This window comes from Maylandia zebra, linkage group LG11 (genome assembly GCF_041146795.1).
Source record: "Maylandia zebra isolate NMK-2024a linkage group LG11, Mzebra_GT3a, whole genome shotgun sequence".
Lineage (NCBI taxonomy): Eukaryota > Metazoa > Chordata > Actinopteri > Cichliformes > Cichlidae > Maylandia > Maylandia zebra.
This window is the reverse complement of record NC_135177.1, coordinates 24707112-24831599: the sequence shown is the minus strand read 5'-3', so window position 1 is coordinate 24831599 and position 124488 is coordinate 24707112. Positions and strand designations below refer to the sequence as shown.

Here is a 124488-nt window from a genome sequence, read left to right as displayed (position 1 = left end):
CACACATAATGACTCTTACACTTTACCTTCCACCTTTAGCCCCTGGTACTCTATTGTTTCGCGCTCCTTCCTCCAGATGTTGCTATTTGGACTGTTATACTCAATCACTACAATGTCTGTTGATATATATATTACACCAAAACAATATATTTGCATTCAAATAGGCATAACAAATGTTTTATATCTCATGTGCCCTCGATAATAAAAATTTGTCTGTGGTAGAGAGTCATCTTGCAGGTTAGGTTATATATTAGCTTTGCTTTCATCGTCATTTAGTATAAATAACGCAGTATAATAAATATAGTATAATAGTATAATAAAGCAGCAGTTTACTGAACTGGTAAAAACGTATTACCAACATCATCATGGTTTAATCTGTAAAATTCTGTTATTTTTTACTGTCTAAAAATACAGTTTGCAGTAGAAGTATAATATGACTGGGTAACTGGGTAAATATACATATATGTGTCAAACTGTACTACTGGAAGAAGGAAACAAGAATATTCAATTAAGGGAATTCAAGGAAATGGTGCATGTCATGTTGGTAACCCAGCATACTCTTTTATTCAGATTTACAGATGTGACAGTTATCACACAAGTTGTCTTGAGTAATTACATCCAAAAGCAGAGTGTGCACAGTGTTATTCAAATCACAGTTGGTTAAGCTCTCAAGTACAGCAGACTATTTGGGCAGCTAGTTTTCCACAGTGAATTGTAAGATCTACAGTGTAAGAAATGCAGTGAAATTTACTCCACCACTATGTTATTTCAAAAATAAATCCAGCAAACCATCTGTAACAACTAAGGCATATCAAATTACATCATCTTTAATTAGTTTTTCACACATTCATATCTGGAAGAAATTTACAAACCAAAACTGAAACTTTATTAAAGTTTATTAAAGGTGTCATCTTGAGTTTTATTTTTTTCTTTCATTCTTCATTCGACTCCTGCCCAAAGGCCTCTCTTACACCCCCAAAGACTACATCAACCATTCCAAATATAACCCCTCCACCCAGCCTGCACACATTGATCACTCCCTTCCCACTTCTCCATACCAGTCTCCCAAAACCTCCTCCTACAGCTTGTGCTTGACCTCCCATCTCTGACATCACTGTTCCCACATAACCCTCACTGTGCTCCCACAGCCGCCCTCCAAAGAACTTGGTCACCGACCAAGCATTATCCAAAGCTTCACCAAATACCCCCACCGTGTCTCCAGCTAGGGTGCCCAGACCAGTGACCCCAGTGTGGCAGCTGCTCAGCAGTTCCCCCATCATAGAGGAGGTGCAGTAATAAACACTACAGAAGCATGTCTCCCCAATACCTAGCAGCATTTCTCCTGCTGTGCCCATCCAGGAGAGGAGGTCAGAGGTCAGTAGATGGAACAGGGTGAAGGTCTCTCCAGGCAGGGTAGAGAGAACTCCGAGGTCTTCCTGGAGAACATAGGTGACCTGAACGCAGATAAGAATAGTGAGTCGATTTCACAGTGTGACTGCAGGAAGTATAAACAACAAAAAGACAGAAAGCCTTGAGGCAATGTACTACACCTAGAATTAACTCCACCTGTACACCACACCTCATTCCAGTCTACGGGCGGAGCAGACTGGAATGAGATGATTTATTATTTAACTCTGAACCTGAATATGTTAATACATAACAGGTTAATACATAACACAAACTCTTGAGACAGTTTTATTAACCCGAGGCTCAAATGTAGAAAGAAAAATTGTCTATTTCTAATGATTTGTAATGGTTTTATTTTCCTATTGAAAACATTAATCAGAACCACAGGTCATTATACTGTTTAATGAATATAAAGTCATAATATCTTTTAATTCTCAAGGATTGCTTGTAACTAGTGAAATTAGAGAGTCTCAGGGAGCATTAGCCAGTCTGTGAAAACAATTGTCACACATGTGTTACACACGTGTCTGGAATGTGGATCTGAGAGGTCTGACAAAATCATGATGTTAACAATGATGTTTTTACAAACTAGGGTGTGGCGAGGTAATCCATGAAGTCTCAGTAATGCTTTATGGGAAAGTGGACCCAGTATTGCACCTTTCCCTTAATATAGACTCGACTCTATGGAAGTGTATGATATACTCCCAGAAAACATCTTTGAGTCTGAACCTCTTAATATCTGCACATCCTTTACAGAGAAAATAACTGTTAGTATGGTGAGAGGGGCAACTCAGTTTAAATTATGTTTATATTTATATTTTGTGTAGTATATTTTTGGATGTTTACACATTAGAGCTATTAGAGAGCTATTAGAGCTACCTGTCCAGGTAGTTGTGTGATTGTAGAAAATACAGGACGCAGAGGAAATTTGAAGATGGAGAAGGTGGTGGAGAGGATGGAGACCAGAGTGCTGGTGGAGTTTGTGTCCGTCTCTTCAGCAGTTTCATGTTCAGCTGAGGAGTCGGAGTCTGACCTGACAGCTCCTGAACGTGTCACATCACCCTGTTCATTACTGCTGCCCTCAGAAGTTGCTGCATCTGCTGAAGTCTCCTGCATGGCGTCAGCACCATCAGCTTTCCCTGACTGAGAATTAGCTGCCTGTTCTTTAGTTATCGACTTCTCTCGGCTTTCCAGAATGTCTGTCTGCACATCTGTATTTCCAGGAAGTCCCTCACTGTGGAGACCAACTCCGACTTCAACACTTTTCCCATCTCCTCCTCCGCAGCCTTCAGAGAACATTTCTGCCAATCCAAGCATGTCTTCCAGCTCCTTCACGCTCACTTGCCTCACCCCTTCCTGCGTCTCTCTGATTAACCCAATGCTGAAGCCACCCTTCCCCTGCGGGACAGCACAGCACGCCGCAGACCACAGCGGCTTCGTCTGACACTCCTCGTCTCCATCCTCAGCAGCCCCGAGTCCTCCCGCTCCAGTAAGGATGTAGAGATCACCCCCTACAGTGCTGCACTGGGGAGACACGCTTGACTGGACCAGTGTTGTGACTGTTGAATCCCAGTGGTGAAAAGGGGAGTCTGTGGGCGAGAAAGAATGAGATGGATCCACACCTCCTCTGAGAAGAGCTGATGCTGCCACTTTAATGTCTTCTTCCTGCTCTGTCTGGCAGAAAAAGAACCAAAACCAGCAGTTTAAGAAAGAGTCCATCAAACTCTTCAATCTATGCACTCTGATTTTTAAATGTTCCCATATAAGGACACAACAATAACAGAAACATCTCTAATTCCTGTTTCTCTGTGCTCAGCTGTTCAGTGTTGATAATTATGAGTGTGATAAAGATCCAATCCATCTTTTAAATTTATATTGTTTGCATTTTCTTTAAGCTCCATTTTCAAATGATTTTTAATGTGGAAAAAATAATCAGACTCCTTTCCTAATTTAAAAAAACTTTTTGTTTGGCCTGAGAGCTGAATGTTTGAAAAATAAAAGTTTCAAAGGTGTTTTATTTTATATTGAATACACTTGTATTATTCAAAGGCTCTGCATTAAAAATCTTTAGTTATCCCCAGACTTATTCTTATACTACTACTTCTTATTTATTATTATCCCAGATTATTTCTATTGTCTGGGATAAAGTATTCCAAGTAGAGTGCTTAACAAAGTTATTAGATCACCAACCAATATAAGGTTTATGCCACAGATGCCCTAAATTAACAGCATTGTAATTACGAAAATAATTTCTTATGTTTCCTAATGGTCAATCCAATGTTAAAATATCATTATTGTTGTCATTCATAAATTCTCTAATTTACTATTTTGCAAAAAAGCAGAAAAAAGATAGAAACATGTTATTATTTTTGATGCCAAATTGCAGTTATTTACTTGCCTTCCTGAAATGAAAAATGTATTTTAGTGGTTGAATGTTATGTTTGATTAATTCCAGTGTGTCAGCTCAAATTTAGATATAAAAACTAACATTTAGTTTGACTATTAAATAACAATATGTAAGACATATGTAATATGTAAGAATGCATTCTGTACATAAATGTTCCTATGAATCATGTTTTCTATACCAATGATGATTTTTTTGTGTGAAATATTAATTAATTAATTAATTCAGCACTGAGCTGGTATTCAGATGTAAACACCTGAAAGTTTTTTAGAGATGAAATTTGTCTAAACTTCAACTGCAAAGAGTTAATAGTCATTACAGGCCCCTCTTAAGGGGTGGCCATCAAATCCAGCCTTGCGTTTTCTTCTGCTTATCCAATTCAGGGTCACGGTTGGGCTAGAGCGTATCCCAGCTGTCACAGGGCAGGTGGCTGGGCACACCTTGGACACGCCACCAATCTTTTGCAGGGCTCAATTTTCTGCGTTTTTTACTTAATTTTCTTTATTAGAAAATTGAGTGGTTACCACTCACAATGTACTTAGTTACTCTCCACCACATTTCTTTACTTATAACTTAATCTTTTAAAACTAAGCACTTCTACTTTAATAAATGTGATAGATGAACTCTTACCACAGGTTCTCTCCCCTCCTCTCCCTCCCTCTCAGTCCATCCCTGGCGGAGATGGAAGGCAGAGTAGACAGCTGTGTCACAGGTCGGTCTGGACAGAGTGGCAAACGCCTGCCCTCCCGGCAGCCTGTGGCAGCGTGGGCGCAGCAGCGGCCCTGCAGAGGATCCCCGAGGAGGCGTCTGTCTGTAGAAGCAGTTGCTGCAGAGGGTGAAGTCTGCCTCCGAGTTGTCCTCAGCTGGGAGAGACAGACCTAGGCCCAGCACTGCCAGCAGGCAGACAGCCGCAGCAGCTGCACTGACAGCAGCAGGACACAGCATGATGGTGGTGAGCTTAGCAGATCCCCCCCCCTCCTCTCACTCACACACACACACACAGAGTGAGAGGCTTATAAATTACCCAGTGATTTCCGTATATAGATGAGAAAGATAATGTGGCCAAGGTTGGCTGCTGATGGCTTGTTGTTTTCCTCACTCGCTCCTTGTTTCCTCCTCCAGTTTCTCTGCAACCATGTCTGTCCGCTGGTAATGTTAGCTGCACTCTGTGAGAGTGAGTCTGTGTTTGCAGGCACAATCTTGCTTACTCCTTCATTTCCCTTTTCCTGACAGCCTCGCCCCCCTCTGTCAGTTCCACCCTCTGTGACTCTCCCTCTGCCTGTACCTCCACTTCACCCCTCCCTCTCATACTCTCTATGGTTACACCTTTAACTCCCATTTCTGTTAAGTACACAAGGAAAGCCCACACCTATTCAGGACTGTCAATTACCTGTATGTCTGCATGCCTAAACAATGGTCTCTGTGCAAGGTTATTTGATTGACAAACTCTTGTTGTTAGGTAAAGCGCTTACCTTAAAGTGCTGACTCTCTATCAGATCAAATATTTGCTTTGAACTGCTTCCAAATCAAGAAGAATTTCACACCTAAAAGTCCAGATAAATGAGAGAAAGTGAACTCTAAATATAGCAGGGTCTGTTCATGAACTCCTTATTAGAGCTAAATCTGGATAGCGACAGTTTCACGGGTCATTGTCTCTCCCAGAGTGCAGCGATTCTTGAAATCTGAACACACTCCCTTTCATGGCTTGCACATTTGCCCTCCTAAATATCAGAACCGTGCCTGTTGAGGCATGACGCTGGCACTGAGTGCTTTTTGCAAAATCATTATGTCGCAAAAACAGAAATCTGCATGCAATACCACAGCTCTAGAGTCAAAGGAAAAAAATATCTTGCACTCCCTTTTAGTCATGAAGAGCTGGAGTCGCGCCACGCTCCCTTCACATTGCTTAAAAGTTATGGCCAACATGAGCCAAATGTACCCTTGGGCTTCAGTCAACAACGGTATCAGGATTCCTTTGCAAAGAGGTCAAGCAAGAAAAGACAGTCATACACAGTAAGTGACATGGACATGAAGTTTACGCAGTATTTTAGTGTTGTAAATATTTAAAAAAGCTAAATGCAACACAGTACAAAGAGGACTGCCTACTTCAGTGTCTGTGTGGAGCTGTGGAATGGGAGTTTCAGGGTGTGAGTTCAGGGTGGGGTAATAAACCACAACATAAGAGCAATTTAACACTTTCACTTTACAAAATATGTTACAAATGCATTTTGGTAAACACATAAACACTTTCTGTTTAAGTAAAGCTGCATCGGTGGAATCTGTGAATAACACACACACACACACACACACACACACACACACACACAAGTGAAGTTTAAATAAAAACTTTTAGTCTGCTGAAATTATTTTAATCTGACACACAGTTGGATGGGTACAAAAACTATACACACCCATTCATGAGAAACACTTTAATTTTTGACCGATTTGATGAAATAAACTGTGAGTACAAATGAGAAATGTCAAAACTGTAACAAGTAAACAAAACTTAAAGCTGCACACACATTTATGTCACAGTTGAACAGTTTTAAAAGGACTGCAGCACTTCTACAATACAAAGTCAGAGACAGCTGTTAAGCAATAAAAAAAACAAAGGACACACCTAGTATTCAGTTTGTGTGGATGTTTTGACAAAAATAATCAGCAGGTAGTTTGAAACCGCTGTACAAAGTAAAGTATCCATCCAGCTCAGTGATTCCAGACCTTTCTTAATCCTTTGCAGACTGCACTTTTGTCACAGACCAATAACCCGACATAATTTTACACAAACGCACTACTGATGATATTGTTTGGACAGCGCTGCTGCAGTTAAGCTTAAGTCCACAAGGGGGAGCTTGACCCTCCTTTCAAAAGTGTGGACTTGTTTGTTCAATGCAGAAATACATTGAACCCTGTTCTATTTTTCAACCTTACATCCACATACATTTCCCTCACTTATAAATAAATCTAATCGCACACTCAGGCTCACTCATTAGGGATGTCAATGACGAGTTCAGCCTCGTCTCCCTCTCCTCTGTCTTCGTCTCCTCTGTCACTGTCTCCGTCGCTCTCGCCCTCCTCCTCAGCTGCATCTCCGCTAAACATCTGTCTAGGAACCCAGCTGAAGTGGCCACTGGCTGTTGGAGGAGCTGCAGGGCCTGATGGGTAATTAGCTGCCATTGAAGTAACGACCTAAGAAGATCAGAAAGAAGAAGTTGTTGTTTGGAACGACAAAGCGAGGGATGGACGGAGTGTAAAAGAATGATGAGTGGGGATTGATGGTAATGTCACAGATGACCGGAGTAAATCAGGACAAAGCATGAACAGTCATGGTAAAAAGACAGTACACTCTACTTAAAATCTAAGCTTTTATGTATCCGGATAGAATAAAAAATAAATAAATTCACCTGGTTCTTAGTGGGTCTTAAAATTAGGTAAATACAACCGTAACAATTGCATATTACAGTGTGTCATTAGGAGTGTAGGTAGCAGCCAGATGCTGCTAATCAAATGCACTTGGTTAATTGATAATCAGCAAATGTGAGCACCTTTATGAAAGCAGACGATTTGGCAGTTTTCTGATCTGGAGCATTCAGATGTGTGTTAACACAAGCCATCAGCAATGATCAGCAATCTTAGAGAAGCAACTGTTGCTGCCCAAGGGCATTTCCAAACAATCTGCCCCATCATTCTCCAGTGAGAAGGATTATTCACAAGGGGCAAACATTCAAGACAGCTGCCAATCCTCACAGGAGTGGGTCTTAACACACAATGCTCAGAGAAATGGCAAAAAATACAAAACAACCAAACACAGCCTGTCAGCACAAACACCTTATATCAAGTGTCAGGTGCAGTGGTGCAGGGACGATGACTTGGCTTGCTTTGCAGCCGCTGGATTCAGGCACCTTGCAGTCATAGAGTGGAGCATAAGCTCCTGTGTACACCAAAGCATTCTACAGTCAAATGTGACATCATCTGTTGGCTAACTCTGCAACAGGACAAAGATCCCACGCACAGCAGCAACTCTAAAACAGAATTACTGAAAAAGGCAAAGAATCAAGGTGTGATGGCTCAAAGTCCAGACCTCAACCTGACTGGAATGCTTAAGAGAGCTGTGCATAAATGAATGCCAACAAACGTCAATGAACTGAAGAAGACTGATAAAGTCACACAGAAAAAAATTACTTCCAATTATTGGTGCTAAAGGTGGGTCTACAAGCTACTGAGTCACTGGGCGCACTTTGTTTTTCCACAAACTGCTTCTGCAGTTTATGTTTTTGGTAAAGACCATGTGTTGTTTATCTCAGGTTGTATTTAGCTCAATTTAAAACCTCCTAACACCAGATCATTTTTTAAATATTATATCCTGATATGTAAAACCTTACAATTGACAGAGGGTGCACTTTCTTTTTTATCACAACTGTATATGCACTCATATATTTTTTCATTTTGGGGCTCAACAAAAGGGTCTTGAAATGCCATTGTTAGAGCAATAAAAATGAAAAACTGTACTATGAAATATACATATTTTAGATGCTTTTTACTTTGTTATAAATATGCATCTAAACTGAAAATACTGGAAACAGCCTGCCGGGCCATCAAATATAAATAGCTGGTTTGTGTACAGTTTGTGAGAATAAAGCGTGAAGTGTTTGATCATAATTATTTTTATCTCTGAACATCTTGTTTCCCCTCTTCCTCTCTCACCTTCCCCGTAGTCTCTTTCTTGTTTTTTGCCGTCTTTGTTTTTCTCTCTTTCTTCATTCGTTCAGCTGGGGGAGCCAAATACTCTGGTGGGAAGGGCATCTGCCCAACACACACGCAGGCCCCAAATCATTGTCAAATGACCACACAAACATGCATGCACACAGTCAAAGGGCAGTTTATAAGACAGACACACAGAAAAACAAACAAAACAGACACAGAAGAATGAACAATAAAAAGACAGTGGAGCAATTATAAATCTAAAAACAAAAAGCAAGGAACAGACTTGTGAATAAAATAATGCAAAATTAAAAAAACATATTATGCTCTTTGATGAGAAGATGAATATGACGGCAATGTTATTGTTGTTGGTTGCAATAAGATAAGAGGGGAAAGAAACTCACAGCGTTGAGGTAGGCCCCAGAGCCGGATGACTGCAGGGAGTTCACACCAGGACGGGAAAGCAGGGAGAGATGAGGAGATGATGATGAAGGGAGGCACGCACCGGGACTACTTTTTCGCCTGAAAAGAAGGTCATGGATTAAATAAAAAGAAATATGAATGTGTTTTGTTTTGTTTAACAATTAGAAAGCACAAATGTTTCACTCAACTGTCCTAACAGGCTTACTTGGCTTGGACATGTAAAGTAAGCCCAAATAAACCTAGCTTTAAAATGCCCCCTACTGCCTTCATTGCATATCCATCCATCCATTTTCTGCTGATTATTCGGGGCCGGAACGTTGGGGCAGCAGAGAAGCCAAACCTCCTTCTCCCCAGCCACCTCCTCCAGCTCACTCGGTGGAACAGGGTGTCCTGGGATTACCCCGGGGCCTACTCCCAGTAGAACATGCATGGAACATTTCACTGCTACTACTCCTAGTACGTCCCAAATGACTGAACTTCTCACCCTGTCACTAAGTGGGAGGGCAAGCCACCTTCTCCCTCAGAGACAGGGTGACAGAAAGATTATGCTGAATTTTTTTTTTCTCATACAGAATTGTGAAAACACCGTTCTTGTGCTAGCTAGTCACAGTTAAGAAAACGGAGAAAAACAACATTCAGCCACTGTAAAACAGTAAAAATACTCACTTTATGATTTATTAGTGTTGGCTAGAGACTCACACTAAACAAAGGGAAATCACTACTCTAACCTGTACCTTAATATCATTTAATGCTTGAATATAAACTGACTGGCCAAATCCAGTCACCACCTGGATTTAACACCTCGAATAGGAAAGAGCCTTCCACCAACAATTACTGTGGTAATTCACACGCTTCATTTATGGAGCTACATTTCAAAAGGGACAAATTAATGGCCTGCATGCATTCCGGATGATCTCTGAAACTACAAAAATTGGGCTAAGAACTGTTCAATACATCATTAAACCTGGAAGTGGTGATGATTGAATGACTGTAGATCAAATCATACAATATGGCTATGTTTAATACTGAAAGACAGGGTATTTCCACACATAGCCTTAAGAAAACTACTTGGTGTTTAATTGGGGGAAAAGGCTTCAGTTTAGGGAGCATAAAGATTAGAATCTTGGGCAGTGGAAAAAGATCATGTGGTCATATAATCCCAGATTTATCAGATTTCAGATGGGAACCTGTTGGTCAGTGTTATGATCTGTAGTTGCTTCAGATTGTCTAGGGTTGGTTTGGTAGTGTTATTTGTCCGAAAATGAGATCAGCTAACTACCGGAATATACTGAATGCCCAGGATTTTTCCATCACTGAATTTTTTCTTCCCTGAATACACTGGCTTATTCCAGGATTATGTGATGGTTTCAATTACTTCTATCGTTGTAAGTATTCTTCCCTTATGACTTGGATGTAAATTAAAATACTATTTCAGTATCTAAGGCAGATAACCTAAGTATGAAGAATGCTTACATGATGTACATATTGTGAATGCCTGCTTTTGAAACCTTAATAAAAATATGAATTAAAAAAAAGAATACACTGGCTTATTCCAAGATGACAACACCAGAATTCATTGGGCTCAAACTATAAAATGAGTGATTCATGGAGCATGCAACTACTATGAATACTTATAACACACAGTGTTGTGCAATGCAAAGTAAACAGGTAACTTCGCATTGCACAAGACGTCTGTGGAGGGTGGAAATAAAAGGTTAAATATGAACCTACTCAAAAGTGAATGATTCTGGTTGATCTACCTGGTAATTAATTTACTTAAATAGCCGACTTACTTCTTTGCTCCCTCTCGTTCCCTTTCCCTCTCTCTGGGTCCTTCCCCTTCACTGTTTTCCGAGGAAACAGTTGCTTCTGAATCTGATGATGAAAACAAAGACAAAATTGATCCACAGGACTTCAGAAGCAACAGCTTTTGTTTTTACTCATAAAGGTTTTATGTTCCTAGTCTACCTGATGAGTCTTCATCTACTCGCTCATACTGCAGCAATCTGTCCAGAAGAAAGCTGGAAAACATGTATAGAAAATTATTTTTTGCATTTCCATTAGGATGCACAAAGCATACCTATATGAAGACACAATCCTCACAAACCTCTTGTCCCTGGAAACTTTCAGAAGTTTCCTCTGTGCTCTCCTCAGCTCCTCCTGAAAACACTCCTGCTCCTGGAAAAGGAAACCAGCGAAACGAAATCAGCGCAAAGACAGACACGCAACTATAGCACGGCAGAGGAAACGGGACGGTTTAAAATGAAAACACTCACATAAACAAGAAACTTTAATTTCCGTTTGAGATTTTTGTATTTCCGCTTGTAGTCGACTTCGACGTCCGCTTGGCCGTTCATGTCTAAAATGCAAATAATTAAACCATGAAATCTGCAGTTTGTTAGCAGCAGTGGATACTAACTGTAATTGTTTTATAGCAGGTAGTGTCTGTAAAAGCACATTCTTCGTTTCCAGCGGAACCAGCCTCCGTACCTTCAGCTAGCTCCGATATCTAGCCTGCTACCTATAGCTAGAGCGCCACGAACAGTTCAAATGTTTACGAAGGCTTATTACAAAATATGCTAGCACGACTCAGGTGAATTTAAAGCTAATTTATCTCATGACACCTCTCTCTTGAGTCTGCCGTGGGACGTGCTATTGTTTACCTATCTGACGTCGTATTCGTGCGTCTTTCTTCTTCTGCTGTTACAGTTGTTTGACATTCACAATTTCGGTGCTTTCCCGCCACCTCCTGGGCAGGAGTGGAAGTACCAACTTTAAAAATCCCAACAATATTTTATATTTAAATCCCCTTCTTCTTTTTCATCGTCATCCAGCTGTTCTCTTTATGGGTCACTACTTCGGATCACTTGTCTCCATCTGACCCTGTTCCCTGCGTCCTCTGTCACACCAGCCCTCTGCATGTCCTCCTTTACTACACACATGCATCTTCTCTAAAGTCTTCCTTTTACCTTGTTTTAGCTCATTTTCAGTCCAGTCCTTGTAGCTGACTATTCTCAAAGGAATGTGTTTTTGTTTGTTAAAATGGACTGGTACATAAATAGTGCTTGAATGAATGAATTTAAGCACTCAAAGCACTTTTTTTAGCATAATCCTCATCTGGACCTTCAGCTGATCCATTCACTATTCATTGAAGCCTTATCAGTGGAAGGGCAGCTGTCAAGAAGACATTTTAATGAAGGTAAACAGGGCAACAGGTCTTATAGAGTGATGAATCCAAACTGAAACTTTTGGTTCTAATTGAGAGAGGTATGACTGTAGACACTCTAAACAGTATCTACAGCCATCTGTAAAACACAGTGGAGGCTGTGTCATGTTTCAGGACTGCATTTCAACTACTGGTGTTTGGGATCTGGGAAATTACGAATCCAGAAAAGTATAGCCATTCAATATCATCTAGAAAACATCTCAATTGACACTACTTTAATTTTTAGTATGACAGTGATTTCAAACATACTGCCAGCGCATTGAAAGCATAAGCAAAAAAACAAACAAACAAAAAAACGCACACAATGGAACACTATCAGTCAGAGATTGGCCTCCCCAGAGACCAGGCCTCAACATTATTGAAACAGTGTGGGATCATCTTGACAAAGAGTAGAATAAAAGGCAGGCAACATCCAAAGAAGAGATCTGAATGAACTTAAAGAAGAGGGAAACTAATCCAAAAAGGCTTCTCAATTACAGGGAGTTCTGGCTGTGCTGAAGAATAAAGGTGGTCATACCTTTTTACATGCATATTAATTATCAAGCTTATTAGAATTCTTGTTTCCAAATTTTCATTTATGTCTGCATGTTTTTACACAAAACATAGAGAAGTTAGGGATGGCTCACAACGTTTGCACAGTGCTCTAAAACTATTCTCTCCCTGACCATTAAAATCAAGTTGCATAGGTCCTTCAAACATTTGTGCCCATGACAAAATATTTTCCATCTGCAGGAGTGGAAACTTCAGCCCCACTGGGGAACTAAGTTGAGCCTCTTAAGTGCATATTTTTAAAGACCTGTTATGCAGACTTGGATCAACTTTCTGGTTGCAACTTATAAAAGCAGGAGTAGTCACTGAAAGGAACAGTGTAGGGCAGAAAACCAAAATATGGGCTTACCTTGGCCCAGTCTTCCGTAGCCTGAACCTTTCTCTCTGGCCTACGAGGAGTAATCCAAATGTGAATTCTTGCAAATCAAATTTCCTCATATTGTTCCTCCTCATCTCTCTCTCTTTTTGCACTGGGGTTCTGCTGAACTCCCTTAGATATGTCTCCCTGCAATTTTCTGTGCCCGATGTCCCAAACTTGGGTTTGACATAGTATGCTCTCTTGTGTGTTTATTCCCTTGTTTTCTGCATGGTGGGAACTTCTCAAATTTTTCTAAATGTATAAATAAACACGAAGAGGAGACGCAAATCCCTGGGAGGATTGTGTTAGGGAGGTCATCCAGAGTAAAACCCATACCAAATCAAATATGTGCAGATTTCAAGCTTTTATAAATACACATTTAGAGAAAGAAAAGTTCCACATGAACAAATGCAAGCATCAGATGTCTTTTATTTCTTTTAGTATAAAGTATTAGACATATATTACTAGTAGTAGTTTTTTTCTATGTATTAAGCATTATCTGTATTAGTATTGTAACACAATAGTTTGTGAAACTAGACCTGATTTATTAGGAATCGATCACAAAGCTCATGAAACATCCTTTTATATTCTAAATATCTAAATTTGCTAGCCAGCAATGCTTTACAGCTACTTTTATCCTCAGTCAAGAGTTACGTAGCATGCATGCGCGTCAAGACTCTGCATTTTATTAAATCTCCCTGTCCCCTCCACCTGCCGCATGCTGCGGTGCACTGAATTTTCTGCTCAACCTTAGTTCAGCACAGTCACTGGCCAGCACCCAGCACCATGAATTATAGATGAAGAACATTTTGCAGAGATGCTGCTTCAGTGCACATAGCCCACAGCCAGACCCTTGAGTGTGTGTGGGGGAGTTGATGGGGTGTGGGTGAGACAGAGATATATATATATAAAAAAAAGTTTGGATAAGTGGACAGGCTGGAGGGAGGTTTATTTATTTATTTATTTTTTTAAGACAGAAAGTGAGAAGAAGCAGTGGGCGCAGATAGTGTTTCTCCAAGGGCAGGGAAACGCTGACTGCACATTTCAAGATGCCACCCCTTGCAGTCGATATAGAACCCGGCAGGGCACCAATAGCGAAACAGCATCTTTTAATGCACCTTCCAGATCAGGCAGATACCAGAGAGCCACCTTGCAAAAATAAACACACACTGTCTCCCTTCCAGGCAAAACAACTGCCAATATGAAACACAATATCTCACTGACTTGCCGCCCCTCTCGTTGTTTCCAAAGACACTGGCAGACAGAAATAGACTCCTCTGTGTCTGCTGCCATAAATCGCTGCTGCCAACCACCCAGCCAGCCAGCCAGCAAGCCCTCCTGGCAGCTCCAGTCATCTGCCTCTCTCCCACCCCTCCATTTCTTCCCTTACTTTTAATGGAGCCATATTTTCTCGAGTCAGGCTGTGGCTGCTGATCTGTGCTTGTCAATACGTTTCCTCTTGTTAATTTTCTGCTTGGATGTACGTCCTCGTTGCTCTAATAGTCTGACTGTATCTCACTGTTGTTCTCGTTGTACTGGCATATGTGTTTTCCCTCTCTCGCTCCTTTGCTCTCCCTCCCCATATTGATGTGTTTGTGCTGTATGTCATTAATTTTGTTTCTCTCCTTCTAACGCCGTCTTTCGCTCTTATTTCAATTTCACAGAGGTCTTTTTGTTCCTGCTCTGTCCTATACACAGAAAACTGGAATGTACCAAAACCACGCTAAAGACACCAACAACAACTGCCAAAAAAGCCTTCTCTGTGGTCAAAAGGTAAGCTTCGAGTTCTATGGTTTCCACCTGCTGCTGTGTTTGGAACAGTTGAGAGCAGATACATTACCTCTTGAACGTTCTTTATTTTTAGCTTCCTGTTTTTTTAAACTGTTTGCAGTAGGATTCCTGTTCTCTTTGTATTTTATCTGCAAGGTTATGTCTCCTTTGTGTGTGTGTGTGTGTGTGTGTGTGTTACAGGAAAAGCTCATCCAGGCTATTAAAAGAATCAAGCATGAGGTAGATGAGTGCAGAGAAGCAGAAAGAGAGACATACATAGAATCAGTGGAAGTAGAGGTACCATCCCCGCCTTATTCATTATCTTTTATCTCTTTTTACACACAATTATTTCAGTTTATTGCAGACTAATTGAGTGTGCTGAAGCCAGCATTGGTTAAACACAGAAACCCTTCAGTTTGACCTACATACTAAATTTCTTTCTTTCCATTTTCCCTGATTTATCTTTCAGAACAGGTTTGATGACCTAGAAAGGGAAATCAGAGCAGAGTTTCAGAACCTCCACCGCTTCCTGGATGAGGAGGAGTGGAGGGACCTGGAGCGACTGAGGAGGGAGAGACAGAAGCAACTGAAACAGCTGAAGGAGAGAGAGAAGAAGATAGCGGGGCAAGGGCGAGACCTGGAAAAAGCCATCGCAGTGCTCAACAACAAGCTGACTGAGGAGGACAGTCCTAAGCTGATCAAAGTGAGGAAGAGTGTCACTGAATAAGAAGACACGACATGTGATTGTTAATTAAACTTGGGCTTTTATGAACTTGACTCTAATTATACTCTGCAAAGCTGTGGTGTGTTGATAGGCAGGGTTTATGTGTGTGGTGAGGAGCAGCAGCAATACAGTGCTTTATCTAGAGCCACTGTTTTCCACCCTGCTCCTTTGACACACTCGCCTTAGAGTAAAAATAACTTTCTATAATTGTTCATCCTCTTTAAACACTTTCACAGTTAGAGCATGCATGTTTACAAAGGGCCACCCTTACACAACACCACTTTACTGGCACTTATTTGATCAATAAGTATTACATTAGATTCGATTGATTTGATTAAAAAGCAGTTTCTCATTTAGAAAACAAAAGCCCAAACAGCAGACCCGTGTCCAAATACAAAGCTTTCTATGAGAAAAGTGCTCTGTTATGTTGTTTTAACTAATCAAGGCTGAATTCTTTTCTTGTAGGAAATTCAAGATCTCATTAAAAGGTACGTTTTCTCAGTAGCGTGACTTTAGTAAATAATCTGAATCTTGACATTGCCTCTTAACTCATTTATCCTGTGTGTATGGACGTTTAGCATCTGTGAGACTGTCTTACAGATGGACCTCCTACCATTTAGTCCTTCCCTCTGTGTCCTAACAGATCTCAGGTCAGCTTTGTTCTCCCAGCGGAGGTGGACACAGAGGTTCGCTCTGGCCAGTTTGTCGGTCCCATCCAGTACAGAATATGGAAACACATGAAAAGCTGCCTCTACCCAAGTATTTCCATACAGCATCATTCATTCGATGCAATACACATGTGAATAAGCAGCATCAGTCACTGTCCTCAATCTGTTTCTGTTTCTAGATATTACATCAGTGACCTTTGACCCTGAAACAGCACACCCGAATCTGACTCTCTCCCAGTCCTGCACTTCAGTTTGGTTCGATGAGGATAAAGACACAAAAGACTTCCAGGCCAACCCGCGGCAGTTTCACTATTACTACTGCTTGCTGGGCCGTGAGGGCTTCACCACAGGGCGACACTACTGGGAGGTCGAGGTTGGGAGCAAGACGGCGTGGAGGCTGGGTGTGGCAAGAGAAGACGTCCCAAGAGGGGAGATGTCTGCCACAGGCACCTCCAACGGCCTGTGGACCTTGGCACTGAAGAGCGGCTCTATCCTAGCCTGCACTGACCCAGACCCGATAAAGATCAAGGTGTCGCTCTGCCTCGTCCGCATTGGCGTGTTCTTGGACTGTGAAAAGGAGGAGGTGACTTTTTATAATGCCCTTACCATGGCACCAATCTACACCTTCTCCATGGGCACTGTGGAGGTTCCTCTGTTTCCCTTCTACAACCCATGTGACACAGATTATGGAAAGAATATGGCACCACTGAACATCTTTATCCCTTCCCTATAAGAAGCTGTTCAGCTGGAACCGAACATTAAGACATTTGCAGAATTAATTGCCAATGATTTCATCATGATTTTTCATTTTTGAAGCACCTCTCCAACTGGATTACTTAACATCTTACTCAAAAGTATAATAGCTAGATGAGTCAAAAATAAAATTAATAGTTGCTACAGTGATTCTATTGTGTCTCTCATTTTAAGAAGAAGAGAGTCCCTCTCATTGATTATGCACTTATTTCCTGGTAAAAGAGGGTATAAATGGAAAAACTCAGTTTATGAAATAAACACAGGTCACTGCTTCTGTAACTTTCCTTCACTCTTTAAGGTTGTCATTTGCAGCCAATCTGGAGCTTCAGGATCCACAGCAGGTGTAAACAGAGCTGTGATGTTCTTACCTTTGGCCTACATATAAATAGCTCTGTGTCCTGTGTCCTGGGGCAGCTATGGAAGCTCAAAACGCACCAGAGGGGATTAATGTGGTCAGAAAGTGACATGTGTTCCCCACAACAAATCACGGCTGGCATTGTGTGAGATCTCCGCTTGGTGGGATAGCCCTGAGACGGCACTGTCCTTCTGAAAGGTTGTTAATTGCAGAGAAAGAAAAACTAAGACAGCAAGGCAGCAGATGTCATAATCTTTTGTTTATTCTTAGTATTCCTTTAGACATGAAATAAAGATATTGTCTTTACAAAACATCTGTGTGAAGTGTTGTGCAAAAAGGGAGTACAGAGAGAGAGAGAGAGACCATGTGAGACATCACACCACAACCAGGCCAGGAGCAGGAATTAGAGAGGATCAGAGCAGAGACAACTCACATAGTGCAAGGAGTACCAGTGGTCTTAAAAGTGGTGGGGGTTTTCTCTAATCAGAGGTGGGTATGAAACCACAATCCCTCTGGCACCAATTAGCTGTAATAACTCTTCCTTCCACTCACCGTCTGCCTCTCTCACACTCATACTCACTCTAAGTGGCTTTCTATTGCAATCACTGACAGCACACAGTAGTGGCGTTGTGTGGAAATGTAGTTTTAGCCACCTCTCATTAACCACTCACAACAACATAACCCAAACCCACACAAAGCTTTGTCATTCATCTGCTGCTATCATGAACTCACTCACAAACTCCAAACTAACCCATAGACACTGTTAATGGAAACATGCTTTGCTTGTATGCTGCCTACAATTAAATCAGACTCTTTTCATCTCTTTTAGAGCCCAACCAACAAAAGAGTTTAAAGACCGGAAGCAATACTTGGTAATTTAAAAATGCTTTTTTCTTTCAGACACATCAATCATAAAGCAGGAACTTCAGTAACACTTGAGGGAAGATGAACAACTTTAATAATTGACCAACGCGTTTCGGCTTGTGGCCTTCATCAGGGTCATAGTAAATCATTGTAAAAAATTGCTTAAATACAAGACAGGAAACAGAAAAAAAAAATCAAATTAACCAGTCAAAACTTCATAGATAGGTCAGCTGACATATAATAGGTATTGGTTAATTGGCTAAGTTACGCCCAAGTAAATACCAGACTAGATCATTTACTTGGGCGTAACTTAGCCAATTAACCAATACCTATTATATGTCAGCTGACCTATCTATGAAGTTTTGACTGGTTAATTTGATTTTTTTTTCTGTTTCCTGTCTTGTATTTAAGCAACAGCTTTCTGGGTTGACCTCTGTAAACACTTTCCTGCTGATTTTATGACTCAGTCACAGATTTTGAGTAATACTGAAGAAAAATCTTTCTGGTGATATGTCGGTCAGGCTCTAATCACTTTGATCACACACATTTCTTTCACATTAACACATCGTAGGTTAGCCGGCAATTTTTGCTTTGTTCATTCAGGTGTGCAAACTGCATATTCTGGATCAGTGAACATCCTCCTCACTAAAAAGGTGCCATTAGAATGCGGCTAACGACAGAGCACAGGCCAACTATCCAATATACATTTTAGGCACTAAAACAAAGACAAAGAGTCACTTGAATATCTCAGAGTTACAATACGTTTTTACAATATTCTTGTGGCTTCCATCACATTCACACTCATGATTTAAAACACTGCACTTTTTGTTTTTTTCTCTTCACACTGCAAGACGACTGAAGCAGGCACATGGATACTTTGCTCACAACAAATGGAGAAGCACACATAAGAGTTTCATTTCTGTACAAACTCCCTGTGCATAGATTCAGCACACACTCGCTCATATATCACACGCACACTTATAGATACGTGCATCATAGGCATACGGACTTTAAAACGCACACAACGATGGCGACATTAAAAACACCACTCCTGTATTCGCGCACACTGACACAACGTCTGGACGATAGAAGCGGAACGTGCCGTGGGCATGCTGCAGTCAATGCTGTAAATGACACTGGTTAAACATTATTAATATGTAAATAGTGTGAGAGATACGGTGTGCTGACAGCAGCGGATAATAACTGGTCTAAAATAGGCTAATACAGTCTCGATGGGAATTTACAATATTTGGAAGTTGATTTAGTTCAATACATTAGTGAATATTAGTATATATAGTGTGTGTGTATATTTATATAATTATATATATATATTTATATATTAGATTGAAGTTTGTAGAGAAATTTAAATGATTTTCTTTTTTAATATTAAGTATGACACATTAAAAACATTCAGCCTCATGGTGGGGAGGGGTTACACTTGCATACACATGCAGTATTTACAAGGCTGGAGTCCATGTTTGTGTTTTACATGTGTGTGTCTGTATCTGTGTGTATTTATATGAAGAGCTTTGTTAGTACTGCCAAATAGCGTTGTGGTTCCCACACAGATGCAGGCTGGAGAGCAGGCGTATACGTCTTTGTACACATATTACATTAAAAGACCTTTGTCCATGTGTAATACATCTGACTTATTGACGCTGTTAACCCATCTAATGCTGAGGCACCTTGAGTTTATTTTTGTATTTTTGTATTTTGTATTTTTTGTAATTTTAGTTTATTTATTCTGTTGCTCTTGGTATCAAATCTGACATCTAAATCGAGCTCATTTTATGGCTTTTTCAGATGCTGACAAAACACCTCTTATTCATTTACTCATAAGAAAACTCTTTTAGTAAGGAAAGCTATAAAGAAAGGCCAGCTGACTGTATACAGATCTACTTTTAGTTTCCCTACATTCCTCTGACCATTTGATCCAACATGCTTTTTTTGATGTACACACTGTCAGTGTGTACATCAAACACTGACAGTCACTGGTTTGCCACTGGTCAGTTAAAACATGAAGTAGGGACGTGCGCATTAAAACGAACCTGCACACCTCCTCTTTACCATAAGTACCAAAAGAGTTTCAGCTGAAATTGCATTGACTGGACATCCTGAATACCAGGTCAGCTCAACACAGACAGTGTCATGGATTTGGTGAAGGCTCCATACTGCTGGTTTTTGAAGCCAGTGAGGCATAAATATTTAGTTTCTGCCAAGTTTTACAGCATTTATGTAAGCGAGCAAAAACGAAAGCAAGCAAATGAAAGCAGAATGAGGGAGAAGAAGAAAGGGGCGTGAGGATAAAGAAAGGAAGGAGAAGTGAAAGACCTCCACTGAGGCTAAAATCCCCTCTACATAATGCATGATTATCTCCGAATTAGTCTCGCAGTTTTCATTTGTGACGATATGGGGTGAAATACAAAAAATGCTGAGGAATTTGTTTTTTCAAAAGTCCCTGGATCCAGATTTGGATGACATTCAATAACTTATCACTTCTAAGACGGACCAAGCCCAGCTCTTTTAAAACTGTCACATGAATCCACTAATACCTTTTGTAAATTAATCAATCAACCAAATCAGTCATATAGCCTCCTTGGTGGTCGTAGTAACAAAAAAAGAAGAATGAACAGGGGCAAAGAAAAAAGAAGGTGGTGATAACGGCAGAAAAAGAGCAAAAGAATCATGCTCTAACTATGTGAACTTACCACACACTTTGATTTTATATTTCATACTGCAGGCACGGGGGGGTCCCTTTAAGCTGCTGGAAGTTTTAGCTGTTGTGAGTTTCCCATTAAATTGTAAGAGTGCTGGGATTTTTATGGAGCTATGGGGAAATCCAGATCAAAGACAATAAAGTGGATGATCCGGACTTGGGGGATCAGCCCGCAAAACACAATTTAATCGTCTGAAATTTCCACTGGGAGTGTGAATCTCAATCTCAAAGACTAGAAATAATGTGGTTAGTATTTTTAGTATAAGTGTGTGTGCGTGTGTGGTTAATGTGATAATGCACTGCGGATGTTTCTAGAGGACTGGCTCAAGTGAATGAAATCCAAAATTGAGCTATGTATAAAACTTCACCAGCAGTGTGATCTGATGGGGTTTTTAGTTCATTTAGATGATATCGGTGCCATCACATATTTTAGGAGGCTTAAGATGACACCAGCTGAAAGATTTTATCGGCTTCATCCATGTGCTGTTCATGTGCTGCTAGAGGAACAAGCGTCGAAATGGGAAATGATGGTTAGTTAGGGTCAAATAAGCTGTTGTAGTGAGCTGTTTCAATGAAATGTCGTAAACCTTTCAGGATACTTTAGAAAAAGACCTCATGTGGAGTAAACATTTTAGTTGTAAACTCTGCAAAGGATTGAACTTGCAGTTTGGCAGTTTAACTTTAAAAATGAACAGAAAAACAAGGCTGCGAGGCGTGTACAACTAAAATGTTTAACAATCAAAAGCCATGTTATGTGAAGTGTTTCTGAGCCAGAAAGTCTCAAAGGTTTAAGTGTTAGTTACAGATAAGTGAGATTATCAAGGTAATACTGTGTTCAGGCATTAGACATGTTAAATCGAGGTCCTCGCCCCAGCTGCAGTGGTTTCCTCATCATTTGGTAAGGGGTGTTCGATTGTCTACAGTAGTGGTGAGCGGTGGACAAGATCTGTGGGGCTTCCTTTGTGTTTTTGCACTTCTCAGGTGGTAGTAGTTGAATCCTCAGCTACCGTGCCATCTTTGCCCGCCTCCAATATGGCACCACTAGCTTTCAGCTCCACTTCAGGGGTTTTAGGAGCGACTGCTTTTGGAGCTGAGCCTTTGATAATATCGGCGTGATCCGGGCTCAGTTTGGAATCCGGTCCAGGTTCGGGCGTGCCGTTGGTAATTGGTTCTGGTGTGGTTGGCTTGGGGTGCTCAGGGGTGGGAGTAAGGGCACTCTTACTATCAGGTGTTGGAGTGGTGGCTTTGGGAACAGCTGGTTTAGGCTCTGGGCTTGGGCTGGGCGCAGGTTTTTTATCGGCCTTGGGTTCTGGGCTAGGGGCTGGACTAGGTTTAACAGCTGCTCCTTTGGGCACATCCAACTTTTCCTCCACAGGTTTATCAGGAGTTTTCTTGGTCTCCGGGGCTGGGGTCACTTTAGTTTCAGGTACAGGACTGGGCTTAATTTCCACAGCTGGTGGAGCACTTGGCTTGGATTCGGCAGCAGGCGGAGGACTTGGTTTGGTTTCAGGAGCAATAGAAATGCTTACAGCCTCAGAGTCAGGGATTTGATCAGGGGCCTCAGTGTCAGTGTCCAGGGGGAGAGCAGTGTTAAAGCCAACGCCGGAGTCACTGGTCTCTAGATTACCAACTCCAACTTCTTTAGAGGAAACCTCGAGACCCTGAGGGTAGGAAGACAAGGTCAAGCAAGTTTGTTTGTGTCTATTAACAACAAATTGATTCAAAGTTGCATTCGATATAAAAAGGGGACATAAAAAGGCACATATACAAAAGATTTAAAACCACAAAGTAAACTGGAAGATAATAATAAGCTAAAATCGAATAAAATAGGAGAGTACATGTCACAGCGAAGCTACAGTGCAATGCGAGGTTTTAACAAATGTAACTTAAGGTAAGGTGTAAAATGCAGTGGCAAAGAAATGTTTTCAGCCTTGATTTAAAAGAACAGAGTTTGGGCAGACCTCAGGTTTTCTGGGAGATAGTTCGAGAGATGTGGCGCATAAAAACAGCAAAGCTCAAAGATGCTTTGACATGTTTGGCTGTTTGTTTGCTTGACCTATCCCAAAAGACCTGAGGAGTCAGAACGACTCATGACACAGCAGCACATCAGAAAAGTATTTTGGCCCTGAATCATTCAAGCCTTTGAAAATCATAGTGATAGAGTAAAATCCATTCTTCGTCAGATAGGAAGCCACTGCAAAAATCGGAGACCTGGACTGACGTGATCCGCTTTCTCGATCTTAGTGGGGACTCTAGCAGTAGCGTTCTGAATAAGCTGCGACTCTCTGTAAATGCTTAGAACAGCATAAGAGTTGAGACATCATTAGAAACCTCAGTGACTCAGTTTTAAGTGGGAAATAACACATTTCCTTACTTTAATATCCACCTCAGTGCTCTGTGACTTCTCCGTGTTGTCAGCCTGGGAATGCTTGGATTCCTCGCTCATTTTGGTGATGTTCTTGACCACCTTTGAAGACGTACACAGAGCAGAACTTGTCATTATATCCGAGCACACTCTATCCTTATGCTCTTCATCACATCGTCAGTAGTGTATTTTTTTCTCCAACCTGTCTGAAGGCCTCTCCTTCCTCCTCTTTTCCAGCGTTCTGGGCAATCTTCTCCAGGGCGGCAGCCCTCTTGGCCCTTTTCTTCACTTTGATCAGACAGGACAGCAGGCAGACCAGCAGAAGGAAAGCCAGCAGGCCCAGCAGGGCTATGATGGCCACATACAGTGTCTCCAGCTTATAGGCTACAAGGACACACGGCAGAAAAGAGATATTAATATTTCAACCGACTTCTCATTGATGTGTTGAAATTCTATTGCATACAGAAAACAAATTCCAGAAGTTTTCAGCCCTCATTACTTCACAGGTACAGGAGACGGCCACATGACATTTTAAGGGCTGAATTGCACATTTAATTTTAAAAAGCTTAAATGGCTTAAATTCACAATCTAAGCAAAAATGAGCAAAAATGTATTGCCTATGGTGTAGAGTAGACTTATTGTTCTCCGATAATTCACTGGAGAAAAGTTTTAAAAGATTATATTTTGGGTAAACTTTAAAGGGTCATATCATCACGTGGAAGAGGTGGCTGGTCAAAACAGGGTAAGGCATATGAAATGTCTAATTTCTACATATTTTTAAGCATTTTTACTTTTATTAAACACTTGTAAAATTAAGATCACATCCACGGTTAACCATTTATGCTCCCTTTCACACCTATGGTCGACCTAGAATTACTAACTAACATAACAGTCATCCAAAGACAGTCTTCACAGTCTTCTAATTTAAAGTCATGTTAGAAATGTTATCATTGAGGGCTTAAAAATTCAGGAAAATAAGGCGAATCAAAAAACACCAAATTTGAATTTACACATTTTGAAATTGAATTTCAAAGCTAACATTTTGCATGACTTTAAACAAATCAGCTCCCTTTGTAGGGTTCAGCTAGGGGGATTTTTCAGATCCAGTGCATTTTAGATGGAATGACCTTTTACCAGCATAAACAGCAATACAACCCAGTCTATTAGTGTTTTCCCCACTCCTTGCTTACGTTTCATTTCCAAGAAGACAGTAGACACAGTGAAATTCTGTAGGTCCTTAATCGTGAACAGGCCTTCATCTTTATCATTGACGTCATCCAGAATGACCAGTGAGCCCTCCAGAGACAGACGGTTCTCGAAACCCAGCTCTGTTTGGGCCTACCGTGAAAAAACAAACATTTTCATACTTGGCATCAAATACAGAAATCCTGATTAGAGCAATAAACATTAAACATGAATGACTGATGAGAAATGGAATACAAACCTATTCATACTGACTGATACAAGGATTTAGCTCTTAAGTAACATAAACAGCACACACAGTCTGTTAGAAGCATTTATCAGCTATAAAACAGCCTGAACTTCAGCACAGGCACTTAGAAAAGCTGCAATTACTCAGCAGGTTGCAAATAATGAGAAGAAGAATATGGGCAAATGTCATAAACAACAAGGCACACATAATTACAATAGCAGTTATAAAATTTGCTTTTACAATATGTTTGAAAAATGAATGCTTTTTTATGCTTTTGTGCAAAATAATATGTATATATTTTTATATTATACACCACAATATAGGGTATTTGTAAATGGCAGCTAGTGTGTAGATACAATACCTGTGGATAAAAAATAATCAGCCGCAGCTTTTAATCTTTGAATTCAGGTGTATAAAATCAAGGACCGACTCGCGCAGTCTGCCTTTACATATAGAGTGAATATAAATCCCATTAATCATGTTGTATTAATACCTATGTATTAGCTCAGTTTTAATTATTAAAGTTAAAGCCAACCTGTTAACATTATTAAATTAAAGTGGATGTTTATGCTCATTTCATGCTCTGCTCCATATTTTTTGGTATGAATCTTACTTCAAAATAATCCTTATTTATCTGATACTCAAAGGGCAGCCACTTAGACTTAGACACTTAAAATCAGCATCCACATTTGTAACAGTATATGGCAGAAAACAAGGAACAGAAATGACGTACAAAAATGAAAGCGTCATAGCTGGACTATAGTGGGGGAAAAAGGCTCTAATTACAGGTGTAAATTCTCCTTTGTCCAGCAGCAGGCGCAGTGTGGAGTCACTCTTGGGGCTGTAGTAGAGGTACACCAAGGAGCTGTTGAGTATCAGGTTGATCTTCAGTTTGTTACCGCGTTGCAGTTTCACAAACTCTTTGTGCTCTGAGACACAAAGAGGCAGAAAAGAAGGAGGGACATTTGATAAATAAATCACAAGTCTGTTTACAGCTCCATGGATCATCTGAAATGCATCAGCCCGCAGGAGCCCATTAATGTTTCCGTCTTTAAAAAGCCATTATGGCAGCAGGGGAAGGGGGGGTTAGAAGCTCATTTAAAGCAAGCCAAGTGTAGGAGAAGAACATAGGCATGAGGTGTCTTCATATGTGCTCTCACCTTTGACATTGAGACAGACTTTCCGTTCAATACCACCTTTGTTATCCCTGACAGTGTAGCTACCCTCATCTGCATCTGTAACACCACTGAGGGTGACATAAGGACCACCGGTGCTGACGCGACCCTGATAGCGCTCCGGTGATGTCCCTGCAGCAGTCAGCACCACCAAACCTGGTCTGCAGGAGGGAAAGTCAAAGAGGAGGAGCTTTTTCTCAACCTTTCCTGTTACCTCTGTCTCACTGAATGTACATCAATGTTGCAAAATGTCATTACATATTCTCTTGGGTTAAAATATCACCTACCTAAATGTCTCCCTGGCCTCTGTAGCTCTGGGTCTGTATTCAAGGGTGATGGGAGGATTCACCCTCGACAAATGAATACTGAATTTGTCTCCATATTTGACCATCTGCTCAACGGTGCAATCTAGAAGATAAAAGCGGAGAAAAAAACACTTGATTAAGTGGACAGAAAACTGTCTGAAATTTTCACAGAGATGAGCAGCGACAGAGTGACAGTTTATTTGAGAAGGGAGTAAAAAAGAACAGGAAGGATGATGTGACAGATGCTGCAAAAAGAGGACAAAGGATCCAAAAATATCAGAGTTACAGGAATGAAGGGGAAGTAATACAAACCAAATAAAGTGAAAGACAGTAAAGACGAGATAACGACAGGACACCAGCAGGCGGGGAAGGAGAGCGGAGTGGGTTGGTGGTAAAAGAGCTGCATAATTACTGCAGGGCAGCTTCACTCTCTACACACAAACACACACATACCTCTTCATCACTTGATTTCACATTTACTCTCAACATATGGTACACAGCTCTGCGCTACGGTCGCTTTTATCAATATTGGGTTTGAGCCCACCACTCCTGCTCCCAGCCCAAAATGCCTTCTTCACATTTGTGTGCAAGTCTAATCTCTACAGTCAACATTGCTGCAACTTGTAATTCTCACAGGACAAACAGGATGTGCTAACAGTAGGTTTATTAAGCTGCTGAAATTATTATTGAAAGCACAAGTAGTAGCAACAGCGAGATATACCTAGTATCAAAAATCTGTATTAAAGGTATTTAGTGGGGATAAGGAGGCGTGTCTGTCTGTGTTTTGGAAATATTAACAAATTGTATGTGACTAATCGTCTTTGACGATGTTCAGATGCTGTTTTAGAGCACTAGTAAAAACATGCAGTAATTGTTTTCTGCGTGACTTTATCGGTCTCTCACATCATCGTGGAGGAATTTGGCCCACTATTCTTTACAGTGTTGCTTCAGAGCATTGAGGTTTGTTGGCATTCATTTATGCACCGCAGTACTTTAATAACATTGAGGTCAGGACATTGACCGGGCCATTGCAACAGCTTGATTCTTTTCTTTTTCAGCCATTCTGTTGCAGATTTGCAGCTGTGCTTGGGATCATCGACCTGTTGCTTGAACAAAGCTTCACCTAAGCTTTAGCTATCAAACAGATTGACTTTAGGGAACTTTGGTATACAGAGGAGTTCATGGTCAGCTCAATGACTGCAAGGTGCCCAGGTCCTCTACCAGCAACATAAACCCATATCATCATCCCTCCACCACCGTGCTTGAAAGTTGGCACGAGGTGTGCTTTGATTAGATGCCACTGCAAACCAAAGCCATGCTGCCGTGTTCTTTGTAGAGATAAAAGGCTTTCCCCTGGCAACCCTTCCAAACAAGCCATAATTGTTCAGTCTTTTTTAATTGTACTTCATGAAGTTTAACATTTAACATGCTAACTAACCGAGGCCTGTACAATCTGAGATGTAGCTCTTGGGTTTTTTGGAGTGTCTCCGACCTCGGAGTGAACTTGTTTAAGCTTGCTCTCTTGAGAAAATTGGCAACTGTCTTGACTTTTTTCCACTTGTGAATAATCTTTCTCACTAATAAACCTCAGAATGCTTGTCTGATGTCGTTCCTCCATGGTAGGGTGTTAATCACCTGGATGCTGCAGACCTGCAAACTTCTGCCTTCGTAGAAGCGTTCACACTTACTGATGATCAGTTAATCAAGTGCATGTGATTAGTAGCAGCTTGGTGTTACTCGCCGTCTTAATTCCTAATCAAGTATCAATTATGTTATTATATCAATTATGACAATCAATTATGTGATTATTACTGTATTTGTAAAAATACAGTAAAAACAGTATTTAATTTAGGTGTGATTTTGTGGGTTTTTAGGAATTCTGTCACCATGTTTAATGTGTGTCTTGTTACTCTGTACCTCGGACTGTAAGCGACATGCGTTTGACATCGTCTGGCTTCTCCAGATTCTTCACGGTGTACACGCCCTCATCTCCCTCACCCACAGCCTCTATAAGGAGATGGGTGTTGCTGCGGTCGAGTTTAGGCCGACTGTGTACCACTTTGCCTTCCCTCATCAGGTGCACATCCTTTGACCGAGGAGCAGACTTGTTATGAAACGTGACCTCCACATTTTGGGAGGGTAGTAGGATGTGGAAATCCTCTCCGTGGAATAACGTGTAAGATTCCTCATCAGCTGGTTTTTATGGTGGATAAAGCAAAGAAACAAACAAACATTAGAGTAAAAGCTCACAATATATATGAGACAAATCAAAAAGTATCTCTCAGACACACGTTTTACCTTTTAAGGGGGCAGAAAGAGCTGCAAACAAAGACAAAAGAGCATTAGAGTTAAACTGATATGAGTAATATTTTACAACCTTTTCATCAGTTAAACTTAAATAAAAATTTCTAATTCCTCTTATAGCATAAAATGTACTAATATAACATCTAATTGCATGTCTTGTCAAAAACAAACCATGCTGACAATGGCCTTACCCGTGGTGACCAGAAGGCTAAGCACGATCACTCTGAATGTCCCCATGATAGTCGATTCTTTAGCGTCTGGAAAGAAAAGGGAAGATTAATTATCTTCAGATTAAATCACAATAAAAGCCAAAGGTACTTATTTTCCTTCATACTTGAACATAGTTTATATTTAAGTAGGAAAATTACTTGGATATCATGAAAACCCATTAAGTTCAGTGCCTCAAACAGGAAACATCTAAAAACAGAAAATCAACAAGACAATGATGATTTTTACGAGACCCTGTGGAGGTTTACAGCACTGCTCAGTTGATATTGATGGTTTGAATGGCTGGCTTTCATGCCGACACATCAGAAGCAACGCAACAGGGGGCTGCAGCAAAAATAACCATCCTATGGTGTTTGAAAGCCCAGGAGGACCAGGAGGAAACACCTGCAGTGACCACAGCTTGACAGTGCAGCGTTTAGTAGCACACTAGTTATATACTTTAAAAAGATCATGATAAATTGAAATGTGTACATCTTTGACCTCATAATATATGTATGACCTTGTTTAATTATTTATGTAAAAGAACGTCTTTTGAACCTCTACGCAATACCTCTAAGGCTGAAAGTGCCTTTCCTCTCTTTTATCTTATTCTGTACAGGTAAAGACTTAAATTAGAAAAGATCTAACCGTCCAAAAAACTGTCTGCGAAGAAGAGACTGAATGCAGGGGCTTTTGGAGTCCCTTCATTTTCTTGGTTCTAATTACAGGTTTTACACAAAATTGGTGCTTGAAATGCAACTTTTGTTGACAAAATAGGATATAATAGCACACAGTTCTGTATAAAAAAGTCTTGAGCCACCCTTTTTTTCAGATCTCAAGTTTTTTCAATGGTTTTAGTTAGGCTACTTAACACGTATCCTATGACTCAACCCAAGGATAAAAAAGGCCTAACTCAAGGGATTAGCCAGTGTTGTGTCTCAACATTACAATGTAATAAAGATAATAATAAATGATAGCTATAATAAATAATTTGTTCCCATTTCTTTAATTTTAATCCATAAAACAGCTTATTGCAGCATGACAATGATCCCTAACTCACTGCCAATGCACTAAAAGTATACCTGGGTAGATATCAGTCATTGATTGGCCTCCCCAGAGCCTGGATCTCAATCTCACTGAAGCAATGTGAGGTCGCTGTGACAGAAAACAGCACAGAAGGCAGCCAACATCCAAAGAAAAGCTTTTAATGTCCTTCAATAATCTGGAGAACCCTTCCACAAGACTACTTAAAGAAATTATAAGAAAGCTTGTCTAAGAGAGTTCAGGCTGTATTATACACTGAATTTCACTTTCAAGCCTTTTACAATTCTACTGAAGTACTAAATTACAATTTATGTTTCAATAAATTATTGCCCTTTTTTGTATTTTTGAAGCAAACCATAGAGCACTGAGGGGTTGTTCGAGATTTCTGCTCAGTACTGTACATAAGCTTTAAATCGGGGTTTTAGGTTTATGTTTTAAAGCTTTTCTTAAAGGTCTAACCTGAAGAGAGGCTCTTTCTTGTTAGGAATATGTAAATATTTATGAGGCCCAGATGTCTTTGGGTCAGTTTCAAGAGCTGCTCATTAATAACATGCCCGAATGTCTGAATGTGACCACAGTATAAAGGTGATCTGGGTAACAGTTCGACTGGTTTTCCCATAGGAATTTAAAAAAAAAAGGTCTCTGTTGTGGAAGAATTCAGCTGAAACACTGAAGGGATTATTGTGATGTGAAGTGCCTTCTGCTACACAGAGGCAGCACATCAAGACAGTTTGTGCAAAAGAGATTTTTGCTGCAGTTTCATTTACAAAGCCCAGGAGGGGCCTGGGAGGGAACACCTGCAGTGCTCACAGTCACACTTAGCAGCAGATAATAAACATGCAGTAAGGATTAAAGTGTCGCTTTGTAACACTGCAGACATCACAAGACATCCCGTTCCTGCTGGAAGTGATGAAGCACGCAGCCATCTTCACAGTCTATTAGGCTGATCGTGTATTTCCGGTATGCCGGCCATCTAACTGGCTTTGGAGAATATATTTCTTCAAAGCCAAATACTAAAAAGGCTCTTGTTGTTCCTTATTATTTAATTACAGTAATTAGCATTTCACAGTGTATTAATCTGACAACCAGAACTGCTGTTACCCAGAAGGCCTCATGCAACCCTCTGCAGTGTGTCTGCCACATTCTCACACAGCACTCTGGGCAGAAAGCCTAAAAGCCCACTGATTTTATTGTATCTGAAATAAAATATGGAACAGAGCTGCGTCACACAGAACACTGTCTCATGGCAAATGAATAAGTGGTGTCCATTCATCACTAAAACTCAAATTACACTAATTGTATAACAACAGTCCCCATCTTTGTTTTTCTTCTGCTTGAACCCTTTGTTTGAAGCTGCTGCATCATGCACTGACTGTGACATCTAACTAAAAGAAACCAGACTGACCCTTGAAGAAGTCAGTATTTAATTAATCCAGCAATCCGAGACGTAGGATTGGTTGGCTGTGAAGAGAACGAAAGGGGAACCGTTTGTCCATCTGTTTGCCTCAGCAGTTAGTCTCAGGGAGTCGCAACGGACAACCAGGATATGTGAACCAAAAAAATAAAAAATCTTGTTGTTTTTTTTTAGCGTTTGATGCGAAACATGAGAAGACGAGGCCTGCTTCACTGAGCATGAACATGCATGCACATGACAACACGGGCATTAAGCTATAATATAATCTTATTTATACACTGCCCTGTGGGATGCCAACATAGGCACAGACTAGCATGCCATCTGCCACCCTTGCCTGACTTTCTCTCTCCTTTCCCCAAGCTTCATTCAGTCTTCGTTCCACCTCACTGGCCTCTCCGCTCAGCCTCCTTCTGTTTTTTCTTCTGTTTTCTCACTTCTGTCATAATTTTCGCATCTACAGATATTACCTTCTACCACCGTGACCTTGTTCAACTCACCCTGTCCTCTTCAGCTGCCTTCTTTAACTTTCTGTGCTTCTGTTTGACAGCTTGGTGTCATTTCTCAGTGTCTCTCCGTTACATTTTGTGTTCTCACTATGACTTTTCTCAACCCGAATCCCATGCCTCCTGTCTCAGGGCAGCTGTTTAATTTGCCACTTTCTCTGAATTTTCTCTGGCTCTCTCTCTCTCACTCTCTCTCTTATCGTGTCTCTTTTATCCTCTCCTCCTCCTTATCTTATATAATCCAAGCCAATGCATCCCACTCTGAAATCAAAGCCCGTGCCTGTTCCTTCAAACGCCAAACTCCCCGCTTACGGAGACACAGTCAGATCTTTGTCCATGGCCTTTAAAGAGGCGGAAATGCCTTCAGTGACTGCAAATGTGGGGCAACTACAAAGCAAACTCTGTCTTTAACCTCCATCATTTCTCCTTCATTTTCACTTAACTCGTTTTCGTTGCACGGGGAACACGGGGTCACGTCCCCCTCGTGCTGAGTAGGCAAGCTAGCTTAAGCTCAAGTGAGCTCAAGCAGGTTTACACAGAAGTACGTACTGCACCATGCCTTCACAGAGCTTGGCATTTATAAATCATGAGGCATCAAAGAAAGAAAGAAAGAAAGAAAGAAAGAAAGAAAGAAAGAAAGAAAGAAAGAAAGAAAGAAAGAAAGAAAGAAAGAAGTATTGTTGCATCAAGAGACACGTGTGGGAGTGAATGAAAATGGTGCATTTGATTGCATCATACGTCAAAAACGAGCTTGGAGGTTTCCCCTTCACCAAAACAAAGAATGGTGAAACATCACTGCAGATCTCCTCTTGTTGAAAAAGAAAACAAAACAAATTCAAAGATCTCATCCAAGTGAAATCAGAGAGTATCATTTTTGTACCATTTAGTAGAGGAAGCCTGTAGCAGCTGACAACCAATTTTCTTACAAAGCCTGCTGCAGTGAACTAAAGGATGAGACAGGTTTCCACCATATTGCTTGCACCTGTCAGATTCATTAAAATCAATGGACATGAGGGAGGAGCGGGGAGGTGGAGGAGGAGGGAGCTGGTGGAGCTATGTGCAGCATTGACAAACATGGTAGGAGAGGTGATGAAAGAAAAGATGTGAGATATATTCATGCTTAAGATGAAATAATTGTGCAGTGATAGAAAACAATGACTGGTTGGATTTGTTGGGTGTTGATGCTGTGCAGCAATGGCCACAGTTTATGAGCAGGACTGCAGGCAGAGCAAGGCAGAGACAGCCTGTAGGCCAAGGCTTCCTCTGAGAAATGAAGCTATAAACCAAGCTTTTAAGTCTTAACAGAACATTTACCCAATAGACCACACAACTAGTACCATGAGACACTAAAATAAATATATCTATATAATTTCCATATAATGATTATATTGCCAGCAATAATGAAATCAATCAAGTATGTCTTTGTATTAAACCTGCTTAGATGAGCCTGCATGTTGTTAAAAATGAACATTTCCCCATCCACAATTTACATTTCTGAAATTTTTTTGAATTTTAATTTAAACAAGATGAGTAAAATATATATATATTGAAAACAATAAATATCCACAAAGCCCGAGCTCCACGCCGGGACCGTTTAACAGGTAACATATTTTCACACCTCTCCTCGTTCCCAGTAAAGCGTGCAGTTGGTGATAAACCCCGCAGCTCGGAGTCTTATCAGCCACCTCAGAGCCGGGACAGCGCATCAGGCAAAAAACTGCAGAATTTAACCCGTCACGTACCGGCCACGTTTAAGGCACACATCCGTACATGTATGTGAAGAAAAACGGCGCTCTGCAGCGCACTTACCTTTGAGTGGCCGGCTGGAGCTGCGGTGCATTCACGGAGCAGACTGCCGGGATGCTTTCAGAGGTGAAAATCTGTGCGGACGTCGCCTGATTTCTCCCTCGTCGTCTCCCTCCCTTGCAACCTCGCCCCCCTCAAGAGCAGCACTTCACGACTCGGGCTCAACATTTGGAAGATGTTCAGAATATGTCGGGCTCTGCTCCCTCTCGGAGCCACTCGACTCGTGTCGGGAAACACCGGACACCCTTCATCCGCGAGATACCTATGGTCATCTGACAGCTAGGGGGGGTATTTAACGAGGTACCAGCCAGGTGATACACGAGGATACCGATAGAGCACAAAGCTGTTTATTGCACAGCATTGTCCACTACACATTCCTGTACATATACTGATCCACTTTAATGTCATTAATGTTTTTACTGCATTTAGTAAGCTTTTTTTAAAACAAAAAACAATTATGGTTTTACTTCGTTATACTTTATTTATTTATTTAGGACAGTGCATGTTAATGAACATAAATGTAAAAAAAAAAAAATTACATGAATGTAAACATGCCAGATTATAGCCAAGGGCTCATTTCCATCTGTTGTCCTTAAACATAAAAAAATAGACATAATAATTCATAAAAATTCATCATTCATTCATAATAAAAACTCCATCACCAAACTTACACATACACACCATTCTGTTCCCAAATAAAACATTAAAACTATACAACGCATACATGATCACACACTTGATTTGTCCATAACCAGTTTTTAACCTTTGCCTTAAACAAATTGAATGTCGAGCATTCTCTAATGGGTTGAGGAAGACTGTTCCACAGATGGCCACCCTGGACAGAAGGACGTTCTGCCCAAATGCTGTCCGTCTGTAGGGTATAAATCGTTGATATGTTTATATGTACTTAATTTTTTAATAGGCTATATTATCTTTGAGACATGCTTTTACCTTATTAAAGTATTTGTTGTTTACCTCCTTTATCTACCTATTTTTACCACATATTTTTTATATAAACACAAAAAATTGTCCATCATTTCCTCAAGCTATTGCTTTGTTTGCTTTTTTGCCAAGAAGATGCCAGAAAAGGGAGAGCCACTTATGCCATTTGGGGTCACCACAGTAGATCATCCATCGCTATCTCACCCTATTCCAGGTATCCTCTTCTTCCCCACCAAACCTTACATCCACTCATCTTCTTGGTGGTCTTCCTCTTATATTCCTGCCTGTTGGCAGCTCCGTCTTTAAAATCCTTTATCCACTTCACCTTTCCACCTCTCCGTTTCATGGTCATGTTTTGCTTCTACTGATTTCTGTACCTCTTCTTTCTGCAGCATACCTCCACTTCGCCAGGCTTTCCTCCACATCATCTCTCTGTAGTTAAAACCCTTCCACTCATCACCCTTGTTCTTTAAAATCAGTATCAGTACACATCTCCATTCCTCAGACATCCTCTCACTCTCCAAGGGCGTGTCAAAAATATGGTCAAAAAGTTGACTGCCCTCTCTCCTGAACATCTCCACACCTCCACAGGTGGACCAACCACCTTTCCACTCTTCATTGCATAGCTGCCCTTACGTCTTCCTCACTAATCCTCTGCTCGTCCCAATTTATCTACCCCCTTCTTCATTTATGACGTCCTCAGTAGTCTAAAATTACAATCAAATCTACTGAAAAACAAAAAGGTTTAACTTGAAAGTCAATTTTTGGATTTAGAAGCTTCAGTCTGTGAAATTTTAAACTCGGCACAGTGTGGTTGCAGCTGGAAAATATTTAATGTTTTTCATTTATAATGGAGACATTTCATTATTTGATACGAAGACAGACTTCAAGTTAAGGCATTAGCATGCTAACAGTTCTAAAAATGACAAGCTACCATCTTTAAAACACCAGTGACACAGCAGTGACAGTGGGTCAGTAATCAAGCTTTGTGCATTACACAAAAAATACACATCCACATATAAAGCAAACAGACATCGATGGCGAGAACAAACACCACAAAGGCGTTGATGCAGAAGGTACATCCGCAGTCTGTCTTGTTCTCTCTGGAGGAACAGGATGGGATAAGGCCTTAATGGAGTAGATGGTGGTGGTTAATGGAGACAGAAAAAAACCCCAGAAAGACACGTGGGTAGCTTCGTCATTATCTCCATTTAAAAAGGCACTATGAACTTCTTATGTAGGCCGGAAACGAGCTTTTTTCCTCTGACTACAAGGCTGTTGGATACCATAACAGACACCATCTCCACATCTATTCTCCCATCCACCATGATTTACACAAACTCCCTCTTCAAGGTTGGTTACCTGCCAAACAGGCTGATTGAGCTGAAGCAGTTAGCACACATGGAGGGTACCAGCAGTTTAGCAGTGTTAATTTCCTGCTCTGCTTGTTTCTACATAAAAAAAAGAAGGGTTTGAAGTAGAGGGGAGGTAGCTTTAACAGTTTCAATGTGTCAAGAAAAAGACTGCACAAACAAGCTTAGAAAGAAAGTTTTCACCATTCTTCCAAAATGTCTTAAGTTAACTACTTTTCTGTTTGTTTCTCAGTTCATTCTCTTGGAAAGTTAAAAATTAGTTTTAAATATTTGATGATGGACAGTCAAATAATTCACATTCTTCCAGCACTGACGTCTGTAAATTACGCATTTACATCAGTGGACAATCGACAATACATTCAATACAGTCTTTCACAGTCCAATAGCTAAACAGGTGTTTTACCGGTCTACAGTTTTAAAGTGTATCCAGAAATGACGGACAAACCTCACAGCTAAAGATTTCATACACAGACAGTCACTGTATTTTTGCTCCGGGAGTACTAAGTCTTCCTCCTGCCCCTTCCTCTGCCACCTGCAGGTTGTACATTTGCTGTGGAAGGCGAGAGTGTGTGGGACTGAAAATCGAGTTTCTGCTGCAGGATCCCTGTGAGGATGAACTCAGCGGTGACGACAGGGAGAGATGCAGACAGAGCCGGGCGACACAGAGACCAGTCCTCCTCGCAGGAAACCACGACAGTGTGAGGCTAAGAGCCAGAGAGGGAGACGGGGGTGACAGAAAATAGAAGAGGAATTAAAATGTAGGTAATAAACATCATAAGCAAAGACTTATTTCATGTAACGTTTTGGCCGGAGAAGGGCTCTCAGCTTAACTGGCACCTTATTAGAAGAGGGCATCTTTGGTAGAAAGGTAGCTCCACTGGAGGAAATGATGTCCTTCATGTGAACTGGCTCTGGCTTAACCGATCTAGTAACATGGACCTCGTATCCCTGAGAGACAGAAAGAAGGCAAAGCATTTTACTCTACTTTTATTTGGAATACATCCAATGGTCTATTTGCTTTTTGTCCTAGGACAGCTGGGATAGGCTCCAACGCAACCCTGAATCCGATAAGCAGAAGAAAAGAGATGGATGAGTGAATCTATTTTTATTTAATCTCTTCAAGAAATTTAGTAAAAGCCTCCTGGGGTTGAAATTTGATATTATATGTCTAATTTTAGCTGGTATTATGTTGTAACAAGGTATGCCTTTACAAGCTTCTATGAAATAGCGCAAGCTGAGAAACATAATACATGCAATATAATCAGTATATTTACAGCAAATATCAAATTACTTTCCCCTAAGCCACAGAATGATGATAAACAATCCACAGGCTGCTGTTTTGAAGATTTGAACATTGCTAACAATAAAGAGGCTCAAACAATGCTCGAAGGGAAATATTAAACCAGATTTAGACTGAGGATGACTCAAACGTTTATGGGCTCCCATCACGAAAACATCATGCACCACCCCCGTGCCGTCTGCTAGTGGAAATACTGTTAATGGCACACTGTCAACCTCTCACTCTAAGGAAAAATGAGTGAGTACCTTTAAGAGAGGCTGGCTGCTGGCAATCCTTAGAGACTCGTGCAAGGAGAAATTAAACTTCTTCTCCTGCTCAGGATCCTTAACAATAAAGGAGGAGGGAGACAGGAAGCTCCCAGCTTTGCCACTCTAAAACAGACAAGAAGGGTGACTATTATCATAATATACATCTGCAATAAATTAAGAGAGAACTTTCTGACTGCAGTTTTTCAAACATACCTTTTCCAGCCAGTCTGTAGTGACGATTGGAATGCCTTTGGCCAGTGCACAAAGGAATTTGACAGTCCTGCGCACTTTGTCAGTCACAAGGCAGTTCATGTCTCCCACACCTTTAGCCAAGCTGCCGCCTAAGCGCGCCAACACTTTCTCCCCTGCTTCATCCATCACCCCCGTAAACAGAACCTGTGAAAGCAAAAGCCTCAAGTCAACTTAATCTGCCATGCAGGCAAAATAGAGGTGTGAAATTAGGCATTTCTCTCAAAGAAAAGCACTGTCATGCATTTTACAGTCATGCCCGAGAGTCGATTGAAATTTCAGAACAAGCTGCAGGAGGTTAGTGGAACAATGATTTCGTGAGCTCAAAACACCTGCTCTCATCTGCACGAACAAACCAAAAATAACTTTAACCCTGCACAAATTGATTACGCAGCTCTAAGTGTGAATGCAACGCTTAGTGAAATCCTTTTACTTTCAATGATTTGGATGAGTAGATACTGCTGTTATAATAGACCACTGTGCACAGAGGTTAGATGGAGGAGGCTTTGTGTTTAGTTTATTATAATGGGTCCAAATATCCAAAAGTTTCGAGCAGGAGCGGTGACTTCTGAAAGCTTCATCGATAATATGATGCTAACAAAACCACAACATGAATTTTACAATTCTATTAGGACACTGAGTAAAATGTTTATAAGGCTAAAGCCTGATGAATTGCCAAAAGATTAAAACACAATATTAAACTGTAATTGTAAACATACATGTGCACTCATTTTAAATGTAGTGCCAGCAGCATGTTTCAGGAAAAACTGGGAAAAAACTGGAAGAGCATGTGATGCTAGCACCACGTGGTGGACTTTCCATAAATAATACGTTTCACTGGCTACAGCTCAGTAATATGACTGAGAGCATTGTCGAGATGCTAAGATAGTTTAGAATAGTGTTTCTTAATATGATGTTTAGTATATAAGAATACAAGTATAGGATTTGCCACTATGATTCCGATGTCTTAGGCTAGGTTTGATCAGCCTAGCTACCACCGTATGAGCGTCTCTTTCCTAAACACAAAATGCGTGTTTTGCTAACACAACCACAGAGACCTTGTATGCCTGGCCTTCAGTTTGTAGTCGACCACTTGCTGCTGGGGATGCAGAGGAGGAGCGAGGACTCTTTGCCACGGGAGAGAAATTTGCAGGAGCTTGCCGCTTCCGGGATGCGTTGCTGGTTGGAGTCTGGGGCTGTTATAGGGGAGAGGGTAGGTAAAGACAGGGAAAACAAAACAGGTTGAAGACAGCGAAGGGCAAAGTATGGAACATGCAAAGAAGATGGTACAACATCTTGCACCAGAAAGCAAACACCATAAAATGTAAGTGGAGGAAGTGACTGGATGACCACTAAACCACTTAATTCATTAGCAGTGATGCGGAGCAGGTTAGACTGCTCTAGAGAAAGTGGAGGAAACAGAGAGAGTAACTCATGTTGATGGTAGTTCATCAATATTGAAAAGGCTGACTCAGAGAGGAAAATGCACCATGGCCTTGAGCCAAGGTAAAAGCCTTCCTTCACAACAAGAACTTCTCGACACTAATTATTTACTACTCAGCTTTCCATTTCATCTGATTTACCCTTCAATGTTAATGCATTTTTGTTTCAATCAAAACCGCATCTTTATGGTTTCCATTTGGCTGCGTATGTTTAAAAGTGAAGCAATAGTCACCTCTGATGCCTCCAAATTTGCATCTTGATTTGTGGCAGCTAAAGATGTTCCACTTTCTTCCAGCTCCTCTTTCTTCTTTCTCGAGACCGCTGATTGTCGACCTCTGACTTTTTTCTCCACAGTCGCACCCTCCATCTTTTCTCTCTCCTCCTCCTTCACCTCTGAGAGACACTCTTTTGCGCTCTTCTTTGCCTGAGCGGTGGATGCTCTACCTCTTTTCTTCCCTTGTAAACTAACAGGAATCTCATCGTTTGTTTTGCCTTTTCCTTCTTCCTCGTCTGTTTCTGCCGTTTTTGAAGATCTTTCTTTCCTTTTGCTGCAGCTGAGATCTGCTCCAGTATTTGCCTCCAAGTCTCTCGTTGCTTTTCTTTTATCTTTAGCCTCATCATCATCACTGACCGCAGGAGCAACTGGTTTCTCCACAGTTTCACTCTTCACTGCTCTCTGACCTCTGCCCCTGACATTTCTTTTAGGTAGCGATTCCTCGCTGGTGCATGCTTCCTCTTGCTTCGACTGGTCTTCCTCATCTGTAGCTGCACTGGGTTGTTGTCGCCCTCTAGTGGTTGTAGCCGGCTGAGAGTCCTCTTTACCATTTTTATGGAGAGCCTCATTGGAGGACTCCTCAGCTTTCTTGCCCTTTCTTCCCCTGGCAGGGCTTAAATTCTGATCACTTTGACTCTGACTAACAGAAGGGATAGAGTCTGGGTCATGTTCTGTTTTCCTCGCTCTTCCTCGCTGCCTGCCTCCTCTTCCTCTGTTATGAGAGCTCACGCTGCAGCTTGAAACCTCAGGGGCTAGTGAGTTGGACGAGTCAGGCTCGTGCTCTACGGCCCCTGCAGCCACAGTGGTCCTTCGATTGCTGCTTCTGGCGACGGGTTTCTGGGGTGTCTCACTGGTCTCCCTCGTCCCTCGCCCTCTCCCTCGCCCTCTGCCCTTGCTTTCCTGGGCGTGGACACTTGAAGCAGACCTCTCCGAGCTGACCGAGTTGGAGGAGTTTGAGCGTGATCTGGTTCTCCTTGCTGGGAAATCGTCATTGGTTGATACAGTTGAGTCTTGGTCTGGCTCTGCTGTGCTCTGTGAAGCAATAGTTCTTCTGGTTGTTCTTCGGCCTCTTGAAGGCGTTTTGGATTTGTCTTGTTCCTCTTTCTTTTCTTCCAGTTCTTTCAACTGTTTTTCTTGGGCTTCTTTTTCTTTCTCCACTCTCTCTCTCTCCTCCATTTCCCTTTCTTCTCTCTCGAGTCTTGCTTGCAGTTGTTGCTCCCGCTCAAGCCTCTCTTCTTGTTCTCTCTTTGCAGTTTCTTTTTCTTGTTCCTTTCGTTCCCTTTCTAATCTCTCTTTTTCTTCTCTTTCTAACCTCTCCCGCTCTTCTCTTTCAATCCTTTCAGACTCTATTTTCTGTTGTTCTTCCTTCTCCTTGATTTCTCTCTCTGCTCTCGCTGCATCTTCAGCCTGCAATCTTTCTTGTTCTTTATTTACTCTTCTTTCTGTTTCTAACTTCTCTTCCATGAGTTGCATTTCTATCTCATCCTGATGCTTCTTTCTTTCATCAGTCGTCCTCCTTTCGTTATCATTTTCTTCTCTTTCTTGTCTGAGATCGGCACCATCTTCCTCCTCTCTATCTTTCCCATCTTGTTGCTTTATCAGGCTCTTATTCACAGCCTGCTTGTTTCTTTCTCTTACTGATGTTTCATCCTCTTCCTCACCATCATGTTTCTGCTGCTTCGTTATCTTTCTCCCTCTAGCCCGTTTTACCATCTCCTTATTGTTGTCACCATCAGACAAAGGTTTTCCACTCCTTCCTCTAGTCTGCCTCTTGGATGGTCCAGGACACGCCACCTGATCTTCCTCTTCTCTCGGTTTTGCTCTTGTCACTCTTAAATTTGGAACACAAGCTCCACTGGTTCCCGCTTCAGATTCTTCTGAAGGCGATAATCCGGTTTTTGTTGTCAAGGGTCGAGTTTCAACATGGGTCATTTTAGAATTATCGACTGGCTGTGTCTTTTCTTCAAGCTTCATCTGCTTTGCCTTTCTTTTCCGTGGACCTGGAATTGAGTCCTTATCATCACATTTACCTGTCACTACTGCCGGGGTTTCAACATCAGCACTAGTGAGGGGCTGCGTCTGCTCCTCTTCAAGCTGAAGTGGCTTGGCTTTTCTTTTCCGAGTGCATGCAATCACATCCTCTTCATCACTTTGCTGGCCTTCATTTGTACTCAAGGGCTGAGTTTCCAGAGCAGAGACTTCAGAACTAGCAAGGGTTTGCATCTCTTCTTCAGGATGCAGCTGCTTTGCTTTCCTTTTTCGTGGGCCTGGCATTGAGTCTTCATCATCATCATCACATGTAGCCACGGGCTGGGTTTCAGCAGTGGAGAGCTCAGAGTCTGCGACAGGTTGCGTCTCCTCTTCTTCAAGATGAAGCTGCTTTGCTTTCCTTTTTCTCGGGCCTGGCATTGAGTCTTCATCATCATCGTCACATGTAGCCATGGGCTGGGTTTCAGCAATTCCACCGTGCATTGGCTGGGTTTCAGAAACCGACAACTCTGAACAAGTGAGATCTTGTGTCTGCGCTTCTTCAAGTGGCAGTGGCTTTGCTGTTCTGTTTCGCTGAGCTGGAAATGAGCCTTCATCATCACTTGCTTCACTGTCACTTGTACACACGGGCTGAGTTTCAGTTACAGACTGAGCGTCGCTGAGGCCCTTCTCCTGAGGCTGAGCTGCCTTTGGACCATCCTCCTTGAGGGATCTCGGCTGAATTTGTTGAACAGAGCAAACTGGATTTTCAGCTGCCAGATCCTCCTCTCCTGCAATAGGCAACATTGGTTGGGTTTCTGCTATGGCAAGAGTAGAAGAGGCAGTAAAGTCTGAAGGCTGTGTCTCACAAGCATCATCATCTGCATCATCCTCAGCGTGACTGTACGGCTCTGCCACATATACCTGTGTTGCTTCTAAGGCCACATCTACTTGATATCGCTCAGTCTCTTTATCTTCTACATAGTCCTGTGTGGCCTCCAGGTTCGCGTCATTTTCTGCAGAGGATCTGTCTGCAGCTGACATGGCTGCAAATGCTTGGGTATCTTCCAGGTTCACACCCCTCTCCACAGAAACAAAAGCTTGGGTGTTCTCCATAGCTAAAGCTTGGTCTGGACACTGCAGGTGGCTGCTGTCAGACAGTCCCAGTTGGAAAGACTCTTCTTTGGTAGATTGGTCATTTTTATTGTCACAAGAAGACTCAAGTACAAAAGCTTGGGTTGGTTCCTCACTGCTCACACGGTCACGGCTCTGAAATGTAAAGGACTGCGTCTCAGCCACAGCAAAATCCTCCTCCTCCTGGATGTCTGAGCAGGACGACAATACTACAGGTCTTACTGCAGGCACTGCCGCTCCTGTTGGCCAAAAGAAAAAAAATGAACTAATGTTTTTGAAACAGACTCGTTTGACATTATTAATAGTCATTTACTCACGCCTTAATGAACCTGAAGAGGGACTGACGAAGGCTTGAGTTGCCATGTCTTCCACTTCTTCATCTGAAATCCAAAGTAAAAGTCAATTTAAACTTGATGCTTTCTCATCGCAACGCAACAAACACTTTACACGATTGGATCGAAGAAGTTAACACAGAATCTCAAGTCCACTCACTTAAAAACAGATCGATTTCTTCATTTCAAACCTCTCTCTCCTGCAGGCGCCGTCTTTATTTTGAGCACCAACAATACACTTCACATATTTTGTATTATTTTCTTTGATTATATTTCTTTTAGATTGTATTTTTTGCAATTACTGCATTACAAGTCATTGTGATATCCTGTAAAGAGACCACTGTAACATCACAGGCTAGTTCTATCCTCAGATTGCGCCTCACCTAAAACTGTGCCACTGATGTATGTCATATATAATCAATTACTGAATTTTAGAAAGTATTTAGAAAGGTAATGCAATAAAACAAACGAGTAGATATTTGCAGTCTAAATGAATTCTGAAGATTGATCGATTACCTGACATCTGCACAGGAGTGGAGCAGTTCTGCAGAAGGGGAGCCAGCAACCCAGGTGTAGTTTCCCTGTGCAGCCTGGGCACCTGGTCCTCACCTTCTTCTCCAATATCTGACTTCTTATCTTCTGTATCGCCGTCGACTCTGACATCAGCTGGTTTAGCCTCATCCCCAACAGGGGGCACGCTAGATTCATCCACATCTGTATCTGCATCAGAATCTGCCAGAGAAGCCTTTAAAGTTGGGCCAGGAGAAGCTGACAAGGTTGTGACACCAACAGGTATAGCCAGAAGAGATGCATCTTCCACATCTGTGTCGCTGTCAGAGAGAATCTCCAAATCAGCATCTGCAACTGCAGTGGGGCGTGAATCTGCAACAGCAGCGACCACTGAGGGTTTACTGGTGGCAGGGACAGGGAGAGCCTCGTCATCCGTGTCACTCTCTACCTGCAGGTTGTCAGGAGCCACAGGAGCAGATTTAAGAGCTGTAAGCTTTATATCTGATTTATTAGGTGTTTCATCTGTTGTATTTTTTGCTTCGTCCTCATCTACATCAGTGTCACTGTGGAGGTGAAAATCTTCTGCCTGCACTGAAAAAGCAGAGTCTGCTGTGTGCGCACTCTGACATACTGTCGGTCCTGCTTTTGTGGCAGCGTCTGACACGACCCCATCATCGTCCACATCAGTGTCGCTGTCCATGGTGACGCCTTCAGGTGGAATAACTGAAACAGCATGAGGAGTTTTGGCGTTCTCATCAGAAGAAGGCAGAGCTTTGGGAGCTTTACCTGAAGCATCATCATCCTCATCGATATCTGTGTCACTGTCCATGTGAAACTGGGCCGTCTTTGGAGGTTGATCAACTTGTTGGTTTGTATTCAAGGTCACAGGCCCCGCTGATGCCACTTCTTCGTCCTCTCCCTCCACATCAGTGTCACTGTCCATGTTAAATGCAGGGATTGCGTCTGTAGAGACTGCTGGTGTTGACAATTCACCGTCTCCTGTAAAACTGGCATTGCTTTCCTTTTCCACTGGCATATGCCAACCCCCTTTCAGAGACTTTGTCCCCGCTTGCACTGCTCTTTCTTCCTCCTCTTCACTGTCCTCCACAAGTGCAACCACTTTTTTTTCCTCCAACTGCTGTCGCGCCGCATCTACATCTGTCTCCTGTGTGGTGAAGCTGTCATGTCTGTTTGGTTTATTTTTAGAGGAAGACGAGACTGTCATGGGGCTTTCATTGTCACTGTAGAACAGGGAAAAACAAATTAACAGGTCTTACAATGAACAAGTCAAACATATGTATTAATGGGGTATGGCTAAGCCAGTAGTATAATCACAGTTACAAAAAGAATACCAATAAATAGCTTATTTTTATGGGTATACCTTTCAGGGACAACTTTGTTTGGGGGACTCAAGAATGACGAGCTGATGGGGCTGGATTTATGAGAGTCAGAATCAGACACTACAAAGAGAATAAAAGTGAACTTGTAAACACCAGGTCCAAAAAGCATAGCTTCAATAGTTATAAATATTTACATAATGTACAAACCTAGAGTCCTTCGTCTTCTTTCTCCTCTTACTCCTGTTTCGCTGTCTGAGTCTGAGTCAGATTCTGGGACCAAGGTCCCCTGTGGCTGATGGGGAGTTTGCTCAAAGGTCAGGCAGCTGGCTCTGACAGGAGTCTCTGTCCCTCCATTGACACATTTCTTGCTGTCTGTGCTTGTGTCATCTCCCTTTTCTCCCGAGGCATCTGGCAACTTGGTCTTTACCCCTGAATTTTGTCTCAGAGGAGAGCTTGCGTCCCCCTGAGAAGAGTCTACGCCACAAATGACAAACTGACACGGGATGTCCGCCACCACCAAACTGTCACCTTCACTGAGGGCATAGCGTACATTAGGAGTCAGCTTTAAGCGGCCCTTGCGGGTCCCATTCATGCTCCCTAAGTCCCAAACCAAAGCTTCCATGTCCACTTCACTGTGACAGGCACGTCTCCGGTACACACAAAGGCAGATAGTAGCATGCTGTTTGGACACTGAGGATGCCGGCAAGGGCACAGTGCAGGAGTTGGGGTCACGGCCAAGCACATTATCACCCAAAAAGAGGGGAAACTCTGTGTGAAAGAGAGCATCATCATTAACAATATACTTAGATATATAGTCAGAAAGGTGAAGTCATTTCTCTGGTTCAGATCTATTTATTTATTCCTTCATTCCATTTTAGTGTCTTTATTCGAGTGTCAGTGTGTCACTGCAGCTTGTTTAAAATGATGCAGCTCAGCTTTTTACTAGCAAATACTATTGAAACCGCATACTCCCAAACTGGCTTCCCTATTTGTTGCCTATTTGTGTAGTTTAATTTACTTTATTTGTTTATAAAACATCAATTTAATTGAGAGAGACAGAACATTAACCAAAATCTAGGAAAAAAAAACATTACAAGTTTTGATTTGGATGTCATTGAGTGAAGTAAGTATTTGATCCTCTTGAATCCAACCAGAATTCTTGCACCTGCAGATTGGCTGTGTACAACATTACAATAAATCAGAAGAATGCATTTTTTACATTCCAACCGCTCCACCAACATGGGCAGGACCAAAGAGCTGTCAAAGAATGTCCTGGACAAGATTTTAGCAAAAAGCTTGATGAGAAAGTGACAACTGCTGGGCCAAAACTACATGGGAGGAGGTTGTTAATGATCTGAAAGCAGCCAAGAACACCACTGATAACATACTACACTGTAATGGATTGAAATCTTGCCTTCCCTGTTCAAGAAGGCACATGTACAGGCTTGTCTTAAGTTTGCCCGTGAACAGCTAAATGATTCAGAGAAGGTGTGGGACAAAGTGGTGTGGTCAGATAAAACCAAAATTCAGCTCTTTGGCAGTGAAGTTCGGAAGTGAAATGCAGAGTACGACCCAAAGAACACCATCTCCACAGTCAAGCATGGAGGCGGAAAAATTATGCTTTGGGGCTGTCTTAATGCGAAGGTACTGGACAACTTCACCAAATTAATGGGTCAATGCACTGGACCATATTGATCCTTTGCCAACAAGAGTTTCATCACTAACTATTAAGGGGGATCGAATATTATGTAATATGTTTATATTGTCCCTCTTTATTAAAATGAAACTAGCATACTAATTAGAGACTGTTCATTTCATTGTAACTGAGCAAAGTTGCAAATTCTCCAAAGGATCAAATGTTTCCCCCTCTGTATGCAAGATTTACACATTTCCCACATGTGGGACTAATAAAGGCTATCTTAAGTAGTACCAGACTGTGCAGATCACGTGTAAAAACAACATCAGTTAGCCACTCACCTGCCTCAGGTATGTGTTTATTTTTCAAGATGCACAGTTTAGCCAACGGTCGTCCCCTCTTATTTTCGATCTCCTCTTCATTATCTTCCTCATCTGACTCCAAGATTGAGTCACTGATCATCTGAGTAGCATCCATTCCTGGCAAAGCGCAAGACAGGAAGAGTGCTGCACATAAACACGGGTAACATAATGCATAAACTGCAATGTTAACGTATAATTAAGGTAACATTAGTTTTAACAAGGCTTTAAAAGAAAGATCGAATAGCCTAAATAGAAACCTGTGCAGCTAACGTTAGCCTGCATGGCTAATTGACTCCCGCCCACCATAGCGTTAAGATAAAGTTCATCGGTACTTATTGACTCGCTAACTGTACCTGTGCCGTTGTATTCCTGCAAACACCCAATGTGTAGTGATCTAAACAGCTTTAAACAACGCGGAGGCAACTTTTATCAAATGTGTATGGACAAGTCTCCTCTAAAATCGCATCCCTGTAATACCACTTCCGGTCAATATGAAGACAAAATCTGCTAACCGCTAGTTTGTGTGATTCAACCATCGACATCACAGATTTTATGTGTCTGCAACCCAGCTGTCAAATTGATTATTACTAGCAACGAGGCATATGTAAGAAAACCATTTTCTGCTCCTACTTTCAGGAGAATTATAATCCCAACTTTCGAATTTAATTACTTTGAAATCTATGAAAGAAGTAAAGTGATTTGTACGGGTGACTTGACTAAAAAAATTTTAACTGACGTCCGGTGTTAGCCTGCAGTGAAGGTGCATTAAGTTTAAACCTAAGAAAAAGATCGTACTCGGACACCCACCTTCGCACGCCATGCCTTGTCCCGTGTAGATAAACAAAAAATGTCATGAGCGTCCTGGAAGTGATTAACCACGCCCACAATAGGCGTTTAACGATGAAAACGATTGGCCAATATAAGTATCACTCAAGCTATAATATGTTGCCATTGGACACTAACTTCTCACTCAATGTCTGTGATTGGCCCACATGTCCTCTGGACTTCAGCGTTCATACATTAATTTTGGCGCCCTGCACCATTTTAACCACGCAGACTGGATGATACCATTATGGGCTAATGTGGGTTTAGTCCATACCAATATGGGCTAAACCAAGGGTGTCAAATATACCGCCGTGGTGCCGCACAGGGACCAATTTGCTTTACTGGATATCATTTAAAATGATGTAAACGCGTTAATTACTCAGTGTTTATAATAAAATAATATCAGGATCGTGTTAGTGATGCAATGCCAGTATTAGTATTTAAAAGTAAATGTTTTTACATTAAAAATATGAGTGATGAATATTGTTTATTTAGCAAAACTCCACGGGTAAAAGTTTTCTGCCTTTATGAATTGGAATATGTCCATGTAATGACAGCTGATCCACTGAATGCAAAAAACTAAGGGCGTGTATGGAAGCAGCATCTCTACCAGTTATACACATTTTGAGAGATGTCAAAATGTCAAGTGCATGTATCCCATGTACTAACATAACATACCTTAATCATAACATACCTTCATACCGTGTACATTATAACATACCATAATAGACCAATTTCTGTAATATACTTACATATCTATATTATTGCTAATATATATTTGTAATACATCTATATCATGACTAAAGCACTTCTGGATGGATACAAACTGCATTTCGTTGCCTTGCACCTGTGACATGTACAGTGACAATAAAGTTGAATTCTATTCTATTATACTAAAATAAGTTTAACACCTCTGAGCTAAACTGTCTCCATAAGATATATAATGATATAGAAATCACATATCCTTATATAAATAATGTAAGATCTTTCCCTCTTCATGACACTAGTTTTGAATGTTTTGCAAAAGTTAAAATTTGCATGATACAAGAGTTAAAATAAGCATTTGGTGCTGCTTTATTGAGGCCTTGTCCCAAGTAGGGTCTAACTAAATTCAGTTATATAAATTTTGTGCTTATGTTTTATATTCATAGAGAAATTATTTCATCAAAACCCAGGTGCATGAGTAGGAGAATTAGTGGCCCAGCAGCACAGTTTTGCTTTGGGATCCAACTCTTGCTGCATGCCTTGGCCACGAAAGTCCACTAAAGTGCTTATGTGACCTTAAGTCACAGAGCTGGATGATGTGCACTGTAGGGGTGGGGTATAATATTGATAGCAATAAACTGCATTCCTTCCTGTGTTGTAGATTTATTATATATTACTTATAGAAAAACAAATTATAAATAGAAGGATGGCTGGTGGCATTCTTATGGAAGGGAAACAGCGAGAAAAAGGTGATGTAATCAGTGACCAGTCTTACTGAGTGGTGTATCCAAATTTGAATTTTTTTTAAGAAGGAAGTCAAGAGCAGTGTTGGTCAAGTTACTTGGAAAAAAGTAATCAGTAACTAATTACTGATTACTTCCCCAAAAAAGTAATCCCGTTACTTTACTGATTACTTATTTTTCAAAAGTAATTAATTACTTAGTTACTTAGTTACTTTTTAAAAACACGATTTACAACCTGAAGAGGTGATAAAGTGATAGATCTTTCAGCCCAATTCTACTTTTACTGCATAATCCATCATACAAAATGTAATCAAATGGAAAAGTCTCTTTTTTTAACTTGTTTTATCAGTTTTAATCTTTTAACTTTATGCATCAAGCAAAAATTTAATTATATGCAACATTCTCTGAGTTGAATAAATTAGTTTAACATTTAAACCTATTTTCTACACATTCCAGCACATAAAATAAAATATTTTTTGTGTTTACACTCACTCTTTCAAATAGATGCAAGTAAAACACAGCAGAACATAAATAAAGTCAAAGACTCAGCGGTCCTGTTGCTCTATTTTTACCTGTAAAGCAGGACTGGGGTAGGCGGAGGTTTACCCTGGTGCAGGTGTGCCTCGGTCAGTTGAAGAATCCGCGAGTTTCTCTGTGAGTTTCCCATTACGTCATAGCACACTCGGTGCTTGCTTGGAAGTTTAGGGGGTTTTTTTCGCTGTAAAAAGAAGTTTTCTTCCCACGCACGATGGACGCTAATGTTTTTGTCACTTTTTATGGAATCAAACTCAAAGTAAGGTCAGTACTTCCACGCTTTAAACGCTCATACTCTCTCCCACAATCGATATGTGATCCATTGTTGATCTGCACACAGCTGTTGTCACTAATGGAACACTCGCTTACGTCACTGTCGTGAGACATTCTCGCAAAAAATCATGGTTTTAGTAACGCAGTAACGCAGCGTTCCTACGGGAAAGTAACGGTAATCTAATTACCGTTTTGGCAATAGTAATCCCTTACTTTACTCGTTACAAGTAACACGTTACTGCCCATCCCTGTTCAAGAGGTACAACAGTGAGTGTCTAAAGGCATCTATAAAACACTGGAGGCCCTGCCCTGGTTTGAGGCTGCATTTTATCCAGTGGTGCCAATGCAGTAAAAACATACCTGGACAGAAAAACACACAATGTGGGTGTGGGATTATCTTCACAGAGAGCAGAATAAAAGGTAGCCAACATCCAAAGGCAAGCTTTGAATGTGCTTCGAGAAGCCTGAAAAATATTCCTGAAGATTTTTTAAAGCCTTCCTAAGACAGTTCAGGTTAGAACTGTAAAAACATTTTTTCCATAATTATTGTATTTCCTTTTGTGTTGTCATGTTCCAATAAATCACTCTACCCATTTCACATTTCCTTAGCATGATATAAAGAAATGGGTGTGGCTCAAGAAATTTACACATTATTGTATACCTCAATGCAATGAAGAAATCTGTAATTCCTGCTTTCTGTGTTTTAAATGTTTTTCCTTCAGTTACATCAATATCTTGATGTATTGTAGCAAACTGTCCTCTATTGTAAGATATTGTAATTTCCACCCCTGATGTGGAGTTTACCTGTCAAACTGTTTTTAATTGTATTTCCAGGGAAAAAGAAGTCCTCTTGTCAAAACCTTTACTGTACTGTAGCAGCTCCTTTAGTCAGAGACTGAAACACCCTCGCTGCAGGAAGGAGCGCTTTCGCAGATCATTCATCCCAACAGCAGTTAGACTCTATAACTCCTCAATCACGATGTCATAAGTCACTGGACACTGTGAACATCCACGGTCACCACTTCATGCATAATGGACCTTCCAAGCTATATAGTTTATGTCTTCCATATTTCCAACTATATCCATAATCACATACTGTGTATGCTACCATTGTATATAGTGTATTATCTTACTTTTTTTCATTGATTGTACTTAATTGTATTTTTGTATTTCCTTCATATATCTGTACTTGAGCTGAGGTGACGCAAAAATTTCCCCGTTGTGGGATCAATAAAGTGTTATCTTATCTTAAATCCCCAAAATGAAATAGCTCTTATGAGTTCCCTACAAAATGTAAACATCTCAAATAACACATGTATATAATTAGTAGGTTACTCAACCAGCAAATGCCCTCCTACTTTCTCTGGTGTTATGTTATTGTCATCTAAAAACTGGCAGGGTGCAATCTCTTCAACGCCAGATAGTTGTGGGAATGTGGGTTGGTGCAGAATGTTGCAAATGGATGTGGGCCCTTAGCCATCATAATGCTTATGGAGCAGAAATAAACCCTTTCATTACATCACATTAGATTTTCCAGTAACTCGCAGCTCTATCTAGCCTACTGTATACTGCACCGAGAGGGCCTGGATCTTACTTTCTGACTGGCTAAACTGATGAAAAGCATGTATGTGCGAAGAGGAATGAGAGGCAAATGAGTTCTCAGTCGACAACTTTATTTGCACTCAATGACAAGGTAAAACTAACAGACACTAAAATTTTATTCTAGCAGTGATCTTGACACTATGTTGGTTTCTTGGTTACTTGTGGTTGTTCCGTTTTGATTATTTTCTGTTTTGGCGATGATTTCTTGACCTTCACATCTTGACCTTTAAGCATCCTCTTCAGCTTCCTCCTCAAATTCACCCTCTTCCTCCGCAGTGGCATCCTGGTACTGCTGGTACTCTGACACCAGGTCATTCATGTTGCTCTCCGCTTCAGTGAACTCCATCTCATCCATACCTTCCCCTGTGTACCAGTGCAAGAAGGCCTTACGGCGGAACATGGCTGTGAACTGCTCGGAGATGCGCTTGAACAGCTCCTGGATAGCAGTGCTGTTGCCGATGAAAGTGACGGCCATCTTGAGGCCACGGGGTGGAATATCGCAAACTGCGGTCTTGACATTGTTGGGGATCCATTCAACGAAGTAGCTGCTGTTCTTGTTCTGCACATTGAGCATCTGCTCATCGACCTCCTTCATGGACATGCGGCCACGGAACACGGCGGCAACTGTCAGGTAGCGGCCGTGGCGTGGGTCGCACGCGGCCATCATATTCTTGGCATCAAACACCTGCTGGGTGAGCTCGGGAACTGTGAGGGCGCGGTACTGCTGGCTGCCCCTGCTGGTCAGAGGAGCGAAGCCAGGCATGAAGAAGTGCAAACGAGGGAAAGGCACCATGTTGACGGCCAGTTTGCGCAGATCTGCATTGAGCTGGCCAGGGAAGCGGAGGCAGGTGGTGACCCCGCTCATAGTGGCGGACACCAGATGGTTAAGGTCTCCGTAGGTGGGTGTGGTTAGTTTCAGGGTGCGGAAGCAAATGTCATACAGAGCCTCGTTATCGATGCAGTAGGTTTCATCTGTGTTCTCTACAAGCTGGTGGACCGACAGGGTGGCGTTGTAAGGCTCGACCACAGTGTCTGACACCTGCGAACACAGAACTTCTATTTAGTTTCAAGATCTTAGGAGAAACCTCAGGCCAAAGAAACTATAATTAAAACCAAAAATCTATCATGTGCTATCACAAGGAGATGTTACCTTGGGAGAAGGCACCACACTGAAGGTGTTCATAATACGGTCTGGGTACTCTTCGCGGATCTTGCTGATGAGCAGGGTTCCCATACCAGATCCAGTTCCTCCACCAAGTGAGTGGGTGAGCTGGAAACCCTGCAGGCAGTCACAGCTCTCTGATTCTTTGCGGACCACATCCAGGACTGAGTCCACCAGCTCGGCTCCCTCTGTGTAGTGACCCTTGGCCCAGTTGTTTCCAGCACCACTCTGACCTGAAGGAAAAGGAGTGGCATTCAAGTGAGTAACATTTTTCCTTAAATCAAAAAGGAGCATGAGATATGTCTTTAAGGCACCCACCGAACACGAAATTGTCAGGTCTGAAGATCTGACCAAAGGGTCCAGACCTCACAGAGTCCATGGTGCCAGGCTCCAAGTCCACCAGAATGGCCCGAGGCACGTATTTACCTCCTCCACACGAAAGAGAAGAAGAGGAGAGCAAGACAGAGAGAGAAGTAGAAAGAAAAGGGGGCAAAAAAACACCAGCTCAATAATACAGGAAGGACCTTTGGATATAGGTGAAAAGGTGTAGTAACAGTACAGTAGAGATGAGAATGCAAGAAGAGATGTAGTGTCATACTTTGGAATTAAATTGTCAAGTTAAAAATGAATCCATATATAATATACCCTCACTTATTAACATGAGTTAGGAAGACAGCTAACCTGTGGCCTCATTATAGTAAACACTGATCCTGTCCAGCTGCAGGTCACTGTCTCCATGGTAAGTCCCCGTGGGATCGATGCCATGCTCATCACTGATCACTTCCCAGAACTGCAGACACAAAATGGAAGATATCACATGACAGTTACTTGCAACGAAAGTACACATCTACCCATTAGATGTGCGGTTCATGGGATCGGGGGGTGGGGGTGAAAATGAGGAAAACAGCAGTGGGTTTGCATTTTTGTTTTCTGATGGAAATGACAGGATTTTTCCATTTTTCAGCGAGCCATATCTGAACCCATTCCCAACAACGCTGCTTTTGAGATTTCCGTAAGTGTCGAGTGATGACTTAGCAGAATGCGGTTCTTTCATATGTAAAATGCAAAGGAGGGAGGAACAAAGGCGCTACAGATCCGTCTGCGGGCCAACCTGCAAATAAAATCCATTTGCAGTCAGACGACACTGAAGATACTGACTCCCTTCAGATCTGAATTCATGTCTTGTTCACTGTTTAAAGACTACATTCAGATTTTTTAGAGTGTTTATGTCGTAATAAATCTTGTCAGTGCGTATTACTCTACCATATTTACTGATATCGTCCAACTCAGACATTTCTTTTCAACACAGCCGGCGATTTCCTGCTAACAGCGCAATACGAGGATTTGGAATAATCTGGATAAGCTGGCTGTATAGCAGAGCACTGCTTAAGAGATTGGGAGTCAGCTGTGGACCAAGTATCATGACATCTAAATAAGGCCATGTAAAGCAAAAATGATTAAGTGACCTTAATATGGAGAAGATAAGATCAACACAGCAGAACAAAGAAACACAAAATCAAAAACAAGAATAAAGAAAAAATAATGCTAGGACAGCTACAGTGACACGAGAGTAGATAAAGACTGAAAATAACCACAGTGAAAGAATGAGGACAATAAGCAGAAAAGCAATGCCACACCCTGACCTAATTCACCACAGTGTAGCCCTTCAGCAGTTCTGTCAATCATACCCGCTGGACATCTGAGTCAATGAGTCCTTGGGGGGTGGAATCCAGAATATCCTCACTTCCAGGCTACAAGCAGCTATCTTTACATCATATATCATTAACACAAAGGAAATAATGGAGCAGTGGGCTTAAATAAGGAGGCACTTATAAATTGAATTTAGTAACTTAATTAATTTTTTTTTACTGCAACTGATTTTGGTGCAACTGCAATAAATACTAAATAGAATTACATATAATGGGCACAATTTGTATTTATTTCCTAAAATTAGTCTACCAAGACATTGCCAGCAACTGCACATTAAGTCAATTGAGAACCCAGTGACTTCACCCACTGTGCATCAGCTGTTTCCTCCATTCCTCCCCCACCCTTCTCCTAATTTGGTTAGGGGAGGAAAGACATTGATTGCAAAGAAGGCCCTGTTTTACAGAACATCTGTCAGCAGCACATCATGGCAGTAATGATGCATCCTGCAAAATATGGGCCATTGTTAGTGTAGTCTTTAAACTACAGTCCATCTAAATAGCAGGGCGAGATTACTGTTCTACTTAAACATATGCTGTCTGTGGCAAATGATCAGCTGGAGAACAAAAGGAGATAGTAAAACAGGGATAATAATGGGCCACTCATTATCTAACCTATTGTAGCTGACTGCAATTGTTGCTATAACAAATGGGTGGGTGATGAACTGAGCCTATGCAGACTTTGACTCCCTCCCCCTTTTTTGTTGGAATATAGAATTAAAATGCAGCAAAAACATATACAATTTGATTTTTAAAAAAGCAGTTACGTGAATCTTGATTATAAGTATTTAGATCGTGTCTTTGTTAATATGCAGCTTTTAAAAAAAATAAATAAAGGGAGAATTTTTTGTTGACCAATTATCCATGCCACACCCTTCAACAGCTCTTCTGCTTTCCAAGCACCCCAAACTGCAGTCTTCCTTTAAAGCTTGCCAAATCAATAATCTAATCAGTATGGACTATTGATCCATCAGTCTTTAGCGGGGGGCATAAGTAGGCCTCTCAAGCCCAGCTCCCCACTCATTGTCTGGAATACCAGTCATATCTGGCTGTGCAAGACAAAGAAACTCGAGTGCGGGGAGATCTGACAAGTAAAGAATAGACTGATTTTTTTCCCTCTCTCCCTTTTTCTGTCTCTTTTCCTGAGACAGTGTCTTGAGGTCAGCTGAATCTGAAGTGCCGGGGACGCAGACACGCCCGGCGTTGTGTGAACAAAAACCAGTCGAGACACAAGAGCCCCCCGTTATACCGTTACTTCAATACGAGCGGCTGCGCTCTGCTGCTCCACACCCACCCACCAGTTACCGCAGTGCACAATATTTAGTAAAAAAAAAAAATAGACGCACACAAAAGTGATCACTTGACATTTACAGTTATATTTATATGCTAAAAGATATATGGTGCATGAAAAGAAAAGGGTATCCTTTGTCTTCACTGAGAATTCTTTTCCAGACAAGCCGAATGATTAAACTATGTCCTGATTATTAAACGTGAAATGTGACAGAAAAACACAGAATTTATTCTATTTCTTTTAAGAACATACATTCTTTGCATTATATTTTCTTACCTTGGCACCAATCTGGTTACCGCACTGGCCGGCCTGGATGTGCACGATTTCCCTCATTATGGATGCAAAAGTTTTACAATGGGTAGCAAAAAAAGGCAGCTGTTTAGTGAGCACGAGGAGCCGACCGCAGACTGGTGTGAATGTGCCGGACAATGGATTTATATCGCTGGAGCGTTTCCAGAGCTAAGGCTAGGGTTGGGCGTGGCCAGACACCGCTGCCGCAGACGGGGATTGGCTGAGCGGAGTAGCACGGAGGAGGAGGAGCCTCACAGCTGCAGATCTGGGAGTGGAAATTAGATATATGGATTGACCAGAATGTTACCAGCTGGTGTCTGGAAAAAAATGCCAGAAAGATACATTACAGTTGTTTTAGCTACCAGAGGATGACGACAACCCATTACTGTATCTGCTTCTGCAGAGGAAACAGATGAAGTGGGGACAAGATGGGGTCAGCCGGTTCATCAGGACTAGCTGCTGAAACAACAGCATGTTGAAGCCTTTCTCTAGCTTCATGTTCAAACGAGCTGCAATACCTTACATATAGTTTACATATGTGTGCATTGCTGTACTTATTAGCCACCACAAGACAATGTGAAAATGCAAGGGTAGGAATTATTGTGTAGGAGGGGTGTGTGCCAGGCCTCTGATCCAAGCTCTCAGCAGATGATCTCAGGAAAACAGGAGCAAATCTATATATGTTTGGCAATGGATTGCAGAAAATAAACTAAACACTGTTTCTAAAGAATGATAATGTGTATAGGCTATGAAATAGTCTTGACAGATCTTTAGAAAATGGCACACTTTATTGATATTTTTACTCCATTGCATTGGTTCTATTCTTTATTTTCTTCCTTGTTCAAGACAGAAAGGACACTTTCAGCACATTTGGGTAAATGACTAAGCATAATTGTTACTAGCTGTGAATGCATCTGCAATCAAATTTAGCTTCACTTTAGATTAATAGTTACTTAGCCCTGCAATGAATCTGTAAAAATGCTAAAATATATGTTTTTACAGTGTAGGGTGTCCATTCACCCTGCAGCTGGAATATTCTACAGCCCCATGCATCCCTGACTTGCACAAGCAATTAAGAAAATAGATGTGTGATGGTCGTACCAACAACCACACACTTGAAAAAATGTGGTAATATTTGTTCAGACTGCATGTGGAGATACTCCTGAGGTGGGAGTGTAAAACCTTATATCTTACATTCTAACATTTAAGTTAATTAAGTAGTCGTTAAAGTTGTAATACCAAAAGTGAGTTGATTCATTTGCTTAATCTATTCTTATTACACATTATGACACTACACTGATTGCACTGAACACTGTACCAGCAACCACTATATACATAATAAATTGTATTATTTTTCTCTATTTTTTGAGTTACCTGCAGGCTGCTTTCATCCTTCTTTGTTTGAGTAAAAGAGGAGGCTGAGGGTGGAGCTGGATTAAATACAGAGACTAATCAAAGGGAGTGAACTGCCTGTTGTGACCGCATGGTTTCTTTATATTAAATGTAGTTATTGTGGTGTCTGCCTTTGAATGTAATACCCCTTGTGGTGTCCTCGGATCAAAAATGGTCCCTAGGTGAATGGCAAACAAGCACATGGGAATCCCGGGACACCACAAACTTTCGCTCCGTTGTTAAGCAGTAGCTTTGAGTAGACGTCTGTTTCATGGATGTACCTCTTTCTCAGAGTAACTTATTTTCTTTATTATGTGTTTTTGAGATTATTTTTGTCTTTTGGGGGTATATTAAAACACATATTTTGAAAATTATACCTGTGCCTGTACATCCTTTGACTGCTTGGACACTTACAGGAAAGATATTTCATGAAGATATTATAGGAAAAGTTGCACTGCACAAGAGCCTGAAAAATGTGTTTTTTAATTTAATATCTGTATCACAAAGTGATCAAACAAGTATTTAGGTCTCTTACTTGGCTAAAAGTAATAATTCTGCTTACATAATAGTACAAAACAATGACTAAAAGTACTCATGCACAATGCCCCCTTTCAGAATCATATACATTTTCTAATCAGATCATTCATCATTACTGATTTATTAATATGTAGATCCCCATTATATTGTCACGAGGCTGGGTAGTTTGTCCATAATTATGCCCCAATGGCAAAATATATATTTTAAAAGCTGCAAACTAATAAGTAACTAAAACTTTAACATAAATGTATGCAGTATAGTAGCATTTTATAATACAGCCTATGACTAAGAGCAAAATTCTGCTGTAATTACATAAAATCTTATTATGTTTAATATGTATTTTATTTGAATTTACAATGTAAATATATTTACCTACCAATACTTAAGGGTCGGCACACTAGAATAAGGGGGTAACAAATCAGGTTTTTACAGGAAACAAAAACAAAACAATAAATGTACATCCTGCATATGTAATTTTAAGTAGCAAGCAATTTGACTGTAATATTAATATTTCCTGATCTCACATTTTAAATATGTTTTTGGGGTGTGAGCTGCAATATGGAGTAGTTTAACTTTGCCGTTTTACATCTTAACATCTCATTGTTTTACCTCTTTATTTAATATCCATTATGTACCTGACAGATCTTCTATTATTAAATTGCCCTTTTACTTTAGCAATAATAATCTGATAAGGACTAAAAAAAAAAAAGAAATACCATCAAAGTTTGCAGGTTTATGTGACATTATAATGATGGAGCCACTCCATAATATGGCCTGTGGCCTGAAAAAGTACAGTGTACATAGAATATAAGACGGGGAAATATTTTTTGTGCTTCCACAAAATTATCAAGAAAGTAGTACTTAAAATTGCTTATGCGGTAGTCATTATCAATTACAGTATAGTCTGTGTTTCATTTTCTGTAAAATACCCAGAATTTAGGCACTACTTAAAATTACTTACAGACTACTTACATTTACCAACACATTACTTTAATTTACTTAGAGACTACTTATATTTAGTTACAGTGTCATTATTTCTTTGTTTGCTCTAAAACCTGACTCGTTAAGCACTTCTACTAGTGTGCCTACCTTTAAGGATTTGCAGGTAAATATAATTACATAAAATACATTGAATTTCCATTTAATTAGAGTACAATTAAGCCCTTAGTCAAAGGCCATATTATAGTGTTACCCTGTCTACAAAGTACAACATTTTTATCCAAACTATAACAGAGCAGAAGTAAAAAGCACCGATGCTTATATGCAGTAAAAGTACTTTAAAACTGTACTTCAGTAAAATCCATGAATAAAGTTAATAAGTTGGTCTAGTCACATTTATACTGTCACTCAATTTCAACTTTGACCCTAACAGTACTCTTGTCCAATCATATTTCAGGTGTGACAGTGCCACCCATATATTCCTGCCTCTGGAAACACCTCTGAAGCCCACATTTTATAAAATGCATCAATATAGAGTCTACTTAACAGATGCCTTTGTTGGTATTTGAAAATTTAGGATTGGGTATTTTGTCACATCTTAATTCAAGCAATGGTAAACACTGCCCACTAGTGGAAGTAATGAGATTAACAGACACACAATTTATCAACAAGTGCAAATGTGCTTAGATAAACATTTACAGGGGCAACAGCTTGCACATGCCAGCTGCTCTTGTAGGAATAGTCTGAATTCAGAATACACAGTATTGCCTGTTACACAGATTACATGGCTAAGAATTCGTCATCTTCTTTTTAAACCATAGACTGTATGTTTATAAGTAGTGGCAAAAGTATTTGCCATTTTGAAAGCCATGAGATATTCATGGTGGTTAATATTTACATTTAAGAGACAAACAAAAGGTTATGAACAAGTTATGGGTTTTTGCAGGTTATTCCTCACATGATGCTCTCCGTATATTATATTGTATACAAAAATTAAGGTGTATTTGATAACTTATCAAGGCAAATGAGAAACACTAGCTGGACTATTAACTTGTTTTAATTTTTATCATCTTTAAAATAGTTTCAGGCTGTGTAAGACCAAGAAGAAGAGTGATGGAGTGCTGCGCCAGATGGTCTGGCCTCTACAGTCACTAAAATCCACGTAAATCCATTCGAGATGGTTTGGGATGAAGTGAAGGCAAAAAGGCCGAAAAGTGCTCAGCATCTCTAGGAACTCCTTCAAGACTGTTGGAAAACCATTTCAGGTGACAACCTCATGAAGCTCATCGAGAGAATGCCAAGAGTGTGCAAAGCAGCATTCAAAGCAAAGGGTGGCTATTTTGAAGATCTAAAATATAAAACATGTTTTGAGTTATTTCACACTTTTTGTTTACTACATAATTCCATATGTATTCATTCATAGTTTTGATGCATTCAGTGAAAATCTAGAATGTAAATAGTCCTGAAAATAAAGAGAAACTGGTCATCACAGGTATTACTGTGAAAAAACAACTTTTTAAAGGTGGGTGACTCACCAGCATGTAGACAGCCAATGTCTGAATAAACATGTTCATCATTGCCTCATCAGGCAAGTTGTAATGTTTTTAACCAAAATTACAAATACTAAAACTAAGAATATTTATTCTGTGTTTGTAGATTTTTCAAAAGTTGTTTCTTTAGTTCTAGTTTTAGTTTTTACTTTAAGTTAACTATTATAACCTTGTATCATGATATCATAAATTCTTTGCTAGATAGATAAATAGATATGGTGGAGGTGCAGTTGTCGCTCTAAGCCACCAGATGACAACAGACACACTTACGTCACTGTCAGCGTGAGGATGGGCGTGGTCGCAGAGCACTTCCCACTCATCAGACATTTTTTGCAGTGTGATTGCAGTGTACGGGCAGCAACGCTCTCACCGTCGCAACAGTAAAACCGACTTTATTTTACTATTATCATTATTTTTATATAAAAAAGGAGGTTTCCTTTTGACCTGACCGGATAACGGTAAGTTAACCGGAGTGCTCGTTTTAACGTGTTAAATCGCGGTGCTGTAGCGTAAACACTGGGCAGTTTTTTTAAACCCCCACGTTATCGACCCAGACTCGATTAAATAGCGAGATAGCGAATTTTAATACGCAGGTTAGGTCGCTTTCTTTAAAGTTTTTAATTTTACATCCAACACCCGTGTTTGTTTGCCATTATCGGTACTTTTTTGTGCTTCATGTGCTTTTTGGTTGCTCCAGCTATTACATTGAAAGTCCGAGTTCCGTGTGAAGATTAGGGCTGGCGGGAGTGGGAGGAGCCCCGAGGGTCGCTGGGAAAAACATGGAAACCTAATTAGGTTTAAATGGTTTAAACCGACATGAATAAAATATAGTTGGCAGCATAGGACTCATTGCCTTTAAATTAGCAATGAGACGCTGTAATAAAAAATGATTTAATCTATATTTTGTGTGTTGTACTGGTGGATACATCCACCTGTCTCTTTATACATGTCATACATTTATTTTCTACTTTAAACATTTTTACAGGGCAAATCAAGTCCATTGGGTTTTTTTTTCTCACAAGTTTTTGTGTGTGTCTCAAATTTAGGATTCAAGATGTTTTACACATGTGGACCCAATGAAGCGATGGTGGTGTCTGGTAATGGATTAATTATTGTTTCTGTGAACAACACATGAGAATATTCTCACCATAGCATCTGCAAGCTTTATTGTTGTTTAGAAACTTGCAGCTCAGAAGATCAGTGTAATAAACAAAAGACAGAGTAATCCTGGAATTGGATTGTTAGAGTGAAGTGTTGTGTACAAGTGTCACATGTGTCTTGTGATAAGGCCAAGACTTGCTGACAGTTTAGAGTAAGCTAGGAATTTTCCAATGGCGCAAGCTGTTGTGGATGAATTGCATGAGTCGCACTGTCATGAAAGGTTGCAAGTTCAGCTGTGCTCTCTTGAATCAGTTCCTGAATGAGTGACTCTTATTGGATGGATTTGTTAATGTTTGTTTTCCCCTCTTTTGTCAGGCTGCGGCCGTTCTCCACCTCTAATGATTGCTGGAGGAAGAGTGTTTGTCTTGCCGTGTATTCAACAAATCCAGAGGTCATTCCCATTTTCATTTTAATTACCCTTGTGTAGTTTTTATAGCTACAACATTGCTGTGCAGTTCATCGTAGTGTGAAATAAAGACAGAGACCGCAAATAGGGAAGCTTGCCATTATCAGGGAAGCAGTCTTAGTTTCTCCAATGTTACTGTTACCCTTGCTCTCACGTTTTGAATCTCATCAGTTCCACCCTTCCTTTTGGTCTTTTTTTGTTTGTTTGTTTTTGGTCTAATCAGGATCACACTCAACACCCTGACTCTAAATGTGAAGAGTGACAAAGTCTACACCCGCCATGGTGTCCCTATCTCTGTCACCGGCATTGCGCAGGTATGGTTTGAGAACTTTTTTTCAGAATTTGAAGTTACAACAGATTGGGAATAATTAGATGTCACATGGCACAAAACTGCCTTTAAAATCAACTCTCACAGTTCAAGTGAATCTCATTATGATTAAAACAGAATTAATAAAGAAAGGTACAAGGCGAGGTACAGTTTAATTCACTTTTAGCAGTATATTAATAGTTATTTAAATCAACAGAGTAACTAGTTTAAGAACTTTTAGCTGATTGTGTGTGTGTGTGTGTGTGTGTGTGTGTGTGTGTGTGTGTGTGTGTGTGTGTGTGTGTGTGTGTGTGTGTGTGTGTGTGTGTGTGTGTGCGTGCGTGCGTGCGTGCGTGCGTGTCACTTATGGGGACAAAATGCCCGTCCCCACAAGTTTGGAAGTTTTTGAGGCTGAAAATGTGTTTTTTGTGTCAGGGTTACAATTAGCTCATGGTTAGGTTTAGGCTAGGGGTATGAGTTTTATGAGTTAGGCATTTATTTTTGATGGTTAGGGTAAGCAGCAAGGGAAAGTATTATGTCAATCAGATGTCCTCACTAAGATATAAAAGGTGTGTGTGTGTTTGTGTGCGCGCGTGTGTGTTCAGACTCCAGAAAAGCTGGTATGTCCTCCTGAGCTCTCAACTTCCTGCTCTAATATTTTTCCTTCCTCTGCCTCATGCTCTGAAAGCAAAAAGTCTGACTCCACTTCTACAATTCTGAGTAGAATCCTCTCTGCCACACTCAGCCCTCTGCTTCCTGAAGTATCAGCATGGGTTGAAAACACATTTTTAAGTCTCACTGATTAAAAGTTTATTTTGAAATGGTTGAAATTACAGTACTTTTTTTTTTGAAATCCTGGTAAATTAAACTCAAGAATCTCATATTGAAGAAACAATTTCATCCATAGCAATTGAAAAACAATATCTGCAAAACATGTATCACATCCTCACCTACTGCCATAAAATGTGGAAGCTGTAGAACAGGCCATGTTGTCCGTGGCATCACTAGAAAGGATTTCCTTTTCACAGTACAGTAGGACTCATAAATTTGTAGGACTGCATTGTTTATGCTTGACATGTCACATGAACTCCACAGAAGACAAGAATGATTTGCTGGGTCTTAGGTTATAAAGGTTATAAACTATTTTCTTCATGGTGAAATAAACATCTGTCTGTAGCACGGGCCACACAGGAAGCATTATGGAGGATTCATAGCAGTGTCTTAATGAGATCACATTAACCTGTGTTTTTTTTTTTCCCCAGGTGAAGATCCAGGGCCAGAACAAGGAGATGTTGGCAGCTGCCTGTCAGATGTTCATGGGAAAGTCTGAGGCTGAGATCGCTCAGATTGCATTGGAGACACTAGAGGGACACCAGAGAGCCATCATTGCCCACCTGACTGTAGAGGTTGGTTCATTGAGGCCCTAAAATGCATTTTGCAGAACTTTTATGCACAAAATGTTTATTACTCAGTACTAGCACAGGGCATGCCTTTTTTTTTTTTTTTTTTTTTTTTACAGTATGTAACTTGACGTGTGCAAATCTTTATGTGTGTGTGCAGGAGATCTACCAGGATCGTAAGAAGTTTTCTGAGCAGGTCTTTAAAGTAGCCTCCTCTGACCTGGTCAACATGGGGATTGGTGTCGTCAGCTACACGCTGAAAGATGTTCATGACGATCAGGTATGCCAAGTCTGTTTGAGTACTTCTTCTTCCAACACTGGTGACAAGACTCTGACTGTAAAAGCATTACAAAATACGCTGGAAGGGCATGGGGGATATGCTAAACCTTTCTAGCTGGCCATTGTCAGTTCCTCAGTGGGTGATTGAATGTGCATGTATAGGAAAAATAGGATTTTGTTTTAAATATGGCAAGCTGAAATAAAGCAAGCTTTGCGTGGAAAACCTGTAACGTGTGTTGGGGTCAACAGACAGCTTATCTACCATGAGATCTTGAATATTCTGTCAGAGCATTATATTTGGTGCAACAGGAAACGATGTATCGTTGAGTGATAGACAGACCACTAAAAATAAGCAAATTCATGCAAAAAATTGCCTCCCCAAAAAAGCCAAATGCTGATGGACTTGTGATAAATTCATTAGAAATATGTAGGTTTTCAAAGCGTTTAGTCTTTGATGATTTCCTCTGTTACTGTAATGCTCTTAAGTGATTGATATTGACTTACCCGACTCTCAGCCTGGAGCCATCCCAGTAGACGTAAATGAGGCCTAAGTGCTTCTGTGGTAACGACATTACTCGTTTGTCTGATGTACTACTTTGCTTTTCAATGCCTGAATAAGGCTCTCTGGTAGTCGGTTGTCACTTTCTCTCCTTTCTGTCTCTTCTACAGGACTACCTCCACTCGCTGGGTAAAGCCAGAACTGCTCAGGTGCAGAAGGATGCCAGGATTGGAGAGGCTCAATACAAACGAGATGCTGTCATTAAGGTAAATAATCGTCAATGTCATTCTGCCTGTTCAGTTCAGTTCATTTCAATTCAATTCAGTTTTATCTAGATTGGGCCACAACAACACAACAATAGTTTCCTCAAGGCACTTTATATTGTAAAGTGAAAACCCTACAATTATACAAAGAAAACAGAGAAAATCCCAACAATCATATGACCCCCTATGAGCAAGCGCTTTGGTGATAGTGGGAAGGAAAAACTCCCTTTTAACAGGAAGAAACCTCCAATAGAACTAAGCTCAGGGAGCGGCCATCTGCAAGGACCAGTTGGGGAGAGGGGAGAAAGACGGCACAATGACATGTACTGACAAGATAATGCCGATGAGCAGTACCAAATTTGTCTTTCTCCCCTGTACTGTTCATTTTCAGGAGGCACACGCAATGCAGGAGAAGGTGTCTGCTCAGTACAAGAATGAGATTGAAATGGCGAAAGCCCAGCGAGACTATGAGCTGAAGAAAGCGGCTTATGACATTGAGGTCAATGCCAAGAAGGCAGAGTCAGAAATGGCCTATCAGCTTCAGGTACGCTCATCATAATGCCTGGCCAAGTCCAAAATGTTGTGTTTTTATTGATGGAAAGCTGAGAATTGTTGGAATTTCCATTTCAGGTGGCCAAGACCAAGCAGCGCATCGAAGAGGAGAAGATGCAGATTCAAGTGGTGGAGCGTACGCAGCAGATTACTCTGCAGGAGCAGGAGATCACACGCAAGGAGAAGGAGCTGGAGGCCAAGGTTAAGAAACCTGCAGAAGCTGAGAAATACCGACTGGAGAAGTTGGCTGAGGCCCAGCGGTGAGCACTAAATCATAATATTGCTTCTGTATAGTTTGAACTGAACAACAAAAAAATTCATTCTTTTTTTTTCCTTTCTACTGCAGTCTGCAGCTCATCATGGAAGCTGAGGCTGAGGCAGAGTCCATCAGAGTGAGAACCGCCCGTTTTCTGTCACAGTTTTTTCCTACTGTTAATTTTCTCGTCACCTTTCCTGTGACTTTGCATCATATAATGTGTCATTCCTTTCTCTCCTGCTTCATGTGACTACTGCCATCGTCACTCTTTTCTGCTCTGTGTGTTGTCATGCAGATAAAGGGTGAGGCAGAGGCTTTTGCCGTGGAGGCTAAGGGCCGTGCTGAGGCCGAGCAGATGAACAAGAAGGCAGAGGCCTTCAAGCAGTACAAAGAAGGAGCCATGGTGGACATGCTGCTGGAGAAACTGCCATTGGTCAGTTTGACTCTAATGGATGAAAATATCATGAATATTGGTTTTTATATTAGCCTTTCAACCCATTTTCATCAGCGCTAGTCCTTAATGTTGATTTTATTTTACTTCTCTTTGCATAAAAAGTTTTTTTTTCCCCTTTTCTTTTTTTTTTACATTTTCCAACTCCAAGGCCTCTTTAAGATTTTAAAATATTTTTTAACCATATTTCAGTAATCACAACTCAACTGTTATTCATAAAAGGTATATTAATTATATACCTTTATATCCCAAAGCTTGATACATTGTTGCTTTAAACCTTTGAGATTTCTTTGAAATTGTGATTCTCTGCTCAGTTTTCAGAAGAATTAGCTGACTCGCATGCTTCTTAGCTCACGGATGGCACACTTTGAAGGTGCAAGCATACCAATTCTGATCTTTCTTGTTCTGCAGATGGCAGAGGAAATCAGCAAGCCACTGTCAGCGACACAGAAGATTACCATGGTGTCCAGCGGTGGCGCAGATGTAGGAGCCTCCAAACTTGCTGGAGAAGTGTTGGACATCATGACCAAGCTGCCAAATGCTGTAGAGAAACTCACTGGAGTCGACATCTCCCAGGTGCAGTTTGCATGAAAGGCAAATAGGCTTTGTAACAGACTTCAAAACAAGTACACGTGTTATTTCATTCGTATTTGTGTTTTTGACCTCGCAGGCTGCAGGGAAAACCACCCGGGCGCATTGAGAAGAGTAATCAGGAGAGGTGTCAACAATATTTAGACAAAGAGCTCCACATCTCCTCGTACCTGTAACGACTGTACTGACTTGTAAACACTGTAAACCTTTCTCATTGTCTGTGTGAATGCATGCTTTTCACTCATGTCCTTTCCCCAGTCTAAACAAGGCTAGGTTTTTCTTCCCCTGTTGTGTGGTTTTCTTTTCATGTCCCTGAGCTGTGCTGCTGTGCTTCATGCTGCAGGTCACATTGCAACCAGCCTCACATGATACAGCGACTGCACAACTTCTGTCTTTGGCTGACAAAAGCCTCAGCTAATACGTAGAAGCCCAGTTTTTAGGGACTAGGTCAATGAACTATTATGTTTGTTTGTTTTTTTTACTTTTTAATCTGAGAATGTAGGAAAAGCTTATACCCTTATTCTATTTTCTTTCTGTGCCTTCCAATTAATCAAATAATGCAAAACATACACTTTCAGGGAGCCCAACTGAGTATGCTGCTACACTTCTGCCACTGCTACACACCCCTTTATTAAATCTGTTCATTCACCTGGAGTCTCTGAGCACGAGAGAAGGAGGTTCTGACAAAGTCAGACCCTAAAAAACAAACGTTAGTGCAATGTACATTCTACATTTAGACCACTGACTGAAATCTTGCTGAGAGCGTTTATCAAATCACCTCAGAGTTTTGTGTGTTGAAATGTTGTTAATATTTTTATGTACTAATCACAAAAGATTGAATGTCTCTTCTTTGTCTACTAGTGCATTGCAAAAAGACATACGTGAGACTCTTTGTAATAATGGATTACATTGTTGGCAACAATGTTATTGGCTGGAACTGCAAGTGGGAGGAGTTTCTTTGTGTCTTGAAAGGAGGAGGGAGGAAGTGGGTGGTTGGAACAATTTATGGTTTGGTTAGGTTTCCTGTTAAAGCCAATGAAAGTATGTTGAACCTTTTGTTTTCTTCTTTACTGTAACTGCCTTTTTATACAGCTGTCATGAGTAAAGAAGGACCATCACGAAGTACTACTGCTTTGTTATGCATGCTGCCTTGAGTTTAGTCGCCTTGTCTTTTTCCTGCGTTAAAGTAGTGAAATTTTTTTTCCTAGTTTTTTTTTTTTTTTTTTTTTTTTAAGAATCACTCCGCATTTTGCAACCAAGTGCCTGGTTAAACTCCTCAGGCATCAGTTTAAGACTAGTTAAACTCATCAGGGAACAGTTCCTCATATCAAACTGGTCTTAGCCCAGTTTGTCACTTTTAAAAAAGGACGAAAGCCAGAATCCGCCTGTCTCCTTTGGTGCTTCCTAGTGACTAATACTTTCTTCTTCTTCTTTTTTTTTAATGTTGCATTTTCAGCCTTCGTTGATATAGTGTGAAAGTTGGCTGCTTGTATCAAATATTAAACATAATCTATGTTAGACTTATAATAAAATATATTTCAATCGATGAAACTTTTGATTTTTTTTTGACAGATGTAATTAATAACAAGCACACACTGATTTTGAAAAGATTAACTTTATTAAAACATCTACAAAAATAGACAACACAGTGAATTACAATAGCATCAACGTAGCAAGCGTTCTACACAAACACAGAAGACCCCCAGTTGGGACAGAGTTTATATATTAAATGAAATTGTAATTCTGTCCTTAAAATATGTACATACTGTGATTTTTCAGCTTCAGACAGAACGGGACAAAAATCAGACAACAAGGAGAGCCTAAGTACGTATAGTATATATAAAAAAATATGGGTTTAGTTAAACTACAGTGTATCAAAAAGGACTCGTATGGCACAACCATTCACCACCGGTGAATTTGTTACTTCATGATGTTGATCAGGACTGATTTACAGTGCTGCTCTGTCGGTTAGGTAGATGCACTGACTCTACCGCAGTCAGACTGGGTCATTCAATATAAAGTCAGCCAAATCTATATAGCTATATATATATAAAAAGTTTCCACCTGACCCCTCTGAATCAATATATTTTTGGTACAATAATTCTATTTAACAAAGGCATGCAAAATATTACATTCATACCATAAATATTTTAAGAGTTGGTTAAAACTCTGTGCTTATTTTATTTGTTCTTTTTTTCTAATTTTTTTTAGCCACTTAAGTAAAAGAGACAGATGAAATGGGTGAAAAACATTTTAGTTGTGATGTAAATATTAAATTGTTATTAATAAACCCCCACCGTCACAATCTGGAGCCAATACCTCGTATTTACTTAGCAAACTTTTTCTATAACCAATTTTAAGATGAACCTTGTGCAGAGTTTGCGTGTTCTCTCCCCTCTCTGGTTTTCTCCGGCAGTTCAAAGACGAGCGTGGGTTTGGGTAAGCCTGAATTGACAATAGGTGCGAATTTGAGCACGAATGGTTGTCTCTCTGTTAGCCCTGCAACAGACTGGCAATCCGTCCAGGGTATACCCTACTTTTACCCTATATCGACCCTCAATTGAACAAGTGGTAGAAGATAAATGTTTTTATTTTTAATTTAGTTTAACTTTTTGTATTTATTAAATAAGAACGTGTGAGTGAGTGAAGGTAGAATGAAACGCTGGTTGGAATTGACACTGGTGAGGACTCGAGTCTTTGGTACATGAGTTGCCTGCTCAGTCAAGTTGACTATAGGGGCGCTGGATCAATCGTAGCTCCTAAGCAAAACTACACTCATAATCTGTATGCTATAGAGAAACAGAAATAATGACAAGCAGCCTGGATGCCTGGATCTGATTTGCTCACAGGAGGAAAAAAAAAAAAAAGTGCATTCTGGGTAATGTTTCAAGGCTCATATAAGCATGTGGTTATAACAGATTCCTTTTTTCTTTGCTGTTGCTTCATTGTCTGCTCAGCTTGTGGCAGTTTTGTTTTGGCGCAGGACAACATGTTCCTTTTACTCGATCCAAGTTTTTTACCTCAGATTTTGACAGTTGGAATCAATTTTTTTCAGGTTTGACAGTGTTTTGTAACTATTCCCTGCACTTTTAGCATTTCCACGTCTCGAAAATGCTAAAACGATAATTTAAATTAAAAAGTGTAACATCTGAACCCTCGCCTATGTACTTTGAGTTCCTATTATTTGGAAAATATTCATAGTATGAAGTATGTACAGGATAAGCATGCATGCCACATTTTTTGTACAAAAATATCTGCTGGTTCTGATGGGCTCAGGTGGGAGGCACTGATTACTTTCCATGGAATGACCCGCTTAATATCGGATAAGACACATAATATCCTTCTGAACAACGACACAGTGATACATTTGGATGAATGGAAACAGATTACTGGACGACTAAACATGTCAGCGCATTAAAAAAAAAAAAAAATGAACAGAAGGTTGTCACACATTTCAAATTGAAGTAACTGAGGATGCCATTCCATTTAAAAAATAAAATATTTTACATCTAATGGTTTGGCGACGCTCTGTTGGAGAGGATTTTAAAAAAAGCATGTTTGACCTGCTTCTGTGATTCGCTTCGATCTCACTTTGGAAAAAAAAAAAAAAGCATTAGAATCCACATCAAAAGGAATCATCACAGAGATGAGTTTCATCACAGCCGGGGATTCGTGAAGGGTTTAAAGTGCAGCTGGTTTTTGGAATTTAAAAAAAAAAAAAAAAGTCTTTCCTTTTTGATGAGTCACAGCCAAAACACCCGAGCAGGTGCATCTGAAGTCCCGTCCACTGCCTGGCTGGTGTTACATCTGCTTGGAAAAGCTGTTCCAGTTTGTGGGAGCAGCAAAGGTGTAGCAGAGTCTCCTCTTCTGCACCTTTTTCTCAGGTTTGAGAAGTTCATACAACCTGTTTTGTTTTTTCTTTTTAAACTGTGGTTCAAAGATGAAGTTCAAATATTTATTTTTGGGGTTTTTGACTACGTTGTTGGTGTTGACTTGATCACATTGCAGAAATAGGGCTGCTGTTGTCTGGTCCACATCATTTCACATTAGTCCACTAAAACTGACAACTCTGGATGTGGGTCGCTACGTACGGATAAGGAGCTGAGATAAAAATGAAATCCATCACTGAGGTTCTAGCTCAGCCATGTCTGTGTGCAGTAATTTATACATACTATAAGTACTGACACAATACCTGTCTGTGTGTGTGTGTTTGTGTGTTTCTTCTCTAGACATGAGGCATTCTCTTAAAACTTTGCGGGTCATGTGACCCACACCTGTCATCCTGTGTGGAGATGCTGAAAAAAACACAATCATTAAACTTCATAACTGCTCCTGATTTCCTACGTTTACAGAGTGTTTCCTGTAACTGAGCTCCTTAACTCTACAGCACATAATCACCAGTCACAGAAACCCTCCATGAAGAAATTAGATCCTATGCAGACCGCACCCACCACCAGTACCAGCACCACCACCCGCGAGAAATGTAGCTTAAACTATGTTAAGAGGAAGTTAGCTTTGTCTTTGGGGTCTGATGTGGAATTAAAACCGAACCAGCGGTCTCTCAGCCCCATCCACCCAAAAAGTACAAAATATAAAAGCGAGCAACCCGGTCTCCCTTTTCGTCTGCCCCATATGTGTAGCCACCACCACGTCTTCCCACTGTGGGAAGTATGCATGAACGCACAAGCTCTTATTCTGCTCCTCTGCTTTACTTTACACCATGTTCATGGCGTCCTCCGTAAGAAAGGAGTGTATGTAAGCGAAAGATGGGCGGACCTTGCAGTCTCTGTTCCAGCAGCTCAACATGAGCTCGTAGAGACCCTGAGGACACACGGCTGGCCTGCTCAGATACACCTGTGGGAGAGAGGGAGAAAGGTGCAGGAAGAGATTAGAGATCAGAGGCATTGCTTTGTTATATAGTATATCGTTTCCACACGGTACAAAAATCCCCTGTTTTAAACATATGCAAAAGTTATGAGTTTTCTCTTATTTTGATTTAATCTGGAGTGCAATTTATATTTTTAGCCTGTGGATTTTTTTTTTACTTGTTTAGGAATTATGTGAATCATAAAAGTGTAGTCTAACTTCACCAGTGCATGCAGTTTTACCCTTTTAAACTCAAGGAAAAGATTTGGCCCAATGAACGACCACTAGGGGGCGCCAGATATCGGACGAGTTTATACTTTCAAATCACTTTACACAAAAATTAAATAAGCTAAAGTGGAAATATGTGGAAGAATTCAAGAAAAGAGACGGAACTGATAAAGTCTTGTATGATTAATCAAATATTGAAAAAAATAATAGAACAACAAAAATCAGCACACAGCAGACTCATATCTTTATATTTTTCTAAATGTGCAGGCCGAGGCAGAACGGTTACTGGGGAAACTTTATATATTATAAAAAAATCCAACAAAAGCACAAAGTGAGCACTATTTAACCCATCCCCTCTCTTGGGTAACCCCGGTTCCGCTTTTCTGAACTGAGTGGTTTCTGTCACGTTTCAGAACAAAGTGGCAGAAGTTAGTGAGGCGAAGAGGGTCATCAAAGCAAGTCTTTATGGGAGTGAAGAACTGTATGAAGAACAAACAGGATATCTGATGAATATTCTCATACAACTATGATACTGAATCTTTTTTCGGTACTTCTGAAACAAATAAAAATAAACAAACAAACATCCCACCGTTATTTAATAAATCACTGGAACATAAAAGGATCCAAGCTGAATTTCAGTTCTGTAAAAGCCAGCGCTGTAGCATCAGCAAACGCATGTTTTGTTTATTTAAAATCCTCCATCAATCCTTTCATCATCTTATCCACTTATCCAAAGTCAGGTTGTGATGGCAGTATCCTAAGCAGGGTATTCCAGGCAACCTTCTCCCCAGCCTCACTTTCCAGTTCCTCCTGGGAGATCTGAAGGCATCCACAGGTCAGGCAAGATATGTAATCTCTCCCGCAGGTTCTGGGTTTACCCCAAGGACTCTTCCCAGTTGGGCATTCGTGAAAAACCTCTAAAGGGAGGCGCCCAGGAGGCTTCTTAACCAGATGCTTGAACCACCTCAAGTAGCTCCTTTTGACATGCAGAGCAGATCTACGCTGAGATCCCTCCAGATGTCTGAGCTCCTACCTCTGAGGCTTAGTCCAGCCAGCCCGTGCAGCTTCCTCTGCAGGGTGGCCGTGTTTGCAACCTTACATGAAATCGGTCATTTGATGCAGTTTGTTTGTGCTTTTTTTTTTTTTTTTCCCAGGTCTGCTCAAATCACGATTAAGTTCACAGTTCGAAAGTGATATTTCAGCATATGATCACTAAACAGTAAAAACATGTTAAAGAGGTGGTTTCACCAGCTGGGATGGTGAATGGGACAAACAGTTAAGAAAAAGGATGGATGCTGTTTTAGTTCGTTTTAGTGTGTTTGCGTTTGAGATGTACCTGTCTGCCCTGGTCTCTGAAGAACTCGCCAGCATTGTCGATGACTTGTTCATCTGTGAGGGTGGAATACGGCTGCTCCTGACAAACGCTCAGCATCTCCCACAGAGTGACTCCGAACGCCCACACGTCGCTCGCCGTGGTGAACTTACCCTGTGATCAGACACCAACACACACCGACGCAGTCACCTTCGTTATCATAAACTCCATTACTGTAAAAGTAATCACATTGTATCATCTATGCTCAGCTTGTGGATCTGTTCTTTAAAATTTACTGACGGGATATTTGAGACATTTCACAGTTGGCCGGTAATTTCCTGTTTCTATTTTGGCTAAACTTTATGCTCTGTTACTGGTGTTTCCCCAAGGTGGACAGCGAAGCACTGTTCTGTGTGTAAGGGAGGTGGACCTACACGCACATCTGTACGGCTACCTTTCTGTGATCATTCATTGCCTCGAAAAACCGGCCTGTTATCATCATTAAGTTAATTTAACCCAAAAAGCCAGAAAATTCGAATTTCTTGAATTTATATTGAACGCTCTGATGAATAAATTAAATATCAGTTTCCATATATAAGTTTTAATGTATCTCACTGTAGCACTGCATGTGTTTGATTGTATAAATTCAGGGGGGAAAAACCCCATGTACACTGATGATGTCGAGGCCTCAAAAATTCCTGAATCTAATATGATTCACTTGCCGCCACATGACTGCATGTGTATGATGCATATAGGAAACATTAGGAAACTGAAGCCCCATAACTGCAAGTCAAACTGTGAACCACTGCAGTCAAATGTGGTCTAAGAAACTGCATAAAAAGAACAGTCATCTCCACGTTTGTTAATTAATCCAATATAAAGACAACATTCCTGTGCTCTCACCATGAGTATGCACTCCCAGGCCATCCAGCGTATTGGCAGCACGGCCCTGCCCTGGATCCTGTAGTAGTCTCCAGCGTACAAGTTCCTGCTCATGCCGAAGTCTGCGATCTTGATGTGACGCTCACCGCCTTGGTCCTCTCCGCTCTCGCCCCTCTCACCCCCAACCAGACAGTTACGTGTGGCCAGATCTCGGTGCACGAAGTTAAGCGAGGAGAGGAACTTCATTCCTGACGCAATCTGGCTGGCCATGGAAATGAGCGCTGGGTAACTGGAGGGAGGAAATTACAGATGGAAGAAAATAAAAACTGTTGCTTTGTGTGCGTCTGTGTGTGCTTTTAAGTATGTGTGTACATTTGTTCGCATGTCCTACCTGATGGTTGGCGTATTGTGTGAAGGTCCAGTTTTGTCCAGAAGCACTCGTTGGGACAAATACTGGTTCAAGTCTCCACACTCCATGTATTCGGTGACCATGCAGAGCGGATCACTGCTCACACACACTCCCAGCAGCCTGATTATGTTCGGGTCCTTCAAGCGAGACAGGATCTTCACCTCTTTCAGGAAGTCGTTCCTGTCGAGGTGAGAAGAAGTTGTTACATCAGAGATAAAAAAAAAAAAAAAAGAGAAACAATTCCTTCTCAGGCTTACTGTTAAAAAAAAAAAAAAAAAAAAAGCATACTTAAATATTTATCAAACAACATGTTTAATGTTAACTCTGGGTAAAGTGAGGAGGTTGCCGACCCCCTGTGGTCAATAATCAACACCTCCAGCCTGCAGCTCCTTGTGGCTTTCCACACTTTTCACTTCATTGATTTGTTTTTGCTGCTCAATATGTTTGTGTAGCTCTGGCTCTCACTAACCTCAAATATAAATCTGTGGGAAGATGTTCCCTGAACATAAGCTCACACGTGCTGATTTAATCTGCTCAGAGCAAAACTCCGGGAGAGCCGGAGTAAAGAAGCAGCAGGTGAAGGGAGTCAAACACCTACAAGTCTACAGACACCCAGAAACCTCATCTAGTTTGTGCACATATGGCCAAAAAAAACCTACAATTAGTTCCAAGACAGAAACATGTCATTAGAGGTCACAGACAGGGAGAGATGTCTGCACAGTGATAGGCATCAAATAAGCAGTTGAATTCTCTTAATTAACTTTTGATCCACAGAGATCAGAGAGAGAAGCAGGCATTTATTGTAGAGGCAGTAATCAGCTCGCTGTCACCAGCGAGTGGCTTGTGAGTGATTTGTACATGAAAACAAGGTTTGCTTTACAAAAATGGCAACAAACTTCTACTAAAGGTTAACACTTCAAATAAAACAGAGAACCTGAGAATATCCAATGATTTGTTTTCAAATGACCACTAAATACTCCTTGATAATTAAGAAACTTATTAGGTTCAAGGACCTCAGGAGGAAGCGTGAAAGACAAGTTAGGGTGGGATAACAGAAAGAACAATTGTGAATCACACTGAAGCCAGAGTCCAGGCTGAGGCACATATGATGCTACAGACCTGGCGTTCTTGGAGGCGTCTGGGCGCAGTATCTTCACAGCTACCAGAAGGGGGCGACCTTTTCTCACATTGAAGGGGAACTCCAGTGTAGGAAGGTCCTGAGGGCTCTCGATTTCACACAGGTGTACCTTTCACCCAAAAAATGAAAAAGGCAGGCACTGTTAAAGCACACTCACCCTTCTACCCACTGGAGTTACTTTTCATCTCATTTCTCACCTCTCCAAACTGCCCCTCCCCGAGCTTCTCCTTGAAGATGAGACACTGGCGCGGCAGCTCTGGAAGCGGGGCAGCATCAGCTCCGGGGCTTGAAGAGGCCAAGGCCGGAACAGCGTAGGTGTTGTTGCCACTGACACCTTGCAAGCTCACGATGTCTGCCTCGGCATAGTGGGGGACGCTGGGGGGCATCGGGGGAGACACGGGCGGAGAGAGAGAAGGGTAAGGAGGGGACCCGGGGTAGGGAGGAGGCTCATCCTGTGCTGGGGGGAAACCTTTCTCCATGTCAAAGTCCAGACCACAAGCTGAAGAGAGGAGGAAGATGCAGAGAGGCTGGATGAGACTGAGAAACTACTGTGAGAGAAGAAATGTGTAATCAAATACATTTTAAAAACAGAGCTGTCTCTAAACAGTTTGGGAATTATTGTTGTGAAGGGATGGATTGGATCATTTGAGACTTGTTCAATAACGTTCAGCACATCTACTAGAAGAGTAAAACAGGCAAACTGAGTGAAATCACACACAAAAGGTGTTTTGACCTCACAAATTCACCGTTGTAAATGAGCAAATGATGGGCCCACACAGCTGTGCAGTCATTCATCTGCCTGGACGCTGAGCTAAAGGAAGAATAACTCAGAAACTGTCATCCAACAGAAATTCCAGCGCACACTGGGGATCTCTAGATCGTCTTAATTTATTAAGAGTCATCAGCAATCACAAATTTGTGAGCTCGTTTCTCACTGCGGTTGTGTCTGGCATGCTCATTCACACAATGCAGTGATGGCAGGGGAGACTTTTGCTTAAGCAGACACACTGAATCACCCCCATAAGAAATAAATCACGGAGGTCTGTGACGTGAAAGGCGTGAAGGTGCTGTCAAAATCAGTGACACGCTCCTGACTGAAGGCTAAACTTTCTTACTTAAAAAACCCCAAAACCCTTTCATGTATTGCACAGCATCGGTCTATTCTGCTTAGATTTAAACCTAATTAAAATGTGCTGCTGCGCTTACTAATAGAATTTAAACAGCTCTGAAATATTTAATTTAACAAGGGGTAACTTTACATTCAACACAAACTCCTCTCATGAGGTTTCAACAGTTCATAAAAGTCAAACACTTGCGGGGAGTGTGGCCTTTGAATACTAAGTTGTTATATTTTTGTTAAAATAATAATGGGAACGATAAGAGACTTTTTAGTCCGCTTCAAGCTGAGCACCCACGGCCCCATGAATATTAATTATGTTTTAAACAACTGCTTAAATTCAGCATTTTGGACTTTATAATAATTAATGACAATTAAGTAAAAATTAAAATAAGCCACGTTGCAGTTCTGTACAGCTGTGATTGATTGCAAACAGCAGCATGCTAACAGGCTCACAGCGGCAGGACTAACATGTTAATTTTAAACAGGTAGCAAAACACAACGTGCACACGAGACTGGTCAAGATTAGTTTTACCGATTTTTGGCCATGAACCAAATTATTAGACAAATTAAAATTGTGACCAGATGACGTGAAGCGAAGGCATCACCGCATTTAGCCGTCGAGGCTAGTTTTATTGCGGTCCGTCCAATAATTAATGATTCAATCAAACCCACAAATGTGGAAGTCAATGGTGGGAACTGTGGAAGAGTCCAGGAACGACTGCAGACGTGGCGCCAGGATTACGATCCAGGACTGAGCCTTGTAATTAATTATTAATTCAGTGTTTTTAATAATGCTGCTTCTATTTATTAAAAACAGATAGACGTAAAGTTAAGAAAACAATGCTGTGATTTTTATTCTGCTGTGGATTGTGAAGACCAATGTAGGCTGACATTTAATTAAGCACCAAGTAGAGAAACAGAAAGACAGAAACTAGTGGGTGAGGTAGAAGAAATGCACATTGTTCTATTCAAACTTTGCTTTTGTGAAATGTCATTTGAAATTTTGAAAATAATAATTCACATTTTCTCTAATTTTGTCTCTAATACCACTTAGTACACAGCAACAAAAATTGTGACCTACTCAGAAGTAAGACGCTTAGAATTATTCGTCTGATAAAGTTTGTCACAATACTTCTTGTGATTTATGTCTTGTATACATTTGTCCTCTGATGTATTTTCTTTTTCTGTAAAATGAAGTTAAAAATGCAAGCTCACTAACAACAGTGAGCATAAATATTTGCAAACCAGCAAACAACACCGCTTGATCAATCACATGACGGTGACTCACTGCATTCAGCCATGCAGAGATGGTCAAGAGACCTGCTGAAGTTCAAACAGAGCATCATAATGAGGAAGAAATGTGATTTAACTGACTTTGAATGTGACACGGATGCTGGTGGCTGGTCTGAGTATTACAGAAGCTGCTGATCTGCTGGGATTTTCACACACAACCATTTCTGGGTTTACAGAGAATGAGCTCGAAGAGAGAAAATATCCAGTGACTCCTTTTTGAAGTCAGAGGTAAGAGGAGACTGGCCAGACTGCTTCAAGCTGATAGGAAGGCAAGAATAACTCAAATAACCACTCGTTATAAGCGAGGAGCATCTCTGAATGAAGAATGAAGAGAGAAGAGCATCTCTGAATGCACAACATTTTAAACCTTGAAGCAGATGGGCTACAGCAAAAAGACCACACTGGGTGCCAGTAGGGCACTTCTGAAGGCATAAAAAGGTGCAAACCTAATAAATTGGTCAGTAACTTAATTTCTCTTCATAAATAAAAGCTTTGAGTTGCTCAGTCACTCAGTGAAAGGTACAAACTACAGGGGGGGACCATCCAGTTGATCATTACAGCCATGCTGCTTAGTGCATCTAGCAGCAGCATGACTGCTAGTGTGACAGCTATGCTTTCAGCTTGGCTCAGCTCGCTGCAAGCTTTATAAAAAGAAAAAAGTCTGAGTCTGTTAGTCAGTGAACACTTTTAGAATTACCCAAGAGCCAAACCATCCCTTCAAACAAGCAATGAGTAATGTGAGTGGTGAGTGAATGAGAAATGAGTGGAGAGGTCAGACACATGCAAAATACACTAATTCTATGTAGGAAGAAATGTTTGTGTCTCGACTGCGACAGCACATCTGCCGTCTCGACTCAGTCACAGATGGATAGGTAGGTAATGAAGCAGGGGCCCCTCTTGACTGTTGGCCCAGTCTGAGGTCTCTTACCCTGGGGCACATTGAGGCTCTTTTCCCGAGCCTGTGTGGAGCTGGGGACGACTAATGCTCTCGAGCCTTTTCTGTGATCTGGTAGGAGCAGGTAATGGGCTGGGTTGTTTAACAGCAAGGCTGGGAGTGCACACATACACACACACACACACACACACACACACACACACAAGAGGATGCACGGGGCGAGGTGGGGTATACACAGGCACCACAAAGTGGATCGTACAACGCACAGAAAGTGGCACAAAGTACAAACACAGCAAAACAAAATACCAATGATTAGCATGACAATGTTAGCATATCCATCATAATAAAAGGGATGAGATGGGGTTGCGCTGGCACATGGAGCACAGAACAAAAGTGCATTGCAAAAACAGGCAAGTTAACGTAACTCAGGCAACAATCAAACATAACAAGAACCAGTGGATAAAATAATGTTTCTGTTACTCGTGTTATTTCAAATTCACACAGGCGCCTAGTAAAGATGGCATGCCGACTTCCTGCGGTACAATGCAAGCAAAGGAATGCCTTTTATTTCTTTACTCGTCTTTTCCCCCCTCCCTTGTTGCTTTTCTTCCCTTTTCCCAGAACAATAGCTCTTTTGTGCCCCCTCTGTGCTGTGCATCTTCATGGAGGCCCTCTCCCTGGCAGGGTGTTTAGTTTGATTTACTTTAGCATGGTGGAACGTGTTGTAAAACTATTGTTTTCTTGACATTCATGCCACATTTTTTCCCCCCGTCTCCAAATGTGTTTGCTTTCTGATATGATCAACAAAGCAATCCGTATAAACCACATACATTATTGTAGAAATTTACACACTGTACATGTGGAAGAGTGCATCGTTTCCAAGCCAGCTGCAAGTGGCTGATCAATCTTTGTCACCACATGTTTAGCATCAATCAAAACTAAGAGTGATTTCTTTGGATTGAGCAGCTACAACAGAAATCTTTAACCCCTCAATGAATCAAACATTTCCATCCATATCCTACATAACTGAATAGGTACCTGTGCTGTCTCTGTGATCTCGGGGCCGGAGCAGGGCGCTGGGCTCCTGATACTCCCCTTCTGCCTCTCTGTCGTGGTCTCGGTCATCTGGAAAAGTGTGGATGCGCTGGTAGCGACTCGAGTAGCTGTGGGTGTTGTTGATGACCACGTTGTCTGAGGGGACCGAAAGGTGAACCCGCAGCTCATCGCTGGACAGACTGCCTTGGGCCTGGGGAGGGCAGAGTATTCAGGCAATATAAATGCACCATCTGAGTCTCCGGAGCAGATGTGTGATCAAACCGTGAAAACGGGCACTGATCGTTACATAATTAGCATTAAATGTAAAATGATTCCCACTACACATCCAGATGGAAATGCAGAGTGTCTCTGCCAAAAGACTGGCAGTTGTTATCTCAGGATGCCATCAATCACTTAAAATTGGGTAAAAGGAACAGCTCAGGCTAATCACATTTCTCGCTTAGAGCCATTTATTCAGCAGAAAGTAGTTCCCCTTGAATCTGTTAACAGCAAAATTACCGTTTACCATTTTCGGTTCTCTAGAAAATTATCGTAATTTTTGAGGTTTTCAAGGCTTTCTGCAAAAGTAAACAAACATGTTTTAGCTGGAACGAGCGTGGGAAAAAACAAAAGTTTCAAAAGTTCGGCTAATAAAATCAGGACTATGTTTAAGAAGAAAAAGCCCACACTGCTCATTATGAGTATATAATGAGTTGGCTTTTCTGTAGAGCTGCTCATTTGAAGTATTACTATACTCGTGCACTAAAAGTATCCCACAGTGCACACATACTTTAAAATGGGCTGGATGTGGTGACCCTAAACCCTCCCTTACTTATACTGCAACACACCTGGGTTACTGGGGGCTTCCCATGATGCACTGAGTGTTTCCTTTTCACTTTCTGCATGTTTATACACCACTCTGCATTTAATCATTAGTCATTATTAACCTCTGTATCTCTTCCACGGTGTACCTTTGTCCTGTATCATCGTCATGTTGGAAAGTTTAACTGACTACACAGTAACCTACATAAAATTCCCAAAACAGGGAATAGGGGAACTGTGAATGAATGACTGACTTTGGATACAACCCAAGATCGGATGAATATAAACCACTTGGGATAAATAAGAAAATGTTTCATGAGCTGATCCTCCATGAGCGCCAGTTTAAAAAGGAATGCCATGTGACCCGAGTCTGGACCCACCTTTCCCAGTAACTTTTTCCAGTACTGCCTCCAAAGAATGACAACTATCACAGCCAGGAGCAGAAGGATGATGCCCACCAGGCAGCCAATCAGAATGGCTGTATTGCTGCTGTCGTCTTTAGCCACGGGAAGCCCCGCCCTTGGAGTAACAGCAGCAAACGCCGGCCCTGGAGAAGGCAAATAGAGGATGAAATGTTAGCATGTTTCCTTGATTTCCTAAAAGTTGCATGCGGGTCTGACGTCATGTCTATCGATCACCATGCAACACCGGGGTCTTCGTGTGTGGGTGTTTGTGAGAGACCGCACGCTGGTCTGAGTTAATGCTCTGGTCAGACTGCGAGGATTTGCTCTTTCGGCACAGTCACGCTCTCACTGAGGTCGCGGTTTCATCAGGCTTACAAAGCATCTGATAGGGATTGCCTGTGTGAGAATGCATTTAGTATGCCCGCTCATACCAGAGAGCTTCTCAGAGCCCGCTGCTGTGAGAACAGTATGTCAACACTGTTTGGCTTTATGCAGCGCTTTAAAGTCAACTATTAATCAGAATCAAGCAGCTATTTCTTCTCCTTTGAAGGTCAAATGTGGCGTGTAATTTGAAAGATGAATGAAAGAGTTTCCTCGGTACAGTTTAGTGTAAACTTTTGCCCATAAACAAACTCTTACAGGCAACAGAGAAACTCATGCAATATGGTGCATAATGCATTTCCGTAGATGTGCGCACATAAATGCATATCATCAACAAACACACACCTGCGCCCACGCTAATGCGCGCACATTTACCACCAATTGATACATTACAATGTCAGAGCAGAAGACGGCCCCTTTCTGTCTGTCACTTCAACACCATGCGGGTAATAAATAAACCCAAACAAAGCCCTTCAACCGCAGCCAGTAACGAGGACAAAGCAGCATACACGCCACAGAAAACCATTTCCAGCTTTCTAAAAAGCCTGTTATTGTCTAGCTGTGGAGACTAGAGCCAGTTCCCGAAAAACATGCAGTTTGTGAGACCACAGGAAGCCCAGTTGTTATTCATACATAAATAAATTTTACTATAGCTCGGTTAGTGTTTTCTCCTCCAGCTGTATATCTTCAAACCCAGGGGAGAGAGCCCGGTGCCAAAGACTGCCCCTGTAATCCTTCTCCCATTATACTTCATACTCTCTACCGAGCAATGGGACAGTTTTAAGATGTTGGAGGAGGGCCAGAGTGGATGGAGTTAGCTTCCCCACCCCTCTGATCGTCCCCTCTTCTCTTTTTTTCCTCTCACCTGAAAGCGTCCAGTTACCAGTGGTGTCCATCATGACAGCGGTGGTGGTGGTGGTGGGGGGTTCTGGAGGAGCGAGGGATGGACAAAGGAGGAAGGCATGAGAAGAAAAGTGATGGAGACTCAGAAGAGAGTGATGAGCAGAGGAAAAAAAGTCCTGGAAAGCAGAATTCTGCCTTTTTTCTTTTACTCCGATACAGCAATCTTTAAAGTTATTAAAAAAAAACCCATAATGAAACAATTGACCTTTAATTTTAAGCCTGATTTCTCCTTTAAATACAACACACTGTGTTAGATAAGGATCGGGCACAGAGGTTCAGGCAAAGAAATTTCAGAGCTCGTGATGACGACAGAGGCCAGTCAAACACGTGCCTCCTTTGGCGCTGCATGCCTCTGGATCTGCTTCATACGCATGACACAGATGCACTGCCAACATGCTTACACTCATGGCAACTGGAAAATAAGAGATAGGAGATGATAGAGAGATCAGGGGAATTAGAGATGTGGTAGAGCGCAGCATGGACCACGGAGGGGTAAATGAAAGAGCACGGCAGGTGATAAAAGGAGACAACAGAGAAGGAATGGTAAGTGGAAAGAGTGAGAGGGGAGATAAATGTTGGGGTGATGAGCAGAGGGATAGAGGGGAAGCGCAGGACTCACCAGTAGGCCCGGTAGTGGAATTGAAGGCACCGCGGCTCGATGTGGGAGCAGAGGAGGTGACATTAACAGGAGGAGGAGAAGATGATTTGGTGCCAGGAATCTTGGGAATATTTGGAGGAAATAAATCAGTGTCTGTGACATCCTCCTCAAACGGCTCTGAATAACCAAAAAGAGACAGAGGGGAGGGGGAGAAGTCAATTTAATGAAAATAAATCATGTTTTATGTGTTTAGAGGGTTTTGTGTGACGCAGCACACCTTCTGGTAGCCCTCAGCTGTGAGGAAACAGTGACTGTGGTCACAGCTGGTTGTTATTCCAGAGAAAGCCAATTCATTTCATTGGATTTAATTACCTTGTTTTTGACTGGGAACTGATCCTTTCCTTATCGATTAGCATGACTGATTGTGTTAGCTCACTAACCCTCGGCAGGTAATCAAATAACATACTCTGCTTTGTTTGCACAACACAGCCAGCATCTCGGTCTTGTAGCTCACGTATGACTAAATGTTAATGCAGGAGTCGACCGGGGAGCTGGAAGGAGTTCGGTTTGTGAAAGTTGACAGCAGAGGAGCTCTGAGCATACTCTCAGCTGCTGAATGCAGAATGAATGAGCGCCGAATGTTTATATGGACCCCCTAATGTGAGAGATAGACTGTAGACATACGTGATTAGAGGGTGTAAGGAACATCTGACTCTGAAATTACCTCTAAGCCAGCAATGCTAGCCCGGTGGATAGTTGAGTAACAGGTTATCAACCAGGCCGACCGCTTTGTGATGCCAGATGTGAGCCAGCTCTAACTAACACAGCATACAGCTGCATTTGTCGGTAGTTTTGTGAATAAAGTCCGTTACAGACTTTGTGCGACCTTTCTTTACGTGTCAGACGTTTGAACCAAACCTCATTTGGTCATTTATCACCAGTGTGGCTCGAGTCCAGCAGCAAGACGTGTCAGGCCACTGCTGGGTCCACTGATCTGAGCCACCTGAGTTTGGTGAGATAACTCGGCTGATTCTTATCCAACTACACCTGACAGTGTTTTTAACTAGAAAAGACAGCTTAATTAGTCACAGTAATCTGAAGCTGAGAGCAGAGGAGTCCTCTATCCGACTTTGACTCAGATAGGCATGAAACTCATCTTTCTCTGTTCGCCTTCATGCTGCGCCTGATTGTTGGAACCTAGACACAGATAATGAAGACAACAGATGGAGGGAAAATAGTCACTTTTTTAAAAATAGTGTTTTAGATCAGGTAGAAAAGAACGAACGCTAATTATGTTCACAGATGGGCTGCTTTGGGTTTTTAAAATTCTGAATAGGAAAGTACTGATAATGTCTCAGAGAATAGCATGATTTTTCTGTTCATGTCCAAAAGAGGACTCTCAAATGCTGAACATGTTGATCAGTTAAAAGGCTGAAAGCTTCACTCTAAAAGCCACAGCAGCTCCACTTTACTTAAATTTTACACTGAACACCTGAGGAAAGCTGATTGCTGTAGCATGGATGAAAATCCAATCTCTCACAGGTCGGTATTTTTTTGGCTTTTTGTTTTGGTGCCATCTATATTTAGCCTTTCCCTAGACAAAGCTAAATCTCAGCTTGACTTCCACGATAGTGCAAGTTGCTAGGATATGTGTGATGTAAGCGCCTAGCGTCTATAGAAGCAATAACCGCCTGCCAGAGTGGCTAAAATACACATCTCACAGATGAAAAAAATGGACAAACTCAATTCTGTTTCCTACCAGAGAGGAAAGATATCTCGCTGATGAGCAGCCAACGGTCGGCAAAGTAGAATTTGCAGCGGAGGATCTGAGCCGGCCGGCCGCCCAGTGGGAGAGAGATGGGTCGTGACGAGGGGTCTTTTAGATCCTCGAGGGGCACAGGCAAGGTGAGGGCAGGAGAGGACCATGGCTGGAGGATGCCAGGCTTAAAAAGGCACTCCACTTTGCTGAAAACTCTGACACCCTGTGTGTGACGGTTATTACTGTGCACCTAGAGGAAGGAGAAAATTGTGTGAGTGCAGAGAAGCAAAAAAAGAAAGAAAAAGTTGCAATCAGTTACAAAATCTTTTCACTACCTATAGCTCATGGAAATATCTGGAAAACCTTTAGACCTTTGTCATTCATTATCCGCGGAAAGGCAGGAAGAGATTAAATTAACGCACAAAATTAATGACACATTCTCTTTCTGTTGAGCCATAATTGCTTTGGCACGACTTAGAGCAGAGCCGGGCTGCAAATTAACAAAATTAGAACACAGGAGGAGAGAAGGAGGGTAGAAGAAAAGAAAGTGTATGACAGAAGAGAAGAGAATAGAGGATATATCTTCTCTGTTTTACAAGCAGGGAAAGGCCAAAGACGGAAGAATCCATAAAAGCTGAATTAATATACGAGGAGTCGTTGTGGCTGGAAGCGGAAAGAGGAGCTTGACAAGAAGAGACGAGGATGTGGGGGAAGATGGAGGTTGGTCAATTGAGGTCAAAAGTATAGATCTAAGAGACTGAAAATTAAGAACGAGACAGAAAAAAAAATCCCCTCTTAGAGAGCAGAAGCTGTTCTGACAGGTTAGCTGTAAACCTTACACACTGAAAGGCCAGCTGCTCTAACCTAATCCACGTGTTAAGTCTCTCTCACACACACACGGCGTGCAAGTGTTTCTGTTTGGAAAGGGGACAGAATGGGGTGTGTGGGTATGCACTGGAAGCTGGTGGTAGAGGTAGAGCTCTGATAAGTCAACAGAAATAAGGAAATTTACTACTCCTTCAGGGAATGCAGCTGCAAAAGCTTAATGTAAGACACACGTTAAGAAATCAAGGGATATATTTGTCTACGTCCACATGCACGGGCAAAAATCTTGGACAAAAAGGCCCAAAGAACAGAACAGAAACTTTAGAAAATGTGTAAGAAGTGCAGGTTATGGCTGACAAAATGTCAAAGGGCAGATTTCTCTTATTAAACACAGTTTGAGGAAGTGCGGTCTTCAGAGACGAGTCAAGCCAGAATCAGGTTCAGGTTCCCTCTCCTTGTTTATTTGACCTGTGTGTCTGACATATCCGCTCGGGCAGGCTAGTGTAACGCTGCGTGTCAGTTGAGGTTAGTGTATGAAAACGACTGGGGAAAAGGCAAGAAAAACAGGATAAGCGTAGGAAAAACACCACGAATACCGCTGGGAGAGATTTTTAAAAGGTAACAGAGGTAAACTGTGGAAAAACACGTGGAAAAAGAAAATAAAGATTCAAAAAATGTTCAGTCACTGTCAGGAGATTTTAGAGTAATTACTTGTGCCCTTTTTAAGGCATGCAGGCTGTTCAATCCACAGAGATGTATATGGTGCTTCTCACCCAAACCGACATTCCAGTCCGCGTCCAATGAGACAACACAGTTATAATTCAAACTGGGTTGCTTCACACCATTATCCCCCTCATTGCTCCACAAACTAACCCCAAAAGCCGCACAGACGCACAAACAGACTGTGATGCAATTTGGTGGCTCCCAGAGAGACGAGCACTGATGCACTGTCCCATCATAAACAATGGCACATTCAAACTAATTAAATGGCTGCAGAGCTATTCCAGTAAAAATGTTGCTTCCTGACGCTGCAGATAAAGGAACTTAGTGCTGTTTAAAAAGAGAGACACACAGACACATAACGGTGCTGATGGAGTTCGTTTTAGGGCCCGAGCTGCTTGGAGACAAAGGAATTTCTAAGCAGTTTCATCAGATGGAGAAATGGGACATGATTGTTTTGGGCTAATGAGATAATTAATCAACCAAAACAATGTATTAATTACAAATACTTCTTTGTCAAGTCAATGGCCTGTTCATAACACAGGAAGACAGGAAGACAGACACAGAGCAGTTAACAAAAGTTAACATTTTTGTGCCTTCGAGAAGCTGGACGCATCGAGGTGCTTCGAACGTTCAGACTGTAGCCCATAAAAAAGAAAGTTTGATTCGACTGCTGTCTGGTTTTCTCAACTTAAGTTGTTTTGGAGGGTTTTTTTGGCAGACAGTTAGAAAAAAAGATCTTCATTTTAAGCTGAAAAGGATGATATGCATCAAAGACGCCCCATTTACTGAGCCGTGCTTTGAAATGTATCACACAGACAAAGAGACTCCTGTTGGATGGAAACTGTGGAGGGTTTAACTGCCAAAAAAATAAATATCAACTACATAAATACATTTATATGATCTTAAATGCACCAATCAATTTAACTGTTATATATAGAGAGAAATCTCAGTTTTAATAAGCTCCTGTGTTCCTTTCCCTCCTGGTACTGATTGCCCTGTTTATACATGTATGATTTTTCCTTTGTATTTTCCCTCATATTTATTCCCCAAAATGTATTTATTTTTGTGTTCGTTCTTTATGCATTTCTGCTTATAAAGGGGGGATTATTCAAAGTGTAACTGCACCAGCCAGAACAAAGCTATTCGTTTTCTACCAGCGGGAATACACGCAAAGAAAAAAACAATACAGAAATAAATCCATAAATAAATGAGTATTTCTTAAATTAATATTAATACATGGACGTGTGAATAAACAGGGGAGAGCAGGAGGAAGTAAATGGAAACCATTTATGCCACATTTTCTTTAATAAGTCAAGGTCTATGTTCAATTTTAAACTGTAAAAATGTAGATTTTAATGATATTTACAGACTCTTTCTTTCATTTACTATGGCAGTTTCACATCTCCATGAACAAAGTCCTGCCATGTCCTCTTAACCATTCACCCAAAACAAAAACACAGGAAATGCACTGAAATGTGACCTGATATGAGATTATCTCAACACATGAAAAACTGGTTTGCGATAAAATGAGTGACGATTTCTAAAGATGATCATTCTTACAAGGTGGATCTCCTCCAAGGCACAGACCATTGACTATCGCTTTTAGCCGCAACGGCATCTCTGATTTACACTATCTGCAGAGGTAACAACGCCCTGCACAGATTTATACACGCACTACTGCACACAAGCACAACTTCGAGTGCCTACCTGCATGTGGTGGAAGACTCGTGGTTTCTCAAAGTGGAACTCAATATCCACGCTGCCTTGCCCGAGGGATTCCCGGCTCCAGCCCAGGTAGTCATACCCAGGCCACACCCTCAACTCCTTAGTCTTTGTAAAGTCGTCTCCTCCCAGGACACCGTCACACAGCTGACCAAGCCCTCCAAACTGTATCCTGCACACAAACAAGCAACAGGTAGCTGTAGCTAAAGAGGTAGTGCAAAGTGTTGAAGTGTCCTCGGGCACTTATTGCATTGCTACTGAACCCCAAATTGGCTTTTGTGCGCACCAGAGGTTAAAAGAAAAAAGAGAGAGAGAAAAAGTGTATAATGGCACAGAATAAAGCACCAATTGTGTGTCTGAGTGTGGCTTTTAGAGCTCAGTAAGAAAAGAAAGTGCTTTGTAAGGACCCGTACATTTACCATTTAAAGCAGAAATAAAGCTGTGTGCACGAGGATGCACACACACTAACACAAGTTCAAACACAAACCTTAACCCCACTTCGTTTTCCCCCTACAAACACACACCTCAGCAAACAGCAAACACTAAGCAACAGAACTGGATCCCCAAACAGTTCCCCCCACTGCCGACCATATGAGCCCTCGCCCGTGCGTTTTGCTACGGGAGCGTCTGGATTACATCAAAAGTGCTACATCACTGGCTAACAAAACATTTCAGCCCCATTAAGCGCACAGCCCACGCAAGGGTGGACACCACCCCCATTTCCCCCCCCTCCATGGCTCCCTACCAAAAACCTCACGGCCAGGAAACATGCCTCAAATCCCCGAACAACTAAAGAAAATAATGTCATTCCCTTTCGATTAGGCCGACTGGATAAACCTCATGAGAGGATTTGGCTTCAGAGCTAGCAGATGTGATAAGCACAGTTTTTGTTACTCCATTGATGAAGTCACAAATATCATCATGATAGCGCTTCACCCCACATTTCTGGGTGTCACTAATGTGGTGTGAATTGTTGTCATGATCATATTTCACATTTGCCGCTGCAGTGCCGTGATTTATAAACGAGGCCATGCCTGCACATTTCCATTAAAGCGAAATCCAGGCGTTTATGGAAATCCAGCATACTTGTGCATAAAAATGAAAATGGAAAAGATGCTCGGAGCAGATGTACGTCTTACCCTTGTTCCGTGCTCCCATCATAGGTGGAGTCGTTGAGATACACAGACATGCCGGGCAGCTGCATAACATGACCCACTGGAGCTGTGTAAGCCTTCAACCCATCTGAAACACGGCAAGACGGGAAGAAATATTAGTCGAGAGGTCCTTGAAACAAGCATTTTTTTTCCCGTTTTCATTGTGAGTAGTTCAACATGTACAGAGCCAACAGAAATCCCAGCTGCAGGGAAGAACTGCTACAGCTGGATTTCAAGCAGTAAAACAAACTAAAAGGCCAGCTTCTCGGGCCTGCTTGGCCCAGTCACCATCCACCAGCGGAACTCGAGCCTCCTTGCCTCTAATGTACACCTAATCAGCCCACTCCCTGAGAACAGAGGTGACGTCAGTAACGCTGACTCCAGCCCGGTGCTTTGCTACCCAAAATAAACAATTCTTCACATAACATATGTGCAGCACACCCTGATTGCACATAAACATGTGTCTTTAGATGTGAGTATTTGCAGGTACCGGTGTGCGAGTGCTTGAGAGCCAAGCAGGTCCAAAGTTAAAGCTAAGGAATAATAATGGGGTGACATTGTGCTGCCTCTCTAAAATCTGATATGGAATGAAATAAAAGGTCAAATATGTATAATTTGACCTTTTATTTCATTCCATATCAGACTTTAGAGAGGCAGCATTACATTGTGTAGATTCTGCATAATCTCCAGCCCGTAGGAAAAACGAAAAGGGAAAAGAGCCGAAAGCCACATTCAAGCATATTTCAGAGGGATGGTGTCCCTGAAGACACAGACCGGGAACTGGTCTTTTAGTGCCAGTGGCAGTTGTGATTTACTGACAACCCAGTGAGCGTCTGAGGGAGGTGGGTGGGGCAGGATAGGAGACATAAATACTCAGTGAGTCAGTGTTGTGCTTCAGCAAACATGGAGACCAACACCATTCATCAATATGGGGCTTCTTTTATTTGGCCAAATCCCACAAAGGCTGTAAATTTGAATGCCTCAATTCGATGTATGGAATGCATGGAAAAAAAACAACCCACACACTTGTGATCATTACCATCTGATACAGGATCAAATCTGGGACGACAGCCAGCTAAGCCATCTTCACCATATGAAATATTTTATCTAAACTGGAGGGCACGCATCGCCTAGCACAGACAAAACGAGTGTTCGTAAAATCGGGGACGTTGTCCATCAAATCCACGCTCATACACACTCACCGTTCCAAAGGCAGCCATAGAGCTCCACCCGAAGACAAACGCTCATAACCCGGTCGGCGAGGGGGTAGAATCGCACCATGCGAGCCACAATGGGAGGTCCGAGGTCTTTCAGCACAACATCATAGGTGTTCTCATTACCAGACACCACCTAGGGGAGAGCAGTTCAAATATTCAATCACACAGCATGTTGTTCGCCTCTGCTAATAACTGTAAGGTTGAATAAATCCACACCTTAAGGCGCCCAGATTTTATTCAGAGTGCATTTTCTGAATTTGTTAATCCAAGAGGAGCTGAAATGAACCGACTGAACTTTTTCTTTAATACATAAAGGTGCAAAGAATGATTGATTTGAGAGGTTAGAGCCGCAGGCTGTTTTTAGATGAAACACATTAACGCAAAAAACATTACTTCGGTTTGCAGTTTCTCAATATTTGTTGTGTGTCAATATAAGGTCCAGAATAGTAAATGCAAGTGAGAGCCAAACAGTGTAACCTTCCTTAAACATTTTGTTGTCGGAGTTTGTAATTCCCAAGCTGCCATGTAAGAGTGGTACAAAACACAGAGTACCATGTATCACCAAATCAAATATTCAACAGATGCAATAATAGAGGCTTTAAAAGAATATAAACTCTGCACATGCATTCGTTGCATTGTTCAGCCGGAAGCTTGGCTTAGTTCCAAACTGCTCAACTTCACAATGAATAATAAGTAAATCAAATGCAAATGAATTATACAGATAGCTGTGATTAACACTTCATTTATACTCAACAGCCCCAGGATATTAAGTCGTATCCTATCAATAATGGAGTCGCCCTCAGCAGTATGTTTCTTGTGTTGACACCCCACTTGCTCATTTAATGACATTCAAACTGTTATTTCGCTCCATTTGTTTACCAGGCGTGACAGAAACAGAGGGATCCAGTTCATTTGTAATCAAGGCGAGGACGTGAGAAAAATCCCACTTACATCTTGGCCCCAGCGGTCCTTCCAGGTGATCCATTTCTCTCCATCTCGGGAATAGCGGAGCCGGTAACTGCGTGCAAATTCCTGACCGTGCCCATCAGCGTGGCGACCTTGAGTGCCGACCAGAGCCAGGAAGTGGAGTCTGCGCAGGTCAATCTACAGATGACAGATGATCATAACGTATGTCACTCAGAAAGCTGGAAATGCCAACAAGATTTAAAAGTACTGGGATGCTTCCAAACTCACCTACATTTACTCATATTGTTCAATTTCAATATATTTTAGGACTTATTTTCATATGCTTACGATAGTCTAAAAAGTGTGTGCTCAGAATGCAAAGAGCTGATTTGGGAGGATATCGATGACCTTGATGTAGAGAAAAGATGATTAGCGCGGTCTAGACTGACAAATATGTGTTCTTGTAAGATTACAGTTAAGAGCTTCTTCACCACTGCAATTTCAATGATTTTTAAAGATAGAAAGGAGAACTCATGAAGAGCATAAAGAGATCTTATCTGTCTTTCAGTATCTACTAAAAGCTGGGAGTGACACACGCATGCATTAGGAGAAGAAAAAGGAAAACAGCGACCCTGCTTCTGCCCAGATGTAACAAACACAACGACTGGTAAAATAAAATCCTATCTTTGTTGCACTTTTTGCACAACTGTAACAAACATCCATCCACCCGATTTCTTAACCTTTGGAGTCTATCCTAACTGTGATGGGTGAGATGCTGTGTATGGCCCGGACGAATCACCAGTCCATCACAGGGACTAACACAGAGAGAAAGGCAACCTTCGCATTCACATTCATTCATGTTTGTAGCTGTGGGAGGAAACCAGAGTTCCTGGAAGCAGAAAAAAAAACCGCACATGCACAAGGAGAAAACGCAGACTCCACATTTTTTTCCTAAATGTTTAAACAGTATATTTGCACTTTATTATTATGCCCAACGAAACCTTATAGCTTCTGTAAAACCACCTCAAAGTAAAAATCTGTCTGAATTATTGAACAGACTTTTATAACGGTTACAAATGCACTCAGACCTCGTTAATCATTAAATATCAATCAATACCTTTCACCAAACCAGCAGCCGTAGTGAGCAATAAGTGCACCTGCATATCAGAGCAGAAAAAGATGAGCATCCCACCTGAAGGTACTCTGATCCGCTGGGGAACACGGATCCTAATGGACACCACGCTCCGTCCCCCTCTCCAGTACTCAACCTGAGAAAGAGACGGAGATAGAGAGAGATGATAATGTCAGATAACAGTAAAGGAAAACAAACTGCAAGTTGTTTAAAGCGAAAAACACAAATCGTAAGCTCACGAAATCCCAGTCCCACACGCAAACACTCGCACGCAGATAGAAACATGACTACCGGCAGACTGCATCAAATCCCCGAGTGCCGGCAGTGTGCAGAGGTACAAGTGAGAATTCAGCACAAACAGTCCAGTCCTCCACCAGCACAAATTGGATTTTACAGCAGCCAAACATTCACATATAAATATGACAACACTCTCTGAAAAAGAGAGAAAGATGCATAAAAACTGGAAATGGCTAAAGACAGAGAGACTGAGAAAACCTGCAGAGCCCTGTTATTACTGTATATTGATTTTTAGTTGATGTTGAATCTGTTTTTAATTTCACTTTAGGGTCCAGAGTGAATTTCCTGCTTTCAGTGTTTAAAAATGTTGGTTTCAGTTTTTATATATAGTTTTTATATGCATATATATTTATGTATTTTGCATTAGAGTTTGTTTATTTGTCTAGAATGTGGTTTCAGTTTTCAAAAGTCTAGTTTTTATCTTGAAATGTTTTTGCGCACTCCGTTTAGTTTAGTTAACCAACCTCATGGAAAAAGCAGAGAACACAAGCGGCTCATGAAGAGAGGAAACGAGATGAAAGGAGCAGAGTGAAAATTACCGGCTCCTCCACATTCTTCAAACCTCACAACAAGATCTGTGTGGTGTCGAGCGTCAGGACCAATCTTTGCTCGCAGGCCTGCCACGACCACACACGCACCAAAGGTTTTCACTCAGCCCAAACCCTAACCCTGAGAAGAAAAGTTCATAGCAGCACCGCGGAGCAGCCGCACGACGACCACAAATTTGGCTGTGTGCGACTCCGACTCGTACCGAGGAGCTTTGGAACAGACGCCAGGCCACAACCGCGCTCTGACCACCGTGGGGCTTCTCTCAAAATGAAAGCTGCTGCTCAGACCACCAAAACAAATCACTGGATCAACTCGGTCGCACTGACAGCCATGCTTGGACTTTAATCACTCCCGTTCTCCCCTCAGCGGGTGAGATCATGCTGCTGGGAACCACAAGATGATATCAACACATTAGGGCTCCACCAAGTGTCCTCTAATGGAGAGAGGATGAGGAGGGAGAGCTAGCGTGCACCAGCCAGCATGGATAACATTACAGAACAGCGCTCTGCCAAGTAACTCATTTTTCTCCTGTCTCACTGTGTGTCTGTCTTTTGATTCCTCCCTAAATACCAGCCAACTCTTCATTCGTCTCCCATTGTTCACAGCTCACTCATTCCCTCCATCATTTCCTCTCTCACTCCAACCAATAAGCTGGTATTCCACTGGCCAAGAGTAATCACCTACCAGCTCTGCATCTCTCCCTCCACACACCACCCTCCCTCAAAAACCCTGCTTTCAGATTAATTTCCCCCCTACCTTTCAGCACGCCATTGCAGCGATCCACCTCACACTTATTTTATTTATTTATTTTTTTTAATCTTCATGTCCGCTGCTCTCTCTGTTTTCTCTCTTTTTGGATCTCCCTAATGTGCCTTAAAAAGAGGCTGCACTAATAATCATTTCCACATGGTTAGACGCTCTGCCAAGAGACCCAACCCAGCAAGCTGATGGAGGCAAGTGAACCCAAACACACACATGCACGATCCCACAGATTACACGTGGCGGTAACATGTTGCAGACCTTACAGCCAGACAGATAAGGTGGTGATCTAATTACCAAGTAGGTTTTAAGAAGACACACACAAACTATCATCTTCCACCTTAATCTAATAAACCTGCTAAAAATTACTTTAGCACGGTGCCAACAGACTGAAAATAAGACAGCACATCAGCCTGGCATGAGCACTGGAATATCTCATTCCTGTGGAAGAGAGATCGCTTCAATTTTGCTCAGCAAGTTTAAATACAACAGCAGCTCTTTTACAGAGTATGACAAGTGGCCAGCGTGACATCTTGACTCCTGAAAGAGATGATAACGCAGCCTGATAATTGGGCCCAATTACCATTTTGCTGTACTTAAAGACTCTGTATACGATTAGCTGAACAAATCAGAAATGTGGGCGGCAATTCAGACGGGCGCTACCAGGCTATTAAATCCGCCCTATCAAGTAGAAACCAGCTGAGATCCCAGTCGGTGCTGCTATTCAAAGAGGTGATTATGTTTTCTTTATAAGAAGCTTTCTCCCGTGGCTGGCTTGGAAAGAAAAAGCAACCCAATTTTAGAAGCACCACACCTGTGGTTTTGCGTGCGTCAATCCATTACACCTCACATCAACCCTAATCATTCTGCTCTCAAAGCATCCATTAGCATTTTTCCCTACTTCTCCAGGCGTCTAATTGTTCTTTTTGATCTCAATACGGTGTGAAAATCAAATCGCACGCTCTGAGAAGTTATTCGAGTTACGTAATCCGTCACAGCGAACATCAAGTCTGTATTCATTTTGTCACTGTTACACTTTCACTGCATGGTGATGTCTGCTGTCTGAGCTGTATTATCTCACCACATCAAAGCGGTGACAGCCAGGAATAATAGGAAAAGAACTTCTGAATTTAATTACTGTACAGCACACATCCAAAATAAGTCGAGTCGCTGCTGCCGTCCTAAAAAACCTTGTAAATCTGCCATTTTTTAACTTTCTAATAGTAACAGAGTATAGCACTTGGACAAAAAGCAAGCAATTTATCATCCCCTGAAACCTTCACTTAGTTGCTCTGATGCAGATGTGAACCCAACGGTGTGTGTGTTGGTGCACGGTGACATCACTGCTGTTGAAAACTGTTTTTCAGCCGTCGTAACCAGAAACCGCTCTTAACCCTGCGTTATAACTTTCCACGTAACCCGGCATGCACCTTTTTAGAGAAACGTAACTCATCTTGGGTCGATGCAGCCCTCACTGAGTCTGACTGACATTGGAGGTTACAACGTGGGGTTAGAGGGGTTTCCGGTTACATCATCAAGTCATGAAGTGGATTTCTTGCTGAAGCAGAATTCAAGCGTAACTCTTCAAAAACTCTTCTTTAAAAACGGGATGGCAACCTGCTTGCAACTTGGAAAAGTCTGTAGATGTCTGGTGACTGCAGGTGGTTGTGGCGACCAGCTTTCAATCACAAGGCAGTTGCACAGGTTGCATGGTGGGAGGCAACCTGTCTCCAAACAATTGCAGTCAGAACATCAGAAAGACTGGCAAAGGTTTGAAAGTAACTTACATCTAATTCATAAATGCAAACATATTCAACACACTGTAATCAATCCAAGTCAGAAACTCATCTGCAATATGTCTCTTACTGTTACTCAGTGCAACTGGTTGCCAACTGGTTGTATACTGGTTACTGATGCCCATTTTGCATTTTCTTTGAGGTTCTGGCTCGACTCTGAATCTAAACAGGTATTGTGAATTTCTGTCTCTGTAGATTGCAACAGATTTGATCACCTTCAGCTGCACATTGAGTTCATCTTATTGCTGTTTTATTGCTCTCTCAGCTGACTGCGGCCATCTTCAGAGTAACCATTTAAAAGGCAAAAAGATCACTTTTGTTGTGACTGTAGCATAAGCGGAAGAAGAACTACAGATTTTAGACAAAAGTTTGTGTTTGTGGAAATGTGCTTAGGTATTTGAGAGTAACCTTTGAACTCCAGGTACAACAGACACACAGACACACACTTCCCACCTTCCATGTTTGGCCTCTGTGGAGTCTGACCAGGCGCTGGAGGCAGTGATGTCAGAATCTGGGATGGTGCCATCCTCCATCCCCAGGGCGTAACGACACTGAGCTGTAAGGGAAGGGTTGAGGGAGATAGAGAAGGAGAGGAAGACAGAGGCCGGATAAAGATATGAGAAAAATTCTCCTCCGTGTGGAGCACATGTCCAGGGGAAATTTAATATTTCCATTAGAGCATGAGTGGTCATCATTGGTCACGGAGCATAATGTTGTTATGTCATTTCTGGGAAAAGTTCCGGACTTTATGCTTCATAACTCACACAGACAGTGAGTGGAAGGGGAAAAATGTAACGCTCCTACCTTTGCTTTTATTTGCTTTAATGTCCGTTGGTACTGTTCATGCAATGCGTAATGTCACTGTCACTTATTCCGGTAATACCTCTCTCACTAGTCACAAGTGACTTCATTAGACGGACTGCCAGTAATACCCGTATGCACCTCCAAGTTTATGCTCACAGCTTATGAGGCCACCCGCTGTGAAATACTGTGACCTGTCATCTCTGAGAATACACCTTTCCCATTTCTTCAGTCCCTTTTGTCTTTCCATGCAGCTCTCCAGCTCGCACAAAGCCACCTCCTTAGGGCTCCAGTGATCCCGTTTCTGTTGGGCATTTGCAGAGAGAGAACTAAAGCGAGAAAGAAACTAAGGGCGATGGAATGAACACAGACAGGTCTCAGATATCTGCACCGGCTCTGCTCCAGCGGCAGCATTATCAACCGATCCAGATAGCGCGGTCCCAGGCAGGGATTACCCAACGATGGCGCTATCTGAGGACGAGGTGAGGGGGTGAGAGGCTGCGGGAGTGTTGGGCAGTGATAAAGTGGAAAGGGTTACTGACAGCGATATGCAGGGTTGGCTGAGGGTGACATAAAGAGGCGGGGGTTGGGTGGGCGTCTAACTCAGTTTCTGTCATTGACTCAGTGAACAGGAATGTTGGGCCGCATGACAAACCCTAAAACCTCCCAACGGACGCCACACACACACACACACACACACAATTCATCCACACCCTGAGGACAGGTGCCCATTTCATTACATCATCATCATTATACCACATCGCCAGTCAACAGCCCGCCATCTGCAGTCTTTTCACCTCTCGCTCTCTCGTCTCTGCCCCGCTGTGTCCTCTGGCTTCACTTTCTCTGTCTGTCATCTTACATTAAACTTTAGCGCATGCACCAAACCTTGCTGCTCACACTGCCAAGCTTGATTTAATCATTTGAACAAGACAAAATGCGAGCGTCTCTATTGCACTACACAGCCTGTTAATTTATCTAGATTCACGGATATGATTAAGTAATAAATCAAACAGTCATTTAACAGGCGATTACTCCTCCCAAAACAATTTTTTTAATTAGAGCTGTAAATAATAACCTTTTTCCAATACCAATCACTCCTCTTCAGTTTTTACTATATAATTTTTTCTGTCAGTTAAATAATAAAAAGAGAAGCACAACCAGAACGAGCTTAATCTTATGTGTCAGAGACCATCAGAGAAGTCTTTCTTGAAAACTGTTTGGAAAAGAATCTTTACTTTCAGAGAACAATGTTTGCCCTGATCGTGGTCTATCGCCGTCTACCAGCAGCTAAACTTCAACCGAGAGCTCAAGAAAACGTAAGATCAAGAAGAAAAGGATATATTTATAAAAATATGTACATAAAAGATGGAAGAAACATTGGCAACAGGGGACGGAGACTCCTCTGTTCATTGTAAAGCGCTTTGAGGGGTCCCGAAAAAGCGCTATATAAATGCAATCCATTATTATTATTATTATTATTATTATTATTATTATTATTATTATTATTATTATTATTATTATTATTATTATGAAAAAAGACTGTTAGTGAATACTTTCAGATGATCTTAATAGCTTGTTTTAAGTCTTTTGTTCTTAAATAAAACAATGTGTTTGTTTCGTGAGTTACACACCCACGAGGAGTAAATTGACCATATAAAGCATATGTCCATCCTTGAGATGTATGGTTTCACAAAAGTAAGATGGCTCCAGCCAAAGCTTCTAAACGACACATCACAAATCAGCGAGTAATGCCCTGGTGATTCAGGCCATCCTTTATATACAGTCTATGGGAAAAACAAGCCATTGTCTAATGGGATTTGAAAGCTAAAAAGCAGTCAGTGCAGGAGATGCAGACACAAATGACTAAAATCAAATATTCAGTTTATCAAAAACACCATCAGGCCTTTCAAGGACTCACACTGGCTGTGTTACTGTTAGCCATTACCTGTTCAATTCTATTTTGGGTCTCTGGTACTCCACTGGTAAGATGTGCACTTTATTTCAAAGCCTGCACCAAAAAACTTAATGAAGCAATTGCCACAAACTTTACTCTCTTTACCCTTCTCTGTTTTAGTTGAAGTTGTTTGTTACAATTTCTTAATTTTTCAGGATGTTGGAGATATTCTCAGTTTTTCAGGTGTCTGGTAATCATGCAATTAAAGCATTGGACAAACAAAATCTGGGAACTCATTGGCTAGTCATCTCACCTGATTTTTACTTTCAGTGAAGCCAGCAGATATCTGGGCCAAGATTTCCTTTCCCTTGCACCGGTGATTTCTTATGAACACAGATACTTAACAAAAAAAACTAAAAACTATGTGGACTGTTTACCTGCATCCAATCAGGTCCACCACAGATTTAAATCTTCTGGCACCAAAAGACTGTCCAGGACAGAACAGCACAGCTAGAGTATGTTTTGCTATCCAGAGCAATGCTAATCAAGATACGCCCATGCAAATATCATGTTTAATAATTCCGACTACTTGTTTCAGTTGTACTTTGGGTACACTTTAGGCAACTTCATGCAAAAACTCATAAATCTACTCAAATGTTTGCTGGGTTTTTTTGTTTTATATCAGCTTAAATGTCACATGCTGGCAGCCGGGAGATCATTTCAAGAATAATTAATGAATTAAACAAATACTAAATGTATAATTAAGACAGTAATGACAGTTACAGATTTTCTCCTATTCACAGACCAGCTGCTCCGGTCCAAAGTTTGGCCGCCCTGCAGACACTCTCCTCTGGTTACACCTGGCTGGCACACATTCACTAACTCCTCATGCATTCCCTTCTCCGACATTTTGATTGACACTTTCACGATCTGCTTGTGCATTAGCGGTCTTGACAAGCTGCCGGTTGCGGTGGGGGGTGGGGGGGGGGGGGGGGGGTTGCCTAGCTATCTTATTCTCCTGTTTCAAACAACTGGCTGGCAGACAGGGAGAGGACACAGGATAGCCTGTTGATAGTGGATGGAGAATGAGGCTGACTGATCTGAGAATGTGAGGAGAATTTCAGAGCAGCGGGGAAGGCGTTTGCTGTGCCCAAGGAGAGGAAGAGGGTAACAGGTTTGAAAATGCAATCATGTCTGAGTTTGGGGGACAAAGTAGGACACAAACAAAAACAAATTCAAACTGAGGACACGATGTTTTCTGCTCTACACATGTATAGATGACATCCCACCTGGATCAAAGTGCCACTCATGCTCCTCTGCAGACGACGCCAGCACTGCCAGGATGGTGACCACAGTGACAGGGAACACTCGCAGGGTTGTCAAAGCCATGAGAGCAGCAACACACCTGGTTACCTGTCGGGAGTCAGACTGACGACCAAAGGCATACCTGTCGCAGAGAAAAAGGCATTTAGAACCACATCTCCTATAAAAACTTTTTTTAAAAAGCCCATTAAAAACACCAGGCAGCACCATCAGACCACAAATCATTTCACTTCATATACATATATATACATTCACATGCACACATACAGCCCTACCCCCAGACTGTAAAGCTCACAGACCCGCCATCGCCACCGATAACTCAACCCTCGGTCAAATCCTCTTATTCCAAAGCACGTCGCGTGTCTCACAATCATTTGTTTCTCAACAATTTCAATGCCAAATGCAGAAATGAGCCAAAAGCCCCAGAGGAGCAAGCACAAAGCCGTATAACAAAGGCCACTTTCACAGGCTAATTTGTTTTTCTCTCTGGCACCAGAATGCCACGATACAATAATACTAAGCTGCCTGTATGAAGGCTACAAACGAAACAGCCTGGTATCCAAGGATGGTATAATTAGCCGTCAACCATCTACTCCAAGAGAATTTCATTCCTTCTGTATTTGAAATGCCATTCATATCTCCAAATTACTGGTTTCAAACCTACTTTACGAGATGGAGCACATTTGGAGCAGCCAGTTACAGACGCTTGTTTGTAATAAATAACAAACAGATGAAACTTTAAGGCTGAAGAAATGAGAGCCAACAAGAAAGGGAACAGGACAGATGTCAGTGTTTGGAGTTAATGAGGACACAAACGCAGCCTGTGATAGGTTAGTACTGAGTAAATTACTTGCTTATTACAGACGTTGTTTTATTCTACCGAGAGAGAGAAAGGCTCTAAAGATCATTAAACATTAAAACAGCTGCACTCAGTGGCCAGTTTATTAGGTACACCTCAAAATTTAAAAAGCAAAAAAACTCCAAAGCTGTAATGAATCGTTCCCTTGTGAAAGTTAGCATGTTTATTTTTTGTCTAAACTGTTTTACAGAGGTGTGGATTTTACTTTATGGTCATTCTGGAGTCTTTAGTCCGTGGTGCTGAACTGCACTGTCATGTATGGAGCTTCCAAAACGGCAATAAAGTTCAATAAATACCTCCCTAGTTTCAGCAAAAGCAGTACATTATACCCGTCATCAAGGCAGGATTTACTGCAGGTCTCCTGTGTTAACAGTTGGGCTATATTTATACAGTTTTAGCTAGTGACTAATAAACTGGTACCAGAGCATATCGTGCAAGTGTAGATTTTGGACGGAAATACAAGACACAGGAGACGGCAAAACAAACAGAATATGAGCTTTTTTTTGTAAATGGCTGATTGTAGAGTCCCAGAATTCCAGACGTTAAACAAAACAGGAAACCACAAAAGGAGCACAGGAAGCACGAGGAGTGAGAGGTAAGCAGACAGATGAAAGACAGTAACACTGTATATGCACAGAGGGCCAATATACAGGTGGGAACACATCTCAGTGAAACAAATACTAACAAGAGCAGGGCTGCTGACCACCAAGGAGGAAAAGAACAACCTGTTAAAAGGCAGTTTTTCCTTCCCACTTTTGCTGGCTCAAAGGGGATAGTGTGATTGTTGGAGTCTTTTTAATGTAACATTGTAGGCTCTGCCTTACAAAATAATGTGCCTTAAGGAAACAGTTATATATGTATATACTAGGGGTGCAACAATACACAAAATTCACGGTTCGGTTCGATACTTTGGTGTCACGGTTCGAGATTTTTTCGATACAAAAAAAAATTGTTCATGCCTTTTTAATTTGTCATTTATTAAAATTATAAATATATATTTTAACTCAAAAGTACAGTTTTTAAATTTAATGTTGCTGAAACAAAAAGTAATTTAAAAAATAAATATATCTCAGGGCTCTCAAAATTTCAAAATCCCTGGTAGCCCTTCGGGCAGGGACTCTTCAGTTTTTGGTAGCCCAAAATAAATATAAGTAGCCCGAATAAAAAAGAGAGCAATTTTTTGATTAATGTTTTGTTTCCTTTACAATATTATACATTAAAGTATAATATTGTAAAGGAAACAAAACATTAATCAAAAAATTGTTGAAAAACAAATTACAACATTGTATAAAAATTACAATCATCAACTCAAATACTTGGTTCTAATTGAACAGAAATTTCTATGAACTTGTAAGAACTGTGTAGGACATGAATCAGTCTGTGTCAGATCCTGAATTTGAAATTTCCGCTGAAGTCACAGGTAAGAGGCAAGTGGGACCAAGATCTAGGCCATTTGCTTTTTGAAGTTTGCAAAGACTACTAAATTTTGCCAGTGGTAGTTCACTCTTTGCAACCTAGTACGCTGTTCTAAACAGATTTTTCAGGTTTATTTTTAGTATCTTATTTGCAATTGGTGTTTGTTCTGGGAAAGATATTGCAGACTGAGCAATAATGCATTTCTTGCATTTCTCATGGGTTCTAATGGGGGCCTTTCTTAAAATGACTGGTCCCAGTAACAAAGGCGCTTGTCGACCCAGAAATCGAGAGAAAACCAACAACACACCCGGCAGAACATTATGTTATTTACACGGGTGCACATAAGTGGTCTGCATGTGCGCATTCGCTGTCAAAATAAAAGACACGCACCAGATAAGAAGTTGCAACGCGCGTTTGCGTCCATATAAAAAGCACTGTTTTTGTCCGCTAAAGTGGGATTTTCACGGCACATTCCGCACTACATCTCTGTGCGTTCATCATTTGTTTGAAGCCAGCTCACCTCCTGCAACCACTTTTCCGAGAATACGCGCTTCTTTTGTGGTTCGGACTCCTGACATTTCTTTGGAGGTGGAGGAACACCAAAGTAATTGCTTAAAGGAGCTTCTTCGACATCATTATGAGTTTTAAACAAATGTCTGTCCTCCTCCAGAAAATCTTATGTATGCAAACACGCGTTGCAACTTCATATCTTGTGCGAGTTTTTTTTTTTTTTTGACAGCGAATGCGCACCTGCGGACCACTTATGTGCAGCCCTGGTTATTTAGCTCGTCATATTGCAGCCACAGAAATTCTTTTGTCCATGAAACCATAAAGCTGCACTTTCTTTTTGCCTTATAGTCTGATTTGTCATAACTTTTCCGTTTTGTGGTAAGCTTTTCTTTGGCTGTCACTTCTTCACCCTGACCTGTCTTATTTGGCTCAGCAGAACTAAAATATATATCCTGCTGTTTTTACACACACACACATAACGGTCAGCGATTCTCTGCGCGATCAACCTCTCATATGTTTAAGCTTGCTGCGGGAGATTTCACTTGTCATGTTTGCATAGTAAGCTAACGATTGATAAGACGATGTCAGAGGAATTGGTGCGCAAATTATCATCACTCACAGATCAGTGCTGTCGCTCTCTATACACAGTTCGTGCGATTGCAAAGTGAAAGCAAAAAAACAAGCGCAAATTCAAACGCGATTTCAATATGTCACATATTGACAGTGGCTCACCGATGCCAATGACATAATTACCCAGCTACATTTCCGAAAGAATGCAAAAGCATTGACATATATTTTTCCTTCCTACAATAGCCCGACGGGCAGGGCAGAGATAGAGTTTGGTAGCCCGACTGGGGTTGCAAAATCGGGCTAGCGATTTTGCAAGCCCTGTATCTGATTGAGGAATCACTCATCTTTGGAAAAGAGAGTTTATTACAGAGAAATGGCTCTTTCCAAAATAAAAGCTATACTATACGCTTCTTCTGGGCTATATTCTCAGCAGCATATTGTAGCGGATCAGGGCTGTTCGGGGTTCTGTTTGTACAGTTATGTTTTGTTTATGTTGCCATAGTGACGGGTGACGCCCTCTCGCTGCGACGGTGTGTCCTTCCGGGGTCAGAGGGCGCTCTGTGTGTTGTTGTTGTTGCTGCTGTGGGGTTGCCGCGCTGAGCAGTTAGCTAGCGGCAGTGTTCTTCTGTAGATGTCAATAAACGGCTGTGCTCCCTGGCTAGCTCACGGGAAGCAAGACCAAACGACACCTCCGTCTCCTCCTTGTCTGAGCTCGCCACATTGGTGTCAGAAGTGGGATGATGGTGGCACCCCATGTTCTGACCCGAGTGACTTTTCCCCCGCCGGTCGTGACCGGCCGGTGCACAGAAAGAAGGCACCTGGACATTTGCAAAGTGAAAGCAAAAAACAAGCGCAAATTCAAACGCGATTTCAATATGTCACATATTGACAGTGGCTCACCGATGCCAATGACATAATTACCCAGCTACATTTCCGAAAGAATGCAAAAGCATTGACATATATTTTTCCTTCCTATGATAGCCCGACGGGCAGGGCAGAGATAGATTTTGGCAGCCCGACTGGAAAAATCGCTAGCCCGGGACGTCGGGCTAGCGATTTTGCAAGCCCCGTGTTACAGGCATGGCCCTTTAAGGATGAACCCTGATGGGAAATGTATTCGGGATGTGTGTAGCGGGACTACCTGGTGTGTGTGTGTGTGAAGAGAGAGAGCGGAGAAGGGGAAAAAGTAACGGTTAGCTACAGAAGAGACGAAAATAAAATAAATAAAAGGAATATAATAACTCCCTCGACAGCCAGAGTTGTGTCGGCGATGCTCGCTGTGAGTAAACTGTTTCAGCCCACTGTACGCGGTGTTCGTGCCTTAGAGAAGAAATAAAGTTCGGTGAAGCAGTTTCCTACGCCTCCTTCGATCTTTTTGCTAGCGGAGTTGACCTGTATAGTAAGCTGTTGCCTGCTACGAGTCAGTTATGGAACCTTCAAGTAACTGCCAGAGGTTTCCTTACTACGGTTCGGGGCCGCGGATCTGGCGCGGTAAAACCTGTATCTGATTGAGGAATCACTCATCTTTGGAAAAGAGAGTTTATTACAGAGAAATGGCTCTTTCCAAAATAAAAGCTATACTATACGCTTCTTCTGGGCTATATTCTCAGCAGCATATTGTAGCGGGTCAGGGCTGTTCGGGGTTCTGTTTGTACAGTTATGTTTTGTTTATGTTGCCATAGTGACGGGTGACGCCTTCTCGCTGCGACGGTGTGTCCTTCCGGGGTCAGAGGGCGCTCTATGTGTTGTTATTGCTGTGTGGTTGCCGCGCTGAGCAGTTAGCTAGCGGCAGTGTTCTTCTGCAGATGTCAATAAACGGCTGTGCTCCCTGGCTAGCTCACGGGAAGCAAGACCAAACGACACCTCCGTCTCCTCCTTGTCTGAGCTCGCCACATTGGTGTCAGAAGTGGGATGATGGTGGCACCCCATGTTCTAACCCGAGTGACTTTTCCCCCGCCGGTCGTGAGCGGCCGGTGCGCCAAAAGAAGGCAACTGGACATTTGCAGGACTTTGTGTGGGGCAATGGGGTCGTCGGGGACGACTGACCCCTTAGGTGGGGGCTATGTAGCGGGTCAGGGCTGTTCGGGGGTCTGTTTGTACAGTTATGTTTTGTTTATGTTGCCATAGTGACGGGTGACGCCTTCTCGCTGCAACGGTGTGTCCTTCCGGGGTCAGAGGGCGCTCTGTGTGTCGTTGTTGCTGTGCGGTTGCCGCGCTGAGCAGTTAGCTAGCGGCAGTGTTCTTCTGCAGATGTCAATAAACGGCTGTGCTCCCTGGCTAGCTCACGGGAAGCAAGACCAAACGATACCTCCGTCTCCTCCTTGTCTGAGCTCGCCACAATATTAAACATATCAGGTCCCCATAAGGAGAATCATGTGCTAACGGCTGTCTAAATGACTCGGGTAAAGTTTGTAGCATGCATGCTTGTTGTTTTTGTCTGCTTCCACTTGTCTTTGCACTAGGATGGTGTAAATGTGCAGTCATATTCGTAACAAGGCAAATCTCCGTTAACGAGCTACCCCTGCGTGGGGCTAGACGGTGTTAGATTATAATATTATTTTATGCCATGTTATACCCCTAATTAAAGATTGTGAATTATTATGTAGTTTTAGTTTGCATTATTCTCCTGAATTAGAAGAAGCTGATAACTATTGCATTAGTTAAACTGATTTGCATTACATTAAACTGCTGACTTGTTGTGAATGAATGATATTGTTTTATGATGCATTATACTGCTGAGTTATAAGAAATCTAATTTGTCTGAGTAGAAGAGAACAGAGTGTGCTGGAGTTTTCTGCCCCATTTCAGCAGGAGCAGATAAACAGGGAGCCAAGGTCGTAGCTTAGGCGCTGTGTGAGAGAAAGCATGTGAATGTTTAGGCTTTGTATGATAAGGTGGAGGCACCAGAGGCTATAAAAGTTTGAGCAATGCTCCACCATTTTGAGAGTTTGAGGCTGTCTGCATCAGTGTCCATCTCCCACGTGTGTGATCATTAAATCATCGTTTGACTCAACCCAACCGGACCAGTGTTGTTATTGTGGTTTTTCTCTTGTCTCCATCCCCAATATTTTGAACCTTAACAACGGCCAACACGTTAACGAGCTAACACACTAGTTCCCACCCATGTAATTGAGCATTGTGTGGCACATCCAACATACTGTTTTACTTTAGTCCATGACGCGCTTACCTTCAGGGTCATACGTCACATGAAAACCAAAATAATTCCAAATGCCAGATCTGAATGAGGGTGGGGGAGGTTCAATTTGCCATGTTGCAAGGAGAGCTTAACTTCTGTCTCGCTAGCTTGCCCTGCGCTCTTCCTTCTGACGATGCTGTCTGTGTTGAACGCTCAGTGGATCTGCGCTCGACAGTGCAGCCTAGGCGGAGTAGTCGAACGCAGATTCACTGAGCGCTCAACACAGACAGCATCGTCAGAAGGAAAGTTGATAAAAAATAAATTACAAATTTTGTATTGTTCGATACATATGCGTACCGAACAGAAAACACTGTATCGAATGGTTCAATATCGATACGAGTATCGTTGCACCCCTAGTATATACATACATATACGGTCATTCTGGAGTCTTGTTCATCTTGTTCACCACCAAACAAAAGTGTTTGACTTCATGAGCATTATGACTACATGCTCATTAGTAAACATGGTAAAAATAAAGCATGATCATGTCTGATCTGATGTCTAATGGTGATACAAAGGCTTAAACCTTCCTAACGTGGGAGTCGACCAATAGGGCCACTCCCTCACTCTTAATGACCAATAAGATAACGACACTGAGCAGGATATAAATGCTACGCACCACCCGTGGTAAAGTGATCTGAAGGTGCCAAATGGATCAACACAGAGAATCTGATGTTAAAGGCTTCACTAAGTGGTTTGAACTGAATATTGTTCAGTAAATGAAAAGTGAGAATTTGGTGAAATTGTGGGTGGTGTGCATGAAGGTTATGCTGTGAAAATGGAAAAGTGCACATAAAATAACAAATCCGATATTGACCTTCTGCAACGTTTCTGTGAAGCCCCATCAGGTGATCAGTGTGTGCGTGTTTGATTAAATCCCGACCAACACTGTAGGAGTAGGAGCGATCCTCGTGAAATTTGGATCCATGTTGAAGACCAGAAAAAACGAACCCTCAAAGCAACACAAAGAATGACCAACAATAAACACCAAGACGTAGACAGAGGAACACTAAAGGCAGGAAAAACTAGAAGCCCAAAGAAACCAATCAAGCATGTGACTCTTACAGAAATTTAAAAAAAAAAAAAAAAAAAAAAAAAAAAAAAAAAACTTCCGATGGGGAAGCAAGAAGGAAGAAAGAAGCCTTAATGATAAGTGGAAGTCTGAAGTGGGAGTGACAGCTGGGTGAAACAGAGGGGCCAGGCTGTCTTCCCTGCAGACCCTTTACATTTCAGCTTCATCTCTGAGTAGACTGGGACAGGCCAACAGCTGACACACAGCTGTAGTGACAGAGGATCAGAGGGAGGGGAGGGAGAGAGGCAGGCAGAGGGAATGTATGGAAACAGAGGGAATAGTAGAGTCTGCTCAAGCACAACGGGGTGGAGGGGCAAGAGCAGCGATGACACGGTTACATGAATGTGAGTAGTTGGGAGGTGGTGCAGAAATGGTGACTTATGGCCTCGTAGTGCGCGTACGCATGGGTGTGTGGGGACCGAGCCGGTGCAGCTGTCCTGAATGGCAGTCACAACGCAACCGATACACGGTGCACGTGTTCACGTAGAGGAGAGAAAGTGAAAGAGAGAGAGAGGAAAAAAAAAAAAAAAAAAAAAAAAAAAAAAAAAAAAAAAAAAAGAGTGCCATCTTTTCTCCCTCTTCATCTGAATGCACATACGACTGATGACACAATGCAGAAATATGGGGCTTACTGGACTAGGCTCAGCGTGCAAAAAACACTCAAGAGTTCAAACTGATGAGTGGGGCCACAAATCCAAGGCAATCACTATAACAACCACGGTGATATCAACAAACATCAACCTGAACAGAGTCTCATCACCGTTTTGGTCAGCAAGGCAACGAGCTCTCATCCAACACACCACCAAGAGACAAAGACATTAAAGAAAACCAGAAGAGCAACTGTTCCAGCGAGAAGGAACAAAAGTGGCCACAGCCATCTGAGAACATTGTTGTTAGGAAAAGTCAAGTGGTGTTGAACAGCTGTGGTTAGCACTCAGAGAGAATGAGAAGGGCCCGCTGTGTTCTGGAGGAGGCAGCGCAGTGTGCAGTCCAATCTACGCTCACATTTTGTCTCTGCTAATCCACGAGCAGGACTGTGAATACTTATGAGCAGCTGCTGTTTCTGTCCCGCACAGCAAAAAATCCCAAAAAAAAACCATGTCTGAAACAGACGAGAGCAGGGACGAACACACGGGAGAACTTTTTTAAAAGTGAGCAGCCATTGCATCATTAAAGCTAGCGTGCCAGTCTCTATAATTAGATTGCTCCAGCGAAAGCTGGCGAGACTTCCTTGGCTCTGGTTAGCGTCTTTTCTCCGGAACTCCTCGCCTTGGGCCCAAATTTTAGCCTTCATTATTCTTTCCAGTTGTCCAATAAAGCCCCCCCCCCAAAAAAATAAATAAAAAATCAGAAATGATGTAAAAGTTTGCTTTGTTTTTTTTCTGCACATTATTTTGCATGTTTTAATACTTGAATTGCAAACTCTGCATGGTTCACATCACCGGCCGCTGACTATTATTAAAGTGTATCTTGACTTGTAGGCTCTTTTTTGGTTGCAGCCATTAGTATCAGTTTGTGTCAGTATAGTAGAAAAAATAAAGCTGCACAGGCTTGAAACCTAAGAGAGGTAATCAATCACAGTTGATACGTCATCCATTTTTCCTGTCAAGGGTTCTGCCGAACAGCAACCTTAGCAAATTTCATTTCATGCCTTTCATACTGGCCATGTTTGCTTACTATTTGCTTATCTTTCAAGTTTCTGGAGCAGAATGCATCAACTTATCAACTTGATGAATATGATCATTTACACTTGCCAAAACACTGCTGCTCAAAATGTTTGGGGTCGCTTAGAAATATCTTTATTTTTGAAGCACACTTCCCCCCTTTTCTATTTTAACTGATGATAAATTTTCCAAATTACAATCAGTGATTGATGGCGCCATTAATTATGAGTCATTCATTATTTTTATTGGAGTATATTCGTAGGTGTAAAGCCCCGTGTTCCACTGAAACAAATTTAAGTACCTACTGCAGCTTTCGGATGTTAAAAGGCCGATTCATCGTTTCACGAGTGTGTATGCACAGCTGAAAACTGTTCTGCTGATTACACAAGGAATACATTTGGCTACCTGAGTGTCTGGATCATTAGCCTTTATGGGTTCGATTATAGTTTCAAATTGACCTGAAAAAAGGAGCTTTCTTCTCAAATTTGTCAGAGTATTTTTGCTCTAAAAGAAAGGATACTTCTTTATTGAGGAAATTGTCACAAATAAAAGACAAAATTACGATTTTATATGATGGTGTGTACCACTCAGTCCATAGATGAGCACAAACTGGCCCTAACCAGAATAGAAAGAAGTAGGAGGCCACAGTGCAATTCTGAGCAAAAGGACAAGTGCATTAGAGAAAAAGACACCTCACAGGTCCTTAATTGGCGTTTTTATGAAAGGTTACACCAAAACAGCAGTTTTAACGTCAACAGTGGAGAGGCGACTCCAAGATGCTGCGCTTCCAGAAAAGATTTTGAAGAGAAAAAAAACGCACATGTCTTCCACTGGCTGTTTTCCCTCCTCAGACTAATTTTCACCTTTTGTTCACCTCAGATATGAGGCTTTTCCCCTTCTTTGTGAATCTTTCACAGAAGGCAAGCATCCTGGAGTCACCTTGCAGATACCATTTAAAGTGCCAGTTTGGAACCTGCGAGGCGTATGTTTCTCAGACTTCAGTCGCTGGTGTATTTTTTTTGTCTTGCTTAGTTATAATTAAAGCCAGACTGTGCTGTTCTATAGAGAGAATAATTCACTGCTGAATAAAATATGCAGCACACTTTATGTCTTTGAGCAATAACACGCTGATGAAATTCATAAGAAATATTTATTTTTTGCCATTTTGAGACTATGATCGAATCTTTGAAGGCTCTGGACACTCAAATAGCTAAATTAGAATAAGCTCTGAGAATTTTAAAAACACAGACTTGCTTTAGGTAACACACGGGAGTGATGTTTCCAAAAAAGGTGCACTGAACGCCTGTGTAGATATTCCTTGATTCATTTATGATCCGTGACTGATTAACAATTGATAATTACAACATTTTCAATTAATTTAACGTTGATGTGAGAGTTATTATTATTTTATGTTTCTTTACATTTCACATTTAATTAACATCAATCTATCTTATCTTATCTTATCAATAAAATGATCACAACGGTAGTGCGCTTTGCAGCAGTGGTATTCGTTACACACTCAGATAAGTTGTTAGGGCAACCACTCACATGGCAGCAACCTAGGGCATTTAGACATGCAGGAATGGTCAAGATGACCTGCTGATGTTCAAACTGAGCATTGGAAAGGTGATTTGAATGTGGCATGGTTGCTGATGCAAGATGGGCTGTCTGAGTATTTCAGAAACTGTTGATCTACTCTGATTTTCCTACATAACAATCTCTAGGGTTTACAGAGAACAGTCTGAAAGATAGAAAACGTTTAGTAAGCGGTGGTTCTCTGAGTGAAAATGACTTGTTGATGTCAGAGGAGAATGGTTAAACTGAATTGAGTTCACACCAAGGCGGCAGTAACCACTTGTTACAACCCAGGTAGGCAGAAAAGCATCTCTGAATTCACAACATGACCAACTTTGAAGCTTAGGGGCTCTGGCAGCAGAAGACCACACTCCGTGCCACAGAAACAGATGTTACAATCCAAAATAAAGCTTGACTATATAAGACTGGAAAAAGCCTGGTCTGAAGATTCTTGATTTCTGATGCAAAAATTCAGAATTTGGTGTAAACAAGATGAAAACATGGGTTCATCCTATCTTGTCTCAACAGTTTAGGCTGCTGGGAGATATTTTTTTGGGCACATTTCGAGCCGTTTAACACTTTAGTAACAATTGAGCATCATTTAAACACCACGATCTACTTGAGTATTGTTTCTGACCATGAAAAGACAATGTCTCCCCCCTCTGATGGCTGCTTCCAGGAAGATAAGACACCATATCCCAAGCAGCAATCGTCTCAAACTGGTTTGTCTGTAAAATGGCCTTCACAGTCACCTGATCTCAATCCTGTAGAGCAACTTTGGGATGTGTTGGAATGGGAGGTTCACATCATGGACGTGCAGCCAGTAAATCAGGAGCAACAGTGTGAGGCTATCATTTCAATATAGACAAAAATCTCAGAGGAAGTACATTGTTGAATCTGTACCACAGAGAATTAAGGCAGTTCTGACCCCAGCGTTGCACATCGGACAGTTTATTTCTCACCGTCTTGTATTTTGTTCGTCTAAATCACCAAGAACTTGGCTTTGTAAGAATATGAACGTCACTCAGTTGGTGAAACATTTTGGTCAAAATCAACCTCATAGTGGTGAAAAGAGAAAATACAAAAAGTTCTTCATCATCATCATCATCATCATCATCATCTCTGGGCACCGCTAAAGTCTGTTTAAAATATAACAATAATTTATCCATCTGATTTTGCTGAGTGTACAGGAGACAGAACAGAGGTAATAAACCAGGAGCTGCATCACCAGCATGGCTACTAACTCTTATTTTGACAAGCTTTGATAAAATGTCTAAAAGTGTGAGGTTTTTGGGGAAAGTTTAGCAATAATGTAGTGCAATGCATATAATTTGCAACATCAAAAAGGCTTCGAATGTCGCTTATTCAATGTCGTTCTTGTTCTATACACAGATCTCGACATGTGAAGTCTCCAGTCTCGGCCAGATAAAGTAACACTCTGCCAGTTAGACATGACTAATGGCCACTGGGGAGACACGGAGTAGTGAGCTCTTTGTTTTGGGTTTCTGTTCGTGTGGGCGTGTGTGTGTGAGAGAGGAAGCTGGGTGTACGCACTGCTACGCTCGGAGTCCCGGAGAGAATGAAGCATGAATTTATCTTCAGTCTTCACAACACTTTAAAGGGTGATACTGTGGAGACTGTGCCAGTGACACAAACAAGGTCATCTGATGGCTTCCTTGAATACAGCCTTGCTTTTGTGTGACTCAGGACTGGTGTGAGTAAAGTGCTGATCCCTGCGGGGCCACTGTTTTCTTATTTTCACTGAGGATTCACTCCAAGGGCAGGCTTGAGATGCTTGGCTTGAGATGCTTGGCTATAGCAATATGTCCATGGGGATCTGTTTTACTGAAAACATTACCTACAGCTTACTGTGTTAAATATTACAACTTTACTCAGCACAATATTTGCTCGAGTGGGTGAAACCACACAGCTTTACACCCTTACTGAGGCTGCAAACTAATTTGATATTTAAACTGAGAAAACACAGCACAACTGTGACATTTGCCATCAAATATATGACTGGGAGCTTCAGGTGAAGAGTGGTATTATGCCCTGCTCTTCATCATGGATTTGGGCCATGCACTAGGCATCCAGTTGAAAATCTGTGTGTCACAAAATTCACCCTTACAAGGAAGTGCCAGTCATGTCTGTGGAATCTGATTTTGCTGAGTGTACAGGAAGAAGCAGAAGGAAAGTGCGGATAACTCACTTGGAAACGGAAACGGCAAGACAGTGGAGTCAGAAAAACAAATTAAATCTGCATCAGTAAGAAACGGAGACCATAAACCATGTGAACAATTGCTGAGGAAGGTGGTGAGTCATGAAGATAGGGAATTGTTAAAGATGAAACCTGCTTCCAGAAACATTTGAATTGTGCATAACACCAGATGACTCATTACGACAGCTCAGCTTCCACCCCCTAAAAAAAAAAAAAAGAAGCCCAATTTAAAAAAAATCTCCTTACTGAGACAGAAACGGGAGGCACAGGAGTCGAGGCTCAAGGATAGAGCAAAAAGCGCAAAAAAAACAAAAAACAAAACATAATAAGGTTGGGTTCATTAGCATGCGACTACACAAAGCTGACATCAGTCATAGCAACAGAATGAAACCTCCACCGGCTCCCTTTTCAGGTCCACTTGGCTCATCAGTCCATAGCAGCTGCAGCATTGCTCATCCTCATGGTGGACAGAGACAAATGCTGACTGATTACCGCAGATTGCCTTCGTCAATAGCAGCCACACAAACCTTGCTGTAAGCGCAGGGGACAAAATGTCACAACAAAACCGTTTTTAACGCATGCACTGCAGCTCTAAACCTTCCTGAAAACAGCTGAATATGAGAACTCAAATGTCTCAAATCAAACTTTTACGTAGGTTTAATCTGCCAGCTGCCGAGTACGAAGTCAGTGTGATGTCCGATTGTGAGAACAGAGCAGGAAAATGTGTGGTGAATTTAAAGCAAGCTAGCGGGCATCATCCGTCCTGCCTACTACCTCTACCTAAGAGTTCCCTCACCCACACCAAAGGGAGTATTTTCAGTGTTAAGAATGCATCGAAGTGGACCGTTTCCTGCTGTGTGCTGCATCTGAGTGACCGCTTCAGTCAATGTCCCAGCTTTACTGTCCTGGCTTTGTCTCCTGAGTTTATTTGAGAAAATATCTCAAGTTTAAAACCAGGAACACATTTTCTTCGGACTCTTGGTTTGTTGACACGTGACACATATTCCAGCCAAAAGATGCATATGTAAATAAGCTTGTACTGTGCAAAAGTCTTGAGACTCCTCATTTCTTTACATGTTACTAGGAAAACGGTTAATAGGCGCGACGATTTATCGAAACGTGCAAACACAAACTTAAATACATAATAAAAGGCAAACTTTAAGTAGTTTTCAGGAATAGTTCTCCAGGCTTCTTGAAGGACATTCAAAGCTCTTCTTTGGATGTTGGCTGTCGTTTGTTCTGTTCTCTGTCAAAATGCTTTGATAATGATGAGGTTGAAACTCTGGGGAGGCCACTTCTTCATATAAGCTTTCACTGCATTGACAGGGTGTTTGGGATAATTTTCATAGTGAAAAATAAAGCTGTTGCCAATGAGATGCTTTCTAGATGGTACTGAATTGTGGCTCAAACTCTGATCGTAGCTTTTTGCATTCCTAGATCTCCAACATAGCTCATCAGTCACCAGAACCACCGGCTGAAATGCAGCCCAAAACCACGACAGAGCCTCGATTGTCTTTTACAGGCTGTAGGCACTCGCTGTTGTACCTCTCTCCTACATACCTCAGCTTTTTCTCTGCGTTTCTCTTAGTTAAGAGTAACTTCTTGACAGCCATCCTTCTATTGATTCCATATCTGATGAGGCTTCAGTGAACAGCAGATGAACCAGCTGGAGGGCCAGATGAATCTCTCAGGTCCCATGTCTTTGCTGGATTTTGCCTTATGTCTTAAGGACATGACTTTCAAATACTGTTAATCTGCTGTAGATAATATTTTTAGACCTTCCATGTCCTCTTTTGTCCTCCACTTGTCCAGTTTCCAAGTTCTCGGCCAATAGTTCTCTGCGAATCACCTTTTTGGTGCAAAAATACTATTTTATGTCAAACTGTGTTATCTTTTTTTATATTTTTTGTGGATTCAACTAAAGAAATGGAGAAAAAAAATTATATAAAAATTTTCCAACAAGCTGCTAGAAAAAAAGTGCCTAAAGACACAATTTAAAATTCTTTGCCAAGTCGTCTGTTATGCGTAGACACAACAGTGGTTCATCCCTTTAGTTCGGTGTGTTTATGAAGGAATGACTCATAGGTCAGCATTAAGTGGCTTAACTAAAAATATTCCTCTGAAAACAGTCAGGTACAAAGACTGCAGAAAGGCTGAATATGTCAAAGAAAATCTTTGAACGACTTTCAGAAATCCTGGAGAAGTATTGCTCAAGACCGCTTTAAACTTTACAAGAAAATCTGGCTCCTTGGAAACAAAATATAAAGCAATGAGGGGTAGCAAGACTTTTACACAGAAATGTATTTTATTTTAAATTGAAAAAAAAAAAAAAAAAAAAAAAGTCGAGTCTTCTGGCTGTTTTTCCATGTTCCATGTTAATGGCTTCCGGTAGAGCTAGACCCTAACCTTATGTTTGTTTGTCAACCCACTACAAGAAACTGTAGCTCTTTGCTGGGCGTCTTCCGCTGCTCTTTCCTGCTGAACTGTCAGATAAAGGCAAAAAAGCACCCCTAGTACAAACAGAGATAACAAATCTTAAACACACATACATCAAAAACACTGTCAAACACAAAAATCCAGTACTTTTTCCAACACTGTTTCCTTGTCAGTCCTGCTTACTTGAGAAAAGACTCCAGTTAACACACATTAATGAACAGATAACGCTCTTTTTCCAAGTTCCCTTTATTCTGAGCCCCTTCTGAAGTTTCAATGCTTTGAGGGCAATGCTTGCCTTTACATTATTTGCATTTTTCCTTGTACTTGTCTAGACTTTAATCCAAATGAAAGCTTGTGAAATATTGAAAAAAAAGGAACTTTGCAGGTTTGTCTTTTGTCAGTCGTCACAGAAATCAGTAATTGAAACAACATGCAGAGCAGGTAGTCCCAAGACTTGTCTTCATGACTACAGTCCTACAATAAACCCATAATATTTACCTTGGACCGTTCTTGTTATTTTTATTAAAGTTCCTATAATTGCGCTCCAACATTATGGTATCTGCAAAGGCAATCAAAAGGAAATGAGCCTGATCAGATACAGCAACAACACACAGGACAGAAGGAGGTAAACTGCCTGTTCGGTAAGCTCGACACAACAAGAGAGAGTCAAACCAAATCAGAAGAAGATGTTCTCAAAGCTGAAATAAGACAAAGAACAGAGCATAACAAAGTCGCACACAAAAAGAAAATGAAGGTTTTGTTAACACCTCTGGCAGTCAACATGATCTACACGGAGTCGGCTGTTTATTATCGTGAGACTCAGAGCGAAGTCTTCTTTCTCAGTTTACAAAGGAAAAACATGTGTTCAGTTTTGTCTGCATTTCTTCTGGGAAAGTGGTTGTGACCGACAGAAACTGGAATACTATTATGCTTCTCGGGGCTCGAAGCCTCGTACTTGTCGGCACATGTAGTTAGACTGTCCTCAGCTCCTTTTCTGCTCTGTTTAATCCATCTGGAATGAGATGAGATCCACTTCACTTTCTAGTGCGTCTCACTTGAAAGCGAAGCAAGCTCATGTGCTGCCTGAAGATTAACCATCACTGCTACTCCGAGGGAAGATTAGTTCTGAGTTTGACCTTAGCTGAAGCATGGCTGTAAGACTCGTGAGGAGTATCCAGCAGGCATGAGGGACCATTAGCATGTTAATACGATGACCTCGCAGCTGAGTGCATGTGAACCTCTGGTTCTAGTTTGACACCAAAGGTCCTTTAGGGCTGTAGTGTGATGGAGAGCCACAGCCCAATTCTCTGAATTCAATTTGCACAGTCTCACTACCACCTGTCAGAGAACAAGTGAGAAGCAGAGGGGAGGACAGGGTGAAAGGAGAGGCATGTGACGGGACAGTGAGAAAAACAGCCGCAGACTGAAGCAGACAGACAGACAGACAGACAGACAGACAGAAGAACGCCATGAAGGAAAATTCCCACCAGTAATCGAACGAAGAGACTGGCAGAGCAAGTGTGGGACAAAAGCAACTCTTTGCCGCAGGAGGTTGAGAATTATTCATCCGCTGAGAAGCCATTGAAAAGGAGAGAGAGGGAACAAGAGAAGGGATGAAAGGAGTGAGAGAGAGGTGAACTCAAGAGTAGCAGAGAGAAAATGACAGGAAGAAAAAAAAAAAAAAAAAGATCAGGGCGAACGGGAATGAGCTCAGCTAGACTCAACATTTTGAGTCAATGTGAGGAAATTAACTGGCCTAACCGAGCAATGCGGCAGTCTGAGGACAACGTAGAGGTCTTCAGATGTTGCAGCACAAAATAAAAAATATGCACACAAAAGCACATTAGGATCTGAAAATATGGTGGCCTGGTTAATATAAAAGCCTGGGCTTTTGCTGAAACCACCCACACACACACACACACACACACACACACCTACCTCTGTTAAAAGCCTCAGGCACAGGTTGATACCTCTATCAAACTCTCAGTCCTCCTCCTCCCTCTCAGCAGTGAAAAACAGTCTCAAAAGAACTAAATTACACATCACACAACAGTTTCCTGATGCTAATGCGACCCTACAAACCCCTCGGCGGAAACGGCAGACACGTCCAACCCACTCAGCGTGGATGTCATTGCAACTCAAATTCATCATACGCAAAGAAGACATATTGAAAAAGAAAGTAACCTTTGATGTTTAACACAATTTTCTTCCCATGTTCCAACAAGGTTTCAAAACACTTACTTTGCCAGAAGCCATTAGTAATTATTAGTGGCGCTTTGTGCCACAAGAGGCACTGTGGGTGCTAAAAAAAACACCAACCGCAATATGACGATTTGAAAAGTGGTGAGAAAAAAAAAAAACTAAAAAGATAGAAAGCAAGAGGCAGAGAAGGGAGCACACTGGCTTTTAAGTTGGTTTCCATCTTTTATGAGGTTCTTTTCCAGCAGCGATAACTTCAGCTTCCACAAGTTGGCAAAGTGTGTAGCTGTTTTTAAATCACAGGATTCACCATCGTCCACTTCTAATTAGACCATCCTAATCATCCAATTCACAAATGACCTTGGCTAATTTTGCAGATTAAACACAGTTTTAAGGTTTTTTTTATTATTATTAATCCTTTATTTATCCAGGTAAAAATCTCATTGAGATTAAAAATCTCATTTACAAGAGAGAGTATTTTTGGAGAGTATAAGGTTTACACAAAAGAAAAGTTGTATAAAATGTAGTGCTGTGTCATCTGATACCAAGGGCCAGTATTGCCAGTACATATACTTTGAAGTTATAGAGGCAGCTTATGCAGGGAAAGCAGTGTGTACTCATGATTAATCATCATCAGTTTATAAATTCTTAATGACCACAAGACACTGTGAGGAGGACAGCACCGTGCTGTCCTCCTCACAGTAAGAAGGTCCTGGATTCAAATCCACCAGCCTGGGTCCTTCGGTGTTTGTCCCGAAGCCTGTGCACGGTCTCCCACAGTGCACGTTAGGTTAACTGGTGATCCTAAATTGGGTGTGACTGTGAGTGTGAATGGTTCTCGGTCTCAGTGTGACCCCGAATTGGACGAGGTGAAGGAAACTGATAGACAGAGGTGTGGATTTAGGAAAAATGAGACATTTCTTCATGAGGTGACAACAGCTGCTGGTGGCAAAACTTATTCAGATCACCAGCTAGACTCTCGAGGGTTTAATTACATTGTAAATAGTGGCGATACCAGGCTGTGACTGACGATACACCTGAAACTGAAGCAAGGTTGAAAGGGCCTTAAATCTGTGTTCTTTCTGATGCCCAGCAGGGGGCGACTCCCCTGGTTGCAAAGCGACGTTGAGCTGAATAAAAGTAAATGGAAAAACCATCCTCGGCTCCCAGGATCTGTGACCTCAGTAAACACCCTCCTAATGCAGCTATGGCCTCAATAACTTAAGTTTTTAAAAAAAAAATAATAAATCGTGTTAATTACAGAAATACAGTCCCCACTAAATTCAAAAAGAAGGGAAAAGTAGGGTATACTTTACAGTGTGACTGCAGTGTCCCTTGCTTCCACTCATTGCATAAACACTGAGAAGGCATCCTCCAAAATATTTAGCTCAAGGTTATTTTTTTCCTTTAGTCCATTCAACTAAAAACAGCACACATTTGGGTATAAAAAGATTCCCTGCTGCTTAAATTGCACATCAAAATTTCACAATGTTATAGGAGTGCAATGGCTAATAAATGAAGCTCTCTTTTAATAAGAGTTTTTTATTATTTCATAAAGTCATAAAACATGTACTAGAGTTGAGAAATTATATATTAGGGAGATATGGCAGTACCTTCAAGCTTCTAGATTTCTGTACTTTACCACAGGCTGTCACACACTCGTACATTATCACCTTCAAAAATAGGCCACCTGTAATTTTGGAAGTCATGCAGAGGCATTTCTGCAGTTTTCCGAGCTTATATCAGGGACCAAGTAAATGTCTTAGATACTTTGATAAGATACCCTGTGAGAATCTTTGAAGAAAACTTAACCCAAGGGTACTTGCATCCAAGAAGCAACACCGCTATCTAACAAGGGCACCCTTCACTGAAAGAGCAAACAGATAAATAAGGAGACTCACAGGGACGATAGGAGAAGAGAGAGGCTGAGGGTAAGATGTATGAGCAGAGGAGGAAGATAAATAAAATGTCTAGTGCTGCTTCAAAGGGAATGGGGAGATACAGAAGATGAAGAAGAAAAATCTGTGTTCCATGTTACATGTAGGGAAAGAGACAGATTGCCAGAATGATCAATTAGAGCAGGGCTGCCCAATCCCGGTCCTCGAGAGCTACCGTCCTGCAGCTTTTAGATGCATCCCTACTCCAACACAGCTGAATCAAATGGTTTGATTACCTCTTCAGCATGCCATCATGTTTGGCAAAGGCCTGATAACAAGCCATTCATTTGATTCAGGTGTGTGGGAACAAGGATGCATCTAAAAGCTGCAGGACGGTAGCTCTCGAGGACCGGGATTGGGCAGCCCTGAATTAGAGGATCAAAAGTGTGCTCGATGCCAAACGAAGGATGGTGGGGAGGGAATCTGGGAGGGGGAGGGCAGTCTGAGAAAAGGTAGGACTTCAGGGATGGAGATTCGCGAAGAGGAAACCAAATAGATTTGAAAACTCGCTGACAACTAAAGCCCACGAACAGCCCAGATCCCGCTTTGAAGTGTCACCGCCCATTACACGATTAATTTGTTTGTCCGACAGTCTGGTTGAGCTCGCTCTGCATGTGACCACACATACACAGATGCAATTGAAAAGTCCAGCTGTCTAGACTTGAAGGGAAATTGGTTTGGGAAAACAGGCTGGACGCTGGAGTCCCGCGTTCAATCGGTTTCATTTCCCATTACAGGGGGATTGTCGAGAGGGAAGGCAAGTAACCATGTCGTGTCTTTGGACTTAAATGAATTCTTCCACTTGCCTTCCTGTTCAGTCTGTCTGAGCCAATTATGACCAAAGACAGACTTTCTGTTTAATGCATGATCTCTGTGAGAGGTGTCACATAAAAGACAGTTCTTCATTGCCATTGTGCCCTTTCATGTTGTTAAGTAGCCCCTTTAGCGAGAGACAGACCAGGCAACTGTGCCAAACGTGCAGTTCAATCACTGTTCAAGCTGCGACTCCTTTAAGGTTCAAATTTGTATCCACCTGCTGAAGTCTTTTAACCCAAAACAATGACCCAGATAGAGGATAACAGACTGGAGTCAATGATCAACCAGACCATACATACCAGTGTTCCCATGGCAGAAACTACACCGTGCTTCTATGTTTGCAGAAAAGCCTGCACTGGCATGCAGCAGCGTGTTTTCAATCACAAAACAACACCACTGCAAAACCACTCTTCTTTTTTTTTTTTTCTTGTCTTGCACATAAAAAACCTTTCCAAGACTTTTGTTGCCGAGTCTTAGACACAAATCAAATAAGAGCCATTCCTTCGAACAATGTTAGACAAATTATTTTGCTGCGTGCATACTTCTCCACAAATCATATTATGCAATTAATGCTGCTTTGTCACGAGCCTGCCAAGAGGAAGACAAATCAATAAAAAGCTGTTCCAAGTCTGTGCGTGAACACTTATACTCACATAACTGGGCCATCCAACTATTTCAAATATCTTGTGTCTTCTTTGCTCAACTGCACAGCTGATAAAAACGAACTACTCCAAGTCAATGGCTCTCTCGGGACATTGTGGAAGAATCAGCGGCCAGATGCCTACTAGACTGAAATCCAGCAAACATGTGCATCAACACTCAGGGATCCTCCTCACTTTATGCCCCTGCCTTAGAGGCAGAGAGGGAGGGACGGAGAAAGGGAAAATGGCATTTTATTGCATTTCTATCTCTATAGCACAAGCACCCCCACCCACTCCTCCCTACACAGCAGTTTATAACAATGGTGCACCTCCTCTACGCTGGACTGCCTTCTCAGTCTGTTAGCCAACAAACTACCCACATCAGCCATTTTCATGCAGTCAGATAGGTGACTGCTCACTGCACTTCACACCCACTAAAGCCCATTGTTTGACTCCTCCAGTAGGTCACGGGCCCCCAGAGAGGCATGCACAAACACACAGGAGCAAGACAACACCACAAACACACGCAATCAAACCCACATTTTCCCTTCTCTTTGTTCTCTGTTATACAGAAATTAACAGAGACAAGATGCTGAAATATACATAATTCTGCACCATCCTGTTGTCAGACAATATGAGAATCACTCGTAACACCACATGACTGATCAGCTATCACCGCCCCCTTTCTTCTGCTTCATGCAAACACAAAATGTACATCCTGTTCAAAGTCCAAACTTTCCTGCAGCTCGTCCCCAGAGTCTGAAATGTTTCCTTCATCAACACAGATCCGAGTTCCAGGCAACTTCACACTGATTTCTGACTTGGTTCTGGTGACTGATTAGCTCCCCACTGGAGAACCAGGGACCAGGGGTGAGTGAAACCAGAGCTGCCGGTCCCACTAAGGGTCCCCATGTGTTGCTATAAGGTCACAGGGTCAACAGTCTGTGTGATGACCATCAGCTGGATGTCACTAGGTCCTTTTAAATGCTACACGTTTGACTCAGTGCGTCATTACGCCCGCTGCAGTCAGTTTTAAAGCTTCCACATGCCAGCTCAGATTACTTTTCTTTAACTTTTTATTTATTTATTTAAATGTTGTAAATGAGGTGGACTCTGAATAATGACACTCAAGGACTTTCAAAAGAGGAATGACTGTACAACTTAATCAAACCCGTGTAACTGTTTGAGAGTTAGTGGCAATGAGTCGGAGGTCGGAGAACGAGAAAAATCCACACTGAATATAAAAGGCGTGAAAGCAGTGAGGACTCTGAATAACGTTTTCTCCGGTGCCAAGCACCCACTTTTAAACACGATGTTGCAATAAGTCTAGATCATGATGTACGATGTCAGAATATCTCAGCTACGCAGTCGGCAGCATAAATACCACAATGTATCTGCCACACAAACGCGCAGAGTCCGGGGCGCAACGTTACACCTCATATGCGCTTCCAAGGAGTCCGTGGCCAGCGTCCAGAGCTGCAGCGCTCCCGGATCACAACGAGACATATAGACGCCAAGCCAGCGAGTGAGAGACGCACAGACACACACACAGACAGCTGGAAATACCCACAGCAATATTATTACAGCCGCTTATTATGGAGCTAAGCGCACGGAGAAGAAACGCGCAGAGCAGGTTGGGAGTACTTACCTAAAAGACAGGCAGAAGTGTGCTGTGACAGCGGTCCAAACTTTGGGATGAACTCTGTGGAGAATTGTGCTCAATACAACACGCGTCCACCGAATAATCCAAACTGACCTCCGAGAGCAGCAGCTGAGTTTAGTGAACGACCTCCACCAAAACTCAGAAAACAGCGCAATACTCCGTACGGGCTGCGCGCACCGGCTGATTTCACACCCCCAGGCTGACTTTCACTTGAGAGGAATATTTTTCAGCCTGTGGTTAATGGAGGGGGGATAATAAGATAAAGGAGGGAAAACACGCAAAGTATCTCTGCTTCTCGGACCTTCTCTGATTCTGCGTCCTCTCTCAGCCGCTCCTCCACAGTCCGGGCTCAGCAGCCGGGCCAGCAGGCGCCACCAGGTGCTCATTTACATAACTGCACCGGCTGTGTCCAATCACAGCCGCGAGCAAGGTGTCTGATTAAATATTCCAGCAGGCAACTCGACCAATCAGCGCCTCCCGTGGGAGGGCGCTGTGGCCTCAACGACGCTGTAAAATGAAATCCAAAGTGAAGTCTTCGGGGCCAGTGGGAGTTTCAGCGTTACAGCAACACAGAGATCTGGGGGATATTAGCTTACCCACGATACAGCTGCACGCAAGACAGTTCCACCTTGTTAACCCTTTGCTTGTCAGAACAGGCTTTCCTGCTGCTATGAAACTGATTTTGTTTTAAAGAAAATAAACTTGTAAACTCTTTAAATAATCTGTTCTTCCTCTTCACAGATGGTCAGGCCCATTTAATGTAGACCCAGGACTCTGCCTCAGTATTTACCTCTCTATTACAGAGTATTGGTGGTGTAACTGTATACCATTACTGGCTCTGGGCTATAATGACTCAGATTGAAGGGTTTGCAGTAAAACACAGCACTGAACTTGAATCAGGACATTTGTTGATGTGGGACCTTGAGGCAAAGCAGGAGGGAAGAGTGAATTCATGTCTGAAAAAGGGCCACATGTGTGCCCGTTTATGCTTAATAACATCAAAAAACTGAACAAGTCCGACTCAGAGAGGCTGAAACAAAGGTTGTAAAGCAGCTACAGTATGTGCTGGTACTTGCCCAAGAGTGAGAGCAGGGAAACTTTAGCTGGTGCTCAATCAGCAGGCACAGACAATAAAGGTCATTTAACAGACTCCAAGCTCCACCTTGGATAAACAGATAAAGGGAACATGGATTCTCTGCTGTCTAATGTTCCCTTGCACTTGTAGTTTAAACTTGCAAATGAGCTTTTAGTCTTGAAGAAGCTGTAAAGGCAGATTCATACCATACAGTAAAAAAAAACAAAACTCAAATACTCAAAACACACAGAGAGAACATCTCTCCAAGCTAAAATAATAATAATAATAAAAAATAAGCGTAAAACAGCAGTTCCTCAATCAGCCAGTTGAAGCTGGGTAAATATTGGACCCTTTTATATTGATCTGGTACCAAGTAACGACATTACCGATACTTTTAACATATAAATGCAGCTGATATATTATGAGATGAATCATCATCGATTTGAAATTCTGAACACATTTTGAAGACAACTGTGATTTTTATTTTCCACAATAATTAGTTAATACAACAAAACACACCTCTCAGCTTTTTGTGTATTTTGAAACTTGGTTTATAGGAGAGCTGTACATGTTAATGTGCCTGTCTGTAAAGCACTTTGGGTCAGCTTCTGTTGTTCAAAGTGTAGAGACTGTAGAGACTGCACAGTAAGTAGGAGAAAGTTTTTTTAAAAAAATGTACAAAAAGTGCGGTATATTTGTGCTTAAAAAGGCTATATTTATAGGCTATCAATAAAATAGACCTGAGAGTCAACACAAAAAGGTTCAGACATTTGTCACAGAACATGTTTGAGGTATAGTTTTTCATAAAAAAAATAAAATAAAATTATTGGGCTCCATTTTGCACTTACAGAATAGAAACTAAGTATTGAACTTTATGTGCTAGTATCGATCCGATGCCAATGCCGCTATCGATGCTATCAATATTTGGATTCATATGCATCTCTACTGTACATTAGTCGCATGCTGATTGGTTGACAAGTCTGGTGGAAGTGACAGCGGAGTTGACCAGGAATGGGAGAAGCGTGAAAAAATAAACATTAATCTTCTCTGGGAGCTATTAGCACATGTTTTTGATACTGCCCCCATCTGACAGTAGCCGCTCTCTGCAGGTGCTAGCATTGCTGAACCATAATTTCTCAGTCTTTAAATCTGACGTCATTAGCCGTTCCCAGGTCCAAACTCTGCTTTAGGTCCCA

At 41.6% G+C, this 124488-nt stretch overlaps 8 protein-coding genes across 19 annotated transcripts; 2 read left to right on the top strand and 6 right to left on the bottom strand.

The window, feature by feature from the left end:
* Positions 1-536: 536 nt before the first annotated feature.
* si:ch73-54f23.2 (uncharacterized) lies at positions 537-5077 on the bottom strand. Its single transcript, XM_004550865.5, has 3 exons — positions 4442-5077; positions 2287-3081; positions 537-1454 (listed from the first exon to the last, which is right to left on the bottom strand). The coding sequence occupies exons 1-3, from the start codon at positions 4754-4756 to the stop codon at positions 933-935; spliced, it is 1632 nt and encodes a 543-aa protein (XP_004550922.1). The 5' UTR covers positions 4757-5077; the 3' UTR covers positions 537-932.
* A 1081-nt stretch (positions 5078-6158) lies between these two features.
* Positions 6159-11718, bottom strand: ino80e (INO80 complex subunit E). Of its 3 annotated transcripts, none has more exons than XM_004550861.5 (8): positions 11599-11718; positions 11212-11294; positions 11043-11113; positions 10904-10956; positions 10729-10810; positions 8917-9034; positions 8516-8614; positions 6159-7000 (listed from the first exon to the last, which is right to left on the bottom strand). In XM_004550861.5, the coding sequence occupies exons 2-8, from the start codon at positions 11290-11292 to the stop codon at positions 6794-6796; spliced, it is 711 nt and encodes a 236-aa protein (XP_004550918.1). In that variant the 5' UTR covers positions 11293-11294; positions 11599-11718; the 3' UTR covers positions 6159-6793. The 3 variants fall into 3 exon arrangements, with proteins under 3 accessions (XP_004550918.1, XP_004550917.1, XP_012774580.1); XM_004550860.5 differs by having other exon boundaries at positions 11426-11633; XM_012919126.4 differs by lacking the exon at positions 8516-8614 and having other exon boundaries at positions 11426-11635.
* si:ch73-54f23.4 (zinc-binding protein A33) lies at positions 9905-17262 on the top strand. 3 transcript variants are annotated; one of them, XM_004550864.6, is made up of 7 exons: positions 9905-10320; positions 14733-14841; positions 15040-15135; positions 15308-15541; positions 16028-16050; positions 16206-16321; positions 16410-17262. In XM_004550864.6, the coding sequence occupies exons 2-7, from the start codon at positions 14776-14778 to the stop codon at positions 16961-16963; spliced, it is 1089 nt and encodes a 362-aa protein (XP_004550921.1). In that variant the 5' UTR covers positions 9905-10320; positions 14733-14775; the 3' UTR covers positions 16964-17262. The 3 variants fall into 3 exon arrangements, with proteins under 3 accessions (XP_004550921.1, XP_012774579.1, XP_004550920.1); XM_012919125.2 differs by lacking the exon at positions 9905-10320 and adding an exon at positions 14388-14548 and having other exon boundaries at positions 14767-14841; XM_004550863.2 differs by lacking the exon at positions 9905-10320 and adding an exon at positions 14388-14548.
* Positions 17263-18560: 1298 nt separating this feature from the next.
* On the bottom strand, positions 18561-33758 carry si:dkeyp-77h1.4 (uncharacterized). Its single transcript, XM_004550859.4, has 11 exons — positions 33477-33758; positions 28691-28756; positions 28494-28514; positions 28113-28388; positions 26178-26298; positions 25876-26051; positions 25502-25644; positions 24474-24621; positions 23486-23667; positions 23293-23385; positions 18561-22579 (listed from the first exon to the last, which is right to left on the bottom strand). The coding sequence occupies exons 1-11, from the start codon at positions 33505-33507 to the stop codon at positions 21896-21898; spliced, it is 1941 nt and encodes a 646-aa protein (XP_004550916.1). The 5' UTR covers positions 33508-33758; the 3' UTR covers positions 18561-21895.
* Positions 33759-35224: 1466 nt separating this feature from the next.
* On the bottom strand, positions 35225-47539 carry mdc1 (mediator of DNA damage checkpoint 1). 3 transcript variants are annotated; one of them, XM_004550853.3, is made up of 12 exons: positions 47392-47539; positions 46564-46701; positions 44794-45354; positions 44628-44706; positions 43253-44487; positions 42722-42784; positions 39261-42643; positions 38644-38781; positions 37550-37732; positions 37334-37459; positions 36626-36736; positions 35225-36492 (listed from the first exon to the last, which is right to left on the bottom strand). In XM_004550853.3, the coding sequence occupies exons 1-12, from the start codon at positions 47402-47404 to the stop codon at positions 36289-36291; spliced, it is 6234 nt and encodes a 2077-aa protein (XP_004550910.3). In that variant the 5' UTR covers positions 47405-47539; the 3' UTR covers positions 35225-36288. The 3 variants fall into 3 exon arrangements, with proteins under 3 accessions (XP_004550910.3, XP_076746195.1, XP_004550911.3); XM_076890080.1 differs by having other exon boundaries at positions 46564-46728; positions 47392-47425; XM_004550854.4 differs by lacking the exon at positions 47392-47539 and adding an exon at positions 46938-47204.
* A 3781-nt stretch (positions 47540-51320) lies between these two features.
* tubb5 (tubulin, beta 5) lies at positions 51321-55861 on the bottom strand. 2 transcript variants are annotated; one of them, XM_004550857.6, is made up of 5 exons: positions 55702-55861; positions 53110-53218; positions 52747-52857; positions 52417-52661; positions 51321-52305 (listed from the first exon to the last, which is right to left on the bottom strand). In XM_004550857.6, the coding sequence occupies exons 1-5, from the start codon at positions 55756-55758 to the stop codon at positions 51493-51495; spliced, it is 1335 nt and encodes a 444-aa protein (XP_004550914.1). In that variant the 5' UTR covers positions 55759-55861; the 3' UTR covers positions 51321-51492. The 2 variants fall into 2 exon arrangements, with proteins under 2 accessions (XP_004550914.1, XP_004550915.1); XM_004550858.6 differs by having other exon boundaries at positions 52747-52854.
* A 4570-nt stretch (positions 55862-60431) lies between these two features.
* Positions 60432-67850, top strand: flot1b (flotillin 1b). The gene is made up of 13 exons (XM_004550852.6): positions 60432-60592; positions 61181-61231; positions 61611-61686; positions 61925-62015; positions 63271-63414; positions 63569-63688; positions 64357-64452; positions 64841-64993; positions 65080-65261; positions 65348-65393; positions 65553-65690; positions 66120-66284; positions 66379-67850. Exons 2-13 carry the CDS (start codon positions 61189-61191, stop codon positions 66406-66408), a joined length of 1284 nt encoding a protein of 427 aa, XP_004550909.1. The 5' UTR covers positions 60432-60592; positions 61181-61188; the 3' UTR covers positions 66409-67850.
* A 45-nt stretch (positions 67851-67895) lies between these two features.
* Positions 67896-122606, bottom strand: ddr1 (discoidin domain receptor tyrosine kinase 1). 5 transcript variants are annotated; one of them, XM_004550849.5, is made up of 20 exons: positions 122203-122606; positions 99412-99569; positions 95878-95980; positions 92084-92159; positions 90937-91089; positions 89971-90118; positions 88754-88856; positions 87600-87786; positions 84345-84594; positions 82607-82762; positions 81950-82012; positions 80680-80846; positions 79481-79688; positions 78476-78595; positions 75332-75633; positions 75116-75243; positions 73979-74176; positions 73609-73876; positions 72730-72879; positions 67896-71153 (listed from the first exon to the last, which is right to left on the bottom strand). In XM_004550849.5, exons 2-20 carry the CDS (start codon positions 99509-99511, stop codon positions 71013-71015), a joined length of 3021 nt encoding a protein of 1006 aa, XP_004550906.3. In that variant the 5' UTR covers positions 99512-99569; positions 122203-122606; the 3' UTR covers positions 67896-71012. The 5 variants fall into 5 exon arrangements, with proteins under 5 accessions (XP_004550906.3, XP_004550905.3, XP_004550904.3 ...); XM_004550848.5 differs by lacking the exon at positions 122203-122606 and adding an exon at positions 120567-120729 and having other exon boundaries at positions 78476-78553; XM_004550847.5 differs by lacking the exon at positions 122203-122606 and adding an exon at positions 120567-120727.
* Between the last annotated feature and the right edge of the window lie 1882 nt (positions 122607-124488).

Bases quoted from the DNA above. Each gene is read 5' to 3' on its own strand.
- si:ch73-54f23.4 (XM_004550864.6), top strand. From the start codon at position 14,776: ATGTACCAAAACCACGCTAAAGACACCAACAACAACTGCCAAAAAAGC. The intron at 15,136-15,307 runs GTACCATCCCCG...TTTATCTTTCAG, and splicing joins TAGAATCAGTGGAAGTAGAG to AACAGGTTTGATGACCTAGA. The intron at 16,322-16,409 runs GTATTTCCATAC...TTCTGTTTCTAG, and splicing joins GAAAAGCTGCCTCTACCCAA to ATATTACATCAGTGACCTTT.
- tubb5 (XM_004550857.6), bottom strand. From the start codon at position 55,758: ATGAGGGAAATCGTGCACATCCAGGCCGGCCAGTGCGGTAACCAGATT. The intron at 53,219-55,701 runs GTAAGAAAATAT...TTGTGTCTGCAG, and splicing joins GTAACCAGATTGGTGCCAAG to TTCTGGGAAGTGATCAGTGA. The intron at 52,858-53,109 runs GTTAGCTGTCTT...TTTCGTGTGGAG, and splicing joins TTACTATAATGAGGCCACAG to GAGGTAAATACGTGCCTCGG.
- ddr1 (XM_004550847.5), bottom strand. The intron at 87,787-88,753 runs GTAAGACGTACA...GTTTGTGTGCAG, and splicing joins GATGGGAGCACGGAACAAGG to GATACAGTTTGGAGGGCTTG. The intron at 75,244-75,331 runs GTGAGAAATGAG...TTTGGGTGAAAG, and splicing joins GGGAGGGGCAGTTTGGAGAG to GTACACCTGTGTGAAATCGA.
- ino80e (XM_004550861.5), bottom strand. From the start codon at position 11,292: ATGAACGGCCAAGCGGACGTCGAAGTCGACTACAAGCGGAAATACAAA. The intron at 10,811-10,903 runs GTAGACTAGGAA...TTTCATCATCAG, and splicing joins AGTAGATGAAGACTCATCAG to ATTCAGAAGCAACTGTTTCC. The intron at 8,615-8,916 runs GTGAGTTTCTTT...TGTGTTGGGCAG, and splicing joins CTGGGGCCTACCTCAACGCT to ATGCCCTTCCCACCAGAGTA.
- flot1b (XM_004550852.6), top strand. From the start codon at position 61,189: ATGTTTTACACATGTGGACCCAATGAAGCGATGGTGGTGTCTG. The intron at 61,687-61,924 runs GTCATTCCCATT...TGGTCTAATCAG, and splicing joins TGTATTCAACAAATCCAGAG to GATCACACTCAACACCCTGA. The intron at 65,691-66,119 runs GTCAGTTTGACT...CTTGTTCTGCAG, and splicing joins TGCTGGAGAAACTGCCATTG to ATGGCAGAGGAAATCAGCAA.
- si:ch73-54f23.2 (XM_004550865.5), bottom strand. From the start codon at position 4,756: ATGCTGTGTCCTGCTGCTGTCAGTGCAGCTGCTGCGGCTGTCTGCCTG. The intron at 3,082-4,441 runs GTAAGAGTTCAT...TTTTTCTGCCAG, and splicing joins AGGAGGGGAGAGAACCTGTG to ACAGAGCAGGAAGAAGACAT. The intron at 1,455-2,286 runs GTAGCTCTAATA...ATCTGCGTTCAG, and splicing joins TCACACAACTACCTGGACAG to GTCACCTATGTTCTCCAGGA.
- mdc1 (XM_076890080.1), bottom strand. The intron at 38,782-39,260 runs GTGACTATTGCT...CCCCTATAACAG, and splicing joins CAAATTTGGAGGCATCAGAG to CCCCAGACTCCAACCAGCAA. The intron at 36,737-37,333 runs GTACTCACTCAT...TCTGTCTCTCAG, and splicing joins GCAGCCAGCCTCTCTTAAAG to GGATACGAGGTCCATGTTAC.
- si:dkeyp-77h1.4 (XM_004550859.4), bottom strand. From the start codon at position 33,507: ATGCACCGCAGCTCCAGCCGGCCACTCAAAG. The intron at 28,389-28,493 runs GTAAAACGTGTG...CATAAAAACCAG, and splicing joins TCTTTCTGCCCCCTTAAAAG to CTGATGAGGAATCTTACACG. The intron at 24,622-25,501 runs GTAATTAGAGCC...TTTTCACGGTAG, and splicing joins ACAAAGGAGAATTTACACCT to GCCCAAACAGAGCTGGGTTT.